At 43.8% G+C, this 144,179-nt stretch overlaps 1 protein-coding gene and 2 long non-coding RNA genes across 12 annotated transcripts; all 3 read right to left on the reverse strand.

The window, feature by feature from the left end:
- Window positions 1-6,304: 6,304 nt before the first annotated feature.
- LOC116574612 lies at window positions 6,305-17,858 on the reverse strand. Its single transcript, XR_004279393.1, has 4 exons — window positions 16,961-17,858; window positions 11,054-11,189; window positions 7,747-7,784; window positions 6,305-7,651 (listed from the first exon to the last, which is right to left on the reverse strand). It is a non-coding gene; the product is annotated as an uncharacterized LOC116574612 (long non-coding RNA).
- A 6,753-nt stretch (window positions 17,859-24,611) lies between these two features.
- RUBCNL (rubicon like autophagy enhancer) lies at window positions 24,612-64,145 on the reverse strand. 8 transcript variants are annotated; one of them, XM_032314776.1, is made up of 14 exons: window positions 64,046-64,145; window positions 49,845-50,447; window positions 46,919-47,001; window positions 46,223-46,433; window positions 42,493-42,594; window positions 41,948-42,008; window positions 41,211-41,343; window positions 39,914-40,059; window positions 37,868-37,932; window positions 31,487-31,725; window positions 30,507-30,568; window positions 27,489-27,642; window positions 26,750-26,840; window positions 24,612-25,580 (listed from the first exon to the last, which is right to left on the reverse strand). In XM_032314776.1, exons 2-14 carry the CDS (start codon window positions 50,347-50,349, stop codon window positions 25,468-25,470), a joined length of 1,965 nt encoding a protein of 654 aa, XP_032170667.1. In that variant the 5' UTR covers window positions 50,350-50,447; window positions 64,046-64,145; the 3' UTR covers window positions 24,612-25,467. The 8 variants fall into 8 exon arrangements, with proteins under 8 accessions (XP_032170667.1, XP_032170668.1, XP_032170663.1 ...); XM_032314777.1 differs by lacking the exon at window positions 64,046-64,145 and adding an exon at window positions 63,895-64,038; XM_032314772.1 differs by lacking the exon at window positions 64,046-64,145 and adding an exon at window positions 63,584-63,851.
- A 60,863-nt stretch (window positions 64,146-125,008) lies between these two features.
- Window positions 125,009-134,362, reverse strand: LOC116574543. 3 transcript variants are annotated; one of them, XR_004279366.1, is made up of 6 exons: window positions 134,250-134,362; window positions 133,491-133,612; window positions 130,285-130,476; window positions 130,071-130,136; window positions 126,310-126,441; window positions 125,009-125,320 (listed from the first exon to the last, which is right to left on the reverse strand). It is a non-coding gene; the product is annotated as an uncharacterized LOC116574543 (long non-coding RNA). The 3 variants fall into 3 exon arrangements; XR_004279364.1 differs by having other exon boundaries at window positions 126,310-126,478; XR_004279365.1 differs by lacking the exon at window positions 133,491-133,612 and having other exon boundaries at window positions 126,310-126,478.
- Window positions 134,363-144,179: the final 9,817 nt, after the last annotated feature.

Raw genomic sequence — 144,179 nt, forward strand, 5'->3', positions numbered from 1 at the left:
AAGCTGCTGGGGTTTCCAACCAGGCAGGACAGTAGTAGTAGGGAGGAAAATTTTCCAGAAATATTTAGAAGGTAAAATGGGCAGAAAGGATGTTGGGCATGAGGGAGAAGGGGCACCTCTGGAATGATTCCCTTGATCTCCATTTCAGGGGAGAAAGAAGTTTTGAAAAAAATCTCAACATTTAATTCACCAAGTCTATAACTGTGTCATAGAAAAAAAAAAACAGTTTTATAGAACTGATATGATATTTTTAAACTGCATATTGGTTTTAATTCATATTCTGTTCTCTTCCAGACACTAAAGTGAAGTTGAGGTTATTTTATGTCAATGTCACTTTTTAAAAAAATCTAGATCTGTCCAAAAAAACAAGGGTGATTATTCTCTCTATAAAAGGATTCTTCGTTTCATAAAATAAATCTTTTTGTGCTCTCACTCTCTCTCAGATAAATAAAGGAAATCTTTAAAAATAAAGAGCTCTAAATATGATTTAATATTCTGCTCCTCATAAATATACCTATTTTATAAAAACAGACATATACACACTTTTGAATTGATTTGTGAATTTTTTTTTCTAAGACAGTTTTCTGTTGTTGTTTTGTTTGTTTTAGAGTAAGTGGCAGGTCAGTATTTTCTCAGATGACTTTAGGAGAAAAAGACACTAAGATTTGAATACTCCTAATTTGCTTACTTAATCTCTCAGCAAATAGTGGACTGTCTTGCCATTACTTCAGACTCTTACATACAATTCACTGTAAAGCAGATTACATTGCCTAAATATTTTATAATTTGCTGAGCGCTTTCACATACTGAAGGAAAGGAGGGATTTTAAAGCCATCGTGTCTTTAGTATTACCTGTGTGGCATGGAAGATGGATTACCCAGCACATTTCCTTTTTCTTTTTCCTCCTTTGGAATAAAATCCTACTTTTTAATTAGGCACGACTGCCTCACAGTATAAAAATACTATGTTTCCCAGGCTCTCTTGAAGCTAGATCCAGCCACTAACTTATGGTGATGAAATGCCAGTGAAAACAATGGCAGGATACCAGGAAGGCCAGTTAAAGGGAACAGGTGGATTTGAGAGAAGATCCCTTTTGCCCTTTGATCTCTCCCCTTTCCTCCAGCCTAGAATGCAGAGAGGATGGCTGGAGTTCCAGTAGCCATTTTGGGCCACGAGGTGACCTTGAAAATAGAAAGTAGGAGCCTCGGTCCTTCGTGACACCATAACCCACAGCATCAGATTCGTGTGCCCACCTTATACATGAAAAGAACCCAATTTCTACCTTGCTTAGCCACCAACCACCAATACTTTGGGCTTTTCTGTTCTCTCTAGCCAAACTTAATCTTAACAAATATAGCTTGTAATACACTCCAATCCACTGCATCAGGAAGGAGTCATATACTCCCTCTACTGGAGTAATGTGTTTTCAGCTCCTTTCTTTTTCTTTTCAAGCTTCTCTTACCTTCTTTTTTTTTTTTTTTTTTTAAGACTTGTTTATTTTAATTTTAGAGGGGGAGGGGCAGAGCAATAGCAAGGGAGTCTTTTTTTTTTTTTTTTAAGATTTTATTTATCTATTTGACAGAGAGAGAGATCACAAGTAGGCAGAGAGGCAGGCGGGGGGAGGGGGGTGGAGCAGGCTCCCTGCTGAGTAGACAGCCTGATGCAGGCCTCAATCCCAGGACCCTGAGATCCTGACCTGAGCCGAGGGCAAAGGCTTAAGCCACTGAGCCACCCAGGCACCCCAGCAAGGGAGAATCTTAAGCAGACTCCTGACAGAGCATGGAGCCCGATGTGGGTGGGGCTCCATCTTAAGACCCCAAGATCATGATCTGAGCCAAAACCAAGAGTTAGATGCCCAACCTCATCAGACACGGGTCTATATGACCTATGGGCAAGGAAGAAATCAACCACTTCAGGTCAAATTATTTTATTTTTTGTACCTGTGTGTACCTCTAAAAAGGAAAAACAAAGTCTTCTAAACCAGCAAACCAAGAAAACCTAGAAACAGCATGCAAGCATGTCAGATCTGCTCTGTTATTGAGGGCCCAACATCTACTGGGATAGAAATGCCTGGCTCTACCTCACCATAGTCCCTGCTTGGCTCAGACACTACTAAGCCACCCTTAGGCTCTGACCCTTTTCCGCCTCTGAATCCTTATTCAAGTAATTCACCAGACGGGGCTTCTCTTTGTCGACATGGTAGCATCTCATACATGTATTTGCTATCACTTCTTCTTGCGCTGCTGTGTTATTGTTTGGGGCTGGTTAGCCACTGTCACAGGAGGCTAAAATGAGACTCTTGCTGTTTCCATTTTTAAATGCTCAAATGTTAAGCTTCCAAATTGAGGTATCATACAGAATATTCCAAATCAAAGTGCTAGGAAAGGAGGTGGACAAAACTAGTTTTGGGGCGCCTAGGTGGCTCGGTGGTTGAGCATCTGCCTTGGGCTCAGTTGGTGATCCCAAGGTCCTGGGATCGAACCCTGCATCACATCCATCACATCAGGCTCCCTGCTCAGTGGGGAGTCTGCACCTCCCTCTCCCTTTGCCGCTCCCCTCACTACCCGCCCCCCCTCTTGTGCACTCTCTCCCACTCTCCCTGTCAAAGAAATAAAATTTAAAAAAACCAAACCAAACTGGTTTTGTGACAGCTAGTTCCAGCTGCAGTGGCAGATTCCTACTGACTGGGGGACTCTCCAAGAAAGCCACAAAACTGCCCCAGACAGTGTTTGCTTTGAGCATCCACCAAGACCAGAAGGCACAATGCCTGATCAGGACAGGGCCAGTGACAAAGACTGTGTCCTCTTCTTTTTACCCCTTTCAGAAAGGGTCAGAAATTGCCACTGAGTGATGGGAGAGCTCGCTGGGGGCAGGCAGCCAGGGGGCAGGGGGTGACCAGCACAGTCAGCGGGGCCCTTCCCCCTCTGTGGGTTTCAGGCCTGAGCCAATGCTCTTCTCACTTGCTTAAGAGCTTCCCGTGTGATTGTCACACTGGACTAGATGCTTTGCTGCTACCACAATGCTGCTTTTCTAACCCAAAAGGGCAGGAGGGACTGTGGCATCTACCAGAGATTTCATGCAGAGGCAGGAAAGAACCTTCCTTGGAAGAGGTCATAAAGGGCCAGGGAAAGAAAGAGTCAAGTTATGGGGGTGCCTGGGTGGTTCAGTCAGTTAAGCATCTACCTTTGGCTCAGGTCATGATCCTGGAGTCCTGGGATCCAGCCCCACATCAGGCTTCCTGCTCAGCAGGGAGTCTGCTCGTCCCTTTGACCCTCCCCCTCTCACCTGTGCACTCTCTCTCTCTCTCTTATTCTCTCTCAAATAAATAAATAAATAAAATCTTTTTTAAAAGAGAAAGAAAGAAATGTATTTTTTTTTTAAAAAAAGAAAGACATGTATTTTTGAAAGAAAGAAAGAAAGGGCCAAGTGACTCCGTGCTGCCACCAGCTGCTTCCATCCCCTCTTCATCGGTCTCACTTGCTCAGAGAAGCAGCCACCCCAGCTTCACCCTCCGGCCCCTCATGGCCCACAGGCAGTGCTTGAGTCCAGGGCACTGGAACTACCTGACCCTGTGGAGAGCATTTCTGTCCCAGCTTTTTTTTTTTTTTTAAGATTTTATTTATTTATTTATTTATTTATTTATTTGTCAGAGAGAGAGGGTGGAGAGAGAACACAAGCAGGCAAAGCAGCAGGCAGAGGCAGAGAGAGAAGCAGGCTCGCCACTGAGCAAGGAGCCCGACACGGGACTCGGTTCCAGGACCCTGGGATCATGACCTGAGCCAAAGGCAGCGGCTCGACCAACTGAGCCACCCAGGCGTCCCTGTCCCAGCTTCTTCTGAAAATTGGAAAGGATATTTCCTGACAACCCGGAACATGAGAAGAGGGGTCAGTGTCCTCAAAGTGTCACATCAAGTTTGAAATGTCTGACCCTCCTCAACATTTCCACATCAACTCCCTGGATATGTTTCATCACTAGGAAAATCTGAACCAGTTACATTTCCAGTATCTTTCAAATACACAAAGCTGATGTTTAGAAATTCTGCAGAATCCAGGGATATGCCCAGAATAGGACTATGACTAGATTTCTCTTAAGGTGATCTTTTTGGGGGCAAATGGGCCTATTCCTCAGGAACTCAGCCAAGGCACTTATAATTTTTTTAAAGTTTGGTGAGAACAATGGGCTTACTCAGAACTATAGAAATAATAACTTGATGTGCTTCCTTTACTTTTCTTTAGCTGGGTTTCCCATAGCTTAGGAGTCGTATACATTTTTGTACTAAATAGAGATGCACATTAATTGCATTTTTTGGTCCCTGAGTCACTCTTGCTTCTGCCATACACTTTTAATTGGAAAAGTGAGGCACTAAAAAGTAAGAATTACCCAAATCATTTATAGTAATGCAAAATTTGGCTCAACAACCAGATCAATAGTCTCCATAATGCCTAGGACAGCTACAGAGACAGTCACAAAAAGTCATTATGTAATTGGGAAATATCTGCTCGGACACCAGATTTCTAATTGACCTTAACCGAGGCTTCTCTTGGCCCAGAAAGCATGATAATAGACAGTCCTTAAAACAGCATCCAGACAAGGGCATTTCTTTGTAACACCATACATCATAGAAAGCATCGCCTTAACTGAAACTTTCCAATTTCATTTCCCCTTCTATTTGGCAATACGCCAAAAAAGAGACCCAAAATGATCTACTGTATTCCTTTTGGCAAAGCTCAAGGAACCCTCCACTGTCCCTGGATTTTGATTCCAACTCCGGTCATTCCATTAGAATAATAGAGGGTGTTTGTTATCAAGACTATTGGATCCAGCTCCTTGCTCGCCCCTCCCCCCTTTGAGCAAGTAGAATTACAGCCCTTCCCAGTTCTCAGGGGACACAGCAGATAGTATTTCTTGTGTAAAGACAAACAAAAGAAGTAGGAAAATATTATTATATTGTAAAGGTAACAGGCATGCCATTAGGCACTCTCTCAGCCTGGGGGTCTAGATCTTGCTCTGTTTGGCAGGACTCCTGCCTGAGCACAGGACAGGGAGCTCCCCTGACGCTTATTTTTGGTTTACAGGTAGCCTGGGAGGTGTCTGCACAGGGCAGTGGGACAGAAGCAGGCCTGTGTCATGGCTAGGCGTCACTCCTGTTAGTCTGGCAGCTGGTACGGCACCGGGGCAAGTGCAGCCCGGAGATGGAGGGGATTGTGGTCTCCACATGGGCGAAGACTGGATGGTCAGTGATGAAGACACCATTCAAGATGGCTTCTGGGTGCACATGAGGGACCCGGCACAGACCTACCAGTCTACTCCTCCCGACCTTCCTCTCACCCCTGCCCCGGACCATCTCTCCTCCCCATTCTGATCACTCTTTCCGTCCCATAACCGTGAGAGCTCTCTTTTCTCTATTCTCTGTGAGTTACTGGGACACACCATCTTTCCCACCCTCCCAAACAGCTACATTCTCTTTCCTTTTCATTAGAGAACGTGATTTCCTTATCTAAACCACAGCCCACAGTTCTCAACCAAAGCCAATCTGGATCCCCTTTCCCCCAGGGGCCCAGAAAGCTCCGTCTTCAAAGCTCTTCGAAAATCTTCAAATAGACCTAGCTCAAAAGCAGTGTCTGCTGAGAAAGGTTGAGAAGCCCACGCTAAACACGCAATTCCAGGAACAGGGTGTGCACCAGAATGTTCCCTCAAGAGAACACTAAGTTGGCACGGAAGTATCCCATAAAAATCCTATGTGCAGTTTTCTTATGTCAAAGAAGTCCTTACCCCTTTTTTATGACACTATGTCTGAATTAAATCAAGATCTCCAATTTACATAACTTTGAGACATCTTAAGAGATCTATTTCAAGAGCTGAATGGGAAGTGGGTGAGCCAAAGCTCTCTCTCTAAGGTGTTTTTTAGCCTTGCTCAAGCACCGGGCACGATCGGTGCCTGAAATTTCTCTGCTGCCATGTGGCATCAATTTGTATCTGGAAATAGTCTTTTTTTCATCGCTTATGATGCCTCATGATTGCCATGTACACATTGTGCAACAGTTCTCCATGATTTTGTTTCTCACGTCACTCCACAGATTCTCTTAATAGCTTGCTTTTACAGGTGAGGAAACAGAAAGCCTGAGTTTTAAAGGGTTGGATCCTGAACAGTATACTTTCAGGCTTCTAAACGTGAACATGCTCAGGGCTCCTGATACAGAAAGCCTATTTGCTTTCTGGAAAATCTGTACCTTCCACCTGTGTACACACCACACACTCACCAGCACAGTGAGGAATGTCTCTTGAAATATTTAATCAGTCCGTAGAGGAAAACAGTCCCCTCTTGTGCTTATTTCAATGGTCTTTATTTGAAATTCCCTATTCTCGAGTAGTTTGACTTTGTGATCCTTCTGAATTTTGCGGAGAGCCAACATGACAGAAATCCTCAACGAAAATGAAGAAATGCTTCACTCTTCTACCAGGAGCCAGCCTGAGCCAGCCTTAGCTATTTCCATTTTTAAAAGGAAAGGAACAATTCAGAAAAAGGAGAAGCTAAAAGTAACCCACGCTTCCACAGCTCGTTCCAGAAGTAGGAACAGCTTGTTTACTCTGGGGAACCAGGAGGAAGTTTGCTCTGTGTCCCCCATCTGGAGAGCCCAGGTCAGGGCCCGCATCAGCACCAGCAGCTCCGGAGGGGAAGCTGAGGGCGCTGACCCACGTGACTAGAAGCCTGCGGGCACTGAGAGACTCCCAGAAGCTAGGTTGCTCTGCTTTCTCTCCTTCTATAAACTCATCACTGGCAATGGTCATGTCATGGTGTCTCTCCACGCACCGAGAATCGTATGTAACTTAATGAACACGTGCTTGTCAAACCTGCAAATCCCAACAGCTGTACTTGGGTACAAGGGAAGTGGGTCAAACGGAGGCACTCGCTCCTGCTATGGTGGCTTTCACACTGCATCAAAGGGTTGTGTCAAACAGGATGATGGGTGTTGCAAGGGGCAGAGACCACAAACCGTCTGCCACCACCACCAGTCACCACGGAAGCTCATTGTTGCCTCTCTCTCAACCCTTTCCGGGCAAATAACATCTGACGCCTTGCAAGAGGGCAGCACTTTCTGGAAAGACGGCAGCTCTAACCAGAAAGTCTGATCAGGCACAAGAAAAAAAATATCAGATTGCCAGCTATTTCAGAGTACACTTTCATTCCCGAATATGATGGGTCCGAAATGCAAACCATTGCCTTCGATTCAGCGCTAATCCAAGTAGCTAAAAGGAATGAGAAGCAGCAAGATAGAAGCTACACCCTCCAAAGAAGCAGCCTTTCTGCTTGGGTTGGCTTGTGTTAAGAGCAGATTCTGCTAAAGAATACCATGACGAGGTGTGTCCTCCAAAAAGCTACATCATCTAAAAGCCGATGACGATGACGTAGACAGAGACCACTCTGGGGAGCAGGAACAATGTTCAGATGAAAGGTCTGTTCATTTCCTATAGCTGCTGTAATAGCTGCTGTAACAGATTACCAGGGGACAGTGGCTTAAAACAATGTAATTGTATTATCTCCGTATTCTGGAGTTTTGAAGTCTAAAATGGGTTTTACTGGGTTGATGTCAAGGTGTCAGAAAAGGTGTTTTCCTTCTGTTGGCTCTAGGGATGAGTCCATTTTCTTGTCTTTCCCAGCCTCCAGAGGCTGCCTACCTTCCTTGTTCGTGGCCCTACTCTTCCGTTTTCAAAATCAGCGGTGGCAGGCTCAGTGATGTTCACACTGCCGTCTCTCTGAGTCTTCCTCTTCTATGTTCTTCTTCTAAAGAAGATAAGGACATAAGAACATAACGTCCCTTATGTTTATACTGGACCATCCGGATAATGCAGGATTATCTCCCTGAGATCAACTGATTAGCAACCTTAATTTCCTCTGAAATCTTAACTGCCCCATTGCCAGGTGACCTCACACGGTTGCTGGTTCCTGGAAATCGAAGGGAGACATTTCTGGGGGACCATTATTCTGCCAGAAAAAATGGGAACACCAGAGAGTTCAGTTATGTATCCCTAATCCTCCTAGCAACCTTGGAAATGGAATGTTTACCAAGAGACTTTGAGAATTTAAGTACTTTGTACTTTTTCCAAAGATATTATGCTAGTAAGAGATAGAGCTGGAATGTGACCCAGATCTGTTCTGGAAGCCTGTGCTCATCCATGCTGTGTTCCTCCCCAGCAGGCAGCCTGGGCCCTCTACTGAATCTCTACACCACAAGGAGCCTAAAGATTCTTCAGCAGGAATCTCAGAGAAAATTCATCTTCGTTCAGGCATTTCAAGGAATACTAGCCATGACAAAGAGTCAGGACAATTGGCCTCTACTTCATGTAATGTTTGCATTACAACCACTGCAGAGCTGGGCAGTGTGCTAAAACATGCAGGTTCTCTGGATCCTCGACTGTTAAACCAAAGATTTGAACTGTATGATGTCCAAGACACCTTCTAGCTCTAAAATTCCAAGACTGACTAACGGTACTGGTGAAACTATGTTGCAGAAACAGGTCCACTCGATGGATGGCTAAGTGTTCCAAATGCCCCTTTTTATCATGATGGGCTGGCTCATCAGTAACATTTTCTAGGCATCAAACCAATCAGCTACTTTTGGTGTTTCTCCCTGGAGCCCTGTTCTCCTGCTCCAGTGGGCCTGTCTCCTGCCCGTGCTTGCTGCGTCTCAACCCGCCATTTTTGCCGACCACCATGTCGGGACTTCTGTTTGCCATTCTCCTGTGTTCAATCTTCTCTTTTCTGGACCTGCCTCTTCCTCCTTCATGCTTTGTTCCTTTGTTTTGATGGACCATGGACTCTGGTAGTTTCCTAGGAAAGTATAAAAGGAAGACAATTCTTTTGAGGGCTTCAAGAATGCTTTTGTTCTAACCTCAATGTTTGTAGCTTATAGAATTCAGGGTAGAAGAGTACCATCCCTCAGCATGACTCCTTGCCTTGTCTACTGCCTCTGGTGTGGCTGGTCGGCAGTATGATGCTGGTCTGATTCAAGAGCCTTTGCAGACTGTTTGTTGTTTCCTTCTCTCTCTCTCTCTCTCTCCAGAAGCTTTTAGAATCTTTATCTCTTGTGTTGTGCAACTACATAATGACGAGTTTTGTTGTGACTCTTTCTTCAGTTGTTGTGTGGGGCAGTCAGCGAGCCCTGTCACCCGGAACCCAGTCCCTCGGTTCCAAGAGCTTATCTCATTGCATTGCTTTATCTCGTTTCACTAATTCCTCCTCCTGTTTTCTGTCTTCTCCTGTATGAAAGTCATATTAGACATTCTAGACAGATCTATTACCCTTATTTTCCTCCTGCGTTTTCCACTGCTGTAACTTCATTTCTATTTTACATGAGATCTCTTCAATATTATCTTAATTTTGTTGGAAAAGTACCATTTTTAACCTCAAAGAAATATTTCTTCCTTCGCTTTCTTTTATAGTATCTCACTTTTGTTTTGGATGCAATATTCTCTCTTAACTCATTGCCGATACTAGCTTTTTAACTTTTTGTTCTGAAATAATTCTAGAATTGGCAGGAAGTTCCAAAGGCAATACAGGGAGGTCCCAAGAACCCCTTACTCCTTTGCCTAGTTTTCCCTTATGGTCACATCTTACATACTTATAAAGAGTATCAAAACCAAGGAACTGACATGGGTGCAAGGTGTGTTATAATTCTGTCATTTTATGACGTAAAATACATTGCCTCTCGGAACCCCCTTTATAACCTCATCCTTCCTTCTTCACTGCAGAATATTGATTTTTTTTTTAAGTTGTATTTTCCTATTTTCAGCATAATCTCTTTCCTCAATGTCCTCTCTCTCTTTCTCTCTTGTCTCTTTCATTCTGGAAGCTACTCACAAATGGCTGACAGCGTTGCCCATTCATTCATGGTTGAGCAGGAAGCTCGGCTGTGGTATTTGGGGGTCTCACCCCAGTGAGATCATCAGCAAGTTTGTTTTCTCTTTGGAGGACCCTCCAATGGCAGCGCCTGAGATCTTTCCTATAGGTTCACTGGGAGGCTCCAGTGAAGAATCTCCCATCTTCTCCTCAGGGACAGGGAGGACTGTAAGCCTGGCTGCCAACTTCTGGAAAGCAGAGTGTGGGGAGGGAGTGGAGAGCATACGATTCCATGGGCAGACTATCCCTTAACCCCCTTGTCTTCAGCTTGCCTCCCATCTCTCCTCACACCCCTTCACTGTGATCTGCCAAGTTTCTTAAGTTCAATTTCTGAAGAAAGTAAACCTCCAGTCTCTTGTAAGGTGCCCAACTTCACGAGGATAGGGAAGGGTGTCTAATGGCTCCTGACAGATTTCCCCAAAATTCTTTGTTCTCAGTCCTTTGCCTTATGGCACTTCACATTTTTGCAGAGCCTTTCTGTGGGTCTAAAAAGGAACCCCTGACTTCCCATCAGTGTTCCTCTCACCAGCCACCATCCTTAGTCACAAATCCTCTAGCAACCAAAATTCTGTTGAAGTGTCTTTCCTCTGACACTGTTTCTTATCCAATTCACTCAGTCCTCTTAGGATATTTTTTGTATTTTCTTACTTCCTTTGCAGTCATTTTAATAGGATTCTGGGAGGGAAGGGGATAGGAGTATGCTGTTGACCTGTCATGCGTAGACAGCATTCAGTAGTTGCTTTTTAGAACAACACTTGAAGTATATGGTGAAAGCTGAATTTGTGTCCTAGTGAATTTTAAATACAGAAGTTCCTTGGTAGTATATTTCAGTAAATTATCACACACAAAAAATTGAGATCACTTCTACTACTCAGAAGTAATTTTCCCTTCTCATTTGTCTTTAAAATTTTGGTGGGTGATAGATGGCTGTATCTTTCAGGTACCTTTACCCTCATTTCCTGCTATTGCAATACCAGTGTTGTGAAATTTGACAGCATATGTGAGAGAAGGCTAAAGTGGAAATGAGCTCCAGACAGTATGTAACTTTTGCCTCTAGAGTTAATCACCTCTAACAAAGGACACGGACCCACAGAGCTCTTTCTCTGGGTTCTCTGCAGATGACTTGAATGAATGATGGCTTTGTCTGCTCTTACCTGCTTTGCCTTCTAGAATCCAGACTGCTTCTGACTGACCATTGCCTGAGTAGATGCCAAACAGGGTGGGAAGGAGCTGGGTACAGGAGAAGTTGGTTTTGAAAGATGTGAGTAAGGTCTCCTGAAGGTTGAAAACCTGCAACAAGTGTGGAAGCAAGAGAGAGAACTTGTCAAGCAGAAAGAATTTAGCCGAGAAGGAGAACAAAGGGAAAAAGCGGACAGTAATGGGGAGAAAGACAGTGGAGAAGGTATGAGAGGAGCCTGAAAGCGACACAGAAGAGAGATATGAAGCCAACACAAAGAGAGCTCGCACCATTAACCAGCAAATACTGATCTGAACAGAACTGAAGTTAGCCCATTCATTCATTTAACAAATATTCAGTAAATCTACTAGGCAGCTACAGTATACAAGTCCTGGGTCGGAAGGAATAAAAGGACCAAGAAACACATTTTTTAAAAAGAAGGAGAAGAAAATATCAGATAGTAAGAATTAAAATAAGGTGTAGTTGAGTGACAAAGGTGTCGCTAGGTGGTGGTCATTTAAGCTCAAATTTGAGTGACAAGAGGGAACCAGCCTGCAGAGATCAGGGCAAGTAACACACAAAGTGCAAATTAAAAATGTAATGAGCTATTGTTTTACACCTGTCAGAAAGGCAATAAGTTAGATTAGAAGTTAGTGATGCCAGATATTGGCAAGGATATAGAGCAACAGGAATTCTTATTTGCTGTTGGAGAGGGTGCACATTGGTACAACCACTCTGAAAACAATGACGTGTTACCTAGAAAATGTTAACATAATTATATCCTAGGGGCACCTGGGAGGCTCAGTGGGTTAAGGCCTCTGCTTTTGGCTCAGGTCATGATCCCAGGGTCCTGGGATCGAGCCCCTGCTTCCTCCTTTCTCTCCCTGCCTGCCTCTCTTGCCTACTTGTAATCTCTGTCTGTCAAATAAATAAATAAAATCTTTAAAAAAAAAATTATATCCTAGAAACTACTAGTCCACACCTAAGTATGTACTGCAGAGAAGTTTTTACCTGCGTATTAGGAGGTATGTCCGAGAAACTCTGGAGTTTTGTTGTAACAGCAAAAAGTGGGATAGGCTCAAAGGTCCACCAATGGTAGGATATAAAATTGATATTTTAATGAGATCTTGATATTTTAATGAAATAAAATGCTATATAGCAGCGAGAAGGAATGCATTACGGCCTCATTCAACATCATGATAAACTTCAGCAACATAGAGCAGAGTGAAAAAAACCAAATGGCCAAAGTCATATGATTTCGTTAACATGCAATCTAAACCCTGTATTGTTTAGACATACAAGAAAACAAACCATAAACAAAAGCAAGAGCAGGAGCGCCTGGGTGGCTCAGTGGGTTAAAGCCTCTGCCTTCAGCTCAGGTCATGATCCCAGGGCCCTGGGATCGAGACCTGCATCGAGCCCTGCATCGGGCTCTCTGCTCAGCAGGGAGCCTGCCCCCCCCCACCGCCTAACTCTCTGCCTACTTGTGATCTCTGTCAAATAAATAAATTTTTTAAAAAAATCTTTAAAAAAAGAAAAGCAAGAGCATACTCCATACAAAATTCAGGCAAGCATTTATCTCAGAGTGGGCAGGACAAGGGCTGGGATCAAGGACGATCTCCCGGAGCTGACAGTAAATGACGGATGGCTGGTGGGTACATGAATATAAGGGATGTTGTTTTCCTGCAAATATCCTATATATTTTACAAATATTGCATGTATCCATCAAAAATTGCTTTTAGTTAAATACAAAAAGCAGGGAGATATTGTAGACAGAGGCAAACACAAAGGCTTTAAAGTAGGAAAAGCTAGGTGTTTTCCAGGGTATGAGAGGAGGCCCGTGTGGCTGCAGCACAGCCCTTGGGGGCAAGGTAGAGAGAGATGAGGCATCAGAGCGGTTAAATATTGGCCCAAGATTATTCACTTGTTGAAATGAGAGAGGCAGGATTTGAACCCAGGCCCACGTGTCTCCAAATCCATGCTCTTTACCATTCTCTGGCAGCCAGAGAAGGAACGTTCTTCTACCGGGTTCGGCTGAGTGGGAATTTTCCAGGAAAGAGGAGAAGGGAAGAGGTGGAAGTGGCAGCAGGCAGAGGAGAGCCCGGGTGAGCGGAGCCTGGAAGTGTGAGGTGCTGAGGTGGTGAGGTCTCTCTCTCTCTCTCTCTCTCTTTTATAAAATCTTTCAACAAGTATTTCTTGAGCAGCCACATCGTCCAGATCCTGGGATGAACCCAGTCCCTGCCCTCATGGCCTTAGCTCCTGGCAGAGGCCCAGGGGAAAGCCTTGGGGTGGTGGGATGGGGCAGTGGGAGGGGCAAAGGGCCACACATGCTTCCTGGTTTGGGGCAAAGAGGTCCCAGGATGTGAGGAGAGGCGTCCTGAATCCCAGTCCTGCCCTTTCTGGGGAGGAGGGCTGACCGTCTTCCTGCTGAGTCCATGCAGCCATGCCTTCCTGGGCGTGCTGAGTGCCTACAGGGCACAGGACCTCAGGTGCAGGGGCCCAGCCAGGCCAGGCAGCGAGCTGGAGCAGGGGCCCAGCGAGGGGAGCGGGGAGCCTGGCGGCCAGCCCCTATAGAGGAGGGAGGGACTTGGGGGCTCTCAGAGGTCTGTCTGAGGGGGGCCGGGCTGGTGGGGGAGGCTCTCTGGGGGGCAAAGGAGTGGGAACGCAGTTGGAAAGACCTGCAGTGGACCCGGGCTGGGGCAGGGGTGCTCCTTCACCTTGTGGGGGGAGGGTTGTGTCGGAATCCCCCGGGGGTTGGCGGTGGGGGATACTTGTCCCAAGAGTCGGAGGTGCTCTGCCTCCCTCCATCGCCCACTGCTGAGAGAGGTGTCAAGGCGGGCAACCACAGAGGAGAGAGGAAGGACAAAAATGTTGTTGAGTCCCTGGGCTATGCTGGGGGAGCTCTGGAGGCAGCCGCTGAGGGAGAGCACTGCTCCTGGAGCCCAGTGGCTGTGGCGTGGGCCAACTGCCCTCTGGATATGGTGGGGACTCTTCGGGGGATCGGAAGGATGGCTGGGAACCCCTGTGGCAGCAGGGGTGGTGACCTCGGGGTGGGGCAGGGGGTTGGGGGGGGAAGAGAGCCCAGAGGTGAGCCACGGTGCCTGTGGGCAGGCTTCTGCGGAGCCCACAGGAGATGACCAGCAGCTCCCCAACGCAATACACTTTCTCACCCACAAGTGGGCGAGCTGTTTCCTCCCTCCAGAATTACTTCCCCTCAGTCTTTATCTCAAAGCTTTTTCTTATTCTTCCCAACTTATTTCAAGGGCTGATTCTTCCAGGAAGCCCAGCTTATGCTCCAGCAAAGTGCTAGGCTGCGTCTTCCCCGCAGCCGAGAAAGGAGGGCGAGGGTCTCCCTGACTGAGCCGCTCACACCCTCACTTCCGCGATATTCCTGCCGCGACGCAGGACGTGATGAAGCCTGAGAGAAAACAAACCCGGATGTAGGAACCTTCTGCGGAGGAAGCCGACTGTCAAGGTCAAGGGAGAACGGACCCAAACTGAAGGAGATGAAGGGGTGTGACAAATAAATGCTATGCAGGACTCGGGAGTAGAATACCCGTGGCAACTTTTGAATACGGTTTGTAGGTTTTTGAGAGGAGAATACCATATATCAATATTCATTTTCGGATTTTTCATCACTGACCTCTCCTTATGTAAGAGAATGTCTTTATTTTTTTCTTTTCTTCTTCTTTCTTTTTTTTTTTTTTTTTTTTTTAACTATCCATGGCAAAGCTTGGAGGTAAAAAGGCATCATTTCTGCAATTATTCACCAGCGTCTCCAAGAAGTGTTGGTAGAATGCCAGCATTTGGGGAAGCTGGGCAAGGGAGAATGGGGATTCTTTGTACTGTCTTTGCAACTTCTGTAATTCTTGAAACTATTGCAAAATAAAAAGGGTTTTTCCTGTCAGAGCTAAGAAGGAAGAGAAAGCAAGCAGCGAAGAAAGAGAAAGAGGAAACGGAGGGGCGAGGGGTGGGAGAAGGGGGAGAAGGGGGGGAGGAGGTGAAGGAAGAGGAGGAAGGGGGAGAGAAGGAGGAGCATCTCCTGCTCCTCTCAACGCTCACGCATCCCTGCAGGCTTGCTTGCAAGGAACTTCACTCCTTTTTTTTTTTTTTTTTTTAAGATTTTATTTATTTATTTGACAGAGAGAGATCACAAGTAGGCAGAGAGGCAGGCAGAGAGAGGAAGAGGAGGAAACAGGCTCCCTGCAGAGCAGAGAGCCCGATGCGGGACTCGATCCCACCACCCTGAGATCATGACCTGAGCCGAAGGCAGCGGCTTAACCCACTGAGCCACCCAGGTGCCCCTGAACTTCACTCCTTAAACACACACCTTCGGTGTTGCCTTCGTCATCTGATAGGGCCTGCAGAACTTCCTTGTTGTCTTCATTAAGCAATTTAGTGCAGAAAACTATAGAGACCCAAACTGCTTTAAAAAAAAAAAAAATGTGGAGGAGTTTTGTACCAGTAGCCCTGCACTTCCCTCAGCTGCTCCAAAGGCCTAGGGTCTCCTCTCCCGCCCCTGCGCTATAGCAATGGCTTCTCTTCCTTTCAGCCTGGCATTGCTGTGAACCCTGCTGATGTCCTCCTGGCTTCCAGAAAAACAGAGTTTCTGTCCTGCCATCCAATCCACAGAGAATGTACCCGAAGTTGATTTTCCTGCGACTATGTTGGTTTCCTGTCACATTCATGGGCTCCGCCTTTAACCTCCCTTGTGGCTTAAAACTGCAAAATCTGATAATTGGATTATTGTATCCTCCACAGGGTCTCTTCCAGCTCTGCACTCTGTGGTTCCGTGGCTCTCGAGAAGTCAGATCTAGGAGACCCCAGAGCGGCCTGGCCTTCCAAGGATATTTGACAAACTCTCCAGTCAAGGCTGTGTTGCTGGTGCCCTCTTGTGGGCAGATCTGACCCCTACCTAACATAGCTGGGAAATTGCATTATCAGGAAATGACAAAATCAAAATAACACCCAAACGCTTAAATAATAATGATTGACATTGGTTGGAGGGCTTGGATGCTGACCAGCAAACTGCACATATGGCTTCCCACCACCCTTCCAGCCGCCCTAGGCAGTGAGCGGTGCTACTTCCGCCATTTTTGAAGTCATTTTGTCAGAAGTCCTCCCAGACCCCCAGCACCAACAGAGGCAGAGGGATTCCAAGCTTTCTTCAGAACCCAGCATTATGCTGCCTCATCAGAGGGAAATGTCTTTATTTTTTTTTAAAGATTTTACTTATTTTTCTGAGAGAGAGAGAGTGAAAGGCGAGAGAGATCGCAGAGGGAGAGGAAGAAGCAAACTCACTGCTGAACAAGGAGCCCGGACCCTGACGTCATGACTCCAGCTGCAGGCAGATGCTTAAACTACTGAGCCACCCGGGCATCCTGGACAATGTCTTTAAATGGTTTTTACAACAGAAAACAACTTTAGGGATCATGTAGCCAGCATTTCCCCAAATGGCCCACTGTCTAGAGGCAGTTTCACTGAAGGATACTACGGCTGTGAGTGTATGTTGGTGGGGGCGGAGAGACAGTGTTCCAAGATCAAACCAGTTCGACAAATACCCACTTAAAGAAAAATTTATGGTGACACATCTCCCTGCATTCATTATGCTAATGTGGAAGAAAGAATGAGATAGAATAATGAGAGGGAAAGTGATAGGATATGGCACATATATTCCCACATATATCCCCCACTCATTAGTTTCTCGTTCGTTCCTCCACCTCAGAACACTTTGGGCCAGGTAGTTCATTGTTGTGGGAACTTTCCTATGATGTTTAGCAGCATCTCTGGTCTCTACATCTGTAACATCTCCCCTCCCCCACATCGTGACCACCCCAAATGGCTCCAGACATTGCCAAATGTCACGTGAGCAGCAAAAACGCACCTGGTGAATCCCCCAGTTTAGGCGATGCTTCGCAGAGCAACTCAAAGGACTAATGTTGCAGGAAACTCACTTCTGGAAACACCGCTTCCATTCACTAGGCTCACCTGTAGGAGAGGACATGAAGACCCAGGGAGGTGAGGGGACTTGCTCACACCAGGTATATAAATTGAGTGATGCATTTCCATATGGGTTTCAACCCTATCCTGTCACCCTTGGGTGACTCTGACAATGGGGGCTGGAGGTAGGATATGTAGGCAGGCCTCACTCAGCCCAGCAAAGCCCTGTCTTGGTCCCTGCTGCTGTTTCACAGATACTCAAATTCTCTAACCATGTTTTTTTCTTCCTTTTGAGGCAGTTCATGGACCTGGGGCACTTAGATGCTCGTCAAAAGAAAGAACAGTTATGGCTGATCCTGCGGTCAAGGTCATACTGTAATGAATTTCTGTTTTCCAACAAAAGCACCAGGAGGCTAAGTTCAGAGAGAATCCCTTTTTCTTAATGAATTTCCCCCAAGTCCCCTTTGCTTAAGGATTTCCCAACAATAGTAGTATTGGGGACCAAAGTTGACCTCTTGTGTCTCTTTTCCCTGAAGAACCCTTGGAATGGGGACAGATTTCCATTTATTGAGGCAGATGTGAGGTGGAATTAGGATCGGGGTATAAATGATAGGGGGTCAGATGGAGTCTTAGAGACCAAATGCTGTGCTTTCTAGAGTGTTCAAGCAGAGGCCAAATCTTAAGGTCAGAAGGACCTACAGGAGGGGGGAAGTTGGGCTAGGTACAAATTTAGTACCCACCCTGCCTCAGTGTGGGCTTGCTTATGGAATGATCCATAAGCAAGCAGGGACATTCTAGAAGCAGGGACACACCCTATTGCCCTTCTCAGTCCACTGCAGCATTGGGTTTCAACCACCTTGACGCTAACCTTGGAACAGACTAGGAGATAGTCTGGGGACAGTTACTTCTGGCCTGGGGCGATAAGCACTCTGTGCTCTGCAAAGCTGTTCTCACCCACTGAGCGAGCAAGCTCGGACACAGTGTTGACAATGTTAGCCATCACCCCTCCTGCGCTTGCCACAGGGCTGGCACTGCCCTGCAGGCTTTACCCTTATAACTCCTTTCATCTCCCCAACCTCCCATGGAGGCACGGTTACTGTGCCATTTACAGATGAGAAAACTGAAACACAAGAGTTGCACAAGGTCACAGACCCAGTGAGTGTAACAACCAGCTTTGAACTCCAAGTGGTCTGGATCGGGAGGCTCTCAAACTCGGTGCTACCAAGCCCCTCTGCCCCCCATGCCTGACAACGGAGCTCTGAGAGCCCCGCAGTGAAAGGGATACAGACCCTACGGGCTTGTCAGGAAACTGCCTAGGGCACAGTGTGTGATTTGTAATGACTGGAAAGACAGGAAAAACCAACTCTTCCTTTTAAAAAGCCCTTATGGGAGAAGGACATAGTTAAAGCAGAATCTGATCAACCGTCTTCCTAAAGGGTGGTGTCTTAGACCGTGATAACGACTGATGAGCTGCTTCTCGCGCCCCGCGGACAGCAGCGTGAGCTGGGAACAGCAGCGTGAGCTGGGGGCGCTGATGGGCGTGCGTCTTTGCTTGAGGAGCCGGATAGGTGGAACTGAAAGCAATGCTGCCACCTGCTGGACGAATGGATGATTTCCCCCGTCCCTCCTAAACAATTTAACCGTTGGGGAAAGAGAGAGAAGATTTCAGTCTCAGCCCATCTCCTCCTGGGCTGAGCTGGTGCCTCCTAGTATGCCTTCGGCTCAAGTCATGATCCCAGGGTCCTGAGATCAAGCCCCGCGTTGGCGGGAACCCTGCTTCTCCCTCTCCCACTCCCCCTAATTATTTATGTTCCTGCTCTTGCTATCTCAAATAAATAAATGAAATCTTTAAAGAACAAAAACAAAAACACACACAAAAAAACCTCAGTCTCTACTACATAAGCGATATGTGATAAATGTTAATTTCTTTCTTTTTACCGGACAGCACAGGCTTTGGGACCGTTGACACAAACAGAGCCATGAGAGTAAAGAATTACTGTTTGCAGTCTTCACCTGTCTCCAGTTCTGAAGCTGATACAAGACTGAGAAAAGGCATCACCAGTTAGCTTAAGTTCACTTAGCTGGGGAATCATGAGAAGTGGCCGAGATTGGCTTGTGTCCACCCCCCACCCCCACAAACACACCGCCACGCGAATAAGCCATTTCTTGTTGGCTACTGATAGAGAAGCTGTCCCCCAGAGCCTTCCACCTTGAGTGGTAAGGCAACGTGCTCTTGTCGGACACTCGTGGAATCCGTAAGAAACAGAGTACAGTGGAAAGACTTCAGATCCATAGTCAAGCCTTTTGCCAAAGGCATCTTTATGGCAATAGTACGTGCTCAGTAAATGACCTACTGCCTGGCTTTGTTATTTTGTCTTTAACATTGCAGTTTGCTCAAGTGAATGGGACTGAGGATAGGATCAATGTAATATGGGTGGGTAGGTGGCAGAAGGCGACACTCCTCAAATGAGCAACTAGAAGCTTTTCTATCCCTGCCTGGGGTGGTGGCAAAGTCTGTGAGTGGCAAGCTAGAGCGCAGGGGAACTCTGGACCCTGGGGCTAGTGATCTAATGTCTCCACGCATCGCCCCCACCCACCCCGCCCACACCCCGGGTGAAAGAACCTTGCAGGCATGACCGGGAGGAACTGGGATCTCAGGCTTGCCACAGGTCTCTGTTGGTTTGACATCAGCCCAACACGGCACAGAGAAAGCCTCGGTCATGAGCCTTCTCTGGTCATCTCCAAAAGAGGATGAAATCAAGAATTCCAGTGTCTCCTTTGTCAAACATCCTTCATAAACCCACTTCCTTAAAACCAACATTGAAGGATCTCTATCTTTAGATAAGCAAGTTTCCCAGCTGGTGTGAAAGGAGAAACGGCCCTTTTCACTTCACCAGAAACTAAACTAGGGCTTTCGTGATGGGTGTCACAGCAGGTAGGTTGTAAACACAATTGGGAAATCTCAGCGTAAAACTGAGAAAAGCCGTCTCTTCTGCTTCCGCACTTAGGGGCAGCTCTTAGTCAAGAGGACTAAGAATCCAAGAAATTAGCCACAGAGCTTAGAGGAATTCTGTACTTTCATCTGCACTTTCCAGGCCTCTGCTTGTGCCTCCAGGCTTCTGGGTCCCAGGGCTGCTCCTCCCCCCTCATCTTGCCCCCCAACCTTCCCCCCACCTGAGTTCACTGTGCTTAGATCCGGTGCTCTATACACCCCGGGATTGCCTGCCCTGTAGCCCCAGACCACTTACAGTAGATAGTCTGGACTTTGCCCTTGGTCCAGTCTCTTGAAGGTGAACTGTGCTGCCCCCACCAAGACCAGGGAGCAGCAGCCAGTGGGATGGAGCCAGAGGCGGGAAGGGAAAGAAGCCAGGCCTCAGCTAGCCCTGAGTCCTTGAGTTCCAGAGCAGGGCACCAAGTACTTGGAGGTTCTCAATTCAAACCTGTCTTCCTGGGTCCTCATGAAGAGCTATGCATCGCGGTAGGAGGATAAAATAAATCTAGTATAATCTTTACATATTTAAGTGTCTGGTATGAGGGCCTGCATTTGATTCCTGGCATGGGCTCTGCAAAGGTTTGTGGGGCCTTTCCCCTCCTACCTCCTGCCCAGCTGCCTCAGTTCTCAACATATTGCCGGTGGCCACAGGGTCTCCTGTGTCCCTCCACTGCCCCCCCCCACATCCCTGGCTGGGGTTTGGGCAGATGTGTGGGGCCAAGGTGAGCCCGGGCACGGTAAGATCCTGTCTTTATTTGAAATGTTGATATTTTATTCAACATTAATTTTTTTGACATTAATTTCTAAAAATATTACACAAAACATGATTTCTCTTGAATCTTGAGTTTTCAGGGTCCCCCGAATTTCTATGCCTGAGAAGGAGGGCCTCGTTACCCTCCTGCCAGTTCTTCCTCTGCCTTTTCGAGCATCTTTCCTTTCCCGTTTCTTCCATGAGAGCCCAGGTTCCGAACCTCATCTTCTCCACTGGTCAGCCTCTAACTCCGGCTCCCATCCATCCTCAACCCTGACACAGCATTACCTTCCTGTGTAGAGGCTGAGTTGTGAGCCTCTCTCAAAATCCTTCAAAGCTTCCCTGCCTCCTGCAGAGTCCGAAGCCCGCCATATTCACTAGGCTCCGTGTTCACTAGGCTTCACGTTCTGGGTCCTGCTAACCTTTCTGGCTTCCTCCCCAGCCAAACCCCTTAGTTCTGTGCTCGTCTATCACACTGCCTCTGGGCTGCTCCAGTACATAATCTGACACACGTTCTGCTTATCTCCTTCATGGCCTTTGTAATGGATCTTTCTCCACAGCAACATGGATCTTCTCCCCTGCCTCACGGGTGTCCCAGCGATGCCTCAGACTTGATCTGAAGTTGGAGCCCTAGGCTGACTTTCTAAGCAGCTACAGCAAAGAGCTACGGAAGTGACCTCCTTTGTCCCCAACTAGTTACTCCACAGGACACCACAACGTCTTCTATTTGACAGTCTCTCTCCCTCTCTGAGGTCCTCCACAGGGACCTGGGATGGGGCAAGGCTGCTAGACCCCGTCCCCGTTACACGCAGACCCCATGAGTGTGGCCAGCTGCAAGCGCCAGTGCCTCTCCAGCCTGTGTAGGCAACGAGGGAAAGCAGGGCCTTTTGAACGCTTGCCATCAATGCCCCCTCGAGATGGGTCTGAAGGTATATTCTGATTTCTGTGAAATCTGAAAATCAAGATGGATTCATCTGCTAATGTGAGGTAAGAGCCACTTCCCCCAGCCACCCCCATGACGATTCAAGCCAGCACCTTCGAAGCTCATGGCTATCCCCGGGCACCTGAGGTCAGTGGTTCTCTCCAGTTCTCACGGATCAGAGTAGGAGAGGTGATGGTGCTGCTCGGGCCCCATTGTCATGTGCGTGGGGATCTCCGTACAGACACCCACAGGTCGAGAGATGCTATAGTTTCCATGCCACTGTTACCATTCTCTGAGTCTTGACGTCTGAAGGGAAGAGGTAGAGAACTGGAGGACATCAGAAACTGTGACACTCACTCGTCTTCTAGCCCTCCTGATGCCCCCAAATGTTGGTGCATTGGTCTCCCAGGGCTGTGGCAACAAATGACCACAAATCGAGTGGTTAAGACAACAGCATTTATTCTTTCACCATTTTGGAAGTTAGAAATCCAAAGTCAAGGTGTCTGCAGGGTGGAGTTCCTTCTTGAGGCTTCGAGGGAGAATCTGCTCCATGCCTCCCTTTTAGGGTCTGCTGCTTGCCTGCAGGCCTCCATGTTCCTTGGCTTATAGACACATGGCCCCATGGCAGGCATTCTCCCTGGGACTTCTGTGTCTGTATCTCCATCCAGATTTCCCTTTTCTTATAAGAACACCAGTCATTAGAGCAAGATTTGCCCCAATCCAGCATGACCTCATCTTAATCACATCATCAACGACCTATTTCCAAATAAGGCCGCATTCAAACATACCTGGAGTGAGAACTTCAACTTTTTTTGGGGGGGGGGGGTGCACAGGGGGACACAATTCAGCCCACAATAATCCACATATTAAATGGAGACACAGAGTAATTTACTCAGAGAGACACAGAAAATAGTTGGTATAACTCGGTTTTTAATTTGTCTTGACCTAATTATTACCACTTAATAATTGCTGTACCAGGCCCTCTGCTGAGTGCTTCCACGTCTAATCCTCACGGCAACTGCATATGCTTATTACCCCCCATTTTACAGAGGCGGGAACGCACAGAGCATTTAAGCAACTTGCAGAATCCCATGAATTCAAAGCAGCAGATCTGGGAATCCATCTCTTAATTCTCACCCAAGTCAACCCACTAGAATATCTCTGAGATGTCTCACTCCTCCTCCTCACCCCTCCTCGCTCCGTATCCCTCAGTATAACTCCCTCCTGCAGCTGTGAATCATGACTATAAAGGATATGTTACTGGAATTTTCCAAGAGACCAGTGTAAAGTTAAAACCGATCATTGGGATCACCGCACAGCAATTTGCTACCTCACAGCACACACGAATCTGATGATAAAGACCAAGTCTTCATCTTCCTCTGGCAGCCAGGAAGGAGTTGCACGGAAAAACCAGGGCAGTGAGTCAGGCCCATTAAAGAACAATGTATGTCACAACTGATCACTTCCCCACAGGCCTGCTGCACATGCCCTGAGGCCACTTCTGGGTTCTAACGGGCACCTCACTGGGAAGAAACATCTGTGACCACAGTGGGGAGGGACCGAATCTCAGCCAAACCCACAGAGTGGCTATGCATACTGCCTCATTCTTCCTCAAAATAAAAAATCAAAGGCATCACTTCCTGGCAGCTGCTGGGCACTCCTCCTTCCTCAACATCAGAGATGCGTCTCACACACGTCCACATTCCGGTGCCTTGTGAACACAGCAGCCTGGACACAGAGTCCTTCAGGCAACGAGGAAGCCGCAGAAAGTTCCTCAAATCAACACAAGGGCGCGAGTGAGAAAGCCCTCGGCCCCATGGCGCTAGCTAAGGTTTGACCAGCACTTACAAGCTCGGATTGGTTTTGCTTCTATATTATCTCAAAACGGTACCACGTGGGTAGGGGCTAGGAATGTGGGCTTTGGAGGCAGGCGGACTCAAATGCCAGAGCTAGCTCTCCCCTGCACCACCTCTGGGGACCTAGGTCATTTCTCTTCTCTCAGCCGGTTGTGTTGCTTGTGAAATGAAGAGGCTGACACAAACTCATGGAGATGGTGTAAGGATTATTAACAGAGCACTCGGACTCTGAATTCCTAAGAAGGAATGAATAGAAGCTACAGGTAGGAATAAAACACTGCGTTAAATTTGATCTTTTTTTTTAAATTTTATTTATTTGACAGACAGAGATCACAAGTAGGCAGAGAGGCAGGCAGAGAGAGAGAGGGGGAAGCAGGCTCCCCACCGAGCAGAGAGCCCGACTCGGGGCTCGATCCCAGGACCCTGGGATCATGACCCGAGCCGAAGGCAGTGGCCCAACCCACTGAGCCACCCAGGTGCCCCTAAATTTGATCTTATTTATCTTATCCCATGTACCTAAATTTCTATTTGAAAGAGACCTGGCTTGGGTTGACTAGGTGGCTCAGGTGGTTAAGCATCTGCCTTCGGCTCAGGTCATGATCTCAGGATCCTAGGATCAAGCCTTGCATCAGGCTCCCTGCTCAGTGGGGAGCCTGCTTCTCCCTCTCTCTGCCACTCCCCCTGCTTGTGCTCTCTCTTTCAAATAAATAAATAAAATCTTAAAAAGAGAGAGAGAGGGGCCTGGCTTAAACAATAAATGAGAGCCCAGCCCCAGGTGCATCTAGGATATAAAAACAAGTGACAGGATGAGATTCGTGGGATTGGTAGACACACTCATTTCTTTAATTTGCTCGATATTATCCTACTGAATACAACACACACACACACACACACACACACACGACTGGATGGGGTTTGGGCAAAGATGGGCTGAAAGGGACCCGGGCCCAGGACCCCTCTCAAGTAGGCGAGAGTACACAGAAGGTAGAAGGGAAACAAACAAACAAACACAGACTCGCGTGTCTCAAGAAAGCATATACGTAAAAGAATATAGGAAAAATAAATTCATAACGGTTTAGCGATTTGCCTCGCCTTTTTAATTGATGTCTATGATTTTATTATTACTAAAATCACATTGTTCATTAACAGTAGTTTCCCACGATTTAAGTCTGTAAATACCTTATGTTCAGTTTTATACTGATGAGACAAAATCCTAAAGGGCAGGGATGAAGTTCTACCCAGCCGCGCACCCCTGACTCAGTGTGCGGAAGAGAGATGACAAGTGCCGCGCAGGTCTGTGCATCTCTAAGGGCGCGACATACAGGTGCCTGCTTCAGACAGCAGCTCCAGGCACCGCTGAGCAACTCCAGCTCGTCTTGAAATGGGTGCACCTGCGGAAGTAACGTGTACTCTCTCTACCCACCCTAGAGTAAGGAAAATCTAGAACACGATTACAAAACGGATATAATTACGAAACGGCACTTAAGTGGGAAAAAACCCGGGAGTAGACAGATTGTTGGCTGCATTTTTGTTCACTGAGAGTACCAATCCATTCCACAAAATAAGCTTGAGAGAAAGACAAACGGAGTCATTTGTCTTGTCAGTTACAATTCATACAAAAATAGGCTCCAATATCAGCTACATACAACCGCTCAAATACGATTGAAGAATAAAAAAACTCATAAAAAAAAAAACAGCAGCAGCAAAAACACTGAACATTTGTAAACAAAACCACCAGTAATAAACCTATGCTTAATAACCCAAAAAAGTGCATTCTTTTTAAAACATTAAATATATATAATAAAAAACAATATTGGCCACTTTTTTCCCTTAATATACAGTACTCAACATCTGCAACAATCTGATCAATGATAGACAGGAATCGGTGTTCTAAGGCATGTTGAACAGTCTTTCCCAAAATACTCAGGCATCATGTTGCTGCAGAAGGTAAACTTTGCCAAAGTCTCCTCCGAGCTGTGATCCGCGCGCACCGGGGGCACTCGGAGGACCGGAAACACTGCTTGTGAAAGCACGCTCTGCACCCTAGAGCAGGAGGACAGCCATCAGCGAGCAGCCTATCTTGTCTTCTCACATACATACAAATGCTCATCCCCACCCTGGGGAGAGACGTGGTCTGGGTCCAGAAACCAGTCGTCCAACAAGAAATGAGGCAGGTTGGAAGGGACAGATTCTAAAGTCCCCAGTGTGCCATGAACATGGTGAGTGTTGGTGACTGACTCACCATGTGAGTCAGCTCAGGAGGCGGCCCTAACTGGAAATGCCCAAACTGGAGAGACCTGCCTCCCTCCCTCAAGGTCCTCTCCCTTGGCCGACACTGGCCTACATCGGGTGACTGATCAACATGCGGTTTAAAAGGTTTTGCCTGGCCCCTGTCCCCAGTATGTGACAACATGCAAGCCATCCTGTTTCAGAGCGTCTTGTGAGACATGCTGACCCTCCATTGCTACCACACCATGGCTCGCCTCCTCCTCTGCCGAGTCCTGCTGACTTCACACCCTAACGGGTGTTGAGCCTAACATCACACCCCGGTGAGCTCTCTGCACCCAGATCCGTGCTTTGGAGTTTCTCTGCTGGGGAGCCTCCCCTGCGATCCTGCCTAAAGTGTTCAGGAAGTTGGTGCTGGAGGGGTAAAGGAGAGGAATGGCTCTTATCAAGGGTAAAGGCAGAATGCACGATCAGATCTCTCCCAAGAAACAGCTGAGAGGTCACAGGATTTCCTCAAGCATCAATACAGACAATCTAACAAGATCTGAGCATCTCTGCTGGGAAGAGCCAGGCAGTAAACACGTTAGGTTTTTTGGGCTACGTGGTCTCCGTGATGATGACTCAAACTGCCCTTGGAGTACAAGAGGGGTCAAGGACAGCATCTCAGCCTTAAGCATGACCGCAATCCAATTCTAAAACTGGGGCAGTGGCTACAGCTTGCCCTGGTGGGAAAGAACTGGGCCATAGGCAAAAGGGGGAACCACTCTTCCCTCCTGTATGGGGAGATGTCCCCCGTCATCCCCGCCTCACCCAAATTCTCTTCCCCATGCACCCAAAACTCCATGAGGTCCTACCCTACATACACGCATGCACTAGCACCATTATACTTCCAACAACAATGTGCTTAAGTGATTAAACTGCTATTAAGCTCATCGTGCACTTCCGTTTATTAAGCTATTATCAAGCGTGCATTATTATTAAGATACCTGCACATCTTCTACACGTCTCAGTCTGAAAGGGGAAGATGACGGCTGTACTCTGGCAAAATTCACAGATGAAGCCCTTTCCTTGACACAGCTGTAAGAGAAGGGGGCCAAATTAAAATCCTCCTTGGCAACGATGCTTTTGATGGAGAAGTCAAGTAACTACTTTCACAGAACTTTATAAACCTCCATTGTTAAGTGTCTGGCATCCTGGCCTCTAGAAGGACCGGGACGCTAGATCTCACTTGAGTAGAGTAAATGGATGTGAACGGTACGTGTGCCTCTGTTTTGCATGGAGAGATTTAATCTGAGACGCCAGGGAAAGATCATGACTTTATACGTGGGCCTTCAGATGACCTACTCTCATTTCTGAGGGCTGTTCTACAATTTTTGAGTTCATGCAGACACAGAGCTCCTAGTCCCCGGGATCCTGAGTCCACAGGGCTGTCCTTGGTGCGTCCAGAAAGATGGGAGTCAGGCAAGGTCCCCAGCAGCGCTCGGCCCTGACACGAAGAAGTCGACTGGCCCACGCTTGCATTCCCAGCCCTGCCGCGGGCCAGCATGACGATCTTGGCTGTTACCAAATAGCTCCGAACCTCATTTCTCTCATCTGGAAATAGTGTTCCCCGCACTTCCCTCACAGTCGGTGGTGGTTAAATGAGGTAAGGTGCAGAACACCTATCCTAGGCCCTGAAGGGTAAGGGGACAGCTCAGGGACACACCTGTCCCAGGGGAGCCTTACCTCACAGCTGGCCACATGCGCGAGGGAAGCTTTTAGAATGTCCTTGAGCAAGGGCACCAGCAGCCGTTTCTTGACCCTGACCAGATCCTCCAGGGAGAACAGGTGGAGCTCATCAGTCAGGTGCCTCGGCACCTGCTCGAACTCCTTTAGCGCGCTGCCGGGGCGGAAACAGAGAGGAGGTCGGACAGCCACCCACACAGAGGCTGTGACACAAGGAGGCCGAGCAGGCGGGGGTTTTCTCTGGCACTCACACTTGATTATTTTTTTAACTCAGTTGAAAAAAAAAAAAAGAAAGCCCAAGAGCAAGTGAACCTGGCTCACCGTCTGACATTCTGCAAGTTTGTTTGGAAGCCAGAAACCTAAAATTCCCTAAAAGTGGATTTCAAAAAGCTAAGCCATCAGAAAAAACATCTCTCGCAGCCTGCCCATGGAGATACTCAGCAAAAGACAGCTGCACATTTATTTTTCAAGTCTTAAAAACATGTACTGAGATTTAAAAAAAAGACGACCTCATTCATTCCAGCTCAGTTTCAAGTCCATCTGCCTGCTGACTGTTGTCCGGCCAGCAGGAGGATCACTGCTCATAGGCAGGTGCGTGACTTGCCCAGCCAGGACCCCAGCACCGAGCCCAAGACTCAAGCATCCAACTGTGAGCTCATCGTAGCCACCTGTGTGTCCGAAGGGCAGTCACATATGGATTGCATCTTTCTCCAACCCCTACTTATCTCCTCCTGAATTCCCTATATCTGTTAGTGGCGCCACGCACTCATTCCCGAGCCAGCCACTGCCTACGCTGGACTTGACATTCCAACAGGCCAATCTGTGCTGAATTCTCCATCCAGCCTGAGATGCTCACTCACCCTGCTTCTTCTGGAGGGGGACCCCTGACACTTCTTCAGTCTGACTTGCTCTTTAAACTCTGCTTTTTCTCCGGGAAGCTCTGTGGTCCTCCTCCCTGCCCCGCCCTGTAGGACCTAACTGTTGCCTCTTCTGTGCGGCACCATGTGTATATGTCTAACACATGGTCTGGCAATAAGAGCTTTGTGCTTTCTCCCTGGATGTAACATGAGTACCACAGACTTTTTATCTGAAGCACAGAATGGATACTCAAGAAATTTTGGTAGACAGTAATAATTATGAGGATTGTTATATGTTACAGGCAAGAAAACTGACAGCCTGAGACGTAGCTAACCTGTCACACCACTGCCATGAGGTAGAGCTTAAGGCCAAATAACTACAGGAGATGTGCTCTTCCCCAAGAAATTTAATTCAAAGGCAATACATTATCATTAAAGAGATAGTACATTATCATTAAAGATCAGAAAGTGAAAGCAGCTTTAAAACAAAACAATTTTGGGGGGACGCCTTGGTGTCTCAGTCGGGTAAGCATGTACTTTCTGCTCAGGTCATAACCCCAGGGTCCTGGGGTCGAGTCCCACATCGGTTTTGATGTGGGGAGCCTGTTTCGCCCTCTGCCTGCTGTTCCCCCTACTTGTGTGCTCTCTCTTTCTCTGGTAAATAAATAAATAAATAAAATCTTAAAAAAAAAATAAAATGAAACAATTTTTTAAAAAACTATGATCCTGTCTATTATAACAAATAATCTTAACCCCTTAAGTCACCTCTTTTCTCACTTAAAAAATTATATCTCTGTCATTGAATTCATGCCTATACCTTTATGCCATGGCTCCCCAAAATTCCACCGCTAGAAGTTTATTCTAAGGACATATTATGGATGTGCACAGCAATTCATCTAAAGCCCGGTCTTTTAAATAACTAATGGTATTAAAAATCCAAGTATCTATGAGGTATTAAAATCTATCTAGTTTACTATCTATACTCTATAGAGTATAGAGATAGTATACTATCTATAGAGATATTAAAATCTATTTTAATATAAAGATATTAAAATCTATTAGATTAAAAATCTACCAATAAGGGGCGTCTGGGTGGCTCAGTGGGTTAAGCCTCTGCCTTCAGCTCAGGTCATGATCCCAGGGTCCTGGGATCGAGCCCCACATTGGGCTCTCTGCTCCGCGGGGAGCCTGCTTCCCTCTCTCTCTCTCTCTCTGCCTGCCTCTCTGCCTCCTTGTGATCTCTCTCTGTCAAATAAATAAAATCTTAAAAAAAAAAATCTACCAGTAAGAGAACCATACCGAAATTAACACCACATGATACTATAAAGTACGAAACAGCAACGACAGTTTGACACGCCCTCCATCAGGGATTTTTTAAAAAGGCCATCGATACACCCCCGCTCAGAGCACCTCTAGTCACAACAGCTAAAAGGTGAAAGCAACCCAAGGTGGCTGAACGGATAAACAAAATGCGGTAGGTACATATAATGGAATATTTTTCAGCCCTAAAAAAGGAAGGAACTTCTGACCCATGCTACAACATGGGCGTTTCTCCAAGAAATTATGTTGAGTGCCATAAGCCAGTCACAAAAGCACAAATACTCTGTGGCTGCACTTCCAGGAGTCACCCAGAGGAGTGAGTCCATAGAGACGGTAAGGAGAATGGTGGTTGCCAGGGGCAGGAGGAGCGAGGGAGGAGGGAGTTATTGCTAAATGGATACAGAGTTTCAGTTTTGCAAGAGAAAAAATTCTGTGGATGGATGGTGGTGACGGTTGGACAAGAATGTGAATGTACTTAATGCCACTGAATTGTACACTTAAAATGGTTAAGATGGTATATTTTGTTATGCGTGTTTGGCCACAACTTAAAATAACAACAGTAATCATAGTAAGGCCACCGGCTGGAGTTATTTCATCCTTGTTCTGGTTGATTCTTCTAACACGTTAAGTTCATTACTAGTGAGCCAGAAGATTCAGCAACTTTAGCTAAAGGGTCTGGATCATCAAGAAGAGGCCCGAGGGAGTTGCTGTGCTAAGGGGCCCTGTGGATTGAAGGAGCTGGAAGCAGATGGTACCCAAGGTCTGGCAGGTGTGTGTAGGTATGCAGAGGCTCCCAGCCCTCCCAACCTTAGGCGTGGCCTGGCCCAGTCAACATCAGTACCTTTCAGCAAATCTGCAGGTCTTCAACAGCTTCTTGATATGAAAAAGTTGTTCCCGGGTTTCCTAATGTGAGAACCCAAACAGGGGGAGAAGTTAATGTAATCAATGACACAGAAAATGTACAAATCAAATTTAAATGTTAGTTCTAACTTCGAAATGCTACAACTCTAAGACACGCAAACAGTCTCTCTAGCAGGGGTTCATGACAGAGTCCAGTAGAAACCCAAGTTGTGTGAAGCCTGAGGCTTACACAACCACGGGGGACCTTCTTTGAGGAAAACACAAAACTCTCTGTGAAAGATGGAGATCCTGCCTTTTGTGGCTACAGAGATAAAACTGGAGGGCATCGTGCTCAGTGAAATCAGACAGACACAGAAAGAAAAAAACTGCATGGTCTCACTTACATGAGGAATCTTAAAAGAAGCAGAGAGTTGAACAGGGAGACAGGGAGGTGGGGCAAATGGGGAGATGCTGGCCAAAGGGAACAAAGGTGCAGTTACGTAGGATGAACAAGTCTACAGGTCTAATAGATCGTATGAGGACTATAGTTAATAATACTGTATTGAACACTGGAAACTTGCTAAGAGAGTACATTACAGGTGCTCCCAACACACACACACACACACACACACACACACACACAAACCCTAACTGTGGAGACGGAGATGCTAATTAGCTTGACCAGTAATTATTTCACTTGTTGAACATCAAATTATCATGCTCTACACCTTAAACATAATTTTATTTTAAAAACTAATAATAAATAAATGTCAAAATCTATGTGATAAACGCAAAACGATGCCTACATAGGGAATTTGGTCCCGGGCCTTGGAAAATAAAGCTCCAGCGGCTGGCAGCAAACCCGCCCTTTGGAGGGTCCGGTTGTGTCCCCTGAGACGGTGCAAGGTTGCAAGGTGCACTGGCGGCCGCAGGTCCCTTGGCGCCAGCGGCCCCGCCTCCCCCGCCGAGGCCAATGCTCACCCTCACTCTGTCCAGTTCCTTGACCTTGGCATACAGGCCGTGGCCGATGCTCAGCAAATTGAAAACAGGCTGGGGCCCTAGACCGTCCAGCAGCCGTTTGGAGAAATTGCTGACGTAGTACTTCCTGAAGTCCCACGTGGTCAGGATCCGCGCAGGGATGCAGCTCTCTGCGTAGACGTGGCAGCAGTCACAGAAGTACTTGCCCAGGTAGTCACAGTACCGGAGCCGCTTCACAAACTCTGCAAGAGCCCACGGGAGGGTGAGAATGCCTCACCTCAGCTGGCGAATGGCAAACCCACTGCCCTCTGCCCGCCTCCCCCCACCGCTTCCCATTCCTGTGAGGTTCAAGACCCAGATGGCAGGGTTTGTGTGGCTAACATCGTACGTGCCCTCAGAGCCTCTGAGAAAGCTCCGGCAGGGGCTGGAGGCTGTGTATTATATGGCCATTCAGGAGCCCTGCTTTCCAAAAACAGGTGTCAGAAAAAGAGAAAGCCACCCCAAATACTCCTGAATTTGGAAGACAGGCATTGTAAACGGCAGTGTCGGCAAAAGCACAGGAGGTTTAGAGTCCAGAAATCGGTGGGAGTCTACCCTCTGCCTCCTGCCCGCCAGCAGCCTGAGGGCTGGTGGAACCCTTTCAGGCTAACTATCCTGAAGCTATAAAAAGCAGCTCAGGACCAGGTTATGGGCTATCCCACCTACGGAAAGTGCTTGGTAAATCGTCAGGCACGCTTTGGAGACACCTTAGGGAGCAGCACCCCAAAGACTTCCTGGATAAGCCCAGGGCAAACACATTACAGAGACGCACCAAGGACGGGAACAGGCGATACATGGAAACAGGGAGTGCAGCTGGCGAGGAATGACCTGAGAAACGATCTCAGCAGCAAGGACGTGCGTGTTCAAAGGGTGAACGCTTGGTTTTGCAGGAGACCGTCACAGAGGTAGAGGACCCAGCGCCAGCGAGGGGCAGAGGGGCGGAAACTCACTCTCAGGGCTGACCTGAGGGGACTTTCTAGGAGGACATTTCCACAATATACTTGAACTCTGTTGTGTACCGGGACTCCTGCTTTGGTGACACCAGACAGAAATGGTAACATGCACATGTGGAGACACAGGTACCCATTACAGTACGTTACAGCAATCTGAACATACATTACGAAGCACCCGGCTAGACAGGCACGGTGCCCTCAACAATGAAATGACAGAGAGCCCACGAATGCGTGGATGAGTGTGGGCAGTGGACATCCAGTTCCAGATGCTTACACTGCGATCGTGATTTTGCTTCTAAAAACACACATACACAGTCCAAGAGGATCCCCACCAAAAAGCCAAAAGTGAACACTTCCAGAGCGCAGGAGAAAGGATTTTTCATTCTTTTGCATTTTTTTAATTTGCTCAAATGAGCACGCATTGCTTTCCGAAATATATCTAACAAAATATATGGGTAAGCAAAAGGTGTAGGGACAAATGCATCAAGTCCCTGTGTACCCGCCACCCAGTTTAAGAAGAAGACAGCAACTCAGTTAAGTCTCCCCAGGGTCCCGCCCTCAACCTTGGAGCCTAAGATGGGCGAGGATGATATCATCATCATCAGATTAAATGAAAGGATGGGTGGCAAAGCAGCTACCACAGCACCTGGTACACTGAAGATTCTAAATCTAGTTTCTTTGCCCCAGCTTCCAGAATAAACAAGGTCGCTTGTATTTTAATGAAAGGAGACATTACTTGAATGACGAGCGCTTTCAATGAGTTAGGTACACTGCTAGTCCTATATGCTTCTGCACGTATGTTTACAAAAATAAAGAAAAATAAAATATAAAACCAATCAATCAATCAATAAACAAGGCCTGAGTGACTGCAGGAGTTATCCCTTACTGAGCACCGACTTTGTGTTACGCTCTGGTTAAAATTCTCACCTACACTGTGTCATTCTCTGCTCGAACCAGGAAGAGGCAGGGGCTATTACGTCCCATTTCACTGATGAGAGCCCAGACAGGGAATGAAGAGACACTCGGGGAGCAGGCTAGTGGGGTTCCCACCCACGTCGGCCTGAAGCTCCAGCTTTTGGCCATCACAGCCCCCTCACCCTCTGCCGCATGCAACGGAGAGAAAGGGCGAGGAGCTAACACCTTTGCGCTTGCCCAGATTATCCCTCAGACCCCGGTTGCACCCATTGATTCTTACTATTTACAATAGTTTATGTTCTGTAAAGGTGCCATGAACACCCAATTTGTCAAAACAGGTATGTATGCTCCTGAGGGAAAAACAGGTTTAGGCTTCTGTGACCCTCTGGTACCATTTTCACCAACTGGTCAATACATAACCCTGCTTTATGTGTGTTTTCTGTTTAAAAACACCATATCTAATGTATTTTGTTAAAATTTATTTTTAACAGCCTTATATATATTATCAACGCTAAACCAACAGTAACAACCTTATATATACATTGCGAACAATATATTATTTTGTTATATTTTTGTTATATCCTTGCTCAGGACCAACAGCACTATCTCTAACTCAAGCCTGAATGAAGCTTATCTAATGCATGTATATTTTCCATAAAGCAAATCATATCCTCCTCGTGCTTAGAAGCACTTCAGTACCATATGTGGGGGATATTTTAAATAGCTAACTCATCAACAAAAAATGCAAAGCTGTAACAAATAAAAAAGGCATTCAATAAACCATGAGAAGGCCTGTTCACAGTATGAGAGAGAAAACCAGAAGGCAGAGCATGGCCTTCAGCTGGAAACATGTGCTTTGGGCAACTCAAATTTCAGGCAACTCAAATTTTTGGTGATTTGTGCATATCTGGGCATGACTGTGAAAACACCATGCGTAATGATTCTGTGACTACCAATAAAATTCATCCAGTAGGTAAATCTGTAAATATGGAATCATAAACAACCAGGTTCAATTATAAGGACACTCAACTAGGGTTGACAAATTCTTGTTAAGAACTCATTAAATGCTTTATGTTTGAGTTCTTCAATTTCAGATCTTGAGAAGTCAGTTGTATGTATCTATTTCCTACCCTGGATTACAATTTCTGATTTGTCAGATGATGAGTATTTTTTGGCTTATGACAGGGCCTTGATACATTTTATATAAAATGGGCAGAAAGGAAGGTATGCTCTGGCCCTTCCACTCTACATTTCTGATCAAACTTAGCAGGATGGAAAGAGAAAGGGGAACAGATGGGACCAATAAATTTTCCTGATATAATTCATCTTTTCCTAAAATCTACAATCCTAAAATCTCAATGTCCGGTCATTCACTCATCAAATTTCATTGACTCTCTACTAAGTACTATACTATCAATACAGAATAAATGATGTCTCTCTCTTTTGGTTTCTTCAGTCCTTTAATTAAAATAGAGCTAAACGACGCATCCTAAACCAGGTGTTCTCAACCAGGGGTGATTCCCTAAGAATATGTGGAAATATCTGAAGATATTTCCAGTTGTCATAACTGGAGAGCAACCAGTAGCATCTAGTGATGCTTTTGAACGTCCTAGAATGTACAGGACAGCTCTTCAACAGAGTCAGTGGTACTGAAGTCGAGAAGCCCTGCTTTAAACCACAACTGTTCTCATTGGAGGAAAAGTCAGTGCCACAGGAAAAAAAAAAAATTGGAAGTACAAATTCTAGACCAGTGCTGTCCAAGAGAACTTTCTGGGTGGAGGGAACTCTTCTAAGCCTATGCCGTCCAATGTAGTAGCTACAAGCCACATGTGGCTACTGAGCACTTGAAATGTAGCTAGTGTGTCTGAGGACCTGGATCTTTTTTTTAAAGACTTTGTTTATTTGACACAGAGAGGGAGAAAGTACAAGCAGGTGGAGTGGCAGGCAGAGGGAGAAGCAGGCTCCCAGCTGATCAGAGAGCCCAATGTGGGCCTCGATCCCAAGACCCTGACCTGAGCCGAAGGCCAATGCTTAACTGAGTAAGCCACCCAGGCGCCCTGAGGAACTGGATTTTTAACTTCAATTAATTTAAATTAAATCTTAAACAGCCACATGAGGGAGTGGCTACCATGCTGGACAGTGGAGTTCTAGAATAGAGGTGGCTAAAGAGAAATAATGACTAAATGCAGTGTCTGAAACTCGGTTAGAAGCTGGATAGAAAAATTGGCTACAAAAATGACATCGTGAGAACAACAAATGAATATGGACTAGTAAGAGAGAGTATTAGAGAATTGTTACTCATTTCCTTTGGTGTGCTAACTGTTCATCATCCTTATTTTTAGAACACGCTGGAATATTAAAGGGTAAGCTGTCACGTTGTCTGCATACTTTTCAAATGGTTCAACAGGTGTGAGATTGGAGGAGCCCGAGGAGAGCAGACAACTACATGCCTTGTGCAGCTCTGAACTGGACCTGGGAGCAGATCAAGGTCATGGGTGAGATGTGAATCAGTCTGTGCCTGAGTGAATGGGACGGTACCAACGCGAAGCCCTCAGTTGGTAATTTTACTCTGATTATTATAAGATGCTAATGTGAGGGGAAGTTGGATGAAAGGAATATAGAATACCATTTTTGCAACTCTTCCAGAAGTTCAACAATATCTTAAAGTAAAAACTCAAGGGGCATCTGGGGGCCTCAGTCGGTTAAGCATCTCCCTTTGGCTCAGGTCATGATCTTAGGATCCTGGGATCAAGCTCTGCTTCAGGTTCCCTGCTAGGCAGGGAATCTGCTTCTCTCTCTCTCTCTGCCTCTCCCCGCTGCTTGTGCTTGCTCTCTCTCTTTCAAACAAATAAACAAAATCTTTTAAAAAATTTTAAGAAGTCAAAATATATCCTAAGAACTATATAGGAAGTTCACAGGAAAAGTCCAAATTGCCTCCGTGTCTGAAAGTGCATCTGCCGTCAATGCCCTGGGCACCTGTGAGCAGCTTTCTTCTCTCCTTACTACTCTCTGCTCACGCAGGACTTCCCAGCAGTTGCTGCAGGTCCTTTGCTCAGGGTGACCCTTACCCCCGCAATACACACACACACACACACACACACACACACTCTTCCTGGGACAATCACTTCCCTACAGAACTTCTCCCTCCCAGCCCCCTGAAGCCCAGATTCAGTTTCCATGAAGTAAATCCCACAGCACTCTTGACTTTCTTTTTCATTGTAAGCATTGTACTTGCTGTTCACTTGGCTGATGCCTCTACCTTCTTGGAAGCGAGCTTCCTGAGGGAAGGACCATGTTCACACAACCAGTGCAGGCCTACATCTCCATAGTTGAATGAACTTAGAGAGATTGTTTAAAAGTTGGCAGAATCACAGTCATGTGTTCATAGTTTCTGACTCATGCACTCAAGCACACACTCCATCCTGAGGCACCAGGATATAGGGGTTAACCAAACAGACATGATTTCTACTAGACTAGTTGGGAGGATGAGTCCTTCCTTTCAAGGAAACCAGTTACAGCTCTGATGAAGGGCGGGCACTGTCATTCAATATGGTAGAAGGAATCCCAGACAGATTTCTGTGTTCAAAGTCTTTTTCCTTCCAAGACTTCCTATCAAAGGCCAAAGGAACCCTTTCCAGCAAAGCTCCTCTCCCCAGCCTTTTACACGCCAGACCTGTGGATACCCTCACAAGCAGAATATGTGACTGGCAGTCTTCAGTGGGCAATTTGAATTTCTGACTCGAAGAAGTCTGACTTTCTAGGCCCCCAGCTGGCCCAGGAATGATCCCTCAAGCCACCTCCCCAAATCCTCTCGAAGGGCTTTGGCCAGCTCCTTGATACAAGCCATTCAGGCACTCAACAAATACCTTTTGAGGAACAACTGTGCGCCAGGTGCTCTTGTAGGAGCAGGGGATCAAAGCAATGAACAAAATAGACAACACGTCTGTCCTCATGGAACTTAGAATCGAGACAGGGACGCAGACCAACGATTAGCAAAATCTGTAAAATCTCGAAGAGCATTTTAGGAAGGTAAGTGCTCGAGTAAAAAATAAGTAGGGAGAGTAAAGTGTACACATGTTTGTGGCCAGGAGTGTGGCAATGTTGGCATCTTCAACAGGGTGGCCAGAGAACATCTCATGTCGAGTGAGGGAACCAGCCATAGGGATGTCATCCTCCGGAGAGTGAAAACCGGAAATGCAAGTTCCTAAGTCAGGCATGAGCCTGCCTCCTTCAAGGACCAGCAGGGAGGCCGTGTGGCTGGAACTGAGGGCTCAAGGGCAAGAGAACCAGGAGATAAGTTAACAGGCCAGCCACACAGCCTTATAGGTCACAACGACCTCTTCAGGAAAGAGAAGGCAGCAGTTGACGTTCCTATAACAACTCCACCCAAGGCATCTCTCACAAAAACAGCACAGTCTCCAACTTTGCCATTCTTGGCCCTGTCATTGAGTCCTCAACGGATACTGCCCATACTTACTAGGTTCTATTGGAGTTCCACAGCCAGCACACAAAAAATTCTGGGTTGCTACCACGAGTTCCTTCCTGCGCACAGAAAAGGATCACAGTTACAGTTCAGAAATAGCCAACGGAGCATTTTTCACTGACTGGACAAGAAACTGACATCAGGGTGCTTTTCTGGGCTCAAGGCCTTAATTTCGTCATTTTTTCTTTTGGGAAAAAAATAGCATTCTTCAGTAGAGTTTTTTAGTTGAGATTTCTGGGTCGTTTATTTTATTTTATCACTATTTAGTCCGTTAGTTTTATTTATTTATTTATCTATCTATCTATCTATCTATTTATTTATTTATTTTGAGATCTCTGGGTCTTTTAAAAACCCCTACTATCACCAGACTACAAGTCAGTATCATGACTATTCACCGTGGGATCTTTGGAGACGGCTCACTGTGCATACACAGGACCCCCACCGGTGAGAACTGGAGACATGTAACTCAAGGGAGAAAGTTCAGGGAGATGAAACACCAAGAGGTGATACGCCTGGGAAGTTCACACAGGGACCCAAAAAAATGAATAAGAGGTCACATAAGACCTAAGTATCAGACATTTCTGGAGAGCGACCATCTACTGCAGTGTCTTCTACTGAACTCTTGACGCCACAACTCCATATGTGATTTGGAAATATGAAGGAAGTTGTAAAATTTTATTACAGTTTAGGGTCTGCAAAAATGGACCAAGGTAAAAATGTGCAGAACCCTAACCATGTGCCCTAGAGAGGACGTAGAGACATTTTAGAGGAAAGACAACCCTTGCTGAGGAAAGTGACCCCTCCCCAAGCCAGGAGAAGGAGCTCTTCTGCCCAAGCACTCTAGACACCTTCTTGGCATTCTCTCAAACAGAAAAAATACAAGATAGAGCCTATTAGGGCACTTCCATGGGCCACAGGCAAGACCCTCCCCCAGGCTCTTCCTTACGCTGCAGTTTGGGAACACGTTAAATACAAGCCAAGAGGAATGGAGAAACTGTAAGTGGTTAAAATGTCCCCTTACAATGTCATATCCTCTCAGAAACAAATAAAACTATTACCTTGAGTTATTATGTATTTCATTTATACACAGACATTTATAAAAATGAGTTTATTTCTTTTTTTCTTTTGCACCCTCTTTTGTCATTTTGTCTTTTAGGATTTTATTACTTCTTAGAGAACAAAGACATTTTTATACGCATCCTGTTGCATTTCTTTTTTTTTTTTAAGATTTTATTTATTTATTTGACAGAGATCACAAGTAGGCAGAGAGAGAGAGAGGAGGAGGCAGGCTTCCCACTGAGCAGAGAGCCCAATGCGGGGCTCTATCCCAGGACCCGGAGATCATGACCTGAGCCGAAGGCAGATTAACCCACTGAGCCACCCAGGTGCCCCATCCTGTTGCATTTCTTAACTACAGCCCTCCTCAAGGTAAGATTTTCCTTTTAAAAGAAAATTATCCATTTATTTTTAGTTCACGTTGGCCTGGGAAATAGAGTAATCTTTTAAAGTTATTGTGTATGAATTTTAAGGTTCAATATTAGCCACTTTAAAAAAATCCCCTTTAGAGGCACCTGGGTGGCTCAGTGGGTTAATCTGCCTTCAGCTCAGGTCATAATCCCAGGGTCCTGGGATAGAGCCCCGCATTGGGCGCTCTGCTCAGCAGGGAGCCTGCTTCCCGGGCCCTCCCCACCCCCCCGCCTGTCTCTCTGCCTACTTGTGATCCCTGTCTGATAAATAAATAAAATCTTTTTAAAAATCCCCTTTAAACCTACTTAATTTTTAATTGTTGTGTAACATACATAATAAAGGACATGGTTAAATTTGTCAAACTTACTTAGCACCCCCCACCAAAACCCATGAAAAACAAGGTGCTTGGACGCTAATTTAGAAAAATGTGCCCAACTTTCCTTTTCCTACAACAAATTTTCCTTCATCCTTCGGTGTGTAATTTTCTTCCCTTCCCCTACTTCCACAAAGAGGGGACCTATCACACCTTGTTACCTGGACTGGACGCCCTCACAGCAACCCAGACTTACTTACTTCAGTGATGGGTGAACATTAACTACGATTTGAAATCTGGGGGGCTCCCAGTCTTCAGCCCCTCGGATCCTCGACTTAAGGGTAATTTCCTGAACGACGTCCACACTGGATTCAAAGTCTTTCCGGACGCGCTCTTCATTCACTACCTGCATAACACAGAAGAGGATTTCAGAGCAACCCAAACAAGCATATTTCTGGAACAGAAAAGAAAAAGAATATTCAAATGTGTTTCCAGCATTAAAATATGCCATGAAAAATTAGAACTGCTTTCAACTGAACGAAAGGAGCCCTCCCGGTACCTAACACCATCTGTAGAAGTCTTCCTTGAAACGCCAGCCAGCTGAGATCACTTTTCTTAGTATTTTGGGGAATTCATTTGTTTTCAGACTTCAAGTTACTGTAAGTAGGTCGCTGTGACCCAGAATGCTTTTATTCACAGCAGAAGCCTTACTGCTTAGTCCGTAGGCTACCACATTCTGCCCAACAGAACCCCCAGCTGTTGTCAGACTTCCCCCAAAACAGCTTTTAAGGCCATTCCCTAGCTTAAAAATGTCCAGTGGCTCCCCTCTGAGCTGTTCATTATCCCTCATTCATTATTCATTATCCATTCCACTTTCCTGTTTGCAATTAACATTCAAAGTAGCATTCTGTGTCCTCCACAATTTGGCCCTATCCTTCAAACCTAATTTCCCAGGAAGACCAACTCCGCACGCCCCCAACACACACACACACACACACACACACACACAAACACATGTTATCCAACCACATGAGGCCACCCGGCTCAGTAAACATACCAGGCGCACCCGCCCCTGTCACTTTTGCTCCAGCTGCCCTGTGCCACGTGTTTCTACCTGCTACCACTCTCAAATTCGGAGATGTCCAGTGGGCCTTCCCGAGTCCCCTGATAAAATGAAGCACCCTCCTCTGCATACGCAGACTGCTTTATTCCCACCCCTGTGTTTGCTCTGCTGCAAAGTTCTCTCCCCTCAATGGGCTGGGGGCGGTCAGAGGCCGGTGTGTCCACACGGGACCATACTGGACATGACTCCTGCTCTTCCGCTGACCAGGCCGGCCGAGGGGCGGGAACTAACACTTTAAACATAACAACGGCATCTACTTAAGAGGATAGAGATGAGGATGAAAATGTGAAATGCTGAATTCTCCAGCCCATCATCAACACTCGGGAAACACTCCAGGGACCATGCAAGGAAAAGCATAAATGCCTGAAGTGAACAGCAAGCAAGATGAGAATTTAGGAACTCTCAACGCAAGGCCAGTTTATTTGGATACTTACTACCGAGCCAGCTGCATTTAGAGGGCCTGCAGGCTGCTGATTAACGTCTGACAACAACCAGCTCTTCTGGAATGCTCGGTACAGCTCCTTGGCTATTAGCTCAGCAGAATTGAAGTCTGGCTCATAAATGACACTGAAAGGTAAGAGATGCAAAAAGTGGAAAACGATATTCATGAGGAGTATGCTGTAGATCTTCATGTTTTCAACCATCCTTCCCCCTCCAAAAACTCAGAAGAGGTGTCACAGGAGGGAACATGCCCCAGCCACCCACTGATTGTCTCATGCAATGCAGTTCCTCCATGTTCGAAACAGCAGCTTTTACTTATGGAGGGGACCAAGACTGGGCAATGCAGTAAAAAAAAAAAAGCACTGGATTTGGAGTTCAAAGACCTGAGTTCAAGTCCTGTCTCTGCTCATCAAACAGCATTGTGTCCTGAGGCACATTTAGCCTGAGTCTCAGTTTCCATATTTATGAAAATGGGGTAAAAAATAAAATTCTACCCAGGCTGATTAAATGAGAATGTATACAAAAGCCTTTAAACACTCTATTAAAAAAAAAAAAGAAACTACAGAAAGCTCTATAGAAAACTTAGTGGTGATTGTTTCATTGTTAAGTAGTAATCTCTGTCCCTAGAACTGGCAAAACTTGGTTGGAGATGTCAGAGGCTTGGCGTTCACAGTGCCTCAGCAGTAATGGTCCAGGGGTCTAAGTGCAAGTGGACACGGATGAGACCTACCTCTTTGAGGAGCTGCAGGAACACCCACAGGTTTCTGTGATATTGCTAAACTCACCAAGTTCTGCAAGTAAATAAAAGAAAGGGTATTAAGGTCTTTCAGTCTGTTTTACTTACTCATACTTAATTTTATAAGAACACAAAAATAAATCCCTGCCTCTCAGAAAGGTCTCCTTATTCAGCATCTCCATTCTTCATGTTCTCTGGGTTAATATTATGAGACTACAGCTAATGACCAAAGACGGGATTTCAAAATCCAGTCTCCTGAAATTCCACCTAAATGTAATTGAGAGGCCAAACAGATCTGACTGTAATTAGTATCTGCTTTTGCATTCAATTCTACAAGTGAGATGAGAGATTATCGAGGCATTTGAAATAAGAACATCTAATTATTATTACTATTGTGATTTTTTTTAATCTGACATAATCTGATCTTGGGAGAAGTTTCTTTGAAAGCCATTGTAACATGGTATCACATGGGATGCATGTCAGTATGTGTTGAGGGGAGGGGAATTATGAGTCATCGCTGGTGAGTTTCCAAATCTTACCTATGATAACAAAGTCCTCAAAGTCACATTTACAGGCTTCTTTCAGCACATCAGAGTGCGTGGGCGTTCCGGCCACTGGGCTGCCCTGTAACACAGCATAACCTAGAAAAAGAAATGAAGGGGTTTTCACCAACAAGAAAAACAAGAAAAACCGTCACAGCCAACTAACTAGAAACCAGGGAATAAAAATGGGCCGACAGTTTATATTAAAAGAGTTTAAAAATCCAGCTTTAAGAATGAAAAAACGCGGGGCGCCTGGGTGGCTCAGTGGGTTAAGCCACTGCCTTCGGCTCAGGTCATGATCTCAGGGCCCTGGGATCAAGTCCCACATCGGGCTCTCTGCTCAGCAGGGAGCCTGCTTCCTCCTTCTCTCTGCCTGCCTCTCTGCCTACTTCTGATCTCGCTCTGTCAAATAAATAAATAAAATCTTTAAAAAAAAAAAAGAAAAGAAAAAAAAAGAATGCTTTAAAAAAATAATAAAATAAAAATAAATAAATAAATAAATAAATAAATAAATAAAAAGAATGAAAAAACGCAGGGAGCTATTTTTGTGTTGTTCGTCCATTCACTGTGACTGAGTGAAACAGAGCGGGGAGAATCTGTGATGATGAGGGGTTCCTAAGAGTCAGCTGCCTACTCTAATGTGTGTTTGAAAATTTTTTAAATACAAAGTTTTAAAAAAATGAAAGAGGACAAAAATCAGCTTCACAGTGAGGCAAAGAGTAGAAGTGACCTAAATATTGTACTGGGTTGAAGAGCATCCCCCCCCCAAAATATATATTTGGGGGGGATGCTTGAACCCAGACTTGAACCCAACACTTGCTCGATCCTGGGACCCTAGGATAATGACCTGTGAATGTGACCTTATTTGGAATTAGGGTCTTTAGGAATTAGATGTGATCAAGTCAAGCTGAGGCCATACTGGATTGGAGTGAGCTCAAAATCCAATATGACTGTTTATATTATAAAGAGGGAAATTTGAGCACAGACACTGATAGCCAGAGAAGGTCAAGTACAGACAGAGGCAGAGACAGGGGTCATGTGTCTACAAGCCAAGGAACATCAAGGACTGGCAGTAACCACTAGAAGCTGGGAGAGGCATGGAACGGGTTCTCCCTCAGAGCCTCCAGAAGGAACCAACCGTTCCAACAAGTTCATTGTTGACTTCTGTCCTGCACAACGGAGAGATAAGACATTTTCTGTTGTTTCAGCCACCCAGTTTGTGGTATTTTGTTAACGCAACCCAAGGAAACTACTACAAATACGTCCATGTTTTTCGATCCTGAATACTAGTCTGTGGAATTATCCTAAGAAGATCATTAGAGAGAAAAAGAAAAAAAGGTTAAAAAGGGAGGCTTTGATCAGAAGGAGCTATCTGCAGTGCCTTTAAAATATTAAAATACTAAAAGTTATCAAAATGCCAAATAATAATAAACTGATTTTGCAAATCATGTTACTAACTCAAGAAATACCATCATGGAAAAATGTGAAAACTGTAGCAACATAGAAAATTGGATAGGAAATACTGTTAATATAATCATATTATTAATGGAATTGCATTAATACAAGTATATAATCACTATGAAACTGTACTCACTTGAATAAACATAAGAGAAAAGCACAGAGAAATGGACACAGTTCTTGAGGGAAATAGTCTAGCCCGCAGGTTAGGCAGAGGTTACATAACTGGGCTTCACAGGGAACTGGCCAGTTTTTAAAACCATGCTGCCTAGGTGCTGCAAGTCACTTAAGGGTCTGACTTGACCCTTGGTTTCAGCTCAGGTCATGATCTCAGGATCTTGGGATCGAGCCTCGTGCCCAGCTCCATGTGCTCAGTGCAGGGTTTGCCTGGGATTCTCTCTCCCTCTCTCTCTGCCCCTCCTACTCCTTTGTGTGCACTCTCTCTCTAAGATAATTAAATCTTAAAAAAATTTTTTTTTAAAAACCAACAACACTGCCCGACCCTAGCCAGGTGACCATGAACAATCAGCTTCTCAGCTTCTCAGCTTTGGTTTCCTCCTGGGTAAGGTAGGACAACCTCACGCACTTCTGTTTCCCCCACCCTCCACAGTAACATACAATCCCACTGCAACTCAGTTACAGACACAAAAATATTTCACTGATTCAAAAAAAAAAAAGAAGTTCCAGGAAGCATTGCTCCCTCGAGGTGAGTCGAATACTGACACTTTCTATTCTTTTTGTTTGTTTTCAAATGTTCTCCAGACAAACCTGCAACTTGAAGTATGCGACCTCCCCCAAAGGAGTAAAGTCTACCACCAGAAAGGTCACAAGAGACATATGTGATAAAAGACACATATTTTTATTGGGGTGGTAGAAATATTTTAAAATCTTATTTAACATATTTATATTCACATTAAAAAAAAATTCAGGGGCACCTGGGTGACTCAATTGGTTACGCATCCGCCTTCGGCTCAGGTCATTATCCTGGAGTCCCAGGACTGAGCAAGTGTCGGGCTCCCTGCTCAGCAGGGAGCCTGCTTCTCCCTCTGACCACCCCCACCCCGCTCATGCTCAGCCATTCAACAAATATTTATAAAATACTATTTTAAGCAAGGCACTAGGCTGAAGGCAAATTCAAATGAGACCCATGCTATGCATCAAAGAGTTTAAAACCTCATAAGGGAACTGAGAAACTGACACGGATAGCTGTGAGAAAACACAATTGTGTGTACCCCAGCCTTGAGAAGGGAGGGCTCCACGCTGCACAACTCCAGGAGGGAGGGAGGCACGTACTCGGACAACCATAGAGCATTTGGGAGCACAACTTGTGCTTCCTTCCACATGAATGGTGCCCCTGCCTTGGGATGAAATCTGGGAGCTTGTCACAGTGGTAATGGAGGGAGACTGCTCTCGAAGAGTGGAAGAGTGAAGGAACTAATGTGACGTTCCTGGGGACCCAGCATTGCAGGGAGCCCAGCCAAAGCAAAGGGAGGGAGGCAGACAGAGGCTTGGGAGAAATGTCTGCGGGCAAGTTGACCAGGCTCGTAAAACTAAAGCTCACAGTACAACACAGGGAAATGAGGAGATGCCCGCTGGCAAGCTGCATCCCACAAGGCTAAAAGTCCCAGGATCAAATCTGGCACAAACCCAGTGGGCCATTTTAGAGGAGTAGAAGTTGTTCTAGGCAGACAGATGTGTGTGGGATGGATGAGTGGAAAGAGGCTGGAAGTAAAGAGAAAACTAATGGCAGCAAATGTGTCTTGAGGACCTAAGTGCACGGCTTACAGAATGACTGACCAGAGGCTGCTGTGATGGGCCAGGTCAAAGGCGAACAGGGAACGGATGGAGGGGCTGCCACCATTACTGAGAAGTCAGGGCTGATTTGCTCACAAGAAACGGGGCCAAGACACAGACACGAAAAAGAAAGAGTCAAAGATAAAGCACAGAAATAGGACTGAAATAAGAATCATTTCTTTTCTTCCCACTGGTGGCCTCAGAGGGGATGATGGTCCGATCACATTCCTTCACTCCCCTGGCCAAGGGTGGCTGACCAGTTGGGGACACCCAATCAAAGCAGGTCCCCTCGGGGGCTCCTCCTGGGAATGTGGATCCGGGGTCCTGTAAGACTGGGGTGAGCTATGCAGCTGGTTATTCAGGAAGTTTTAGAAAGTTGTAGGCAAAGGATTTGAAGATCTACTTTGGGATGTGACAGGAAAAGAGACATGAATGGAGAACACAGCATAAAGTCTCTCTGATGTGCCCTACTTGCCTTCATAGCCGCTGTCAGAAGAATTGGAAGACCCAGATTCTTGCTTTGTGTTGGTATAAAACGTGACTTCGGAGTCAGCTTGGTCATTCCCGAGCACCCCACTGGCTTCTTCCACACCCCAAGGCTCTGTGTGCTGTTGACTCAGGATCGTACACTTAATTTTCTCCATTGCTGCTATAATCATATCTGCAACATAGAAGTGGGCATTTTCCTGCAGGGGGGAAAAAAGTATCAGGTAAAATATAAGCATAATTGACTGTTTTTCATCGAGGGTATACTGGATTGAAAAATCAAGAAGCTGTACTTAAGTGGAGTTAATGCACAAAAATATAAATGTTCACTTAACTCAGGGATCACAGGTCATTCTATGAAGTAGAGCCCTTATCTTCCAGACACGTAAAATTTAGCCCACTGAGACCGACAGATACCCCAAGCTGAATTTCTTGTGATCTAAGACCCCGGGTTGGTGGTGGCCCAAGGGTAGACCTCAGGCATTGGTCATGGAAAATTTCCCAGCTGAGCGCAGACACTGACTCAGAGCCCTTCTTAGCTCAGCGCGCCTGCCAGAGGCTGAAATGAAACCAATCTGCCAAGCTTCACCAAGCGAAGTTTCCAGATTTAAATCAGAACAGCACCATCTAAGGAATGAACACTTTCTGTGGTTTTAGAAAAGGAAAAAAAAGAAGCTGTATTCACCTTTTCAACATCGACAGGGAGCAGGAATGCCTCCGGAGAGAAGGAATTCAAAGAAGTGGTTCTTCTGCTGACTTGAACGGCACCTGCCAATGCAGCAAGTTATTAAAAATGGAGAAAAAGAAGTTCAAAGATTCCCTAAGAAAACAAAATGAGGGGCAGCTGGGTGGCTCAGTTGGTTAAGCCTCTGCCTTCGGCTCAGGTCATGATCTCAGGGTTCTGAGATCCAGCCTCACATCGGGCTCTCTGCTCAGCAGGGAGCCTGCGCCCCCACCCCCATGCCTACCTGCCTCTCTGCCTACTTGTGATCTCTGTCAAATAAATAAATAAAATATTAAAAAAAAAAAAAGAAAACAAAATGATGCTAAGCAGTGGCCTTAAAATATTTTTGTATTATTATTTAGCACAATTCCAGAATATATTAGGATGCCAGAAGAAGACAGGACCTTCTGGTGGGAGGCTTTGCAGAGACTGCATTAATGGGGATCATTTCTACAAGAGCCTGTTGGAGCAACTTGGGAGCACTCCTCAGAGAAGGAATGGGAGAACCCCTGGATGGAGGAGGCCGATGAGGCGAAGAGGGTAGAAAGAGAAGATCGTGGAAACTACCTGAGGCAGACGGAGAAGGGTGAGAAGGTACAGTCTAGAAGCAGGGCCCTAGGAATTATGGGGTCTCTTCTCCCATGCACTGTGACTGACCCAAAACTTCTTGTTTACAGAGACAAATCTATCTGAAAAAGGCCAGCATTGCTTCTCTGAAAAGGTCTTCCTGCAGCCAAAAACCAGAAGAAACTGTGGAGGACGGATGCAGCTGACTTAGCCATTCTGCCCCCGGAGCCGCTCCATTACTGGCAGCAAACAGCATCAAAACGGAATGATTCCTGTCATGTGATTCCTTCTTGCAGCATTTAAGGCAAAACTTTTCTACAAGGGACCCAAGAGCTGAGTTGTTCCAACCTGCTAAATGAGCCAAAATGCCACAGATGGCTTCAAGGCTAGATAGCTCTCAGGGTGACAAAGAGAGACGCTAGCAGAATCGCCCGATCCCCTGCCTCTGCTTCAAGAAAGCGACTCTTCCACGGAGAACTCGGAATCGGTTAGCTCCAGAATCCATCTGGGGTGGGTCAGCTTTTTCTGAAAAGGACTAGGGAGTAGGTATTATAGGCTCTAAGGACCGTCCGTTGCAACTACATAGTTCCGCCACTGCGGAGAGGATGGCGTTATCAGCAACACACGCTGCGCTTGATTTGTCAAATCAGGGGGCCAGAAGGAGCTGGCCCAGAGGTCATAGTTTTTGGACCCTGAGGAAGAAACGGGACAGAAAAAAGTCAAGCTGCAGATTCCAGTTCCAGCTCTCTACACCAGCTGGCTGGGCCTCTGTGTTAAAATATACTCATTTCTTGCACTAGGAGAGGTAGCTATTAAGAGATTGAAGGAGGCCAGCAATGTGAGTGCGCCCTGCAAACAAAAGGAATTGTGGATTGGTTTCTTGGGGCCTCAGGAAATGCTAGGCTGGGGGAGTGGGCGGGTGGGTCTTCCTCTACCATATTATCTAGAAAAGGAAGAGTGTGCTGCTGTCAGTTGTGACAAAGCAGTCACAGGGAAAATTCTGTATCTTAGTTGCAAATGCCTTGTCTTTGCATTGCTGTCCCCCAGCAAAGAGAGACCAGATCGCTGGGGACTTTTTTCTTTTTTTTTTTTTTAATTCCATAAGCAGCATCCTCCTACCAAGTTTAAGATGGAGTGGCTTTTAAAAGTACTTACAGAAATTGCTGAGACAAAAGGGGCTGGGGCAACTGTTATCTTTCTGGGAGAAAGACAAAGCTACAGGATAATTTTAAATTGCAGAACCACTTGCTGTAGAGTGTGTCATTTTGCTCAAATTTGGTTCTTATTTCAAAACTAGCCCATTTTAAGATTGTCCAAAATCTGCTATGCTTAAGCTATGAATAATATGTTAAAGATTATCATCATCTTCGACTCTTCCAAAAGTTTTTCCAATAGAACAAATAAGCTGCATATTTTAGGGGAGGGAGAGGGCTGGTTCTTGCTGGTGAGAAATAAATAAATTACCCACATATGTACACACATACAGACATACACACACACAGGCAGACGGGTAGCTTTCAAACTGTTTTGAAAGAAAAAAAACATCATCAACTATTTGGGATTCTGAGAGAAATACAGATCGACACAGTGTGAATATAATATAATGAATATTTTCTTAAAAATCAGAACGCCACAAATGAGAACCGTAATAGATAACTTATTGACTCTTGTGTGGCATTTTGCAGGCATTTTCTTATTTTAGGAATTCCAGTTTTTTAAGAATATGTGAGTTACTTCAGAGCAATGGGAACCCTGGCTTTAATTAAAAAACAACAACAACAACCTTTTGTATAGTCTTTGGGGGAATTGTTATTACCATTTTTAAATCTTACTATTTTCTAGTCACACTCCATTTAGGTAAATAGAGATGAGGCAGCAAGTGCATCTCCTAGGAAAGTACCCATGTGAAACGGAACCCACTCTGTCTGGAAACACTCCCCACCCCACCCCACCCCACCCCACCCCACCACGCTGAATTGAGAGCACCTCCAATACTCTTTTTCAGGCAACTGCATAGGCCAGAAGCTCCTGGAAGCACACACCAGCTCAAAGATGGCAGCTGGCACTGATTATCAACTAAGCCGAGCAAAGATGCTACCCCCTTGCTATCGAAGGAGAACGGAAATACCTGATTTTACCCATTGTGACCATCGGGACAGCTGGGCTGGAGACAATATTAAATGAGCTAATGCACCAGCCTCTGATCAAAGTGGAAAACCATGACTTTTTTCTCATGACAAAGACCGTAAGACGAGCTTTAGACCAAGCAAGGCCGGCACAGCAACAGACAGGAATGAGGTAAATTCCCGGCCGGGGTTACCTTCATCCGTGGAAGCTGTCAGTTGGGAAGGCTGCAGAAAAGCACGGTCCACTTCAGGACAAGGAGAGGAGCTTGTCAACAAAGACATCCGAGGAGAGTGTCCTAGGAACTCCGCCTGCTCTTCCGCTGAGGTAAAAGAGAGGTCGCTGCTCTTGTCCCCTGAGCCCTGGGCAGAGTCTGCAGTATCCTTTGACAGTGATGTCTCCACCATGGAGTCCCCGAGAAACAATGGTGAGGGGTTGAGGGGCAAGGCGGTGTCCTCTCCAAAGTGGTTCCCACTCTTCCTCACTGTTGGCACCCGAGGGGGCGAATCCTGAGACTGTTGCTGCTCACACTGGGGGTTAATCCAGGCAGCTTTGTGCCTTATGAATCTGACGTCTGAGTGGCAAGGAGGCTGGTCAGTGTCCAGGAGGCTGGGGGAAACATCAGTGTCACCAGGGTCATTGTTGTCCCTGTCCCATGAGTCCACTGGAGAATCGTGTCGGCCTGTAGACTGTGACACCATCTTTCCGAGCTCAGGGTGGTGTGAGTTCCACTGTACTACTGGATTAGGGCCTTGAACTCACCCGAATGTCAGCTGTGGGGAGGGGGCAGACAGCTTATCTGCAACAAGCAAAAATCATTCAAGATAAGTAAGAACCCAGTCATATTTTAAACTCCAAAATCTTTGGAGAAGAAACAAAACATTATTAAGTTTGTACTTCACTCTGTATAATACAGTCAATTCCCCTTGGATTTATAAGAAATAACTAAACAAACACATAAATAAAGAAATAAGCAAATTATCAATACAACTAGCAGCAGACACAAGAAGCACGATGTTGGGGGGCACCTGGGTGACTCAGTGGGTTAAGCCTCTGCCTTGGGCTCAGGTCATGATCTCAGGGTCCTGGGATCGAGCCCCGCATCCGGCTCTCTGCTCAGCCCGGAGCCTGCTTCCTCTTCTCTCTCTGCCTACTTGCGCTCTCTCTCTCTCTCTCTCTCTCTCTCTCCCTGTGTCAAATAAATTAATAAATAAATCTTTAAAAAAAAAAAAAGAAGCATGATGTTAGGACAAGAAAGGGTTTTCAAGGCATAAAGATAATCAAAGATTGTTTTACATAAGGATAAAGGCATATATGCATACTGGTGATAAAACAAATGAAAGTGTAAGACAGTCGTGCATTATTCCAATAAAATTAAATGTCAAACCCCAAATGGGAATACCATGGGGAAGTAAAGACACATTTTCATAGTTTCATAGTTTCTTAGTTTCTTGTTTTTATTTAGTCTGTGATTGTATTACAACAAAGTAGACAAGTGGGATTTGACACTGAAAACCCCTAGCACTAAAACATTTGTTTTATGTAACTTGGATTAAAATACTGAATTATAATCGCAGTAGAAATTTGTGATTCGCTTCTCATATCTAAAGAACACACTGTGAATCTAGAATCTATCTTTTCTTTTCTTTTTTTTAGTGGGTGGGGGACAGAGAGAAGGAAGGGGGACACAGGGTGAGGGAGAGAATCTTAAACAGGCTCCATTCCCAGTGTGGAGCCCGATGCAGGGCTTGATCTCACAACCTGAGAGCATGACCAGAGCTGAAATCAAGAGTTGGCAGCCTAACCCACCGAGCCACCCAGGCATCCCAGCTGGCTCACTCTTAAGCTCACTGTTTGGCTCCAGTAAATACAGCCATGATTAAAATGTCGAGAGCTACTCCAAAGAGAAGCACTCTGGTCACCGTAATCACAGGCCCAGCATGTGTCCTTCTACTGCTCCCACTGTCCTTCATCACTCTACGAGGCTCAAGTAATCTTAACAGCAAAAGCGAAGCCAGCAAGGGGAAGGCCTAGAGATGGAAGCAGTTGGCTTAAGTGACCTTAGCTTAAAGGAAGGGTGGAGAACAGGGGTGCAAGGTGGTGACTGAAACTCTGGAGTCAGTTTCAGGGCTTTAAAAACTAGCGTTATGGGGGCGCCTGGGTGGCTCAGTGGGTTAAGCCGCTGCCTTCGGCTCAGGTCATGATCTCAGGGTCCTGGGATCGAGCCCCACATCGGGCTCTCTGCTCAGCGGGGAGCCTGCTTCCCCCTCTCTCTCTCTGCCTGCCTCTCTGCCTACTTGTGATCTCTGTCTGTCTATCAAATAAATAAATAAATAAATCTTTAAAAAAAAAAAAAACTTATTTAAAAAGTAGCGTTATGTATGCAGATGGCTCCCACCTGGATCCCGGCTCCTGACCTCCCCTGGGACCACGGGTTAGCATATCTTACTGCCTATCCGACATCCATCCAGGGGACATGGCAAACTAACACATTCAAAAAGATGCTAGTTCCCCCCAAATCTGCTCCTCCCTGGTTTTCCCATCTCAGGAAACATACCTCCCAGTTGCTGAGGCCCCAAATCTGGACGTGATCCCTGATCCTATCTTCCCCTAACTCTTCGTCTTTCATCCATTAGCAAGTTCATATCCACAGCTACCGCCCTCACCTAAGTCACCATCTTCTCCCACCTGGGTCTCCTTCCATCTGCCCAGCGGGTCTCCCTGCTTCTATTTTTTTCAACGTACAATCAAGAGGTATGCAGAGATCTTTCAAAAGCCTACATAAGATGTCAGTCCCCTAGTCATCCAGCAGCCCCTTGACAGATCCTATCGAATCTGTAATAAAATCCAAAATCCTTACCTTGTCCTTAGGGCATGACAATGATCCTGTCCTGCAGACCACTCTCACGTATCTCTGTCTATTCCCCGATAAGTCCCAACCACGCAGCAAACTCTTGTGTCTCACAGGCTCTTGCCCACCCTAATGGTGCTGTTCTAGCCCTTCTACCTGGACCGCTCTTCCACCAACCGATCACACATCTGACTCCTGTCAGTCCCGTTGCACGTATTGGTTTATAAATTACTTCCTCAAAGAAGTCTTTCCTAACTACCTCTCTTAAAGTAGTTCCCCGGTTACTCCCTATCACATCACCTTGCTTAATTTCCATCATAGTCGTCTCACTTCCTGACATATTTTTAGCTCCTCACTGTCATTCCCCTCTGCCCCCTCCCTATAAGCTCCGTGAGAGCAGGGATCTCGTCTGTTCTCCACCAGGCGCAGAGCTCTCCATGGGGACTCAACACACATCCAGACTGAGAGGAAAATCCAACAAACTGGGAATAATATCATGAGCTGGAGAGAGGACTTCTGTGGTAGACACACCTGTTCTGTTACCTGGCAGAATTATCAGCACAAGGAGAGAAGTGAATCCGTGTTTCTAATGATAGGACATTTTTCTCACCCAACACTTACAAATAGACCAAAAGAAGGTACATAGGAAAGCTGTGCCACAGTTCCTTGGGTTTTCTTGACTTCTGTTCTAGGTCAAACCTTTCAAAGTGACACATACACATAGACAGGATACACATGACACTGCACAATACTACATAAGCTCCAAATCACCCCTCACCAAGTATCACGGGCTCTGGTGGCGACTTCCGGAATTCATCTCAAGCGCTTTGTCCTCCTTCTCCAAACCTCAAATCTCACCCACTGCCCCAATTTCTCTTCATCGCCCGTCTTTTCTTCTCCAATAATTTTGGGCTTCAACATCACAAATGAGAATCATGACCATGTTTTCATGGAATGCCCCCCAGACAGAAGCCTAGAGCGAGTGAAGCACGCCCATGGGCCCAAACCTGCCAATTCCTCCTCATTCCCAGAAAGGACACTGGTAACCACTTCCAACCTCTTCCTATGAATTAACATACATAGGACAGGTCAGAAGATGGGACTCATACACAAGGGCTCATCCTGGACAGAATCTACAACCTCTTTTTCTCTCAACAAGGTCTTGAGGGTGCTTATCTTAACTATCTCACCACTTTCTATAGTATAAATGTATCCAGATTTACTGAGCCAGACTCCTACTGACAGAAATTTATTTTTGGTTTTTCACTATTATAAAACATATAGCAATGAACATATTTGTCTGTGTTGCTTTTTGTTGATTTTCTCTCACTGGTTCTCTTCTCTTTACAAGTTGCGGTTTTAGTTCTGAGTCCATAGCTCCTGATAATGTATCTCCAAGAGGATGAAGCTAGAAGTTGTGTTTTACACTCAGTTCTCTCCACGTCATAGCTGTCCTTGTGTGGGGGAGACAATTACAGAAGTGAATGCATAGCCTACAACTAATGATAAGTAGCAGGGATTCCTGAGGTTTTTTTTTTTTTTAAACAGACTAAAGGTAATAGTTCAAAAAGGGTGATGCTAATTCTGAGCCTCCCAGATGTAGAATTGACTTAACAGCACAAAATGGAGCAAAACAGACTTTCTTTTCAAAAATAATTTCAGAAGCAGGTACTTGCTCCACTTCCTTCTCGAAAGATGCTTTTGTTTCACACAAATACCCAGCAGATGTTGGCTTCTCGAGAGGATGACAAGCTGGGCTGGACACTCATTAAGAAGCATGAGTTTCTCTGGGAGGGAGATGGCCACAGGAGAGGGCAATGATTAGAAACAAAGTCCAGGCCCTAGTCCCAGAGGTCAACATCTCCACTGCTTGATCTTTGGTGAGATACCATTATATCACTGTGCTGCTGGTTGTCACCTTGCTAGTGGTTTGTCAATTATTCGATTAAACAAATAATTACTGAGCACCTACTACATGGTTGGTATTGTTTTTGTCTGGAAGCACTGGAGTAAAATAAGCTCCGTGATTCCTCCAGTCACTTATGTTCTGGTTAGAGGGGAGACAGTGACTAAACCCAGACATTCACACATTTCAGTGCTGACAGGCAGTAGGTAATATGGGCCCAAACAATGGTTGGCATCTTCCCGAAATGCTTCTGACTGTCACAAATGGGGTTTTTGAATCAGAGAGGCTTAGGTACAAAGATAAAATCAATTTTCAAAAGCATTTTAAAGGAGGAGAAATCAGAGCGCGAAGCTTACCACCATTTCTATTGAGATTTTCCTGTTGAGGTAGAGCACGGGCCAGATTACTAGTTAACACACATGCAGCAGCAGATGTCCTAGACAAGAGAGAGACTCCCGGATCCCCCCTGCCCAGTCAGTCTGGGTGATTCTCTGCCCCTTAAGATCAGTGGTTCTGCTGAGAATGACCGCATCATGAGTGCAATCTCAGAGCCACAGGGTTGCCTGCAAAGATGCCACTTTTGCAAAAGGGGTGGATGACTCAGTTGGGCAGGAACCACCGTGACCTCTATAGTGACCTCACAAAAGTCTTTCAGACCCTAACTGGCCAGCACTTTGATGGCAGAAGAGCAGCTCTTAGCTGCTAGGACCCCTAACAATCGGATTAATATACATGAACATGTCAGATTTAGGATTTTAGATTTTCTCTACCTGAGCACTAACTACGGACTAAATACTTACTGGGAGCATTAAAGACTCATCTTAAATGTCGCCTTCTCAGCAACGCCTCCATGGCCCCCCATATAAGTCACGGCCACTGTCCCAGCCAGTAACTCCTCTCCCTTACCCACCTCTAGTTTTCTTCTTACTCCTTCGCATGACTCCCTGTTTCATTCAATCTCAAAGACCGACACCTGCTAGAATGTAAAATCTCTGAGGGTAACTGTTTAAAAACATTGTACTTGGGACACTTCTTTGTTCCCAGAAGCTAGAACAGGGGCACATCATAGGTGCTCGGCAAATATATTCTTTGAGTGTGAATAAAATGAATGAAGGAATGAATGAGGGGCGCCTGGGTGGCTCAGTGGGTTAAAGCCTCTGCCTTCGGCTTGGGTCATGATCGCAGGGTCCTGGGATCGAGCCCCACATCCGGCTCTCTGCTCAGCTGGGAGCCTGCTTCGCCCCCACCACCCCCGCCTGCCTCTCTGACTACTTGTGAACTCTGTCTGTTAGATAAATAAATAAAATCTTTAAAAAAAAAAAGAAGAAGAAGAATGAATGAATGAACAAACACTACCTAAGTATGGTTCTGTTGGTTGTTTCTGTTGTCCAAGAAAGAAAGTCAAGAATATATGTCCATCATTAGAAGAAATTGGAGATCATGACCTAAAACTCCTGCCAACCGTTTCCTCGGAATAAAGGAAGTTAGACACTAGAAATCACAAATAAGAGTGGAGGTGAAAGGTAAGATTCATGTATGCCGATTTTATGGTGGCTTACCGAGCAGGCTCAATAATAAACAAATGCAAGTGAACGGTCAGCGTGTAAGCTATTTGAGGTTAAGACAGTTCCCTGGTCCTCTTCCTCTTTTCTGATCTACTTCCCTTCAAGCTTAGACTTTAAACAGACTCACACTATCACTTACCAAACAGAAACCATTAAGATGCCCAGTCAAGCGGCTCCACGGCTTCCACAAAGCGGCCAGGAATCAGAGCAAACTGCCATTTTCTGACAGCTACAAGGTTACCGCCACTGAACGACACATGACGAACTCTGTGTTCTAACATGAAGAGCTCCCGGAAGGTGACAGGGCTACATTGCAACAGTGGCGGTGGCATCCCAGGGACTCCTCCCTGACCAACTTGACCTTCGAAAGTGACCCTTAATTTTGAAAGTCTGCTGTCAAAAGAACACCAGGGAAGGACAGAAAGCAATTATGACAAATGGGTGGGGTGAGAAGGGGAAGACCCAACAAAGGCAAAGACCAAGGAACATAGATATTTTGCCTAAGAAGACTGCAAGGTTGCCCAAGATGCACAAATGACTAACTTCCTGTGGTCTGTGTATGTCACACTTAACCACTCTCATTCTATGTGATGATAATGTGAATTATCTCAGGTTTTACTATGCTAATTTGGGAACTGAAATAAAGAACGTTAGGGGACTTGCCCAAAGCCTTACCATGAATAACTACCAGACATAGAACAAAAAACCAAAAGTCTGACCTGATCCAAAGCTCCTTCCACTGATATTTACATGTGCTCAAATTAGGATGTTTGCAATTTCACTGGCAAAGTAATTTTAAGAATTTTCCCATGAGATCTGTCACTAAATGAAGGATTAAGAACACGCCACTACTCCATGTTTTTAGAACACCGTGCCTGGAATTTTATGATTATATCTATTTATAAAAAACAAACAAACAAAATTATTGTACCTAGATCTCCAGTATGGGACTATTTACTTATAAACCTTATATGTGTATAGCTATTCTAATATAGTTATCATGTAACTTAAAATTTCATGAAAATAGCATTTTGTTCTTTCTTCCAATAAATCATCTTGTAACCTAAAGGTACCTACCACCATACAAATAATGGTTTAGTTAAAACCTTTTATATAAAAAACAATGATAAACAAAAAAATTATCTATCCATGAACATTAGACAACTGAATAAGACTTACAAAAAATATTAATACAAACATTCACCCACAGTAAGGGTAGGTACCTACCCTTAAATGATGGCAAGTCTTCCATGTTTGGGCAAAATAAAATAGGGAGCCCTGTCGGAAAACAGTCTGGCAGTTCCCCAAGTGGTTCAAAATACAGTTACTATTTGACCTAGCAATTCCTCTCCTGGGTATACGCCCAAGAGAATGAAAGCAGATGTTCACACAAGCACTTGTGCACAAATGTGAATGGGAGCATTATTCACAATAGCCAAAAAGTGGAAACTACCCCAATGTCCATCAACTGACGGAGGGGTAAGCAAAGTGTGTGACCACCAGACAATGCAGTACTCTTCGGCCATAGAAGAAGTGACACACTGAGACATGCCGCAGCAAGGGTGAGCCCTGAAAACGTTATACAAAGTGAAACAGCCAGTCAGAAGGATATTTCATATTGATAGATACTTCTCTTTAATGAGACGTCCAGTATAAGTAAACCCACAGACACAACATAGATTAGCAGAGGAAGGAGGGAATGAAAACATCAAGAGGGATAACTAAAGGGTAAGGGTACATTTTTGAGGCTCTAAATGTTCTAAAATTAACTGTGGCAATGATGACACACATCTGTGAATATACTAAAACCACTGAGCTGTACACTTTAAACGTGGCATTTTTTAGAGATATATTTATTTGTTTGAGAGGGGGAAGGCAGAGGAAGAGGGAGAGAATACCAAGCAGATGCCAAGCTGAGCATGGAACCCGAGGTGGGGCTCGATTCCATGACCCTGAGGTCACAACCTGAGCTGAAACCAAGAGTTGGATGCTTAACCAACCGAGCCAGCCCAGCGCCACGAACTGTACACTTTAAACGGGTGAATTGTATGTTATGTGAACTCTAGCTCCATTTCAATAATGCTGTCCAAAAAAATGAAGTGGGAAGAAGTTCCCATCTCCCTTCTAAAAAAGTCTAGGAAGCCTAGAGAGCACTGGTATGACATGGGCTTGGGGGCTCAGAGGACAACTGACTGTAAGTCAGGCTGCAAACACAGGCACTAAAAGTGAAGGGAAAAACAGAGCATAGATAAAGGGAATACAGAATATGGGTGCCTAAAGTAGGTACAGAGAGGAAAGGGGAAGTAGAAGTGAAATTGCCACCACTGACCTATCTGGAAAAAGAAGAGAAAAAAACAAAAACCAAGAGCTGGTAAAGACAACATCATGAACGTGATGGCAACCAGCAATGGGGCACCGATTGCTGGACCCTACACAATGGTCCAGACATCAACATCCCCATCTTGAAACTAGCACTGAGAGGGAGGTTCTGCTGGTCCCAACTTACAGATGAGAAACAAAATCAACACAGTTAAGTATTGTGCTTCTGTTTTTAATTTTTTTAAAGATTTTATTTATTTGACAGAGATCGCAAGTAGGCAGAGAGGCCGGTGGGGGGTGAGGGGTAGGCAGGGTCTCCACTGAGCAGGAGAGCCTGATGTGCGACTCAATTCCAGGACCCTGAGATCATGACATGAGCCAAAGGCAGAGGCTTAACCCACTGAGCCACCCAGGCACCCCAAGTATTGTGCTTCTGTGTGATTAAGTGCTTATCCTTGAGAAGTATATACAGACGTTTGTAAAAATTATTGATAGAATTTCTGACATCTGCTTTGAAATAATCCAGTGGGGAAGTGCCAGCAGAAATTATGGGTGAAACCCAATTGGCCATTTCAAGAACTGTTGAAAATGGGAGAAGTATACATGTACTGATCCCTTTACTTCTAGTTTGAAATTTTCCATAAGCAAACTCCCTAGGTAAAAGCTAAAAAACAAAAAGAAAAACAGGGGTGCCTGGGTGGCTTAGTCAGTTAAGCGTCTAACTCTTGATTTTGGTTCAGATCTTGATCCCAGGGTTGTGAGATCAAGACCCTGGTAGGGTTCCACACTGGGCCTGGAGTCTACTTGAGCTTCTCTCTCTCCCTCTGCCCATGCCCCACCCCGTCTTGCACATGTGTGTGCCCTCTCTCTCTCTCAAAAAAAAAAAAAATTTTTTTTAAGAAAACAAATTAAAGGGGTGCCTGGGTTTCTCAGTTGGTTAAGCAGCTGCCTTCACCTCAGGTCATGATCCCAGGGTACTGGGATTGAACCCCACATCCAGCTCCTTCCTCAACAGGGAGCCTGCTTCCCCCCTGCCTGCCTGCTGTTCCCCCTGCTTGTGCTCTCTCTCTATCTCTATCTCTTTGTGTGTCAAATAAATAAATAAAATTTAAAAAAAGAAAAATTCCATCAACAGATGAATCGATAAAGATGTTGTATAGATATATAATGGAATATTAAGCAGCCATCAAAAATGACATGTTGCCATTTGCAATGATGTGGGTGGAACTAGAAGGTATTATGCTAAGTGAAATAAGTCAATCAGAGAAAGACAATGCTATGACCTTACTCATATGTGGAATTTAAGAAACAAAACAAAGGATCATAGGGGAAGAGAGGAAAAATAAAACAAGATGAAACCAGAGAGGGAGATAAGCCCTAAGAGACTCTTAATCATGGGGAACAAACTGGAACAAACTGAGAGTTGCTGGAGGGGAGGGGCTTGGGTGACAGATATTAAGGAGGGCACATGAAGTAATGAGCACTGGATATTACATAAGACTAATGAATCACTGACCTCTACCTGTGAAACCAATAATACATTATATGTTAATTAACTAAATTTTAATTTAAAAAATTTAAAAAAAAAAAAGAAAAACCTTCATCACTGCCGTATCTGTCCATGTAACCTTGAGTTACCTCTCTGACCTACTTCTCTATTACCTCTCCATTCCTACACCTCTATACCCTTCTGCCTCCCTGCATCCCCCTATATGCTTCTACTTGCACTCACTTCTTTATTCAAACTTGCCTTTGGAAGGAGACTTCCTTCATCACCCTTTTTAAAACTTCATCCCTAAAATATTCTCTATCCTGGTTTACTGCCCTATTTTTTTTCCCCCCAGAGCACTCGTCTTCTATTATCTTAGCCATCATCATCAGTTCCTAACTACCACTTACACGGCCTTTACTATGGGCCTGGCCCTGTTCTAGACTTTTCTACACACACACAGACTTGATCCTTCTAACAATCTATGAGGTGGCTACAACAACACTAGGACCCGAGGCATAGCTTGCAACTGGAGCGTTTCACACCCAGGCAGTCTTGCTCCCAAGTTCACATTCTTACCTGCAATGGTGCAGGGGTGAGGGAAAGACCTTTAAATCTAATGGACCCAAACATCTCTCCAGAATATCAAAATTTATCAAGCACGAAGGAGCTGCTAGCAATGTCAGTGACATGGGCATGCTTATACCTCCCTGGGCCCCAGTCCCCACAGAGACCAAGAGTTTAAACTAAGAATGAGACCAAAACCAAAACCAATAACAACAACAAAAACCATTTTATATATGTCGTAGGACAGTTGGAATGATTAGACAATTGAGCCATATTGCTTAAAATACCCTCAAAACGTGCATAAACAAAAGTTCAACTCTCCTGACCCATCATATTTAAAGTGGCCATCCCTCAAGCTAGCTTCTAAGAATTTTCTCCAAATAAAGAAAGAGAGAATTATAAAGTAGCTTACATGTATTTCTTGCACAGTTGTTTTCTGACCCACTACAAGTTGCTGAAATAAAAGAATGTGGAAGAGTTTAAGGCCACCCCAACCTCTGGTCTTTAGCTCCTAAAATAAATAAGACAAAAGCATCTGCTGGTCATGGGTGACCTGCCCAAAAAAACTTTGAGGTCTAGTTTACACTTATCTCTTTAAGTGTAAAACTAAGGATCCAAGAACAGAACTAAAGTATTTTTAAAAAATAATTTCCAAACATTAATTGTTAGGCAGATCACATTGAAGTGTGTAGATTATTTTGGCTTTTTCCCCTTTGTCATGTTCCAGCCTATGTTGAGAACAGCAAAAACACTTGTCTCTGAAACTTCCTTTTACATACTGGAAGTGAAGACTAGACTTTTAGGAATCATTTCTGCAGTTTGTTACATACTGGAAATGTTTCTCTTTCACAGTTCATATGTTCCAGTGAGAACTACAGCCTCTGTTCAATATTCAATAAGATTATTGGGATTATTTTGTGGATGAGAAAACTGGGGCCCATAGAACGGAAGTAATGTGAACCCCACACAGCAATTCAGCAGCAAACTCAGCCCTAGGACGTGGAACCTGGCTCCAGAGCCCCCAATCTCCCCCTCATGCTGCCTGTACATGTGGGATAAAACACAGTGCAGAAGTTAAGAAAAAAACACCAGGGTCCCAATCAAATGTAATTTTTGTGCCAACCTGAGAAACTCTTTACTTACCAGCTGTTTGACCTTGGATAAGGCATTTAACCTCTCTGTGCTTCAGTTTCTTTAAGGACTGTTGTGAGAACTAAATGAATTCTCAATCCAGCACACAATATTCAACACCATTTTAGAAAAACTTCCAGTTCAGTTCACCACAGCACAACTAAGGAGACCTAGTTTTATTACCCCACTTCGTAAATGAGTCACCTCTCAACTACTTTTAATTAAAACAAAAAAACCACTCAGAGAGCTTGGTGACCTTGACAAGCTTACCTTATTTATCTTTTTAGAAAAGATATATACAATAAGACACACAGGCATTAGTATTGCTCACGTTTATAATGGCTAGAAGATTGGACATGCTTATTTAAAAGGAATTGCTTAAATTCTAACGGTAACACAACCAACCCTGTGACCCTTTTCCTTTCCATATCAGAAATATGGATCTAAATTTAGTAACAAGGGAAACTATTTAAATTTGGCAATGCTATTATGTGTGTGCCCCAGAGGGGTGGAGAAAACCTGCCGGCAAGCAACTGTACTCTTTTCTCTAGCTCTTTACTTATCTTCCTCTAAAGATCATTTGAATTGAAATGCTGATTTTTGCATATTTATCCTTGGCCCTGACAGAGTCTTCCCGCATCAGAAAACAAGAACTCCAACTTCAGAAAGCGAAGGTTTTCAGAGTTAAATGTTCTCACGAAGAACATGGCAAATCAAACCTAACCCTCCCCCCACCTCCCACTGGTGGTCACTACCAACTTTCCTCAACTTTCTTAGCATTTCCCTCAGGCCCTAAAGAGGAGGAAGGCAAAGTTCCTGTCCCCTGATGTCACACTGTGATGCGCAGTGTCAGGTAGTCGTATGGGAAGAAGAACTGCCACAGCACACCGAGAAACAGACGCATCCCGACATTTTGGGCAGGTAAGCAGGAAAATGCCCGCACTTCCAGGACGTGCTGCCTTAAGTCCCCTCCAAATGAGGTTCTGCTGGCGGCCAGGAGGGAGGTGTGGGGAGCAATGCGGTGATAACCGTCATTTACAGAAACCACTCTACATACTTCTCAAAACACTCCCCTCCCTCGTTACAAGTCATCCAATGTGGTAGGGCAGGGATTATCTCCCCACTTCGCACACAAGCAAACAGATTCCATGAGGTTTCTTGACTTGACAAAACCTCACTGCTATTCGGCCTGAGGACGGAGTATAGGAAACTTGAATTTGCTGACCCTCAGTCCTCTGAACTTTCCCACCCCATCTGCAATTCGAACATCCTTCCAAGTTCCACGGCAATCACGAAGTAAGCACAGTTCTGGAATATGCCCCTTCCTGCTAGTCTTAATTTCCATTAAGGACGAACAACCCTTCTTCCGAAGGTTCTCCACGTTCTCCAAGCTGACAGCATCAGTAGTCGCAGGAGATGGGGGTAGCAAACCTCACCGCGCAGCGACAGGCAGGCTGGAGGGGGGTGGGGGTGAAACGCAGCAATTCCGCTTTCCCCGCTGCAATCTCAGCAGGTGAACTTGACACGGGCGCTCCACCACCCAGTATGCCGCGCTCTCCCGCTCTCACCTAGCTCGGGGAAGTAGCAAAAAGTTTGGCTTTTACCACCAGATATCCCTAGGTTTGGGTGTGTTGGGGAGGAGCTCCTCCGCGGGCCTTCGCTGTCTGCGCGCTTTTGGGGAACCGAGAAAAGCCAAGGCGCTGGGAACACTGAGCCTGGGTCCACGCAGGGTGCAGGCTCTGCACCGCCAAGCGGTAAAGTGCCTGAAGGTCTCGCTCCCGAGCCTTCCGGATCCAAGCCCAGCTCAGGGTCCCTCCCTTTTGTAAGTCAGTTCTATAAAAAAAAATCCGCCACCCCCCGCAGAGGAGCCCCTTCCTACGTTTCCCCCAGGGGCCTCTGCACTACCCCGCCCGGGCAGGGTCCCCCGACTCGCGCAAAGCCTCGCCCGAGCCCCTCGCGCCACCTCACCTCTCCAGCAGCCTCGCCCCGCCGGCGTGCCCCTGCCTCGGGCTCCCCTCGTACCCCCACCGCTCCGACAGCCTCCCCCCGCCGGCGTGCCCCCACCCCAGGCTCCCGTTACGCCCCCCGACCCGGGCCGCCGCCTCACCCCAGCTCGCCAGGTGAGCGCGGCGCGTGGGCTCCCAGCTCGCGCGGATCGGCGTTGCCAGGTCAGCGCGCGCCGCCGCGACGGAAAGAGGGCGCGCGGAGGGGGAAGCGGCGCCCTGACGCTGCCACGCCACCACCACCCCACCCCCAGCCAAAATCTCGGGCTCCCGCCGCAATCCGAGAAGGCCCCCGGGGGAAGCCAAGCGCCGCTCCCGAGGCTGCGGCTTGCTGGGAGACGCGAAGGACGCGAGCCGGAACGAGCTGGGGCCCCCGCACTGCTCCAGCCCCCGCGCCCGAGTCCCCGGCGCCCACCTCCGAGCCCTGGGGGACCGCGGGCTGGGACAGCCGGGAGCAGCCGGGCTCCCCTCTCCCCGGGGTCCTCGCCGAAATCAGGCCCTGCCTTCGCTGGGGGACCAGACGCAGCCGCGCTGTCGGGGGCTGAAACACGGAGGAAAACGCAGACCAGGAGGACGACGAATTCCGGGCCCCAGACGCCCCAAGCGGCGGTTTTTGCATCGGTGCAACTGCCTGAAACGGGGAACGGTCCTCCTGAGTCACTGGGATTTGTCTGCATAGAACTCTGCGCGCCCCCGCGGGGGCCTAAAACTTAACCCGAGCGTGACCTCAGCGGGCTGCTCCACGGCGAGCCCCACTCCGAGGACTTCACTGGAATTCGTCCCACCCCATCCTCACCTTGTATTCTTGAGGCGAGGGTTTGCTGTTCCATCACAGCTAGGCTGCGGGGGTCGAATCCAGATCCAGGTGGATGCTGGGGAAAAGCTGCCAACCAAAACAGAAAGTTTTCCACCATTAGAAACCGAAGCCTTGACTTAGTTTCCTAGGGCAGAGTGCACGCCGTCCCTTCGCCCCCAGGGAGCTTGGACGCACTCCAGCGGCGCCCCAGTCTCTCTTGGGGAAGGAATCTCAGAGTTGCCTATCCCCATAACAACAGGTAGATAAGTTTGTCTGGGATTACTTAAAAGAATCCCTTCTGCGGGGATAAAACCAACGGCATCGTCCCCGCCTTAGTTGCTTGGCTTTGTCCTGTGTCACTTCTAGGTTGTGGAACCAGGTCACAGGTGTGTTGGCCTTTATGTGCTGGAAGGTTCTCTGGAACACCCTCTCCCTGGCACAGCCTAGATGGAGTGGCTAAGGGACAGCTCCAGGCAGTCTCTGCTCTCTCAGAAGACAGTGGGATCCAGTATCAAAGCCGGTTGATAAACTAGCTGTCAACCATCCCACCTTGGGTGACGTGACCACTGCCTGTTTGGAGACCAGAGTTGTTTGGACCTGAAAGGACTGTGCATTTGGGGGGTTCTGTCTCAGGAATTCAGATAGGCTGAAGGCAGACTGGGAAGGGCTTACATTAAACTGGAAGGAAGAAAGGAAGGAAGGTGGGGGAAGGGAGCTGGAAGGACGGAGGGTTGTGAATGAGTGCAGCTCTCCTATGTACCAGATACTTTTCCAAATTATTTTGAGTTATCCTATCAACATTCCTGCAAATAGCAAATCATCTGCTTCCATTTCACAAAGGAGAAATCTGTGTCCTAAAGAGGTTAAGTTACTTGCCCAAGGTCACACAGCCAGTAAAGCACAGTCAGACTTTAAAGATCAGTGTCTCAGGGCGCCTGGGTGGCTCAGTGGGTTAAAGCCTCTGCCTTCCGCTCAGGTCCTCATCTCAGGGTGCTGGGATCGAGCTCCACATCGGGCTCTCTGCTCAGCAGGAGCCTGCTTCCTCTTCTCTCTCTGCCTGCTTCTCTGCCTACTTGTGATCTCTGTCTGTTGAATAAATAAATAAAATCTTTGAAAAAAAATAAAGACCAGGGTCTCTAACACCAAACCCTGTGTCCATTTTCCACTATGTTACTAGCAAGACGCAAAAAATAATGAAATCAAGGGGCAAAGCAAAAGCTTTCCCAGGAGTATATAAAAAAGGAGAGGGATCAAGAGGAAGAGGAGAGAAAGAATGTTATGCAAAGTAAATCAGTCAGTCTACTGGTCAAGAAAAAGTCAAAATACAAAAAGCAAACTGTACTAAGTGGTAACCTGGACAAGTCGAAGACAAGAAAAGCGTTGTTGTAATGGCACTAGAGGAATTTAGACCAAGATGGTAAGATTTGGTCAGTTCCCTTTGAAGTCACTTTAACATCATCTTCACCAACAGGTGAATAGGCTGGCCTACGGCTTGTTACGCGGATATCCTATAAACTTGTACATACACATTCACCAGTCACAGATAAGGAGGCGCATCTCCTGGAAGAGTGTCTCTACAATTTAGAAAGAAAGCTCAAGGACAGATTTCTTTTCAAATAAGAAACACTCATTGGAAACCTACTGTCCCCTCTAGGATTAGAATTCTGGAAGTAGAATTTCCCAAGTATTAAATGCTGAGGATGGGCTTTCCAAGACTGCCTAGCCAATTGTTCAATTCTGAAAAAGTTACTGATAAGTACTAGCTGAAAACCACTCTGGAAAAGCAGAGGCTGGTTTTCTTTTTCATGGGAACGTCATCTTCCAGGTCACAGGATGCTCCACTCCCCAGGGCCCAAGGGCAGTGACAGCCTCAGGAACAACTCACCACATCAGCTGGTCAGGATTGTTCCCAGTACGCACTAGTCACACACAAGGCTCCATTGTGGCCAAGACAGCCTCATAGGAGACTAGAGGCCTGGCAGCTGCCTGCCCCAACCCAGCCAGACCTCACAAGAGCATCAAATCTACTGTTTCAACTACTGGTAGGTTTACAATTCAGTGCCATTAATTCTGTTTGCAATAATGTGCAACCATCACCACTATCCACGATTTGTGCCACGAGTGAGGATGCGCCCCTGTTTTTCAGCCCAGCTAACAAGTCAACAAAGGAGAAACCAGTCTCTGGGCAAAAACAGGAGGGAAACAAGATGAGGGGCATAATCAGCTCCGGAGAGGAGCTTAGTGATACCACGACGACGGACATTCAGGGAAGGAAGGATGATCCCGCAGTGGCAGGGAAGTCAACACATGCAACAGGTAGTAAAAGACCCAAGGTAAGCTGCATCTGGCTTCTCTCACTTTCTTTTCCTCCCTTCTGTCTGTCAGAAACATCCGCTATCCACAAGAGGACAAATTCGTATGATGACACGTACATGAGGAACCTAAACAGACAAATTCTTCGAGACCGAAAATAAAATAGAGGGGACTAGGGACTGGAGGAGGAGAAGTGGGGAATTAGTGTTTGATGGGTGCACTTCCTGTTTGGGATGAGAAGAAAGTTCTGGAGATGGATAGTGGTGATGGTTGCACATATTTGCAGATGGACTTAATGGCCCTGAAGTGTATACCTACAAGTAGTTGAAACAGCAAACTTTATGCTCTCTATATTTTACCATAATAAACTATATATGTATGTGTGCATGCATGTAAATATATATTGAAAATATATACATTATAATGTTATATATGTGTAATGTGTATTCTAAGTATAATATGTGTTATAGTAAAATACATATTATATATAAGTATATATATTACATATATGTATTTAAGATCTATTATCATGATGTAATACTTCTTTGGAGTAAAAGCCCAAGTGAAAGCAATGTGCTAAGAGATGGCTTCTGCCCATGGAAACTCACTTATTTTTTTAAATTGACTTATAATGTATTATTTGCTTCAGGTATACAGGTCTGTGGTTCATTAGTCTTACACAATTCACAGCACTCACCATAGCACCCTCCCCAATGTCCATAACCCAACCACCCTATCCCTCCCTCCCACTCCCCAGCAACCCTGAGTTTGTTTCCGGAGATTGAGTCTCGTATAGTTTGTCTCTCTCTCTGGTTTCATCTTGTTTCATTTTCCCTCTCTTTCCCTATGATCCTCTGTCTTGTTTCTCCAGTTCCTCATATCAGTGAGATCATATGTTAACTGTCTTTCTCTGATTGACTTATTTCACTTAGCATAATACCCTCTAGTTCCATTCATATTGTTGCAAATGGCAAGATTTCAGGTTTTTTGATGACTGCATAATATTCTGTTGTATTACATACTATATCTTCTTTATCCATTCATCTATTGAAGGACATGTAGGTTCTTTCCGTAGTTTGGCTATTGTGGACATTGCTGCTATAAACATTCGGGTGCATGTGCCTCTTCGGATCACTACATTTGTACCTTTAGGGTAAATATTCAGTAGTGCAATTTCTGGGTCATAGGATAGCTCTATTTTCTACTTTTTGAGGAACTTCCATGCTGTTTTCCAGAATGGCTGCACCAGCTTGCATTCCCACCAACAGTGTGGGAGGGTTCCCCTTTCTCCGCATCCTTGCCAACACCTGTCATTTCCTGACTTGTTACTTTTAGCCATTCTGACTGGGGTGAGGTGGTTTCTCACTGTGGTTTTGATATGTATTTCCCCGATGCTTGGTGATGTTGAGCACTTTTTCATGTGTCTCTGTTGGCCATTTGGATGTCTTCTTGCAGAAACATCGATTCATGTCTTCTGCCTGTTTTGTCTCACCTCATTTTGCTTTCCTTTAGGGGTGCCAGGGCCTACCTTTGGAGTTGTTTCCACTCCTCCTTGAGACGGAAGAGCAATCCTGCCAATTTACTACTTGCTTCTGCTGGTGGAAGGTAGCTTGGGGTCTGCGGAGGGCATATTCAGAAATGCCACCTCCTGCAAGAGGCTCCTTACCTTTCAGAGAGAAAGGAAGCTGACACAGGTTTAAAAAAAAAAAAAAACTAAACTAAATTTAACCAAGTACATTTAAAGATCTAATTTACTTGATTCAATGATTCACGAATCAGGCAGCAGCCTCTCCTGCAAACAGAAGGGAGTTCTGAGTCTGGATGAAATTGGAAGGTTTTTAAAGGCAGAACAGCATGGGACAAGGAAGTCAAAGACAAAGGAAGGCTTATTTGCAGCAAGATCACTTTCCTCTGGGAAGAAGGCTGGGACTTCTCATGTAGACTAACCTCACTAGCCCCGCTCAGTTCCTTCCAGATTGACCAGTTGAAGGACACCTTCCCAGGCAGAGCCGAAACCATAATGAAGTCTTGGTTCATTTTCTTCCTCTTGTGGGAGCAAGTGATTCCATTTCAGTCCTGTTCTTCCTTTTGTAACAAGTAAAAGGACTGTGGACTTGGGGGACAATGTTGTTGTTTCCAGTCAACCAGGAATACCAGACACACAACCTCACTGCCTCAGGCACACCCTGACCCCCAGCCTGTTCTAGTGGAAATGACAAGATGAAATGCATGTGATCTTGGCTGGACAGATAATCAGTAAATTTTGTCCCTTGTCCCCCTCCTCCTCTCCCCAGTACACAGTTCTCACTTCTTCTCTGAAGATGGCCTTAGCTGGGCCAGTAGAACCAGAAGGTTCACCTGTCCTGTGGTCTATTTTCACAAGAAACATGGTATACAAAAAAACTTGGGATCTCACATGAATGCAATGGTACACAGCAATCTGCTGTTAGAGCTAAAAAATATTTTTTATTAACATATAATGTATTATTTGTTTCAGGAGTACAGGTCTGTGAATCATCAGGCTTACATAATTCACAGCACTCACCATAGCACATACATCTCCAATGTCCATAACCCAGCCACCCTATCGCTCCCTCCAACCCCCCAGCAACCCTCAGTTTGTTTCCTGGGATTAAGAGTCTCTTATAGTTTGTCTCCGTCCTGATCCCATCTTGTTTCACTTTTTCCATCCCTACTCCCCATGATCCCCACCTTGCCTCTCAAATTGCTTGTATCAGACAGATCATATGATAAGTGTCTTTCTCTGACTGACTTATTTCACTTAACATAATACCCTCTAGTTCCATCCACATCATTGTATATGGCAAGATTTGGGGGGTTTGATGGCTGCATAGTATTCCATTGTGTGTGTGTGTGTGTGTGTGTGCGTGTGTGTGTGTATACATATATATATACCACATCTTCTTTATCCATTCTTCTGTTGATGGACATCTAGGTTCTTCCCATAGTTTGGCTCCTGTGGACATTGCCACTATAAACATTTGGGTGCATGTGCCCCTTTGGATCGCTACATTTGTATCTTCAGGGTAAATACCCAGTAGTGCGATTGCTGGGTCATAGGGTAGATCGATTTTCAACTCTTTGAGGAACCTCCATACTGTTTCCAGACTGGCTGCACCAGCTTGCATTCCCACCAACAGTGTAGGAGGGTTCCCCTTTTTCCGCATCCTCGCCAACATCTGTCATTTCCTGACTTGTAAATTTTAGCCATTCTGATTGGTGTGAGGTGGTATCTCACTGTGGTTTTGATGTGTATTTCCCTTCTGCTGAGTGATGCTGAGCACTTACTCATGTGTCTGTTAGCCATCTGGATGTCTTCTTTACAGAAATGTCTGTTCATGTCTTCTGCCCATTTCTTGATTGGATTATTTGTTCTTTGGGTGTTGAGTTTGATAAGTTCTTTATAGATTTTGGATACTAGCCCTTTATCTGATATGTCATTTGCAAATAGCTTCTCCCATTCTGTCAGTTTTCTTTTTGTTTTGTTGACTGTTTCCTTTGCTGCACAAAAGTTTTTGATCTTTATAAGTCCCAATAGTTCATTTTTGTCCTTGTGTCCCTTGCCTTTGGCAATGTATCTAGGAAGAAGTTGCTGCAGCTAAGGTCAAAGAAGTTGCTGCCTGTGTTCTCCTCAAGGATTTTGATGGATTCCTGTCTCACACAGAGGTATTTCATCCATTTTGAGTTTATTTTTACGTGTGGTATGAGGAAATGGCCCAGTTTCATTCTTCTGGATGTGGCTGTTCAATTTTCCCAACACTATTTCTTGAAGAGACTGTCTTTTTTCCATCGGACATTCTTTCCTGCTTTGTCGAAGGTTAGTTAACCATAGAGTTGAGGGTCAATTTCTGGGCTATCTATTCTGTTTCATTGATCTATGTGTCTATTTTTATGCCAGTATCATACTGTCTTGATGAGGACAGCTTTGTAATATAGCTCGAAGTCTGGAATGTGATGCCTCCAACTTTAGTTTTCTTTCTCAACATTTCTCTGACTATTCGGTGTCTTTTCTGGTTCCATATAAAGTTTAGGATTATTTGTTCCATTTCTTTGAAAAAAATTGGTGGTATTTTGATAGGGATTGCACTAAATGTGTAGATTGATTTAGGTGGCATAGACGTTTTCACAATATTTGTTCTTCCAATCCATGAGCATGGAAAGTTTTTCCATTTCTTTGTGTCTTCCTCCATTTCTTTCATGAATACTTTATAGTTTTCTGAGCACAGATTCTTTGTCTCTTTGGTTAGGTTTATTGCTAGGTATCTTATGGTTTTGGGTGCAGGTGTAAATGGGATCGATTCCTTAATTTCTTTCTTCTGTCTTGCTGGTGGTGTATAGAAATGCAACTGATTTCTGTGCATTGATTTTATATCCTGACACTTCATTGAATTCCTGTATGAGTTCTAGCAGTTTTGGCATGGAGTCTTTTGGGTTTTCCACATGAAGTACCATATCATCTGCAAAAAGTGAGAGTTTGACTTCTTTGCCAATTCAGATGCTTTCTATTTCTTTTTGTTGTCTGATTGCTGAAGATAGGACTTCTAGTATTATGTTGAATAGCAGTGGTGATAGTGGACATCCCTGCCACGTTGCTGACCTTAAGGGAAAAGCTCTCAGTTTTTCCCCATTGAGAATGATATTAGCTGTGGGTTTTTCATAAATGGTTTTATGATAATGAGGAACATACCCTCCATCCCTACACTGTGAAGAGTTTTGATGAAGAAAGGATGCTGTACTTTGTCAAATACTTTTTCAGCATCTATTTAGAGTATCCTATGGTTCTTGTTCTTTCTTTTATTAATGTATTGTATCACATTGATTGATTTATGGATGTTGACCCAACCTTGCACCCAGGAATAAATCCCACTTGGTCGTGGTGAATATCCTTTTAATGTACTGTTGGGTCCTATTCACTAGTATTTTGGTGAGAATTTTTGCATCCATGTTCATGAAGGATATTGGTCTGAAATTTTCCTTTTTGATGGGGTCTTTATCTAGTTTGGGGATCAAGGTAATGCTGGCCTCATAAAATGAGTTTGGAAGTTTTCCTTCCATTTCTGTTTTTTTGGAACAGTTTCAGGAGAGTAGGTATTAATTCTTCTGTAAATGTTTGGTAGAATTCCCCCTGGGAAACCGTCTGGCCCTGGGCTCTTGTTTTCTGGGAGCTTTTTGATGACTGCTTCAATCTCCTTACCGGTTATGGGTCTGTACAGGTTTTCTATTTCTTTCTGGTTCAATGTTGGTTGTTTATATGTCTCTAGGAATACATCCATTTCTTCCAGATTGTCAAATTTTCTGGTAAAGTTGCTCATAATATGTTCTTATAATTGTTTGTATTTCTTTGGTGTTGGTTGTGATCCCTCCTCTTTCATTCATGATTTTATTTATTTGGGTCCTTTCTCTTTTCTTTTAGATAAGTCTGGCCAGGGGTTTATCAATTTTATTAATTCTTTCAAAGAACCAGCTCCTAGTTTCGTTGATTTGTTCTACTGTTTTTTTGGTTTCTATTTCATTGATTTCTGCTCTGATCTTTATGATTTCTCTTCTCCTGCTGGGTTTAGGCTTTCTTTGCTCTTCTTTCTCTAGCTCCTTTAGGTGTAGTGTTAGGTTGTGTACTTGAGACCTTTCTTATTTCTTGAGAAAGTCTTGATCACTATATCCTTTCCTCCGAGGACTGCCTTTGCTCTGTCCCAAAGATTTTGAACAGTTGTGCTTTCATTGTCATTTGTTTCCTTGAATTTTTTCAATTCTTCTTTAATTTCCTGGTTGACCCATTCATTCTTTAGCCTCCATGTATTTGAGTTCTTTCCAACTCTCCTCTTGTGACTGAGTTCTAGTTTCAATGCATTGTGGTCTGAAAAAAATGCCAGGAATGATCCCAATATTTTGGTACCAGTTAAGACCTGATTTATGACCCAGGATGTTATCTATTCTGCAGAATGTTCCATGTACTAGAGAGGAATATGTATTCTGTTGCTTTGGGATAGGATGTCCTGAATATATCTGTGTCCATCTGGTCCAGTGTGTCATTTAAAGCCTTTATTTCCTTGTCAATCTTTTGCTCAGATAATCCATCCATTTCAGTGGGGGGGGGGGTGTAAAAGACCCCTACTGTTATTTATTATTATAGATGTGTTTCTTTGATTTTGTTATTAACTGGTTTATATAATTGACTGTTCCCATGTTAGGGCATAGATATTTAAAATCGCTAGATCTTCTTATTGGACAGACCCTTTAATTATGGTATAGTCATCTCTTATTAAAGGCTTTGGCTTAAAACCTAGTTTATCTGATATAAGGATTGCCACTGCAGCTTCCATCTGATGTCCATTTAGCATGGTAAATTGTTTTCCACCCCCTCACTTTAAATATGGAGGTGTCTTTGGGTCTAAAATGAGTTTCTTGCCAACAGCATATCAATGGGTCTTGTTTTCTCATCCATCTGATACCCTGTATCCTTTGACTGGGGCATTTAGCCCATTTACATTCAGGGTAGCTATTGGAAGATATGACTCCAGTGCCATTGTATTGCCTGTAAGGTGATTGTTACTGTATATTGTCTCTATTCCTTTCTGGTCTGTTTATTTAGGCTCTCTCTTTGCTTAGAGGACCCCTTCAATATTTCCTATAAGTCTGGTTTGATGTTTACAAATTCTTTAAGTTTTTGTTTGTCCTGGAAGCTTTTTATCTCTCCTATTTTCAATGACAGCCTAGCTGAATATAGTATTCTTGGCTGCATATTTTTCTCGTTTAGTGCTCTGAATATATCATGCCAGTCCTTTCTGGCCTGCCAGGTCTCTGTGGATAGGTCTGTTGCCAATCTAATATTTCTACCATTGTATGTTACATACTTCTTGTCCTGAGATGCTTTTAGGATTTTCCCTTTGTCTCTGAGACTTGTAAGTTTTACTATTAGATGAGGGGGGATGGACCTATTTTTATTGATTAAGAGGGGTTTTCTTCGTGCCTCCTGGATTTTGATGCTTGTTCCCTTTGCCAAACTAATGAATTTGCTATAATTTGCTCCAATATACCTTCTGCCCCTCTCTCTCTTTCTTCTTCTTCTTCTGGGATCCCAATTAGTGTAATATTGTTTTATCTTATGGTATTACTTATCTCTCGAATTCTCCCCTCGTGGTCCAGTAGTTTTTTGTCTCTCTGTTGCTCAGCTTTATACTCCATCATTTGTTCTTCTATATCACTAATTCTCTCTTCTACCACATTATCCTAGCAATCATAGCCTCCATTTTTTATTGCCTATCATTAATAGCCTTTTTTATTTCAACTTTGTTAGATTTTGTTCTTTTATTTCTCCAAAAAGGGATTCTCTAGTATCTTCCATGCTTTTTTAAATTTTTGAGCCCAGTTAGCACCTTGATAATCATCATTCTGAAATTTAGTTCTGACATATTACTGATGTCTGTATTAATTAGGTCCCTAGCTATCAGTACTGCCTCCTGTTCTTTTTTTTTTTTTTTTTTTTGAGGTGAGTTTTTCCACCCTGTCATTTTATCCAGATAAGAACAGATGAATGAGAGAACGAAATACTAAAAGGGTAGCAACAACCCCAGAAAAATATACACTAACCAAATCAGAAAAGAGCTGAAACCAGGGGGAGAAAAAGGGTGAAAAAATAATGTATATATATATATTTTAAACTGGTGAATAGAACAGAGGCACACACTTGATTTGGGATATATTTTGGTCTGTTAAAAGAAGCTACCTCCCAAAATTTTAAAGAAAGAAAAACTTATATATATACACAAAAATAAGGGTAAACACAATGAATTGATGGAATATGATTGTAAAGATGAAAATTTAAAAAGATTCTAAAAAAGGAATTAATAAGATAAGAAGTTGGTTGGAAAAAGAAAAAAAAAAAGAGGAAAGAATGTGATCAGGCTGAAGCCTAGAAAAAAGCCATGTGCTAGATTTCAGGCATATTTTGATCTATTAGAAGAAACTGTATCCCAAAATTTTAAAGGAAAAAACCCCTATATGTATACAAAAAATAAGGTTAAATACAATGAAGGGATAGAATATGACTATAGCAATGACAATTTTAAAAATATTTTTTAAAAGACATTGATAAAATAGTTTAAAAAGGTTAAAATAGGAAAGAGGGAAAGTTTAAAAATAGAATTAAAAAATAAAATTTAAAAAATTTCACTTTGAAAGACTAAAGAATCATGGGGAAAAAGCCATGAATTCTGTGTTGCTTTCCCCTAGCACTGGAGTTCTGCAGTTCTCATTAATTGATCTTTGTCTTGGCTGATGTTCTTCCTGCACTTCTGGGGGAGAGGCCTGTTGCAGTGATTCTCAAATGTTTTTGTGGGAGGCAGAATTGCACTGCCCTAGCTCGGGGCCTGGCTAAATAATCTGCTTGGGTTCGTTCTCAGGAGCTTTTGTTCCCTGAACGCTTTCCATAGAGCTCTGGAGGATGGAAATGAAAATGGCAGCCTCCTAATCTCCGGCCCTGTAGGAGCCGAGAGCCCAGGGCCCCACTCCTCAATGTGCCCTCAGAGAAAAACAGTCAATCCCTCCCCTCTCCCTGGTTTCCAGCCATGCTCCATGCTCACCTGGTCTGTGACCGAGCATTTCTATCCCTGGCACACAGCCCCCTTTGGAGTCTCCAAACCCATCCGATTCCTGCAGCCTGCTCCTGTGCCGTTCCTTCCAGAGGAGGAAGGTGAGTCTCCCTGGATCTGCTACTTGTGGGGTCCCTGATGGAAGAGTAGTGGCCGACTGTGCCTTAGATCTCGGTCGTTTAAAGTAACTCCAAGCTGAGAGCCCACTGCTCAGCTCTGTCTCTATAGTCAGCTTCCCCACTCTGATACCAGGGGGCTCTGACACACTCAGACACCCCAGGTCTTTCTGTGACCCCATGGGTCCTGAGACCACACTGTCCCTTCAAGGGCTCCCCCCACCCTTAGCCTCTGGAACAATGTCCCTCAGTGGAGCAGACTTCTAAAAGTTCCGATTTTGTGCTCTGCAGCTCTCTCACTTGCCGGGAGCCAGCCCTTACTCCCGTGGTCTCTCTTTACGTACATCACCTTGGATTCTCTTCTCCACACATTCTACCTTCTGGAAAGTGGTTGATTTTCTGTTCCTAGAATTGCTGCATTTCTTCTCTTTGATCTCTTGTTGAGATTGTAGGTGTTCAGAATGGTTTGATAACTATCTAGCTGAACTCCTGGGACCTGATGATATTTCGATCTCCTACTCTTCCGCCATCTTGCTCCTCCCCCTCTAGAACAAAAATATTAAGTTGTTTATAATCTGTCTTGCACTCTAGACTGTGGACCCAGGAGGACCTTTGTCCATTCTGAACTTCCTCCCCCACAATCTCCTTGCACGGGCCTGGTCCTGTGCTGCACATGTTTCTGGTCTTCCATGTATTTTTTTAACTGCTCGTGTAGCTTGTGGGGTGTGATTTGAATGCCACCCCACAGAAGAGAAAGACATCAGGCTAAGATTATCTCGTGTTTGGGAACACTTGAAGCTTCCGACATTTGGTTTCTTAGTCGACATTTAAAGTGTTCTCTATGGTGATCTGAACCCAATTTACAGTCTCTTCTCTTACTCGTGCCTCAATTACCCTAAGACCCTCAATGGTCACCAATTGCTCTGGGAACATCCTTCATATTTTCCTACTTTTATACCCCAAGCCATCTACCACAACTTATATTTTTCACATTGACTTCTCAGCACTGACCTGATACTTTTGTGTTTCTTGCGTGACATTTCATTAGCCTTTCTGGTAGCCTTCTAGCCATGTTTAGACAATTCCTAACATCATTACCACATGGAGTGCTTGATAAAGAAAGGCTGAAACACCTAGATTAAATCCTGTGTGGCTGGTAGAAATATTTCTCTATAACTTGGATACCAAAAAATGTTACCTTGTTTTTCTAAAATTTTTTCTAAATCAAATTAAGTTGACTCTGTATCCCTACTTGAAAAAGTAGCAAGAAAAATCTGCCGTGTGCTGGAGAGCCTCATCCGTACCTTAGAGTTTTTCAAGAGCTCAGGTACCTAGGTAACATCTGAGGAAAGATTTCTGGTTTCTTCCATCAAGGTCACTGCAGAGATTCTCATTTTTGAAAACTATGGATTTGAACAGTCCCATCACTGTATGTCAAGTGTGGGTATGAAGGTCCTTCGCCAAGCTCTTAGGGATTCAGTCACTCAGCATTCAAATGCTGCCCCTTCAGAGAGTCTGTGCCTCTCTCACAGACCTTCTTTGCCCTTCCCATTTAAAACTAATACACTCTTCTCTTTGAAGAAGTCACTTCCCACTCAAACACCCTCTGCCTCTCTGCTTGCCATAACACACCATCACAATTAAGTTAAACACAAAAATCTCCTAATTCCACCCTGAGGTACTTAAAGGCCTACTGACCTCCTTCAGGGAGATGGGAGAACAGTGGTCTTGGTCATTTGGATTTTTCCACAAAGCATGAAGAATAAAACAAGTGCATTTTCCAAGAAATTATCACGAATAACAAAATACAAATAAAATCCTCAATCAATTATTTTGCCACATTAAGTTACAATCTTTTAATGTGCCAGTAACGTGAATACCAACCAGCAGCCATTAAGCCATTCAACTTGATTTGATGCTCTAATTTCATGCCCTTCATGCTGGCTTCTATTTAAAAGTAGATTTTCTGTATCAATTTGCCTACAGGCAAGGAAGATGCTAACCAGACAACATGGGCATTCCCACCTACTTGATTCCCCCAAAGTTAAATTTGTCATAGTAAATAGTAATAAATGATCATTCCTCCTTACATAGTAATCTCCAGTGAATTTGATCACTAATTTTAATATTAAATCAACTCCAGCAAGTTGTAAAAGGGAGAGCAATTGTCCCTCAAAGACATCCACATCCTTATCCCCAGAACCTTTTATGTCATGTTACATGGCATCAGGGGAATGTAGGTTGCTGAGAGAATTGAGGTTGCTGATCAACTGACTTGGAGATGAGATTATCCCGAACCATTCACATGTCCCAGTGTAATCACAAGGGTGCTTATAAGGAAACAAGGGAGGCAGCAGAGTCCAAGTAATGCAACAGGACAGAGATCCAGCCAGCCATTTTTGGCTTTGAAGATGAGAACAGGACAGGAGCCAAAGAATGAAGGCAGTCTCTAGAAGCTGGAAGAGACAAGGAAATAGATTCTTCTGTAGAGCCTCCAGAAGGAACACAGCTCTTCTGACACCTTTTTACTCCGTGAGACCCATTTTAGGCTTTTGACCTCCAGAACTGCATGATAATAAATTTGTGTTGTTTTAAGTTACAGACCCCAAGAGACTGAGTGATTTTGGTTGCACTGATGAAATGCAGTTTTTGGAGCAACAAGGCAGTAAACCAAGTGGTTTCCTGGATTCCACTGGAAATATCTTAATTTTTTCTCTCTAATTATTAAAGTGCTTTGAACATAATAGAAGCTCTTAAAAATACCTGCTGAATAAATAAATTTTGACAAAATACAGAGTCTGTGAGCCATGATTGGTGTATCTTGGATTGCCTGGAACTTTAAGGATAACCATCTCTCTCTCTTTTTCTAGCTAGTTGTGAATGAATGCCTCTGCTATCAAGAAATTGGTAGTTAAATTATACCAACTTGAAGTAACAGAGAAATTTGTGAAGATAATACCTGGTTCTCTCTTCTGCTTCCAGAGAAAATGTAGATTCTATTTAAAAATCAACATCAGTCTTAGCAGACAGTAGTGACTTCCCTCACAAAAGGAAGCTTCATTTCTACTCTGCGATGTGAGGAAGCTCTTCAGGCTGGCTGGTGAGAGAGCCTGAGACATTCTTGTCAACACAGCTGACACCCCTATCTCGTACAACATGCAACACTAGGCCTGTTTGCAGAAGGAGAGACAAGTAGAGTGTTTCAACGAATCATTACAACAGTTGGTCTACTGAAAAGGGCTCCCAAGAGTCCTGTTGGAGTTGGAGCTTCTGTCAGAGAATCAAACCCAGTGTAAACAAAAAGATCCCTTGAACAATATCATTAGTTGAAAGTTGCTGACTTAAGAGTCCTCCCGGGGAGGCCTCTGCTTCTTGAATTCAGCCACGAACAGAGCTGATGCAATGACCTAGCCATATGCACATTCACTGGGCTCCTCTTGGCCATGGGTCCTCTTTTCTTATGGTCATTGTTCCTAACTCGTGCTGTATTTCTTTGGCTTTAAGACAGTCCTGTTTCAATGAGCAGAAATAGTGCAACCCAAAGAAGAAAAGGAAAGCCTAGGAGTTTCCTGTCGCTGCTCTAGGTTGATCTTGGCAGGGAACACAAGAGGGAAGAGTGAGGGGAGGAGGCTGGAGGTGAGAGTCTAAAGCCACATTAAGGTGTTAGAGCCTTGGCCTGAGGGCTGGGGAGCTATTACAGGGTTCTGAACAATGGGACATGATCAGGTTGGGAACCTTGGGGATGTTTGCATTTCCCTTCCTTGCTGATATTAATGTCTTAACTTGTCCAACTTTCATGTGCATGGGAATCCCCTTGAGTGCTGGAAAATGGCAGAGTCTAACCCAGTAGTTCTCAGGCTGAGCCCCAGATGCTACAACAAGCTCTAAGGTGCTACAAGGACTGCTGAGCTGCAGACAACACTTTGAGTAGCAAAGCTGAACAGAATCACTTGTAAGCATCCACCATGGAGTTTTTATCAGAGCCTGGAAGAAGGCAAGGGAGCGGCTGGAGGGCGTACATCAAGCTCTTTTCCATCTTCAAATAGCTCTGTGTTTTCCTGGGGCGATGTAATAGCCCAAGCAGAGAACAATGTGACAACATTCTTCATCATTCTTTCTGAGCCCTTTGCTTGTTCTGGACCATTACTCCCATTACTCAGACTCGCTGCACTTTCAGCTCAGAACTCCCTGTCTCGTCCTGCTCTCCGTGTGCACTTATTTACAAAGAAGCTTTGAAGTTCCTTTTTCCCAATGTCTTGAGCAGGACTGACCTCTCCATTTCTCGAGGTCAACATCAAGCCAAGAACATTTGCTTCTTCAAAAAGGACCATCGTGCCTTGGTTTGGATGATTTAGAGATATGAAGGAAAGTTGCAGAGAAATAAATTGGGTCCATTTAAATTGATATTGCAGAGAGAAACACAGGAGTTGTCAAGCCTTTGTTTCATCAATATAGCATAGCTACATGCCACTGCATAGTATAAGTGACATGATAAGTGTAAAGTCCTGAGCATAAAGTCCAGTACACAGGAAGCATCCAATGTATGGCTTTATAATTTACTCTATTACGCTGCATTAAACTTACTTCTCTTCCTTCCAACCTCAGAAAGACAGTATAATGCACTAGCTAATGCTCAAGACTTTCATTGACTGATAGATCAATAGAACAGAAGAGAGTCTGAACAGACTCAGATGCACATGGCCACTTGGCCCCTTGATTGGCAACAAAGCAACCACTGAAGTTTAGTGGGAGAAAGATGACCCTTTCGTGTCACTGGTGCTTGGACAGTTTGATACCATGTGGCATATAGCTAAACCTGGACCTTTACTTCACACAATACACAGAATTAACTTGAGAAGGATCACAGACTTTAAGGTGAACAGACCTTAAGGTAGAACAGTAGAAATCCTACTTTAAGACACACATAAGAGAATACCTTTGTGATTTAGAGGTTAATTAAGATTACTTAATCACGACATAGGAAGCACTAACCATAAAAGATAAAACTGGTATTTGAAGTAATATACTCAATAATACCTACAACTTAGTCGTGCCTTTTATATTATAATATAAATAAATAAACTACAGTTTATAAATAAATAGAAACTACAGTTTCTATTTATTTGAGATTTACAATGTATCGTGAATGACAACTCAACCCCATCCAAATACTCACACACAAAGCCTTAAATTTCACATTCATTTTGCGGAGACATTTGCAATTGCAAAATACCAGTCCTTTCCCAATTAATGATTTCTAAGCAAGAACAAAAAGAGAGGCCTCAGTCGCACTTCTAGAATCCCACTAAAAAGCAGCCCAGAAAGAAAACTGAGTATTGGTGCAGAGCTCCTGATGAATCCGTGGGCATCATTTTGGGTCATGTGACCCTCCCACCCACACGAGTGATCATCTCTTTCGCAAACTGTTTGTTTTGTTTTTTTTAAAGATTATTTATGTATTTATTTGAGAGAGGACTGTGCGAGAGAGAGAGAGAGAGAGAGAGAGAGCGCGCGCGCAGGCGCACATGCATGCACAGGCATCCACATGGGCGGGGTGGTGGGCAGAGGGAGAGGGAGAAGCAGACTCCCCGCTGAGCAGGGAGCCCATCACAGGTCTTGATCCCAGGCCCCCAGGGATGATGATCTGAACGAAGGCAAACGCTTAAAGGACTGAGCCACCCAGGCGCCCCTCAAACGTTTTTAAGCAAGCAATTCATAGTCAAACTTGAGAACAAGCTTACTGACATTAAAGGTTTATAGAGCCAGGAAAGTCTTTGAATAAAATGGAGAACATCATTTGTGCATTTGCCCATGGGATTATACTGTTAGAAAAGAGGATGATAAGGTAGAGAATTTCTGAAAGCCCCGGACACCAGGATTCTTAGTTTACATATTACTTGAACTGTTTTTTTCCAAGCTACCAATTTATGTAACACATTTAGTTCATCGACTTTTCTTCTTTCTAGCATCTAATCCATTTTGATTTCTTTCCCAGGTCTTTTCATTGTTTTTGGTTCCCTCCTTAATTTTTTCCAGTTAACAGTAGAACAAGCTGAAACAGGGCTGGTAGATAAAGCCAGTCTCTCTTCCTCAGCCCGCAGCCTTCCCTCCGCTTAGTTTCCTGAAACGCCCTGTGTTTAGTGCCATCTGCAGGCTCCTGTCTCTTTGCCACTTACCAGCTGCATGCCTTGAGCCAGATGCCTCTTCAGGCTTAGTTCCCTTCTTTATGAGTAACACGCAGGGCTTGTGACACGCAGCACACAGGATAGACATCCAGGTCTCAGCATGGGGTCTGGCATGGAGAAGGTCCCTACTGGTGTGATGATCATAGCTCTCTTGGGCAGTGGAACTGAGTTCTGATTTTGCCTTACACTCCTATTCTTTAGGGACCATCCCCCAAGCACTTCACGTTCAATCAGATTCTTCCTGACGCCCAGCATCTAACTTCCGAGGTTTCCAAACTAGCCTATGTCCCATCATGGAAACAGGGAGAAGGAGGCACCCCCATAGTAGACTGAGATTCGGGAGTGAAGACATGGGATCTTCTTTATGCCAGCCTTTTACTGGTTATCATAAATGAAAAAGTACCTTGCTGAAATGTGTCTCTTTGGTATGGGTATGTATCTCTTAGAGATAGGCTAGGAATTAATGGGGACTAACGTTTGTACTCTGTCAAGGAAACAAAACAATAGATAGTGTCAATGTTGAGTATATGACATCGGGCAAGATATTTAAGCTCTCTAAGCTTCAGTGTGCTTAACTGTAAAGTGTGCTGCATGATAAGAGTATCTACTTCAATAGAGTGATTATGAAGATTAAAATAGGCAATTTGAAGGGAGTTGAGGGAAATTGGAAGGGGAGGTGAACCATGAGGGATTATGGACTCTGAAAAACAATCTGAGAGGTTTGAAGGGGTGGGGAGTGGGAGGTTGGGGGAACCAGGTAGTGGGTATTAGAGAGGGCATGGATTGCATGGAGCACTGGGTGTGTTGCAAAAACAATTAATACTATTATGCTGAAAATAAAAAATAGGCTATTTGATGTTTAATACAACTTATATAATAAATACTTAGATTATTACTTATTACTAGTGCTCATAATCTCATTATAGCTTTTTTCCATATCTGTAAAAAAGGATAATAACACCTATTACATAGGTTTTTATGAAGATTAAAGGAGATAATCTTTTAGAGTTCCTAAGGCTGATTTCAACCTGGGAGCAGGTTTCCCCACATGCAGCACCAAGAAATTCTAGGACACCATCGGGGGATCCAAGAATTTCACTAGGTTCTGATACTATCTGCCCGGAGATAGCATCACATTCCACAGGTTAAGGGCTCAGTCCCACAAGACGGCCCAGCCCCTCTCTCCCCAACTTCACGTGCCAATCTCAAGCCCGAGGCTGTTCCCTATGCTTCTGATCAGCTGCTTACAGGCTGGAGGATCCAAAGACGTCTTCCTTAGGTTGGATTAACGTGCTAGAGCAGCTCACAGAACTCAGGGAAACGCTTACTTATGTTTACCCTTTGTGAAAGGATAGGATAAGGCTACAGATGAACAGTCAGAGGAACAGATGCACACAGTGATTGTCCTGCACAAAGGAGCTCAGTCCTCATGGAGTCCGGGGGCTGGTTTGGTAGCCCGAGGAAGCATTCTGGTTTCCCAAGTGTAGGAAATATCTGAAAAAGACCAAAAAACTGCCCAATTTGAGGTTTTAATGGAGCCTTCATTACATAATCATAATTGACTAAGTCATTGGCCACTGGCTCATTTAACCTCCCGCCCCTCTCCCCTCTCTGACTCTGAGGTCCGGGGTGGGACTAAAAGTTCCAAACCTTTCATCCCATGGCTGGTCATCCTGGCAACCAGGCCCCCCACCCTTGGGTGGGTCCAGTAGTCACCTTCATTAATAGCAACACTCCCATTTCACGTTTATGGCTCAGAAGCATTTTCAGGAATTATAGATGAAGAACAAATATATCTAAGAAATCGATTTAGCCATCGGAATGACCAAAATTTGTATTTCTCAGAAACCACTGTATTATAGATAATATGTAAATATTTAAGAATATTTGTGGTACATTTCTAGATACATTATAGGAACCTAATAAATGTTAGTTTTTTCAAACAAACTTCGGTTAGTTGGTTGTTGCACCAGGGCTACACAACACACACACACACACACACACACACACACACACACACACACAAGTGCGCGCGCACACACGCACAATTTTCCCTGGTTCTCATTGATACTATTGAAGCAGGAGAAAATCTATACATTGTTTCATGAACATGTACACTGCTTAAAGGCTCAGGTCCCATCCTACAGATTTGTATGGTCACACTTATTAGATAGATTTAAAATGAGTGTTCTTTTTAATGTATCCTTTTCCTTGAATAACATTCTACTTGGTGGGGGGAGAGGGACAGATGTTACTTATCCTGTATCCATTTTTTTGTTCTAATCCAAGTGGAAATTATAAACGACCTAATCTGTTTAAAACACAAAGATTCCTTTATAGTGTTGTTCTCTCCCCTCATTATTGCCATCAAAAGCCTGTTGCTTGCCATGTAAATTCTCATAAAGCCAACCGGTCCTTATCGTGATCTATTGGCTCTCAGGGCATTTCCTTTTCTGTGAATCAGAGATGATTCTTTTTTATAGACTTTCATATTTAGATTTATGAGTAACGTGGTAATGAGTCCCAATAAATGTCTTTTTTTTTTTAAACAAAGAGGCATTTGTTCAAGCAGCTAAATATGCAATTACTCAATACATTTCCCCCTCTTCTGCCTACTTTTTGCAATGAAACTGTGCACTATGTCATTGACATAAAGCAAGAGAGTATAAGGGATGTGTTTATTTGACCTTGGGCAAGATACATCTGGTCACTAAGCCTTAGTCGGCTCATCTTTAAAGTGTACATGATAAGACTATACTTCAAATACAGCAATTATGAAAATTAAATAGACAATATGAATATTTAGTGCCATCCTGGCTTTGCTTTAAATAGCTGATTATTTTTTATTTATTTATTTTTAAGATTTATTTATTTATTTTGGGGGGAGGGCAGGGCAGAGGGAGAAGGAGAGAGAGAATCCAGAATCAGATTCACAGTTGAGCATGGAACCAGGGCTCCCTGCACGGTTCCATCCCACAGCCTTGAGATTATAACCTGAGCCAAAATCAAGAGTCGGCAGCTTAACCAAATGAGCTCCCCAGGTGCCCCCAAACTGATTATCTTTTAAAGATATCTAGGTCATAAGAAAGAAAGTCTTCCTATTTGCCCATATAGTGCCACATATTTCCCCATTTCCAGAGCTGGTCATTCTTTTGCATGGGTCCGGGTTGAGCTGAAGTCAAGCCTAGGCTGATCAGGTCTGTGCAGTTCCTTGTCTAAACCCACAGTGTGTGTGCAAGTCAAAGTCAGGGCCAGAACGGTGGCCTCTAGACTTCCTAGGAAGAATCCTTGCAACCCCAGCCTTTCACCATTAGAGAGGGTATTGAATAGAATTGTAAGCAAATGAGTGTCTTCAGATACTCTCAAGCACCAGTGCCCTCTGGGCAATGATGGCACTGTTGACCCACTAAAGGAAGAGGACCTTGAGCTGCTTCGGCAGTTATCAGGACCTGGTGTTTACAGATAGCACTGCTGACTTGGGATAGCATGTGGCCAAGCAATTAAAGTAAGCAGTTTGCAAAATGATCGAGTTTATCTTCTTCACCTTATCTACATTTATTTTAATCGTGTTTGAGAATGTTCCAGAAAACATAATGGACACTTTGGGAGTTACAATTCTTCAAAGTGTTCAAAATGTGAGGCTTTTTATCTGATTGTCAATAAAAATACATTTATTGTAGGATAGTTAGAATGGAAGAATCCTCTAAATTTCTAAGTCATACATAATCCTATAACTTATAGACAACCACTTTTAATATTTTGCTGTTTTCCTTTGTCTTTTTGCATACATATGTACATATATGTTATATATGTAGGTTATATATATATATTTACATATATATATATATATATAATATGTACACACATATATTACAAAATAGAAAAACCCCTTGTATATACAGCATGGCCCAGATTTAAAAAATAATATAATAGCATCAACATTTCTACAATTCATGAAAGAGCTTTCAAAAACCCTGATTTTGAGTGTTTGTGTAATCACATACCACATAACTGATCCATGATTTATTTAACCAAAGATCTCTGCTTCAGATGATAAAATTATCATCCCACTGCTGGGTTCCCTTTTATGGAAGGGAAGGAAATGCCTCTCGGGTACTGCCTAACATATATTATCTTCCTGGGGAAACAATTCGCTTCTTTAATACAAAGGGTATTACAAGCTGTATTTGTACTGTCAGACACCAGAGAATACATTGGCGGTTTAGGTTCCTCCTGTGGCAGACATACGAGAAACGACAGCAAATAAGAACCTCGAATCTTTTTTCACTTTGCCTGAAGTAGGTCATGTGGTCGCTGACATGTTTGATGAAGATAAACACTTGGTACATTACCTTGATTCCTGTATTTAGTTGTTCCCTCCCATATTCCCAGAGGATCCTAAAGAAGGGAAAGCCTGTTTATGAGTGAATTATTCCTCCCTCAAGAAACTCAACTCTTACCGTATGTTGCTATTCCCCTTGGCCCTGCTGAGCTGGAGACAAACGAATTCTGATTTGAGAAGAGATCTGTATTTACAGCTGTATGAAAGGGATATTCAAACTAATTTAAATGTAAACTCCTTCCATAAAGTTTTAAAAATTAATTTCAGAGGTAGAATTCGTGATTCATCAGTTGCATAGAATACCCAGTGCTCATCACATCACGTGCCCTCCTGAATGCCCGTCACCCCATCTCCCCACTGCTCCCTCCCCTCCCACAACCCCCGATTTGTTCCCTATAGTTAAGTCTCTTATGGTTTGCCTCCCTCTCTATATTTGTCTTATTTTATTTTTTTCTTCCCTTCCCTTATGTTCTCCCACACATTTTTTTTTCTTTGTTACTATTTTTTTTTTAATTTTTTATTTCCAGCATAACAGTATTCATTATTTTTGCACCACACCCCGTGCTCCATGCAATCCGTGCCCTCTATAATACCCACCACCTGGTACCCCAACCTCCCACCCCCCGTCCCTTCAAAACCCTCAGATTGTTTTTCAGAGTCCATAGTCTCTCATGGTTCACCTTCCCTTCCAATTTCCCCCAACTCCCTTCTCCACTCTAAGTCCCCATGTCCTCCATGCTATTTGTTATGCTCCACAAATAAGTGAAACCATATGATAATTGACTCTCTCTGCTTGACTTATTTCACTCAGCATAATCTCTTCCAGTCCCGTCCATGTTGCTACAAAAGTTGGGTATTCATCCTTTCTGATGGAGGCATAATACTCTATCCCCAGGGGTACAGGTCTGTGAATCACCAGGTTTACACACTTCACAGCACTCACCAAAGCACATACCCTCCCCAATGTCCATAATCCCACCCCCTTCTCCCAAACCCCCTCCCCCCAGCAACCCTCAGTTTGTTTTGTGAGATTAAAAGTCACTTATGGTTTGTCTCCCTCCCAATCCCATCTTGTTTCATTTATTCTTCTCCTACCCACTTAATGATCTCCCACACATTTTAAACATTTCTAGCTCTTTTATTTCCAAAGGTGAGATGTCATTTGGTTTTCTTCCATCAAAAATGTCTTTCTGGCATCGCATAGGTTTGCCCTGCCCCAGCCACACCCTCTGGCCTGTGCCACTCCCTCATTCCTTGACACCCCTGCTGTGAGCTCTGCCCGGTTCTCTGAAGATGGGATCACAAGAGATCTGCTCACTGCTGGTTTGTGTTGCTGGATCACTGAGTGTGATGGTCAAGAAAGAGTTCTTGAGATGTTGTAGGGTGCAACTTAGTAAATTTGTTCTAGTGGCACGGGGACAGGATCCCGTGCTAGAGCTGCACCTTGACTCTGTGAAGCTGGTGGCTTTATGCTTCGTGCTCAAGGGAGAGCGGACATGCAGGGAGTATGAGATCATAAATGTCTTCTTCAAATTCCTACTTGTAAAATGACTTTTACAAGATTTTTCTGGTGCTTATCGCGCAGTTTGATATTAACCACAAATGAGACATACAGGCAGTCATGAGACCCTTTAAGAATGTAGCAACCAGGATGTATTTGATCCTTATCAGAACTGTGCAGGCTATAGGCCAGCCTTCTGGGCTAAAGGGGGACCTTTTTCTGCTTCTTTCCCCCACCTCATCAGGATCCATGTTACTGATGAAGCTGTTGATGGCAAGAATCATGGACTATAAACCACCACCCACAGCAAACATCTCAATATCCTTATCCAATGCACTTGGAAGGAACCATGTCCCAAGCCGTAGTACATGCTGGAGTAGGACGTTGGGGGAGGAGGATGTGTATGGACTGGGTTTTAAGGAGGGCAAATGGAAATAAAGCGAAGTTCTATTTGGGGGAGGGACAGGAAGGAGGCAGAAGGGGGTGGGGAGGACATCTAATCACTGTGTTACAGGATTGCGAGGTTCTTGTCTCACAGAGTCGAACAATGAATCTTGAGGACACAAAACGGTGAAGTGAGGTGGAAGTTTATTAAGTGAAGGTGAGAACAGAAAGGAAAGGGAAAAAGCTCTCTAGAGTGAGAGGGGTCCAAAGAGATTGCCTCTGAGGGCTCCTAGGGGCAGTGTTTTCTGGATAACTGACTGGGAAGCTTGTGGCCTTGAGCTGCGTGTGTCTTAGTTTGTTCCCTTATCTCTCGTTCCGCTCTGTCTCAGCGTCTCCACCGGCCCGGAACAGTCTGAGAGCCAAGCCAGGGACCTCCTATCTCTCCCGCCTGGAACGTGACTCCTTCCCCTCTTGTGGGACAGGATCTGTGGGCAGGAAGAGCTATACTGGGATTGCGAGCAGTGACTATACTTTTTAAATACTGGGAGTTAGGGATCTCGCAAGTCTCTACGGAATCCGGAAACAAGGCTCTCAGGACCTTGAGGGGCTAGCTGTGGCCAAGATAAGGTTACTTTCAAATGTGAAGGCACAGAGGCAGCCACGAGTTCCTCCAGGAAGGTCACGCTCTGCATGTTCAGGTATTCGTGAGCTGCAAGATGTTAGGAAATTTTCATTTAAGCTACATTTCTTTTGCCTTTGTTTCCCACATCGACTTTGTGCCAGGGTTTTTCTTTCTCTGATATGATGATAGTTAACGAGGAGACGACAAAAGAGAAGCACCCCGCAAGCCCGTGTGGGGTATGTGCCTGGCTTGCACAGGTAAAATTAGTTTCAAAATTGCACACCCTGTACTTCCTTGTTCAAGGGGACTTTTACCCTCATTTCTTCTGTGTGTGACTCTCCAGCCCCAGAAGCTACAAGACCCTGTCACATGACAGGGTCCACTAGGCAGTTTTCAACTGCTTTTTGCCATCACCCAGGCTTTCCAACACCGGGCCACCTGGATGGACTTCTCTTGGGGGAACAAAGGTCCTGGTCCTGAGGTCTGGTCTGAGCACCAAGAGGTTCTCATCAGCTTTGCATTTTATTTCCTCCTTTTTCCTGTATGGGAAAACCCTCAAATGGTTATGTGAGCGTAACCTCAGCCTTTCTCTCTTCCTCTCTCTTATTGGGAAGAGAATATTTTGCTGTGCAAGGGGTAGAAACACAGAGGCACCTGGGGTGTGTTGTTGTGGCTGAGCTTTCCATCCTTTGGATATTTATTTCTGAAAATAAGAGTGAGCATTTTGTTAAGACCCACCCCACCCCCAAAGGTACTAGCAAGTTTCCTTTTTGTTAACACACACACACACACACACACACACACTGGTCTTCAGCCCTCAGCAGCTGTGAGCAAGAGTAAGAAATAGAACCTGCTGATGCAGCCCTCTGTAACTTAACTGCACGGGGGCCAAACCACCCTACCATGGACTAAGAATGAGCTCAGAACAATGGGTAGGTTTATGCAATGTCTCAGAACCACAGTGGAAGCTTCTGACTAGATGGCCAAAATGGGAAGTGTTTATTTCTTCTTCTCTTCTTTCATTCTTTGCCTCATAACGACCACTCCCAACCTAGAAATTGGTTTGGGGTGATACTACTGATTCAGAAAGCCAACTTTGGAACTAGGCCAACAAGGCACGTGACTCTCCTGACTCATTTCTAGGCAGAGAATACATTCTGGCCTGATTTACACAACTATTGCACAAACTCGCTTTCCAAAAGATTTAGCTTGAATCAAAAGGCTCATTCATATCACTGTTTTTTGAAAATTGCTATATTCCAGAATTAGGCTACTCAATATTCTTTAAGTGGTATGAATGTGCTTTAGAATTGGGGTACTTCAAAATGTGTTAGTTTGTTCCCTTTTGGAAGCCCTAGATAAAACTTTTCTTCACAAAGGATTAGTGGTGAGCTGTTCCACATGGATGTTTTTATCCAAGACTGGCCAAATCTTCCACATTCTCTCCCTACCATAGGACAATGGCCTCAGTAATTCTCCTATTTTTCTATAGAATAAGAGCTTATATACTTACATGCCACATTCCAACACAAGTCATTAAGAATTTCCATCTCTACTATAAATGTACAAATGTAGAGATAAGAAAGCATCTTATGTTCTTTGTTTGGTTGAAGGGGTAGGTAATAAGCATCTCAGAGGGAGTTAAGGTTTGGACACCGGAACTGGGTTTACTACCAAGCAATCTGGAAAACATAGCAATAAACCCTGCCTGGAAATTGCAAGTCACATTCCAAAGAAGGCTGGAATGAAAAAAGAATAAACCTACCAATAATGATTTGTGCTAGATCCTGCTGGTATAGGCATGCGTTTTAAGAACAGTTTTCTCATACAAAAGAGTCACCATCAAAGGAGTAGCCACAAAAAGATATACAGGTTTTGTTTCCATTCATAGAAAGTTTAGAGTCGACAAAACTGAACTCTATTTTTTAGGGATATATACATAAGTAGCATAGTTAGAAAGAAAAATGAAGAAATAAACACAGAAGTCAGTGCAGTGGTTCCCAGTAGGAGAAAGGGGTGGGACCAGTTATACCTGGGTGGTTCGTGATTGTGGGTCATTTTATTTCTTGATCTGGGTGGTGGCTATATAGATGTTTGCTAGATTCATTAAACAACACATATGTGTTCTATACATTTATTATCTGAGGACATGCTTTATTTCACATTAAAAAATAATATGAAAAAAATGTCAACATTAATCATCCCTAGGGAGATAAACGCAAGACTTGGGAGCTATTGACTGTTCAGTGACTGACATATTCCGCATTATCCTAGAGTGAATTTCTCATCTGGAGATCCCTGAAGCCCTTCATATTTAAGATTAGAGGCTGAGGGATGCCTGGGTGACTCATTCGGTTAAGCGCCTACTTTCAACTCTGGTCATGGTCCCAGGGTCCTGAGATCAAGTCCTGCATCGGGCTCCTTGCTCAGTGGGGAGCCTGCTTCTCTCTCTGCCTGCCACTCCCCCTGTTTGTACTCTCTCTTTCTCTCTGACAAATAAATAAAATCTAGGGAAAAAAAAAAAAAAAGATTAGAAGTTGAACATGCTACTGCCCTTGATGCTGACTTCTCTTTGACAGTTTGGGACCGCAGGCGGCAAGGGCAGGAGCTGGAACAAGGAGGGCCCAGCAAAAGATGGGGGAGCAAGATGAGGGAGAAGACATAGTACAGGCCAGGGAGGCCAGAGGTCAGAGTGGAAACCAAAGGTCAAGAAGGCAAAGCTACTGGTGGTAAGAACAAGGCTATGTGTCTGGGCAGGTACCTGGCTGGCCAGGTAGAGCACGTGACTCTTGATCTCAGGGTCATGAGTTTGAGTCCCATGTTGGGTGTAGAGATTGCTTAAATAAATAAATAAATTTTTAAAAAGAACAATGCTATGTGTCAAAACTAGGCACTCAAACAGAAGTCTGGACAATATTGGCAAGTTTTTGGAAGGAAAACTTGGAGCTCAGGAGATGTGATGCTTAGTCTCCTGGCATAGGCCCAGTAGAGCTGGGAGGGAGAGGCTGGTGAGAACTCAAAATTACATGTACCTACTATGACAGCAGTAGCTCTTGGGGTCCCTGAGGAAGGCAATGTAAGAAATGACCGAGTAAGTAAAAGGAAGATTAGCCTAAGGATTCAGTCATTCAAATACTTATTGAGAGCCTCCTATGGGTCAGATGCTATCCTAGGAATTGGAAATCAGTGTAAACAAAACAACCTCTGCCTTCCTAGAACTTGTGATCTAAGAGGTAGTGAAGGAGCAAGAGGGGCAGATAATAAATAAGTAATTATACAACTAAAAGGTGATTCTACACAGTACTATTGGGAAAATAAGACAGGATAATGGAGAATGGTCTCGGAGGGGCTAGTACTCAAGAATGTTGAGAAAAGCTCTTCTGGAAGAGGAACAAGTAGAAGACAATGAAATGAGATGTTACCAGCAGTCTGGAAAGTTGTCAAGGGCAGTAATACAGAAAAGAAGCAGAGATGAGATCTGTGATTAAGGCCCAGCTGTTGAACAGGGCTTGGGGCCAGGAAAACTGGCTACCTGGAAAACCTGGAAAGATTAAGAACAGCCCAGTCCTGAAGGGGCTGAGGTACTTAATCCATTATTAAAGTTGGGGGCCCAGGCTTGGCAGAGCCCAACAGAGACCATGACTCCAAGTGGGGCAGCTGACCTAGAGCTTGATCCTGGGGAACATGTCAGAAGTCAGAGCCAGGCCCCGGAGCCAGAAAATCCTTTGTTTAAGACACAAACTGCATTTCCTGAGCCAACTGTCTTTTCCCCAAGGAAGCCTCAGATCTCTGATTTGGAGCTCTCACTGTGATCTCTGACGTACCGCATGAAGCACATCACAGAGCATCAAAGCTGGAGAATGCTACTGGATTCTCTCTTCTTGGCTGAGGATGGTGGCCATATTCCAGTTGTCCTGGGGTTACAATACACAGAGATGGACAATGCAGAGAAAAGTCTCTTGGCCTCCACAGATGTCTGGAACACATTTATTTGTCAATAGCCTACTTGTAGTGTCTCCCGGCAAGATAAAGTCTCCTGGAATACTGACCATTGAAAGCCGGGGAATCAAGCAGCATAAGGTTAGTGAACTCATATCTTGTCTACCTCATGGCTTGCCTTAGGCATATCTTAGAGATATGAAGGGTTCAACTCCAGACCACCATGATAAAGTGAGTCTTATAATAAAGCAAAGCAAATGAATTTTTTAGTTTCTCAGTGTATATAAGCATATTGTATTCTAGTAAGTATGCAATAGCATTATGTTTAGAAAAATGTATATGCCTGAATTAAAAATATTTTATTGCTAAAAAGGCTGACTTTCATCTGAGCTTTCAGCAAGTCATCATCACTGATCCCAGATCACCATAACAAATATGAGGGAAAAGTTTGAAATCTTGTGAGAATTACCAAAATGTAACACAGAGACATAAAGTAAGCAAATGCCATTGGAAAAATGACATCTATAGATTTGCTTGCCACTGGGTTGCCACAAACCTTCAGTCTGAAAAAACACAGCATCTGGAGGCACCTGGGTGGCTCAGTGGGTTAAGGCCTCTGTCTTCAGCTCGGGTCATGATCCCAGGGTCCTGGGAGCGAACCCCGCATCGGGCTCTCTGCTCAGTGGGGAGCCTGCTTCCTCCTCTCTCTCTGTCTGCCTCTCTGCCTCCTTGTGATTTCTGTCTGTCAAATAAATAAATAAATAAATAAATCCTTTAAAAAAAAACAAAAACAGCATCTGTGAAGTGTGACAAAATGAAGTATGCCAGTATTTACAATTAGCCCTTAGCTGTTCAATTATGTATTCTGGAAGGGTTCTTTCACCCAACACAGCAGCCAGTTCTGGTCTTCAGATGTCAAAACAGTTGAGAAAAAGGGCAAAGAGAATGATTCTATGAGACAGCCCTATGAGGAGCTGGAAAAAATTCCTTCCTGTTCCGCCTCCTATAGTGCGGGTTCACCGAGACTGTCCCTTCCCCAAGGAGATCGCTAAAACAGATGACTCCGTAATCTTCCTGGCCCTCTTCATGGCTTTGCTGAGAGGTCAAATGGGGGAAAACTATAGATTAGCTCTAGAGTATTATGGAAATTTGAGGGGTCATCATTATTATTATTTTATAGTAGGACCACGTTAAAATCTATTGCAGGCCCACAACCTCGGTGGTTCAACAGAAAAATGAGCTGATCAGGTCTAAAAGGCCAGGCAGTGGTGTGGTGGCAAATATTGAACAAAACACCTTCAGGGTGGGGGAGCCCCAATTTCTGTGGTGTAAATACCGTTGCCATGGGTGATACTGAGCCACCGATGGGATGCCACCAAACACAGAATTGGGAAGATAAGAGCACAGTGGTGTAAGCTGGCCCCAGCATACCACTGGCTACAGCAGGGACAGGGGGTTCAATGGGAAATCAAACATAGGCCGTGCCCTCATAGACTAATGCATGGTTGGGTTGAAGAGATAGACCACACAGTAAAACATCTTGCAATAGTATAATAAACAACAAAATCCTGTACTTAAAACAAATACAGGCATTTATTCCCCCAGTGAAATCTGTGCCCTAACAGGAAAAAAAAACCTTAAACTAACAAGATAAAGCTTTGATAGTAGAATTCAGCATCAGTTATAGTCAAGGGAGGTCAAGGGAAATTCTACCTCTTAAAGATAGCTGCCTACTTTTTTATGAAGACTGGCTGTAAATGTAATGACACATAACAGATTATGTTCAATGATCTCAGCTCGGTTACTGATAAGTATCAAAGGTACTGAGTCAGGGGCACTTGGGTGGCTCACTTGTCAAGACCCCGACTCTGGATTTTGGCTCAGGTCATGATCTCAGTGTCCCTAAGGTCAAGTCCTGGTGGGCTTCATGCTCTACAGGGAGTCTGCTTGAGATTCTCTGCACGGCCCGCTAATGTGTGCATTTGTGCATGCCTGCTCCCTCTCTCTCTCTCAAATAAATAAATCTTCAAAGGTACTGAGTCAAAGAAAGGGCATCTATGAACTAGAAGACCTGCAACCCATCTTCTTAACACCTGCTAGCTCCTGCAGCTACCTGTCCCTACATTGGCTGGGGAAAGGGCATTAGAGTTGGGGAGGGGTGTATGGGAGGCATGGGAGAAGCTTAAGAACCAAGGAGAAGACGTGGACCCCATTAACATATGTTTGTCCTGCTCTTTTGAAATCCATAATGTATACTCATACCACATGCTCCCAGGCAACCCTGTCGTCTGTCAGGGTTCAAAACTCAGCCACACCTTCAAGATTTGAGCATCACACAGTCTTTCTCCTTTGGCTGTTCTGATGGCACTTTTCTCTCTCCTCTTCTGGCTCTTCACATGTAGGGGCTGCCTTCAAGTTTCCACCTTCTCTTCTTTTTTGCTTTCTATAGTTTCTCTTTTAATGTTGACAGCAACTCCCTGTCTTCCTCCATGCAGATCACATCATACTAGCTGATCAAGACCTTCCCTCTTCCTGTTTAATCACCAAGTGCACAGCTGGTCTACTGTAGGCTCTGGACCACCAGTTTAAACTGCATGTCTGGAGTTAGCTTCCTGCTTTCCCCTCTGGCCAGTTCCTCCCCTTGAAGTCTCCATTTCTCCTAATGGCATGACAGTATTTCAGTCAGCAAAACTTGAACTCTGAAGTCATTTTTCAAAGTTCCTCTTTCTCTAGTAGCTCTCACCATGTTAATCGCTGAGGCAATTTTCCTACTTACTAGCACCAGTGTCATTCTGGCTTTCATGAGCTCTCATGGGACCACCTCTCTTTTGTGGCTGTTTCTCTCTGCTCCATCCTGTATCTGGGGAGGGGATCATCAGTCATGGTACCCCATCCAGCCTTTACCATTGTCATGTGACCTGAGCTTGGCCAGTCAGGCTCTTTTCTTAGAGGTTTCCCAAATTGGAGGTCCAAGGATGTTTTGGGTTCTCTTAGTTTTATGCTCTTTAGCTTACAGGTGGAACTATAAGCATGAATCCAAAACTACTGGTAGCCATGAACCTGAATGTCTGGAGAAGCCTAAAAGAAAACAGTTTATTCATAAATAAGAAGCAGCTATCAGAGTCATGCCTTTGTTCTCAACCTGATTTCACTTAACCTTAAGGGTGGCTCTAGTCCTATCTCCATTCAAAAAACATGTCCTTAGCTCACAAGCTATTTGCTGGCACAAGGGAACAGAACCATACACACATTTTAAAAAATTTAAATTAAATTATATGTTCTTGCCCAAAAGTAAGGCCTACAACTGAAATGCGGGGAAATTCCTATTCGAGTTTTGGAGAAAGCAAAGCTGGAATTAATCAGCCAGCTCTCCCCTCAGCAGATCTGCAGTGCTAAAAGCCTTGCTTAGAGCATGTGCCTTCTCAAACTGAGTGTGATTCTAGCGTTCAAAGAGTTGGTTCTTAAAATTAATGCAGTTCCTGAATGCAGTCTCATTATTTCATTTGGTGTGCAGCTGCAGAAACAGCCATAATTTCTGTGCTCTTGGGAAAACGTTGGTTATAAAGGCACCTTCCCAAAGGTTTTTCAAGAGTAACTGCTGACTTTCCTTACTTCTCTCCTCATCCATCAGCTCCCCAAAGAAGACACAACTCTGTGGTACCTGTTCTAAGTCACTTCATACAACTTTGTAAGTAGGACCATGTTTATTTTAGGCTCCTTTCTAAGTTATAAACCCATTTTCTGGTAGAGTTAACTTACTTAAGAAACATCCATTGGTACGCTCGCAGCAGCATAAAACACCCGGAGTCTATTAGGAAGGGAGTTACCCTAATCAACAAAGCTAGACTCCTGCTCCAAGGGGGTTGATGATCTGGTACAGTAGTTTTCAAACTTGGCTGCAAATTGCAGACAGCTGGAGAGTTCCTCTTTCAAGTGGTCTGGGATTGGTCAGGCACACAAGGACTTTCAGCTTCTTTGGTGATGTGATTGTGCAGCTAAAATTGAGAAACGTTCTTCTGGATGAAAAGAAGCCCTCGCAGGGCGCTCTGAGGCCCTGGGGGAGAAGGACCCTAAGAGAGAATCTCAACCTTACAAGTGAAAATCTTACAAAATGCCCTTGTTCCACCCCAAACTCGTGAATTCAGAATCTCAGATCGCAGGGCATTAGTATGTTTTAAAAGATCCCTGGGTGATTCTGATACCCAGAGATGGTTGAGAAACTGGAACGCCCCCCTAGGGAGGTAGATGCGAAGGCTTTCTAGAAGGACTGACAGCCACATGGAGACTTGGAAAATACATGTGGGTACTTGGGCAAAGAAGCAGGCCAGGCCTTGACATTTACACTGCTTTTCCCATAACACCCACACAGGCTCTGGAACATTATAGTTACTCAATAAACTTCTGTGAAGGAAATGTTAGGGATCACTGAGGTTACATGGGTGGAAACATCTGTATTCGTTTCCTGGGGCTGCTGTAACAAAGTATTACCATCTGGATGGCTTCATGCCATAGGAATTTATTCTCTCCAGTTCTGGAAGCTAGATCTCTCAAGTCCAGGTATCACCAGGGCTCCTTTTTGGAAGCACTGGGGAAGAATCTACTCCATGCCTTTCTCACTTCTGGGGGCTGCCAACAATCCTTGACTTTCCTTAGCTATGAGAACATCACTCTAATCTCTGCCTCCATGGGCACATGGCCTTCTTCCCTTGTAGGGGTTTCTGTGTCCAGAGTTCCCTCTTATTCTAAGGACCCCAGTCATTGGGTGATCCAGACCCAGTCTAATCTAGTATGAACTCAATCGCATCAGTAAAGACTCCATCCCTAAATAAGGTCATATTTTAGATAGCTGGGATTAGGACTTAAACAGATTGGGGGAGGGGTACAATTCAACCCACATGGAATCCTGAAGATAAGAGAAGCTGGAGGCCACAGACAGAAGTAGGCCAGGAGAGAAGCCTGAACTTGTCCCAGCCTTGTCCCTGCTCCCATTGGATCTATTCACTTGAGTGAGTGGCTCTGAAACATTTTCTAGTTATGAACCCCTAGTTTTTGTATGACTCTTCCACACACGACACATCATTAATTTGTGAAGTTACACTTCACATTTTTAGGGAGGAAAGAGAAATATTCTCCAAACTAATGGGAGATTGTGACATCTTCCGTCCTCCGTCTGAGGCCCTAGCTGTACCGATTTGATTCCTTCCCTAGCTCAGACTAGAGGGCAGTGCGCACTCACAGACATGTGGTGCTAAACTGGGACAAATGTCACGGTATCTGTTTCTCTGTCTTTGTCTCTCTTCTCCAGGCTCTCTAGTTGGTCCACCGTTTGGGTGTGCCCTGTTGGAAAGGATAAACACACATGTGACATATTTAAAGTTTGATGAAAGGACTGAAGAATTCCAGCTGACTTTTACCCAACTTTAACACTTAGTTTTCAAGAGGCAATGTGGCCTCATGAATTGGTAAGATTAAAAAGAAATATTTTATCCTATATCCTTCTCCTTAGAAGACCCCACCTCACTGCCCACGCTGTGAACTGGGAAAATAATAAACTGTAAAAAAAAAAAAAATTAGAGACGGTGGGGGAGGGGGAAAGGAAGAGGGAGAGAGAGGATCTTACCCAGGCTTCATGCCCAGCACAGAGCCCAACGCAGGGTTCGATCTCATAACCCTGAGATCATGACCAGTTAAGCAACTGACTGAGCCACCCAGGCGCCCCTAAACTGTAAAGTGTTTTAATTCAGATAAAAGTTGAGTGTTTTGAGTATATGACCATGACTTGTACATAAACTTGGAACTTTCCCGGATAGCCTAAGGTCTCTGAAAGCATCACACACAGTCCCCGTGGCTTAACTTCCGCCTCCTCTGCCCATTGCAGTCTGGCTTGTGTGCCCACAACTGCAGTGCAAATACTTTCTGAAGACGATCAGAACCTTCAGATTGTCAGATTTCATGGCTTCAGACTTAGCATGGCTAAAATTTAAAAGACTGCCACAGCAGGCGCCAGCATCCGACTCTTGACCGGCCCAGGTCATGATCTCAGGGTGGTGAGATTGAGCCCCGTGTGGGTTCCATGCTGGGTTTGGAGCCTGCTTAAGAGTCTCATTCTCTCCCCTCCCTCTGCATCGCCCCATGCTGCTGTCTCCTTCTCTTTTTTTTAAAAAAAAAAAAAAAAAAAAAAAAAGGACTGTCACAGGGAGTACTGGCAAGGATGTGGAAGGCCTGCAACTCTCAGACACTGCTTGTGGGCATGTAAAATGTAATACAGGTCAGCAGTTTCTTTGAAATACAGGTCAGCAATTCCTTAAAAAGCTAAACATACTGCAAACAATGAATCGTGGAACACTACATCAAAAACTGATGATGTGGGGCACCTGGGTTGCTCAGTGGTTAAAGCCTCTGCCTTCGACTCAGGTCATGATCCAAGGGTCCTGGGATCGAGCCCCGCATCGGGCTCTCTGCTCAGCAGGGAGCCTGCCTCCTCCTCCTCTCTCTCTCTGCCTGCCTCTCTGCCTACTTCTGAGCTGTCTGTCAAATAAATAAAAATCTTAAAAAAAAAAAAACTGATGATGTACTGAATGGTGACTACAGACTAACATAACACAATAATAAAAAGAAAGTTACACATACCCATGTCATATAAGCCAGCCTAAGGAATCGTGCAAGAGAAAAGAAAGCGCACGTCCATACAAGGACATGAATGTGAATAGTCATAGCAGCTGGGAATTGGCAGTTAACGGGAGGATAGATAAACAATTGCAGTATCTCCCTGCTGTCCCCACAGTGGACTATTACTCAGCAAAGAGAAAGAAGGGGAGAGGGAGGAGGGAAAGCTCTTTATATTTGCTCCAAAATGGATGAGTCTCAATCTCAAAATAATTAGTCCCATTCCCAAAATAAGGAAGCCAGCTTTATTTTTATTTTAAAGATTTGTATTTATTTTTCAGAGAGAGAGAGCACAAGCAGGGGGAGGAGTATGAAGAGGGAGAAGCAGGCTCCCTGCTGAGCAAGGAGCCCATGCGAGACTCCATCCCAGGACCCTTGGGATCATGACCTGAGCTGAAAGCGGACACTTAACTGACTGAGCGTCCTGGGATCCAGGCATCCCAAAAAAGCTAGATTTAAAAAAGAGTCCATGCTGTATGATTTCAGTTGTATAAATTTTCAGAAAATACAAACTAAGTCATTTGCAGGGAGATGAAACAATCTACCCCAATCCAGAGCTCCATAGTGATGGATCTGTGGTTGCCTGGGAAGGAGGGATAGGGAAGCATAGAGACAAGGGGATACAAGGGACCAGAAGGAAACTTTTGGGGTGATAGGTATGTTTATCAGCTTCATTGTCGGGATGGTGGATATGACCATATGGAAAATGTATGAAATTATGTGCTTGAAGTGTGTGTGGCTTACTGTATGTTAATTATACCTCAAGAGAGCTGTTTTTAAAAGCCTCGTGCATGCATTTCAGTCCTGTATTTACTGATTTATCAAAAGCATTTGGGAAATCTGACAATTTCTGCCTCTTTGAAATGCTCCTCTCGGGGCGCCTGGGTGGCTCAGTGGGTTAAGCCGCTGCCTTTGGCTCTGGTCATGATCTCAGGGTCCTGGGATCGAGTCCCGCATTGGGCTCTTGGCTTGGCGGGGAGCCTGCTTCCTCCTCTCTCTCTCTCTCTCTGCCTGCCTCTCTGCCTGCTTGTGATCTCTGTCAAATAAATAAATAAAATCTTAAAAAAAAAAAACAACTTGAAATGCTCCCCTCCCCAGGGTTTCAGGACATCGCTTCTAGATCTCCTCCTTCCGTTCGACACAGGCGGGCAGAGGGTATCGCTTTAGCTTCACATCGGAGTTAGAATTCTGGTCCACTGACTTTTTTTTTTTTTTTTTAAGATTTTATTTATTTATTTATTTATTTGACAGACAGGGATCACAAGTAGGCAGAGAGGCAGGCAGAGAGAAGGGAAAGCCGGCTCCCTGCTGAGCAGAGAGCCTGATGCTGGACTCCATCCCAGGACCCTGAGATCATGACCTGAGCCGAAGGCAGAGGCCTAACCCACTGAGCCACCCAGGCGCCCCTGGCTTGTTGATTTTAAGCATAGAGACATATTTGTCCAGCATCATTTTGAGCAGCTGCAATAATCCCCAAAAAGCAGGGAAACGTCTAAACAACCTGCAAATCCCAATATCCCTTAAATACTTTCATATTTCCTGGCTGCCATGACACCAGAAAGGGGTAAGAGTTAGTGTGTTTGGGGGTATTTGGTATTTTTCATCATATGTGAATGACTATCCCTATAAAATAAGGAATTATGGAAAGACTAAAGATTCTAAGAACCAGCCCCCAAGGAACCCATCAGCCTTCTTACATGGCCCTGAAGGCTGCAAAGAGGTAAGGAGTTGATGTCCAGGGGCCCAGATGAGTAGTGTGGCTTTTCGTCCATCACTTCTGCAAACCTGGGGCAGAGAGAGGGTAGGACTTGGCTAGGCTTTGTTCTCCTTCGATACAGTGCAGACTCGCTTCTCTGGCTTGACCTCCAGGCTTCTATCTTCACCCTGTTCGTGGAGAACAGCCACTTTTCCAATCCTGATCAGTCTTGCAGCTGCTCACAGCAAGGGCTTCGAGAAATAGCAGGTGGCCATGCTTTCAGAAGCTGCCTTGCCTTGCTAGACCATTGAGTAACTTTTATGATATCTATTGCCAACTTTTTAGTTTGCCCAAGAGTTGCCCAAATATGTTATGACATGTGCTTATTTAATAATTCCCTACACATGGTTTGAATTTAAGAGATGAAATCTACCAGATCGTGGATCTGTAATTTGGCCAGGATGCTGAAGTTCAAAGTCAGGGAACTGCAGCCCAAGGGTCTGTGTACATCATGAATCACAGTTGTTAATCCTTATAGGAATCACATGCTTCGGTATTGACAGGTGCCTGTTTTGAGATTCCTCTGTTTACTAAATTCACGGTTGTCATGGTAATAACAGTCAAATGTGGTTGTTACCAAACTTACTTTTTGTCTCGTTCCAGAAAGCTTTCAGAGGAGTTTCTCTTTCAAATGGTGTCAGAAGGTTAGGTGGCCCTAGGGGGAGCAGGAGACAGAGGGAGAAGCAAGCTCCCGGCTGAGCAGGGAGCATGACGTGGGACTCCATCCCAGGACTCTGGGATCATGACCTGAGCTGAAGGCAGATGCATAATGACTGAGCCACCCAGGTGCCCCTCTTGGCCCCTGTAGGAACAAGAGCCATCTGGCCAGGAGGCAGTACTAGTTGTCTGTTCCGTCAAAGGGTATTTGCATCATGAAGTAGTATTGAAGGAGACGAGAGGAATGAAGTCATTTGCAGGGAGATGAAACAGTCAACCCCAATCAAAGCTCCAAGACAGCTTCCCTTTGGGGTGTGTGAGAAGCAAACTGAGAAGCAAACAAGCAGCGCTTCCTCTTTCTGTATTGACATGAGTCTTGTCAGTTATTTAAAGACTTTCTTGTTTTGGGGCCCTGGACCTCAGAAATGAGACAAGCTAAAGAGGACAGAAGGGCCTAACCCTTAAGACCGAGTAATGGTACTGATACTGTCTTGTTAACTTTGAAACCAAGAGAGAGAGAGAGAGACAGAGGGAGGCCAGATGGTTCTACTGCTACCTGTAGAACAGCAGGTGAGAGAAACTTTATTTTAAAGAAATCACCCATCAAAGACTTGAGCTAATATAAAGAAAAATAGGGGGGGCACCTGGGTGGCTCAGTGGGTTAAAGTCTTTGCCTTCAGCTCAGGTCATGATCTCAGGGTCCTGGGATCGAGCCTCGCATCAGGCTCCCTGCTGAGCCTGCTTCCTCCTCTCTCTCTGCCTCCCTCTCTGCCTACTTGTGATGATCTCTGTCTGTCAAATAAATAAACAAATAAAATCTTAAAAAAAAAAAAATAGGGACACCTGGGTGGCCCAGTCGGTTAAGCATCTGAGTCTTGATTTCAGCTCAGGTCATAATCTCAGGGTCACAAGATAGAGCCCCACATCGGGCTCCCTGCTCAGCACGGAGTCTGTTTGGAATTCTCTCTCTCCCTTTCTCTGCCCCCCACCCCCAAACTCTCTCTCTCTCTCTCTCTCTCTCTCATTCTCTCTAAAAATAAACAAATAAATCTTAAAACAATAAAAAGAAAATATTGTGAATTCCACCAATGTAGACATTTGAATCTGGATACCCGAAAGAATTCTTCAAGTAATATTAGCTAGTATTAATTGAATATTGACTCTATGCCAGACTCTGTGTGCACTGAACTCACTGAATTCTCTCAAGACACACAACTGTCTGCTCTATTTCATATATGAGGAAATTAAGGCAGAAGCCATTGCCTAGGACCATAAACAGATAAATGGCAGAGCCTGGATTGGGACATGACCCCACTGACTGCTGATTCCCCCATGATACTCCTGACACTCTGCTGGCCCGGGGGGAATACTGTTAATGGTTTTGTCCATTGGTTTTCATCAGTGGGTTTGTTTTTGTTTAGTTTATCTTAGTTGGAGACTAGAGGTGGGGACGCCACATCAATGGGGATTGCTTGTAATATCTAAATAATATTGTAATGTAATATTATATTTTATTTATAATGTACATTTACATTTATTTACAATGTAAATAATATCATAATGTTTACTGAAATGTGTATGTGAAGCTAAAATGTCCAGTTCCGGAGTTGAGCTCCCTGCCCGAGGAAGCACTGTGCCCTGGAATGGATGGAGTATGGAACTGGGAGTCCGGACCCCAGGTTCCTGTCCTGGAACTAACCTGTCATGTGATTTGGAGGAAGCTGAGTCTTTGAGCTCACATTCTTTATCAGTGCATTGAACCCCACCTTCCTTCATACTTATAGTAGAGTTCCCTCTGACTTGTAATTATATTAACAGTTTGGTTTGACTCAACACTTTCCAAAGCCCATAGAGAGGCCATGGAATGAATGTGTATCTTTTTCGTCCCTATAAATCTGGTGTGGGGGGGGGCGCTGCGGTCTGCAGGCTTCGTGGAGGGGACACTGCCTTTATAGTCTTGTAACAAATAGCAGGTCTGGGAAAGCAGAAGGGAAAAGAGTCTTGGGGCCCCCCGGAGACACGTTTTCATGTGTTCTTTGCTTCCATTATGACCTCCTGCCTTGGTCTTCAATTTACAATCAACATTACTTGCCTTCTGTGCTAAGCATTGGTGGGATGGGAAAAAGTATTTGCTCTCCTCAGGATGGAGAGCCTGCCCTCAAGGAGCATAGCCACCAAGGAAGGATTCAGATAAAAACCTGGCTAAATGCAGCCGTTGTCAGCCTCTATAGGAGACAGCAGGCAGGTGGGGGCACCAAGAAGAAACAATTTATTTTTTTTAACCCAGAAAAATGTTTTATCAAGAAAATGACACTTAAAGAGCCTTGCAAGCTGAACAGCCAGCTGGTCAAGAAGGCACGGGGATGGGGAGTGTTTGAGAGAGGGAAGACAGGAAGCAATGAGTTTCTAGTCCTATTTGTGCTTACCTCAAAGTCCAACGCTGACTACCAACAGAAAAACCACGTCCAGCCTGACCACATCTGTGGTGGGTGGAATGTCGGTTCTGAAGTTTCTGGGAACCACTGCTAGCATTAGAAACAATCTGTACCCCCATGTTTATAGCAGCAATGGCCACAGTCGCCAACCTGTGGGAACCTGTGGAAAGAACCAAGATGCCTTTCAACAGATGAATGGATAAAGAAGATATGGTCCTTATATACATTGGAATAGCCCTCAGCCGTCAGAAAGGATGAATACTCACCATTTGTATGGACATGGTTGGAACTGGAGGAGATTATGCTGAGTGAAATAAGTCAAGTAGAGAGAGTCAATTATCAGATGGTTTCACTTACTTGTGGCACATAAGGAATAACACGGAGGACATCGGGAGATGGGGAGGAGAAGTGAGTAGGAAGGAATCGGAGGGGGAGAAGAACCATGAGAGATTGTGGACTCTGAGAAACAAACTGAGGGTTTTGGAGGGGAGCGGGGTGGGGGGTATTATGGAGGGCAGGTATTACATGGAGCACTGGGTGTGGCACATAACCAATGACTTTTGGAACACTGAAAAAAAAAATAAACTAAATTAAAAGAAAGAAAGAAAGAAAGAAAGAAAGAAAGGAAGGAAGGAAGGAAGGAAGGAAGGAAGAAAGAAAGAAAGAAAGAAAGAAAGAAAGAAAGAAAGAAAGAAAGAAAGAAAGAAAGAAAGAAAGAAAGAAAGAAACAATGAGCTGTGAGGAAGTCACGTTCCTCCAAACAGAAACTAGATGCTGGCAAGTGGATAAAAACGTCAGGAAACAAAACGTTCCATTGTGCTTCTCTTTTAAAAATGAGAGACCGCAAGAGGGCGCCAGACTTCCGTTTTCTGAATCAGAAAACAGGGTATGGCAGAGTACAAAGAAGGAAGAGATCACAGTTAAAGGGAATTCGCTTTTATCATTTAAAGTGTAATTTGAGGGGTGCCTGGGTGCCTGGGTGGCTCAGTGGTTAAGCTTCTACCTTCAACTCAGGTCATGATCTCAGGGTCCTGGAATCAAGCCCCACATCAGGCTCTCTGCTCAGAGGGGAGCCTGCTTGCCCCTCTTTCTCTGCCTGCCTGCTTGTGATTTCTCTCTCTCTCTGTCAAATAAATAAATAAATAACAAAACAAAAATTTAAAAAGTGTAATTTTGTTCTCTAATAAGAATAGATGAAGATTCATAGTACTTTGAATAAATGTGAATATTGATTTATCTTTTAAATTCTAAATTTGGGTTTAAAACACAATATAAAATACATATAGTATTGTTTCTTGCAGTGGGATTCAGGCCCAGTGTTTAAGGATTGAGAAATCCAATAATAAACCTTCCAGCCCACTCTCTTCTCGGTATTTGTCTTCTGGGCTGAGTAGACTATGCCTGTTAACAGATGCTTTGTTTGTTTATTCATTCATTTAACAAGTATTTGTTCAGATTCTATTATGTGCTAGGCAGGTTGGTAGGTGTTGAAATAGAAGGGTAAAAAGACACGGAGAGTGGATAAAGAAACCATGGTCCACCCGTCCTGTTACTCAAGGACAAAAGGAAATGAGTTATCAAGCTATGAAGAGACTCAGAGAAAACTTACATGCATACTAGTGAAAGAAGCTAATCTGAAGAGGCTGTGATTCCAACTGTGCTGGAATCAATATTGTGATTCCAACTGTATAACATTCGAGAAAAGTCAAAACCATGGAGGCAGTAAAAAGATCAGCAGTTGTCAGGGTCTAGGGAGGAGGGTAGGGTGAATAGACAGAGGACTTTCAGCACCCTGAAACTATTCTGTATGAGACCACCATGAGGGACACATGTTTTTATGTATTTGTCAAACCCATAGAACGTACAGCACATTCTATGGCAGCGGATCCTAATGGAAACTACAGGCTTTGGGGGATACGATGTGTCTGTTGGCTCAGCTGGTGGGTGATGTTGATGGCAGGGAAGGCTGTGCACGTGTGAGGGCAGGAAGTCTAGGGGAAATCTTTGTACTTCCTGCTTGGTTTTGCTGTGAACCTCAAACTGCTCTAAAAAATTAAGTCTTTACCAAAAAAGAGAAAAAAGAAAAAGAAAGAAGTTATGGGTGTTGCTCTCGAGGAGCTTAGAGTCTGAGGGGGAACAGACAACCCCTAGAACAAAAACAGTATCACAGGGGCACTGCTCCAAGGCAGGCTTCAGTGTTGTGGGAGACCAAGAGAAGGGCCCCACGTCTCCCTGCAGTGTGTGTGTGTGTGTGTGTCTGTGTGTGTGTGTGTGCTTGTGTGTGTGTCTCTCTCTCCCCGGAGGCCCTGGGCCACTACAGCTGCTGTGGGGAGCCCCGTGGCTGGGGAGGCTGGAAGAGCTTCCATTTTTGTGCTGATGGGACCTCTAGGTAGTGGTGAGCTTTTTGATAAGTTGCTTTACCTGCTGGAGCTCTGTTTCCTCATCTCTGACTTGGCACCATTGTTCCCCGCCATCTGTAAGCCCGGAACATGATCAATCAATCATTGATCAATTGATCATCATCAAATTCTTTTGTGTATACACGGTGAAGCACGCAGAACGTAAAATGTATCCCTTGAACCATATTTATGCGCATGGTCCAGTGACCTCATGTCCATTTACATTGAGGCATCGCCATCACCACCCTCCTTCCCCACAGCTGTCTCACCTTCCCGCAATGAATCTGTCCCCACTCCACCTCCCCTAGTCCCTGGCAACCAGCATTCCACCTTCTGGTGCCTCAAGTAAGTGGAGCCAGATAGGATTTGTCCGTGGTGTCCGACTCATTTCACTCAATACCAGGTCTTCAAGGTTCACCTGTGTTGGCCTGGGTCAGAGTCTCATTCTTTTTTTTTTTTTTTTTTTAAAGATTTTATTTATTTATTTGACAGACAGAGATCACAAGTAGGCAGAGAGGCAGGCAGAGAAAGAGAGGAGGAAGCAAGCTCCCGCCGAGCAGAGAGCCTGATGTGGGGCTCGATCCCAGGACCCTGGGATCATGACCTGAGCCAAAGGCAGAGGCTTTAACCCACTGAGCCACCCAGGTGCCCCAGAGTCTCATTCTTTCTGAAGGCGGTCCATCATTCCGTGGTGTGTCAATGGCCACGTTCCCCAGGAACTGCGCAACTGAGAGAAGGAGAGTCATGACAGAGAACACACGGGCCCCCCTTTTTATCTTTCTGGATCCAAGGACGACGAGTTCAGACCTTGGTGTTCAGCAGGCACTGCTACTTCTGCGGAGACAGCTCATCCTTTTCTCGAGATAGGCAGGAGCTCCTGCCTGTGGGATGGCCTTGGATTCTTCTTGATTATTAGGCAGGAATCTCTTTCCCTCCCAAGAACATGCTCTATTATCATAGGTCCCAGATAGGGAAGCCTGAGAGAATGATGGCTCGTGCCTTCCCTTCAGCCCTCCCTGGATCTGTTCGGGCTGCTGTAACAAATGCCACAGACTGGGGGGCTTAGAAACAGCAGAAATTTCTTTCCTCACTTCAGTGGAAGCTGGAAGTCTAGGATCAGAGTGCCAGCATGGTTGGGTTCTGCTGAGCCGAGGGCTACCTCGGCTGACGTCTCACTGTGTCCTCACATGGGTGGAAGAGGCAAAGGAACTCTTTGGGATCTCTTTTTTTTTTTTTTTTTAAAGATTTATTTATTTATTTGACAGAGAGAAATCACAAGTAGATGGAGAGGCAGGCAGGCAGAGAGAGAGAGAGAGGAAAGCAGGCTCCCCGCCGAGCAGAGAGCCCGATGCGGGACTCGATCCCAGGACCCTGAGATCGTGACCTGAGCCGAAGGCAGCGGCTTAACCCACTGAGCCACCCAGGCGCCCCTGGGATCTCTTTTATGAAGGCACGAATCCCACTCATAAGAGCTCTACCCTCGTGACTCAGTCATCTCCCAAAGGCCCCACCCCCTAATGCCATCACATCGGGTGTTAAGATTTCAATATAGGGATCGGTGGGGAAGGGGTGGATACAGGCATTCAGTCCACAACCCCTCCTTTACGTGAGACAGCAACAAAACCAGAGCCCAGGGTGTTCAGAACCTGAGGTCCCCTACGTGCAGTTTATCAGAGACCAAAAAATCGAGTATGGGAAATGTGGTCTTAATTACCACCACGTGAAATCACTCTGTGATGTGGTTGTGAGGAATTAGATTTCAGGAAGAATGCAAAAGTTAAAGCCAGTTTGTTCCAATAGAATTTTATGCCTTCCTCACATGGAGACTAGAGGCACCTAGGTGACCACTGGCGAAAAGGATTGCTGTTGGAAACCAGACAAGGAATAGACAGACTTTGAGAGCATTTGCCAAACCTACAATAAAATAATATGGTTTCATTTTCAAAGCGCTTGAGCTGTGAGACCCTCTTGAAGGTTCTCAGCTGCTTCAATCCCTGCTCTGCTGGAAAACTTTCTGGGGGTGTAGAGCGAAAGGCAGAATCAGGGTCCAGGCCCAGTTCACTGCTAGGCTAAAAGAATTTCACACTAAGAATAAAGGACACCATTGATACAGAGCTCAGCTTTTTTCCCTAATTGGAATGGACTAGTAACATAGGATTGCGTATTAGCACACTCCCGATCCATAAAGCCTAAAATAAATCAGGTTGGTTGAATAGAAAACAGATGGCAAGTCTTTTGCCCTCATTTCTTGAAACCTGGAATTGTGGGTAAAGAATAGTGCGGTGTAGGTGTGCGGGCTCCGGGAACAGACCACCTGCTTGAAACCCCGAGTCAGTCTTACCTACCTGTAGGGTCTTGGGCAAGCCAGTGAAATCCTCTGAGGCTCAACTTTCTGTAAGACGGAGATAATAGTTATTGTAGAGTGTTATGAGAGTTAAATTGAACGACCAATGTAAACTCTCTGGTGTGATAGTGCTATTGGTGGTTATCATTACTATTACTATTATTATTATGAAATGTTTTTAGGATTGGATCTGTTTTCTCCTCACTACCGAAACTCCAGTCAGATATAATAAGAAAGGCGGTAAGCTATAGAAAGAAGCCAATGACCTCCGTGATCTTGGAGAAATCACTGTATCTGCCCTCTCAAAGCTTGGTTTGATCATCTGTGTCAGGAGGGTGAAAGCAGCTATGAACTTACCCCACAAACTGGGGAGCACCAGATAACTGTTACATCCTTTTATTCTTTTAAAGCCTGGTTAACTCTGACCCTGACCCCACCTGGGAGGCAGGAAATTGAGTGTTAATCTTCCTGATAGGCTCCTCCCTCCCCCAGGAACAACTGAGAAAGGGCCTTTGTCTTTAGCCCGTCAGGTGCCCTTGGAGCTAAAGTCCCATGTTGGAGTTTTTCAAAGGTAGGTCCCTCTGACACGTCTTTGCCAAACAAACACAGGGCATGGGTTGGGCATTGGAGGCCCCAAGCACACTGTCCACCCACCTCCGTGTTCTATCCAGACATTGCTTTATAAGGCCTGGTCACCTGCTAGAGGAGTTGGAAGGACCAGAGCTCAGGTCACCAACGCACAGGGCAATGAGGCAGAGGTGAATATGGCCCAAAAATCTCTCCATTGTCCCCGGATGAAGATCACATGTGGGCTATGGTTTCGATCCATGGAGGGACTTTTCCCTTTTGTAGGTGTGCTTTCTTAGGACAAGTATGAGGAACTGTCCTCATCAGGAAGACCTAGACTGCAGGACCACTGTTTACAGAGTCGTCTCAGCACATTAAACCTTTTTCCACAGGAGAACTTAGAGAAGTTGGGGTCCCTGAGTCCCATGGGTTGTTATAACGACCTCCTACTATCATTGGGGCAGTGGGGGACAGAAGCCAGCTGTCCAGTAGGAAGCAGAGCCTCTCCCTCTGGGGTCTCATCTAGCTTGTGATCCAGGCAACCCTTGGTGAGCACACCAGTCATCTCCATTACATAGCCCCCTTGCATAACAATGACAGTTACTTCTAGACTGTCCTTCTTACCTTCAGGGACACCTGGGGAGAGAATTCTATCAAAAGTTAAAGGCCCACTTCACACTTCTGCTTCTCCTGGGCCCTTTCTGCTGCTTTCACTGATTCTTTTCCCTTAATCCTTTCCAGTGTTTCAAAACTTCTAGAATCATCTGCTTCCCACTCCTGCATAGGCCTTGCTATTCAGTGTGGTTCTTCTACCAGCAGCATTCATTTCACCAGGAAGCTTATGAGAAATACAGCATCTCAGACCCCATCTCAGACGTACCAAACTAGAATCTGCTTATTAACAAGATCTTCAGGGACGCCTGTGCCCAGAAAGCTTGAGAAGCAGGGTCTCTTGGCAGTGCTTCTTGAACTGTGGTAAAGAACCAGTTCCCTAGATTTCCAACCCATCTAGAACCAGCACTTTCGTAAAGTGATTAAACATCAATTACTCGAACAAAATGAATTTAAAAATACATAGACAAGCTCTGTTATTTTATTGTTAGCCTCAGCCAACTAAAAATTACATTTCGGCAAATATAATTGGCGTGAGAAAAAAAAAGAAAAGAATTACAAAAACTATACAGGTTTATTGAAAATGTGGATTTAGGCAATTAGTAAAGGAAATCTCTATTATGTTTCTAACTTTTTTAGTTTTTTTTCCTCTCGAAAAATTATGAAATAGTTTTCCCAGTATTAAACACATCTATCCATGCTTTCAATAAATAGTGTGGTATATCAATATTTAAAGTTTTTTAGTATGCCAAATATATTCACCTGTTTCTTGTCACCTACATTGCACTGATAGAAACTATTTGTGGGGGATAGTATATACCTAAACTATTTCTGTTTTGTTTTAATAACACACAATAGAGCTATCAGTTTCAAAGAGGTATATTAATAAGAATGGAGGAAGAGATTTCAGAGGAATTTTAGCAAGAAAATACAGCAAATGAGGCTGTATCTTCGAAAGATTATTTTTAACGTTTCATCAGCATCCATTCTTCTCTAGAATTCTCGGACATTCTGGGATAACCTTACTTTGCAGACTCTTTTTTTTTTTTTTTTAGGTCAACACCTCCCTCCAAACATAATTTCATTTAATCTTTTTAACAGCTATTGGTGAGTACCATTCCTAATGCTATCACAGAAAGCAACCTGAGATTCACTGGGTTGATATTTCAAGGGCTTGAACTCAGCAGGGCTTCCTCCCCAGCCCATGTTATACATGGAGAGTAGGTTAAGCAGAAGTCTGATTTAAAAACAAAAACAAAAACAAAAACCACCACTGCTGGGAATGTCATCTGCTTTCATTCTTTTGCCACAGGTTTCTTTCAAAAACTGAAGGTGTGTAAGTTATTGAAACTGCCCCGAAGGTTGCATTCAGGCTCTTAGATTATCTCTCTTTTCAGTCTCAAAATAATTATGAAGCAATAAGGCTGCCACAGGAAAGTGACAGTTGGAGTAATTGATTATTTATCTTCTCTTCTTGTTTCTGTTGTTTTGAAATGAGTGGATTTATGTCAGTGTAGAGAACATGTTAGCACCAGTATAAAAGTGGAATTTTGGTTAAGTCCTGCTTATTAAAGGGCTGATAATAGTGAGTTGCTTGAATATTAGACATTGTGTGGAAATTGTACTATAAAACAACTGGCCATGTTGTGTATTTTAAAATTATTTCATAGATACTATGTATTGAAAAAGGGCTGGTAATTGGAGCACCTGGGTGGCTCAGTCATTAAGCGTCTGCCTTTGGCTCATGTCATGATCCCAGGGTCCTGGAATCTAGTTTTACATGGGGCTCCCTGCTCAGCAGAAAGCCTGCTTCTCCCTCTCCCACTCTCCCTACTTGTGTTCCCTCTCTCACTGTGTCTCTCTCTGTCAAATAAATAAATAAAATGTTAAAAAAAATTTTTTTTAAAAGCTTGAAATTTGGTGTGGATGTGCACTTATCATATTCTGGCTTAGACAAAATATGTTTTATCCATCTGAGAGGTTGTGATGAAAGGCTAATCATTTATCTTCTTTAATCTGAATTCATTGATTTTGTTAGTATAACTGTTATTCTGACCTTTCTTTACTGTGTTGTGATCAAAATGTAAAGAAAATCACTACCTGATTTCAAGACTTAATTTAAAGCTATAGTAATCAAGACAGTGTGGTTTTAAAGAAAGAGTAAGCATATAGAATAATAGAACAGAGGAGAGTTAAAAAATGGCATATGGTCAATTGACTTTTTGATGAAGATGGAAAGGCAATTCACTCAGTGCACTGGAGAAAGGATAGTTCTCTCAATAAATGGGCTGGAACAATTGGATATTGGGACATGTAAAAAATATACCTGGATCCGTATTTCTCTCCATATACAAAAATAGGGGGTATAGCTCAGTGGTAGAGCATTTGACTGCGTATACAAAAATAAACTATTCCATATACATGTAAGATCTAAAACTCTAAAACCTCTTAAAAAATAGGAGAAAAATCTTTGTGATCTTGGGTTAGGAATAAATACTTCTGAACTGGCATAAAAGGCACTATCCATAGAAAAATGACATTGAACTTTATTGAAATTAAGAAGTTCTACTTTCTGAAAGTGAATTTAAGGCAAATCAGATTGGGAGAAAATATTTCCATATTTCATATATGATAAAAGACTTGTTTCCAGAATATATACAGAGCTCTCAAAACTCAGTAGTAGGAAAACAACATATTTTTATTTAAAAAAAAAATGGAGAGTATATTTGAATAGACTGTTGACCAAAGATGATAAATGATGACAAATAAGGACACAAAAGGATGGTGAACACTAGCACTGTTAGTTACTAGGGAATTGCAAATGAAGACCTCAGTGAGGTAACCTGTACCTGGATGACTGAAATTTAAAGAAATGCAGCAACCAGATAATGTCAAATGCAGAAGAGGAGTGGCTGCATTGCTCACAGGTTGCAGGTTGGAGTCCAAAATGGTACAGTCACTTCAGGAAATAAATGGGGCGGTTTCTTATGCAGTAAGCATACACTTACCATATCACTCAGCCATCTCATTCCTGAGTATTTACCCAAGTGAACTGAAAATTTATGTTCACATAAAAACCTGTATGTAAACAGTTTTAGCAAATTTACGCATAATTGCCCAAAAGAGGAAAAAATACAAATTTCTCTCAATGGGGGAATGAATAACGAATACAATACACCCATGTAATAGAATATTACTCAGCAATATAAAGGAAGGAATTACTGGTAGACCCAATAATGTGGATGAAGCTCAGGAAGGCATGATGCCGAGTGAGAGAATCCAGACAGAGACAGAGTCCATTTCTATGTTAGTCTGTTAATACGATGTTCTGGAAAAAGCAAAATTATCAGCATACAAAAGAGATCACTGGCTATCAGGGTCTGGGGAAGAGTTGGGGCTCTAAAGGGATTGGTCTTGGTGGGGGTGATACCCCAATATAGACTTGTCATAACATGCAGGACTGTGTACTAATCAAGGGGGAATTTTATATCTTAAAGAAGAAAAAAGAATAATAATTTAAAAAAAAAAAACACTGCAAAGGCATGAGAAAGACTGGGCTTTATGTCTGAATCTGATCTGCCTCTGCCACTCCCAAGTTTTCAACCACAGCCTCACACAGGTTCTACATGCGATCACTTGAATAACTACCTTGATCTGAGTGAAATTAGAATGTTATATCATTCTCTATGAGTTTAGTCAAAATAAGTTGATAAAGTACAATTGTTTTCTATCTCTTCTTGCTTATCCCACTCTTCCTGGTCTCCCTTGCAGATTCCTCATCCTTGGACCACCCATGAGGGCTGGTGTCCTGTCTCCTCTGTCTTGTGACTCTCCATCCCACTATTTCCAGGACTTCTTAGTCACCACTTGTAAATCTCAGATCTATGTTTTCAGCTCAGATTTTTTCATAACACTGTTCTAAAACTTAGGATAATCGTTTTGATCTTTTAAAATATTTTGTGGGTCAGGAATTTAGGAAGGGCTCATCTGGGTGGTTAGTATCCATCCCAGGGGCATCAGCTACGTTGCTGGACTTGGACGAGCCACTTCATGATGGCTTCTTCACTGTCTCCACTATCTTCACTATGACTATCTCCCTGTGGAAGGGGACAGCTAACAGCTGGTGCGGACTCTTGGCTGGTAACTCAGCTGGGCTGGGCAATCAGCACATCTACCCATAGTCTCCCCATATATGTGATCTGCGCTTCTTGTAACGTGACCACAAAAATGGTGAATTTTATGTAATCAAATTCATTAAATTTTGCCTTACAGTTTATGTTTCCAAGATTGTGTTTGAGAAATTCTTTGCCAATTCATGTGGAAAAGTAGAAAACACAGAGTAAATGGGTGGCCATGTGCCCCAGAAGAATGAAGAATGGATTTTAGCAACATTCTCATGTGGGATTTAAATATGATACTGCATTCTGGAATGACTGCTCAGAGCGGAGCTACCTGGCCAACCAAAATACTTACCTGGGAATCATTATGTGTGATAGAAATAAGCTTTTCTGTTCTTGAGGTGGCCGTGTTTCCGGGTCTCTGTTACAGTAGGTTAACCTTGACTTAACTCATACAACCATTTTGCGGATGAAGAAATGAAACTTGAGAGATCATACAACCTCCCAAGTTGATTCAGCTTGAGTGCAGACCTCCAGGTAACTCTACTCCAGGTATCAGAGCCTGTATTTTTAACCCCTGATGTTGGCTTTGCTCTGCTTTCTTTTCTCAGAATTTCAAATCTTCCCATTAACCTTCATATGAATTTACTGCTTATTGAAGGCAATTGATAAACATTTAAAGTCAACATGAGGTTTATGCTCTGCAAGATGAAGTGTTAATAAATACCAAACATTATTTCTTTTAAATAACTTCTTTCGTATCTGAATATTACTTCCTATCAGGTAAGTTTGGAAAAAGCCACAGATAGTTTGCATACACTGATAACCATGGTCTTGGTGATGGTGAGGACCCCTGGGGAGAGCAAGGATAAGGGATTATTGAAAAGGAATTAAAGTTAAACCTCAGGAAGCACTTGCACCTTATACAGGCAGATGAAAACATTATGCATAGACATTTGTGTGAAACAGTCTAAGGGCGCCCAGGTGGCTCAGTCAGTTAACCATACGACTCTTGGTTACGGCTCAGGTCATGACCTAATGGTCATGAGATCAAGCCCCATGTTGGACTCCACACTCACTGGGGAGTCTGCTTAAGATTCTCTCTTCCTTTCCCTCTTCCCCTCCCCACCCTGCTTGTGCACTCTCTGTCTCTATAATAAATAAATAAATAAATAAATAAATAAATAAACCTTTAAAGAAAATTCTAAAGAATTTTGATTGGTATTGTATCAGCTATCATGATCCTGGGAAGTAAGGATGTTTCGTAGTAATTTTATATTCTTTATTTTTTTAAAATAAGATGTATTATTTGCTTCATGGATATAAGTCTGTAAATCAGTCTTACACAATTCACAGCACTCACCATAGCACATACCTTCCCCAATGTCCATACCAGCCACCCTTTCCCTACAGCAACCTCAGTTTGCCTCCTGAGATAGTCTCTTATGGTTTTTCTCCCTCCCTTGGTCCCACCTTGTTTCATTTTTTCCTCCCTTCCCCACCACAAATCCCCATCCTGCCTCTCAAATTCCTCACATCAGGGAGATCATATGATAATTCTTTCTCTGATTGACTTATTTTGCTTAGCATAATACCCTCTAGTTCCAGCCACATCATTGCAAATAGCAAGATTTTGATTTTGGGGTGGTTTTTTTTTTTTTTTTTTTGATGGCTGCATAATATCCCATTGAATATATATATACCACAACCTCTTTATCCATTCATATATTGATGGACATCTGGAATCTTTCCACAGTTTGGTTATTGTGGACATTGCTGCTATAAACATTGGGGTATGGGTGTCCTTTCAGGTTACTACATTTTTATCTTCAGGTTAAATACCCAGTAGTACAATTGCTGAGTCATAGCTCTATTTTCAACTTTTTGAGGAACGTCCATACTGTTTTCCAGAGTGGCTGCACCAGCTTGCACTCCCACCAACAGTGCAGGACGGTTCCCCTTTCTCCACATCCTCACCAACATCTGTCATTTCCTTGACTTGTTAATTTTAGCCATTCTGACTGGTGTGAGATGGTATCTCACTGTGGTTTTGATGTGTATTTCCCTTCTGTTGAGTGATGCTGAGCACCTTTTCATGTGTCTGTTGGCCATCTAGATGTCTTCTTTGCAGAAATGTCTGTTTATGTCTTCTGCCCATTTCTTGATTGGATTATTTGTTCTTTGGGTGTTGAGTTTGATAAGTTCTTTATAGATTTTGGATACTTGCCCTTTATCTGATATGTCATTTGCACATATCTTCTCCCATTCTGTCAGTTGTCTTTTGGTTTTGTTGACTGTTTCCCTTGCTGCACAAAAGCTTTTGATCTTTATGAGTCCCATTTTAAGTCCCTTTATAAGTTCATCTTTGCCCTTGTGTCCTTTTCCTTTGGCAATGTTTCTAGGAAGAAGTTGCTGTGGCTGAGGTCGAAGAGGTTGCTGCCTGTGTTCTCCTCAAGGATTTTGATGGATTCCTATCTCACATAGAGGTCTTTCATCCATTTTGAGTCTATTTTTGTATGTGGTGTGAGGAAATTGTCCAGTTTCATTCTTCTGGAGTGGCCATCCAATTTTCCCAACATAATTTGTTGAAGAGACTATCTTTTTTCCATTGGACATTGTTTTCTGCCTTGTTCAAGGTTAGTTAACCATAGAGTTGAGGGTCCATTTCTGGGCTATCTATTCTGTTCCATTGACCTATGTGTCTAGTTTTATGTCTTCTGCCCATTTCTTGATTGGATAATTATAGCTTTGTAATAGAGCTTGAAGTCTGGAATTATGATGCCACCAACTTTGGTTTTAAACATTCCTCTGGCTATTCGGGGTATTTTCTGGTTCCATATAAATTTTAGGATTATTTGTTTCATTTCTTTGAAAAAAATTGATGATATTTTGAAAGGGATTGCATTAAATGTGTAGATTGCTTTAGGTAGCATAGACATTTTCACAATATTTGTTCTCCCAATCCATGAGCATGGAACATTTTTCCATTTCTTTGTGTCTTCTTCAATTTCTTTCATGAGTACTTTATAGTTTTCTGAGTATAGATTCTTTGCCTCTTTGGTTAGGTTTATTCCTAGGTATCTTATGGTTTTGGGTGCAATTGTTAATAGAATCAACTCCTTAATTTCTCTTTCTTCTGTCTTGCTGTTGGTGTATAGAAATGCAACTGATTTCTGTGCTTTGATTTTATAACCTGACACTGTACTGAATTCCTGTATGAGTTCTAGGAGTTTTGGCATGGAGTCTTTTGGGTTTTCCATATAAAGTATCATACCATCTGCAAAAAGTGAGAGTTTGACTTCTTCTTTGCTGATTCAGATGCTTTTTATTTCTTTTTGTTGTCTGATTGCAGAATCTAGGACTTCTAGTTCTTTGTTGAATAGCAGTGGTGATAGTGGAACACCCTGCCGTGTTCCTGACCTTAGAGAAAAAGCTCTGAGTTTTTCCCCATTGAGAATAATATTAGCTGTGGGTTTTTCATAGACAGTTTTATGATATTGAGGAATGTACCCTCTATCCCTACACTGTGAAGAGTTTTGATGAAGGATGCTGTACTTTGTCAAATGCTTTTTCAGCATCTATTAAGAGTATCCTATGTTTCTTGTTCTTTCTTTTATTAATGTATTGTATCACATTGATTGATTTGTGGATGTTGAACCAACCTTGCAACCTAAGAATAAATCCCACTTGGTCGTGGTGAATATCTTTTTAATGTACTGTTGGGTCCTATTGGCTAGTATTTTGGTGAGAATTTTTGCATCCATGTTCATGAAGGCTATTCTGTAATTTTCATTTTTTAATATTTTTTAAAAAGATTTTATTTATTTACTTGACAGAGAGAGAGGGGAAAGAAGGTTCCCTGCTGAGCAAAGAACCTGATGCAGGGCTCAATCCCAGGACCTGATATCATAACCTGAGCCAAAGGCAGAGGCTTAGCCCACTGAGCCACCCAGGGCCCCAGTAATTTTTCTTTTTGATGGAGTCTTTGTCTGGTTTGGGGATCAAGGTAATGCTGGCCTCATAAAATGAATTTGGAAGTTTTCCTTCCATTTCTGTTTTTTTAATAGTTTCAGGAGGATAGGTATTAATTATTCTTTAAATGTTTTGTAGGACCCCCCTGGAAAGATGTCTGGCCCTGGGCTCTTATTTGTTGGGAGATTTTCGATGACTGCTTCAATCTCTTTACTGGTTATAGATCTGTTCAGGTTTTCTATTTTTTCCTGGTTCAATTTGGTAGTTTTTATGTCTCTAGGAATGCATCAGTTTCTACCAGATTGTCAAATTTGCTGGTGCATAGTTGCTCATAATATATATGTGTGTTATATATATATATATGTGTGTGTGTGTGTTATATATATATGTTATATATATATAATATATATGTTATATATATGTTATAATTGTTTGTATCTCTTTAGTGTTGGTTGTGATCTCTCCTCTTTCATTCATGATTTTATTTATTTGGGTCCTTTCTCTTTTCTTTTAGATAAGTCTGGCCAGGAGTTTATCAATCTTATTAATTCTTTCAAAGAACAAGCTCCTAGTTTCGTTCATTTGTTCTACTGTTGTTTTTTTGTTTTTTGTTTTTTGTTTTTTTGTCTCTGTTTCATTGATTTCTGCTCTGATCTTTATGATTTCTCTTCTCCTGCTGGGTTTAGGCTTTCTTTGCTCTTCTTTCTCTAGCTCCTTCAGGTGTAGGATTAGGTTGTGTATTTGAGACCTTTCTTGTTTCTTGAGAAAGGCTTGTATCACTATATACTTTCCTCTGAGGACTGCCTTTGCTGTGTCCCAAAGATTTTGAACAGTTGTGTTTTCATTTTCACTTGTTTCCATGAATTTTTTCAATTCTTTTTTAATTTCCTGGTTGACCCACTCATTCTTTAGTAGGATGCTCTTTAGCCTCCATGTATTTGAGTTCTTTCCAACTTTCCTCTTGTGATTGAGTTCTAGTTTCAAAGCACTGTGGTCTGAAAAATATGCAGGGAATGATCCCAATATTTTGGTACCTGATTTGTGACCCAGGATGCGATCTCTTCTGGAGAATATTCCATTACACTAGAGAAGAATGTGTATTCTATTGTTTTGGGATGGAATGTTCTGAATATATGTGTCCATCTGGTCCAGTGTGTAATTTAAAGCCTTTATTTCCTTGTTCATCTTTTGCTTAGATGATCTGTCCATTTCAGTGAGGGGGTTGTTAAAGACCCCTACTATTATTGTCAATGTGTTTCTTTGATTTTGTTATTAATGGGTTTATATAATTGGCTGCTCCCATGTTAGGGGCATCTTGCTCCTCCGGTAGTAATTTTAACTTACTCTATGCTCCAACAATCATCTTGTTGGGTGGATAATTGTAAGAATTTCAGATATGAGGAAACTGACTAATGAAGTAACTCCACCAGATGTAATAACTCCTGGATATGCCGCCAGGAGTTGTTTGGTTGTTCGGTAACAGCTGATCAAGGCTGTCATTCTGACAGGTGTGGTTAGATGAGATGGAATGGATGTCCATCCACAAGATCCACCTGAAGTAGAATGCAATCCAGTTCTCTTAGTCAGCCATGAAACCTGATGAGTGATCGTGTGCTGTGGGCTATGAATAATATTAAAAAGAGCCAGGACATAAAAGTAAGACAAATCTGAATGCTCTTCAGAATGCTTTATAATAACTTTGGAGTGTATTTCCTAAAGTAGTTATTTTTCTTTAGAGAGCATATGAAAAGTGAAAATAGTTAAGAAGCAATAAAAGACATTGTCATGGGTGATTAAATGCATAGAGGTGTTTTTGAGGGTCAACCTGAGAAAGATTAGACATGGGAAAGAAGAGAGATCATCTGCAGGTGTCCAGAGTTCCCGGAAGTCTGCTTGACCACAGCTCGATTTCTCAGCATCATAAAGTAGTGCCTACTTCTCAAAGGGGACCTGAGAAGCTTGGAGCTATCTATTGGACACACTTAGAAGTCTCATTGATTTTCTGTAAATTTAAAGGGATTGATGATGTACAACTGCTTTGTATTCTTAGAAAGAACCAAAGAGGACATCTAAATGCTGATCAAGAAGATTCCTAGCAGTTGTTGATACCTGGTACTACTCATCCGTTATAAGAATACTTTAGATATTATGGATAGCTTCATTTCGTCATGTAGACATGTAAACACTCCAAGAACCCCAACCATTGAAGACTCTGTCAGCAGAGACCTAGGCCCTAATCATATGTTTGGAGATCAGTGAGGCCTTGATGGTCTCCATCCCTGTAGGACTGAGGAGGTGTGTTGTTTGGATACAATAGGGGGTTGGGTGCAATAGAGGATTCAGTTACTACAAAAAGGGTGTGGATTAGGAGTTGGTCTCAGGGTCAAAACACAAGCCAGTTCTCAGAACTGGGGAACTGGCTTAAAGTTAGCTTAGCAATAAAAGAGAATTGATCTTTTGGCCAAGAATGTAGGTGTCAAGTACTTTAAAACTACCAGTTTAAAGCTGGGTGGATACTTCAGGTTGGAGCAGTACTGACCCTCTATATGGGGTTTAACCGCCCAACTGGTGAAGAAGAGGGAATGAGAGCTTAGGAATTCAAGCAGGGTAACCATGGGCAGAAAGGGATGCTCCCATCTATTTTGAACCTTAGAGATTCGAGTTCTTTTAAGGTGAATTTATAAAATAAATCTATGTAGGGATGCCTCGGTGGCTCAGTCAGTTAAGCATCTGCCTTTGGCTCAGGTCATGGTCCCAGGGTCCTGGTATCGAGTCTCACGTCAGGCTCCCCGCTCAGCAGAGAGCCTATTTCTTGCTCTGCCTGCTCCTTCCCCTGCTTGTGCTCTCTCTCTCTCTCTCTCTGACAAATAAATGGGTGAAATCTTTAAAAAAATAAAATAAATCTTTGCAAATAGGTATTTTAGTTTTTCCTTTTGGGGATAGGTCTCAAATGTAACTTAATGTGTCATTTAAGGCAATCTTCTCTCCTCTACACCATCTAACTATAAGCCAAAACATTCTTTAGAGCAGTAGTTCCCTGAACGTTTTTTCAAAGTTGCATACAACTATTGATAGTTTTTGAGAATCTTCACTTATGTTAATCTACTTATAAGTAATATGCAGGCACAATTTTCCTAAAATATTTTATATATCAAAAACTAGAAAGAAACTTAAAAGGATAAAACAAGGAATATGTAGAAATTCTACTACGATGCTGTTGCATCCCAATAGATTATTTTGGCCCTCTTTGGGATGAGCACATTCCATTTTGGAGACCTCTCCTTTAGAATATTAATGGGGAATTACATGGTCTGAATGGCATGACTGAGTTTTCAAGCTACTTACACCAGGTCTGGAAACATGATTTTTCTTCCTCCCATTCATTAATTTGACAGTGTAGGCCCTACAGAGATCTATCTTAAGTATTCTGAATTATTCTGATTAATGGCAGATAGCACTGGCCCCAGATGGCAAGGTTGTCTTGTCCTGATCATCCTAACAAAGCTAGAGTGCACTGATTTATTTTCTTCCCAAAAAGTATTGGGCTCCAGCTGTGGAGGTCAAAGGCCAAATGAAACATCACCAGATGCTGAATCCAGGAATTCTCCTAGCACCTGGGTCTCAGGTTCAGAGCCCTAGTGAATCTACTCTCTGGTGATCTGGGGCCCTGAGACCAGAACAAGCAGAGTTGGATGCAAAAACACTGCTAAAGCAATCCTGGTGGTGCCTTGTGGAACTGCAGTATCATGGCTGTTGCTGCAGCCCAGGCCCATATACATGTGAGCCTGAGCCTTGGATAGGGGCAGATAGAGCCTTGGATAGAGCCTTGGATAGAGTCCTTGCTGAGCCCCCAAACTTGCTGAGGAGTTCAGAAAAGCATTTCAGTATCTACTTCTCCAAAGACTTTTAAAATCAGTTTTTTGAGATATAATTCCCATTTCTTACAATTCACCCAGGTAAACCAATACAGTGGTTTTTAATATATTCACAGGTATGTGCAACCATCACCACAATCAATTCTAGAACATTTTCATCACTTCAAAAAGAAACCATTAACCCAGTCGATCTCTCTTATGCCCTGCCATTATTTAGTCAGCTCAAAAGAAACCTCTTTGACCTTGGGTGTTACAACTTTTTCCTAACCATCACCACAGGCAAGGGAAACAAATGCAAAACTGTACAGTAAAGGAAACAGTAAACAAAACAAAAAGGCAGCCTACAGAATGGGAGAAGATATTTGTAAACAACATATCTGATAAAGAGTTAGTATCCAAAATCTACAAAGAAATTATCACTCAATACCTAAAAAACAAATAAACAGTTAAGAGATGGGCAGAAGACATGAATAGACACTTTTCCAAAAAAGACATCCAGATGGCTAACAGACATATGAAAAGATGCTCAACATCACTCATCATCAGGGAAATACAAATCAAAATCATGATGAGATACCATCTCACACCTCTCAGAATGTCTAAAATTAGCAATGCAAGAAACAACAGGTATTGGTGAGGACACGGAGAAAGGGGATCCCTCTTGTAGTGTTGGTGGGAATGCAAATTGGTGCAGACACTCTGGAGAACAGTATGGAGATTTCTCAAGAAGCTAAATATAGAACTATCCTACAATCCAACAATCGCACTACTAGGTATTTACCCAAAGGATACCAAAGTACAGATTTGAAGTGGGATGCACCCTGATAGTAATAGCAGCATTATCAACAATAGCCAAACTGTGGAGAGAGTCCAAATGTCTACTGACTGATGAATGGATAAAGAAGATATGGTGGGAAAAAAAAGGAAATATATATATATATACTATTATTCTATTAAATATATATATTCTATTATATATATAATAGAATATTACTCAGCCGTTAAAAAGAATGAAATCTTGATATTGCAACAAAGGGAATGGAGCTAGAGTGTATTATGCTAAGTGAAATAAGTCAAAGAAAGATCATCTCACTCATATGTGGAATTTCAGAAACAAAACAGATGAACATATGGGGAAGGGGAAAAGAAAAACAAGGAGAGAGGGAAATCGTAAGAGACTCTTAATGAGAGAGAACAAACTGAGGATCGCTGGAGGTGAGGTGGGTGGGGTATGGGCTAGATGGGTGATGGGTATTAAAGAGGACATTTGTTGTGATGAGCATCGGGTGTTGTACGTAAGTGATGAATCACTGAGTTCTGCTCCAGAAATCAATATTGCACTAATTAACCAATATGTTACCTACTTAAAAAAAAAAAAAAGATCCTCAGTCTTTGTGTCTCTTTTCCAAGTTTCAAATTCTTAGGTGAAAAACTCTGATCGGGTGAGATGTCTTCCCTTAAAACAGTCCCTTCTGGCTGGGAACAGAGTTGCACCAACACTGTTAATGGAGCCTGTCCTTTTGTTGGCCTTTGGTTTCGCCTGTCCTACACGAAGATAGCCCATCCACCCCCTGGGCCTCTGTACTACCCTCTTAACTTCTCTCTGCCTCTAAGCTCTCTTCTCTGCAATCTATTTCTCTTGCTACCACCAGATTGTCCAAGAGAATCTTTCTGGGACTGTCAGTGTGAGGTCACATACCTGATGTGAGGTGTGATTTCTCCTGAAGGAGGGGAGCTTCCTAGAATTGATTGGTATGGAAACTTGACCCCAGAAGATGGGCCTAATGTAGGCAGGTGAGGGAGCTGGGCCTCTGCCCAATCTTTCTTAGCTAGAAGAGTACAGAAAATTAAACCCTATCTACCCAGCTCTCCCAAGTCCATAGCTAGTTCCATTCTAGATACACAGCAGAGAAGTTGATTTGTTAAAAATGTGTTGCATGCTTTAGGCCATTAAAGATGAGTGTTTGGGAGAAGTGTGGTTGAGAAGGGCTGGTAGACTTTGAGAAGGTTAGAGGTCTCAGCATGTGCTCCTGGATGGTAGTTGTCCAGGGGCTATCCCCCATCCATGCCCCACTCCTGTAAGCATCCACATGCGAATGTGTGAAAGCTTCGCATACACAAGCAATAAGGGCAGACCCAAAACTGGATGGGACCAGACATTCATAACCTAAGAGTAAGCCACGTTTTTTAAATTGTAGAATCCTACGCTGTTTATTTCTGTAGCTCCAGGGTTTGATAAAATCTTGTTCAATGTCTTTGTCAGATCTTCAGGTATCACTGGATTGTTGGAAGATCCCTCTCTCTGGCTTGGTCCAGAGATCTCTTCGAGACCTGAATAATACTGGAACTGACTACTAGGGACCCATTAAAAGGTGAAAGTGAACCTTACAGAATAAGATCCCCTGGGAATTTTACTTAAATTCTTAATAACAGAGGATATGGATATTTTCTTGAAGAAAAAGAAAGCAGAGATACCTAAATAACCCCCCCTCTCAACAGTTCATCACTACCTGTAGGATAACATGTAAACTTCCAGGATGGGCTCATCAGCCAGTCAGTCTGGACCTAGCCCTCATTTTCTCCTCCTACCTCCCAACAAATACCCCATATCCTAAACACACATGTACCTTAAACCTGTGTCTTTCTCACTCTGTTCCCTTTGCCTATGCTACCTGCCTTTATCCTACCTGTTCTTCAAGACCCTCTTCAATGTCACCCCTACTATGAAGTTACTCATCCATCCCCTCTCCTCCCTACAAAATTAGACCTTTCTCTATTTCATGTCCCCATGGCCTTTTTAACATAATTCGATTGCATCACTCTTCACATTGTTAACATCACTACTAGTCTGTCTCCTGCCAAGAATGTGCATTCCCCAAGGGTAAGGATCTCTCCAAATCCAGCAAAATATGTCTTCAACACAGGTATCAAGGAACATTATTCAGTGAATGCATGTAAAGATATTGTACTGATGATTTTTTCTATTAGGAGGAAGTCCACCAGTTATTTCTAGCAATCCAGTGTAAAAGGCAATGCTTGCCTCTCATTTGGAAAAGCCAAAGGATTTTCCCAGAAACCTTCCCAAGAAACTATCATCACATTACTAGAACTATTCTGATAAATTCTGAAGAAATGACTTTTGCCTGAGTTACTCTAGCAACTGAGGGTAATGGATGGTTACTTGAATGGAAGTCTTCAGATTAGCCCTTTTATTATTGAATTTCAGTGAGACAAAATGTTGGCATTATTCTGTGCTACACAAGATCTTCTAAGGAAGTCTAAGGCTAAGTACTACAGGGGTCAAGTTTTGTTTTGTTTTGTTTTTTCTTTGTCAAAGAGGAGAAAAATGAATATTGATATCACTTGAGAAAAAAATGGAGAAACTACAAGGTATTTGCCTGGTGCATGACATTGTATTTCTCAGCATAAAATATCACGTAGATTCTATAACCAGTTTAGTCCAAGGGATTGTGATTTGTCTTGCACAGGGCAGCATTTGGAACTCATTTATGAGTTCTGTAGGCTTGTGTTCACAGTACCTACAGTTGGAGTATCTGATTTCATTCTCCAGAGCAATGAGGAGACCTCCCAGACTGCAGGATAAATAATAGCGATTCTGTACAGAGTCAAGATCTTGTCCCAAGAGAAGGGCAAATAAGAATAAAGAAGCAAAATGAAACAAAAAACAAAACAAAGTTAAAAGAAAGAAAGAAAGAAAAAAAAAAGAACAGAACCATCTATTAATCCAGGAAGAAAATGCATAACATCATTTTCATTATTAGGATTCCCTTTGTTTTTACTCTCAAAAGAGTCAGCCAACGTGTTTCCTTTCCCGATTAATTCCCAAGAGGGCACTTTTGCTGTGCAGGAAAAGGGCCAGGCTGAATGGTTTAGAAAATCTACTTACTCCCAGTAAAAATACTGCACAAGAAAGCACTTTTATTCTTGCTCCAACTCCTTTTCTCCTATTTCCTGTAGGGATTGCCATGAAAACCCCAAAACCAAAGGCTTATATGCTGGGGGGCCTGGGCGGCCTTGACCCACTCCTCATCCTGGAGTGGACAGGGGCGGGGTGGGGGGGCAGGGAGAGAGGAGCCTCTCAAGGGGGTGTGGCAGGGGCACGTGGTCTAGCAGAGCCAAAAGAGAATGGAGAGCCGGCACCTAACCTGAGGTTTGTTGAGCTTACAGGTGGTTAGAAGGGTGTTTTCCTTTATTTTGTGCTTGAACTCAGAGAAACACTTACTTCTCCTCGGCATCTCCCTGTCAATCATTACGTTAACTGGTTAGCTCCTCTTTTTTTAAAAAATAGATTTCCTAAACTTCAGACTCCTACATGGAACTGCCCAGGAGATACTACCCTCACCTCCTCCTCCTCCCTCAACTCGCTCCTTCTCCTGCAGTCTTTCGTTCTTCCCGTGGTGGTGTCAGCACCACCCATGACCCCAACCACAAAGGCGACAAATGCAGAAACCGTCCCATTTCCACACTCTCCTTCCACACCCCTCCCCCTAACCCCTGTGACCCTGGTGGCGGGTCATTAGTTACTAACTTATGGTGAATTTCTCCCCAAATGATTTCCCACTTCCTCCTACCACCCACTCTTCTAACAGGGGGGAGCTCACCATTTCTTCCTGTAGAGCGCTCTCTGGTGCCCAGCAGGTGCCTCGAGAATGTTTGGTTTTGATGGAATGAAAAGGGATCTTCCCGTTAATTAACTTCCCATGAATGATTTTACCAGATTCTTTCGAGATAGGCTGAAGATGCAAAATAGAACAGGATCTCATGAGATATCTGAGAAGAAGGAGTGTTAAAAGGAAACATTATATAAATTTCCTCTGCTCCCATCAGCATGAAGAGCCATCCGTAAATATTTCACAAAGCTGACCCTCGGTCCTGCCTTAACCATCCTTCTGAGCTAGGCTCTGCCCATGGAGTAATATACACTGATCTTGATGATCTGTGGGTTACAAGAGTGCTTCTCAAAACCTCCAGTTGTCTAAACTCTTGTTAAAATGCAGATTCTGGTTCAGGGGCATCCGGGAAGGAGCCTGAGTTTCAACATTTTAATAAGTTCCCACATGATGCCAAGGCTGCTAGTTTCGACCACACTTTGGGTAGGGAACACTACCAAAGATAATCTTTCAGGGGCGCCTGGCTGGCTCAGTCGGTGAAGCATCTGCCTTCGGCTCAGAACATGATCCTGGAGTTCCAGGATCAAGCCCCTCATCAGGCTCCCTGCTCAGTGGGGTGTCTGCTTCTCCCTCCGCCTCTGCTCTTCCTCCTTCTTGCACTCTCTCTTTCTCAAGTAAATAAATACAATCCTTATAAAAAAATAATCTCTTTCAGGGTAAAGGCTCATTGCCACAAACTATAGCACTGTCCATATTGAAACATTAAGGGACGCCTGGGTGGCTCAGTTGGTTGGACGACTGCCTTCGGCTCAGGTCATGATCCCAGAGTCCCGGGATCGAGTCCCGCATCAGGCTCCCAGCTCCATGGGAGCCTGCTTCGCTCTCTGACCTTCTCCTCACTCATGCTCTCACTCACTGTCTCTCTCTCAAATAAATAAATAAAATCTTTAAAAAATATATATATTGAAACATTAATACTGGCTCAAGGCTCAACAGCCTCCAAGTGCTGCAGTTTCACCTTCAATGCAGTAAGGCTTTCACCCAAAATGGCGAAGGCTCCCAGAACCGAGAAACTCTCAGAGGCTTGCCTTGCTGGCCATTGCGAGTCTTTCAGGATAGGCCATTTGCACAGGTATGGGCAGGCTGCAGAGACAGAGACGGCATGGCAGGAAGTCTTTGTCTCCCCTGACTCTATAGGATGAGAACCGGTAGGAACCTGGGGCCATCAAGGCGACCACTCCACAGGCTGCCAAGCCACTTTAGAGGAAAACCCTGGTGGTAGCCAGAGCCACAGTGCTAAAGCAGGGAGGAAGGAGGCAGGGAGAAATACCCCACTCATTCTCCCTACAATGGGGAGGCCAAATCCAACTGGAAAAGGGGGGTAAGAGAGCCCCGTGATCCAAGCCAGCGGGGACCATGTTCCCCGGGGAACAGGGCAGGAGAGAGAAGAGTGAGAAACGGATACGGATTGGTTTAGTGGAAAATAAACACTTCACCAGCCCCTATAATAAGAGATTCAGAGCGGATTGAGAATTCTCGTCCTTTTTATAGAAATGTGTGGCTATTTTAAATCATGCCATCCCTAAAGACAGAGCAGGGGAATGGTCACTCTTGGAATGGTTTGCTGTACACTCTGACTACCAAGGCTAGGTCTGGCCCAACAGTAAGCAAGCAGTGGGTGTGGGAGTCCCCCTCTGCCTATTTCAGTTCCAGCCACTGTACAGAGAATCTGACCCGAAACTCCCACTTCACCCAACAAGTTAATTCTTTAAAGGACTCTGGGCTCAGACACAGTTCTAAATAACATTGCTGGCTTTTCCAAGTGAATGCCTGCTTTCTTTCCCAAGGAGCCCTGTCACGTCTAGAAAGATGTAAATAAGAAAGAATGGTTTCCATGCACTCAGACCTCCTCCAGATGCATTGAAAACGCAGTGAAGGAAACCAGGCAAACTGATTATAGGAAAGTACACAGGACACTGGGATTAAAGTTTCACCTTTGAGTTCATCCCCAACAGAGCTACAGAAAGCAAAGTGCTGAGGCTTAGCATATCCAGCTTAGGAGGGGAAAGGATTTCTCTGACCTCATTGCCTGAGAAAAGCTCAATAGGTCACATTTCCGGCTTGGGCCACCAAACGCTCCTTTGGCTTTTCCTTCCTATGCACAAAATTTCAGAAGTCACTGTGTTGCTGAATTTCCTTTGGAAACAGAAAAAAAATAGTCATCATTGTTGACTGCAAGGGACAGCTCTGACCTAGAGTCAATGATTTCTTCCTGCAAGTGACAAAGCCTGTTTCCTCCAGCTGGTAATGACACTCTGGAAATGTGCTGGACATGCATTTCAGAAGCAAAGAATCCATGGCAAAAATGCAGTCTTCCTTCTACCCTAATCAATTGAAAATGAAGAATATTGTTTTAACTCCAACATGATTTTCTTTTTGTATTTTTTAAAAAAACATTTCATGTATTTATTTATTTGAGGGAGACAGAAAGAGAGAGAGAGAGCAGGGTCAGAGAGAGAGGAAAGGGTCAGAGAGAGAAGCAGACTCCCTGCGGAGCTGGGAGCCCAATGCGGGACTTGATCCCAGGACTCTGGGATCATGACCTGAGCTGAAACCTGTTGCTTAGCCAACTGAACAACCCAGGAGCCCAAGAATCGTGTTTTTAAGACAGTTTTTTGCTATTGTGACCAAACCCATATAACATAAAACTTTCAAATAGAACCAATTTTGGGGTGCTATTTTGTCTTTTACTTCATTAGTGTTAAAAATATTTTGTTATTGAGGTATATTTGAGACTCGATGTTATGTTAGTTTCAGGTGTGCAACATAGTGATTTGACAACTCTATATGTTATGCTGTGCTCACCAGCAGGGTAGGATATGTCACTATTTTAACTATTTTTAAGCATGCACAATCAACGGGATTATGTACATTAAGAATCATATTTTATTTTCATGCTAGTGATTTTTAAAAAAATTTAAATTCAATCAATTAACATATAATGTCTTGTTTGTTTTAGAGGTAGAGGTCAGTGAAGAATGCTATTTTATTTATTTATATTTAGAGAGTTTATTTATCCATTGGACAGAGAGAGAGAGAGCACACAAGCAGAGGGAGCAGCTGGCAGAGGAATAGGGAGAAGGCTCCCCACTGAGCAGGGAGCCCAATGTGGGGCATGATCCCAGGACCCTGGATCATGACCTGAGCTGAAGGCAGAAGTCTTAATCGACTGAACCACTCAGGGACCCCAAAGAATCATATTTTAAAAATAAATTCCTGAAGCACCCAGGTGGCTCAGTTGGTTAAGTGACTGACTCTTGATTTTGGACTAGGTTGTGATCTCAGGGTCCTGGGATTGAGCCTCGCATTGGCCTCCACACTCAGCAAGGAGTCTGCTTGTCTCTCTCCCTCTCCTCCTCTTGTTGCACTCTCTCTCTCACTCTCTTTCTCTCTCAAGTCTTCAACAATATACATAAATTGCTAAACATGGATATAATAAAGAGCTATCATTTTGATTCTAGAGAAGAATGGGAAAACATGATACTTCTACAGAAATAATGTTATAGGCCTAAATAAGAAAAAAAAAATCCCAAATCCCTTTTCCATGTAGGGAAGGTGAGTAAGGGTATTGAGGGGCTTTCTACTCATCATTCACCACCTTCAGGAAAGTTCCCTTGACCTCTGCTGAATATACTATCTGCCTGGCCAGCAGGCCTGTCCTGGGCTTATACCATTTCATTTGCAAGACTCACCATCAGAAAGTACATCCTTCTGGTATTGTTGCAAGTTATGTAAGCACTCTGCATCAGTTTTCTCATCTATAAAATGAAGATTAACATTAGTATCTACTTCATAGGATGGGGAATAAGGGTTAAAGTAAATAAGAGGATTAGTCAGGATATGATAGGTTCTGCAGCAGTAACAAATAAACCCCAATATTTCAGTGGCTTCACTGAAAAAGTTTACCTCTTGCTCATGTCACAGTCTGAGGTGAGGGAGGTGGCTTTCCTCCAAAGGTGCTCAAGATCCTGGGATGTTTCCAAATAGCAGCTCTGTTTCCAAATAGTAGCTCTGACATCTTGGAGGTCTTTGCTTGCTGATGAAGGGAGGATTCACACTGGATCTCTACTGGCTTGGCCTCAAAGTGATTTGTCCTTTCTGTTTATGGCCCATTGGAAGTAAGCATGTATATATTAGAGCCACAACAAAAAATATAGGGTGTACTCTAAAGGGCCACTGTTTAATGGGTCATTTACAAAGCCAGGAGCAAGGTTAGAAGAAAGCACAGTGGTGGTGAGGTATATCAGGGGTACCAGCATTTCAATCCAACCCTGGATTTTTAGTACCAAAAACTCAGGGAGGAGATGAGGGGTGGGGGCGGGGTAGAAATAAGTAAGCTAAACCCTCTCTCTTCCTGCCCCTCTAATTTTTGCTCTTGCCTCCCCTGTGGCCAAACTCAACTAAAAACTGAAAGTCGATGGAGCCTAGGTGACACCATTCTCTCAAGGTGAGCTTCCTGGGGTCCCAGGGCAGGGTGGAAAAGTGAGTCTGGGACAGCAAATGGGCAATGTCTGGCAGAACATTCAGAAGGCTTGGCAATGTGCTGAGCATGCAGTTAGCCCCAAAAAGAGAGAAGGAAAGAAGTCAAGAGTACGTGAAGAAAAATACTTAAAAGTTGCTTGTGTTTATTGAGGTTTTCATGGTTAACTTTACCTCTGACAAAGAGAAATTCGCATTTGCTAAGAAGAATTTTTCTCTTTGTAATGCAAGTTTTCCAACAAAGGCTCAGTGTCCAAAGCTGGACTGTTCTTTCTCCCTCTTAAAAGATGAGTTTAACAAGAAAAATGGTGTTTTGTTTGCAAAGTGAGAAACATTGATAGCTCTGCCCCGAAGTACCTTATCTGTTCAGGCAGCAATTACAACCTGAGTTAGGACTAATGGCACAGTTACACTGATAAGTTGCTGTTACTGTTTTCATTCTTTAACTTGCCAGCGGAATTCTCTGTTCCCTTATCTTGTACTGGGGTCAACCCAACAAGCGCAGGAGAAGTTGAAACTCTGACACTTCAAAGCACAGGACATGGTGAACACGCTCACTGCTCACACTGTTTGTGTTGGGCTTCACTAGATGATAGGTTGCGTTCCTGGCCAGCGAAAAGCTTTGCAGAACAGTTTCTGATGTTTACTCATATGTAACTTCTCATTCTGCATGTAAGTCAAAGGATCTTTTCCAAGGATCAAATTCATTTCTGGTTCCTTTCCTGCAATTGTGTATTTTGATGTCAGAAACTCATCAAAAGTTTGAATCTGAAGGAGGTTTGGAAGTCATTTCGTCCAACCTCCTTGTATACCATCAACACTTTGAAGAGATCGGGGTTCTGTTTTTGCTCATCTGCTTTCAGTGACAGGTGGCTCTCTGAACCAATACCCATGGCATCTTAGTGTGGCCTTTGAGCAAGGAATGGGCCTTTGCTGCACTATCTCATTCACTGCTCACAGCTCTCTGAGGTAGCTACTATTCTTTGCCCCACGTCACAAATGGGGAAAACAAAGCAAGAGAAGAAATTTGCCCAAAGATATACAACTAGACTGCGCTGATGCAGGAGTTCAAACCCAGGTCTCTTTCTCCCTAGACCCCAAGTTTTTCTCCACTAAGGTGTCCCAGAACCTTTCAGAACAATCCATTCTCACCAGGACTCTGAAATCTCTTTCCTGTAGCACCCCATAATTTTAGCTAATTATTTTAAATTTTTGATAAGATTAAAAGATGGGAATGAAAAGTCTATTAATGATACTTTACATTCTCTACCACTCTACTGTTTATAAAACATGTCAGTGAACTTGTCAGCAGTCCTATGAGACAGTCAGTATCATCTTTATTTTACTTTATTTTAACTTAGAAAGCTAAGTTTCGGAGAGTTTGCACATGTTCACATGTGAAGCCCGATGCAGGGCGGAAACAGAGTCTATGTCCTTTAACTCTTGGTCCTGGGCCCTTTGCATCATGCCATGCCATCGACTCAGTGAAACATGAAAACTCAGTCAGTGTGTTGGCTCTTGAAGCAGACACCTTCTCTAAGTGCCTTTGTCTAGACCATCAGGAGAAATCATCCTTGCCCTGGTTTCCACACTACTTCCCATCTTGTTCCAGTGCACCATGACCTCCTAAACTGTTGAAATGAGGAGGTTCAGTCCTAATAAGCCTGTCCCATGCCTACTCCTTAGATTTAAATCCGAAAGAGAAATTCTGTCTCCATCATCTTTTCCACTTGACCTTGGTCCAAACTAGTACTGGCCCTCCTTGGTCAACATTTTTCCCAAGACTGGATTTTAGGAACAGGAGCAGATCAGACAGAAGGCAATCTAGAGCCTTTGCCATCATGCAGGAGTACAATGATGTTTCTGTTTGGTCTGCAAGATGCCAAACAGCTGCTTCCAAATATCCAGATGTTTGGCAATGTGTAAAACAAAACCTTGATTCATTGGGCAAATATTTCATTGCCATCTAATCAATCAACATGTGCTAGATGCTTTGGCATCCGGAAGATGTTATGCTTAGTAGTGATTAATTTTAATACTGCAACCTCCAAAAAGTATCCCACAACAAAAGCTCCCTACAGTAATTTCCAGTGCACAAATCTTCTTTCCATGTTGCTTGCCAATCTGACAAAGAGAAAAAGGTCCCCCCACATTTTGCAAACGCTTTAATCAACTAAACACATCTGCATCAAAGGCCAACATTTCTTTTGTTGAGTTACCAGAGAAAAAAGAAACTCTTCGTTTTCCCCAATATGATAAGCTCAAACCAAGGCAAACAAGACACATTTTATTTTTTTTTTTAATTTTTTTTTTAACAAGACACATTTCAACCTTCTTTACCCTGTCTTTGATTTGATTTGATTTTTTTTATTGAGGTATAACTGACATATAACATTGTATTAGTTTCATGGGTATAATGTCATGATCTGATTTGTATGTATTACAAAATGATCATCGCAGGTCTAGTTAACATCCATCACCATACATAATTACAAAATTTTTTTTCTTATAGTGAGACTTTTAAGATTTATTCTCTTAGCAACTTTCAACTGTGTTTCACTTTATATCCTGTTCTTTACATAGACTAACCAATGAAAATTATTTCACGGTTTTTCCTGATTGTTTTTCCTTACCCAACTACTTGGAAGCACATTTCCCAGATCATGAGTAACATGTACTTGAAGTAGCGTCCAGTGAGTAGGATCTTCAAGCTTTCTCTCAAGAGAGATGATAGCTTTTTCCTCCTTGGGAGATTCTAAACATAACCCAAGCTTCTTTACTTCCTGCTGGAGCCTTCAATCCACTGCTATTCAAATTCCCAATAGTATCCACTTTGTATTAAGCTATCCCTACATTTGTCAGACTGTGCTAAGTGCTTTAAAGATATGCATTTAATTCCCACAAGAAGCCGTTTTCTTTTTTAAAGTTTTTATTTATTTACTTATTTTTAGTAATAGCTACACCCAACATGGGGCTTGAACTCAAGATCCTGAGATCAAGAGTCATGTGCTCTTAGGACTGAGCCAGCCAGGCACACCTCTCCAGAAGCCTTTTTATATATGCCATTAAATTTGTACATAAGCAGCAGCTTGGAGAGGATCATCACTTTGACCAAGGTCACATGGCTATTGGGCATCAGAACTGGCGCTCCAGAGCCTATGGGTTTAACTCCTCATTCTTCACCTGCTTTCAGAAAGATCATCCTCACAAACAGGATGGAATTCACGGGCCCCGTGCACAAGGTCCATCCCAGGATGGCCCTTCCTTGTCTTTAGCCTTTAGTCTTTATGTGCCCTGTGCTAATGTTCCCACCATGAACCCTGGGATGCAACCTCACAGATTGTAAAACTTTCCTCACATCCTACTCTCCTCACACACAGCCTCGTACTCACCCAAACTCATGCACTGCATGCTTAATATCTTTCCATGGGACAAATTCCCACTCATCGAGCAAGGACTCCTCAAAAGGTAACCCCTCCCTGATGTTCAGCTGACCCCTGATGGTTTACCCTTCTTCCACGACCATGGTTACAGATTCCTTCCTTGGTTACAGAACCTCATGCGCTTATTGTCTTAGAATGCGGAGCACATGTTTTGAAATCATTTGCTTGTCTGGCTCTCTTTCTAGCCTGAGAGCTTCTTGAGAATAGGACTGATTGCATCTCTGTGTCTCTAGGGCCTTGTATAGTAGGTTTTCAATCAGTGATTATTAAATAAAGGTTGAACTAAATCTACACTAGTTACAAGGATGTGTGAGTGGTTACTAACATTTAATACCTCCACAATGCGAACTGTCAATTTGTGCCTCTATGGGTTTCTTAGAATGAGGCTGAATTCCTGTCTTCACAAGTCTTTAGGCAGAGAGAGTTTCTGCTTTTGCCTTCTGTGTAGACTGTGAAATTAGCCTTTAATGAGAGAGAGGGAGAGAGAGAGAACTCTTTCTCTCTGCAATTCCAAAATCCCAGGAAAGGACCTGATGGACTTGATTCTGACACTGGAATGATGATCACCACCCATGATCACATTATTCTAATATGACTGCTCCCATGTCACTGGGAGGAAGTTGCAATTCTATTAAATGAGAGTGGGGGTGGAGTCCCGAGCTAGGAAAACAACAGATGTCCACGACAGTCTGCTAACGTCGACGGTTGAAAAACAATCTCTTACTGGGGTTAGCGAACCCTTGTTTATACAGTCATCCCTCTCAATGTTTTGGACATTTTCGTAAGGGCCTCTTAAAAGATCAAAAGGTCACCAAAACTCAGAGAAATGCCTTTCTAATAGATGCATTACAGGCCCCTATGGTTGAGATATTTAGGGGCACAACAGTGTTCTCCATAGTTTTCAGTTACCCCATGCAGGGAGCTGTGAATGTCCTTTACTCAGAAAGCCAACGAGCTCTCTCCATTAACACCAACACTTCTGTCATTGGTGGAAGGTTTCGGGCAGTTAGGTTCTAAAGGTAAAACTCTGTCAGCACCAACATATGCAGAGCAAATGGAATCTACAAGCCCTTTCCGTGTTAAGCTCAAGCCATCACCCCGTGGCACCAGGCACTATATTTGAGAACAGGTGACTGAATGCCTCTGAGCCCCTCTTTTCTCAGCTGTAAACAGGGAATACATAACAAAGCCGAGTTGCTGTGAGAACCAAGTAAAACCAAGGAAAGCACTCTTATATGAATATTATTTACTTGTGCTATTTTAGGAAGAAAAGGGAAAATAATTGAAGTATCCATTTAAAAGGGAATGGTATATCAGCTCTGTGTAACTGCTCATATTTCGGTATTAAGTGTTTTGCAGTAATCAGAATGAAAACAATAACAAAATGGGGAAATGACTGGCACACTGAAGGAAGAATAACGGTGTTGCATTTTTCTGGTGAACAATATGTATGCATATGAAAAAGAACTAGAGGGTCATGATCTCAGGGTCCTGGGATCGAGCCCCGCATCGGGCTCTCTGCTCGGTAGGAAGCCTGCTTCCCCCTTTCTCTCTGCCTGCCTCTCTGCCTACTTGTGATCTCTCTCTCTCTCTCTCTCTGTCAAATAAATAAACAAAATCTTTTTAAAAAGAGAAAAAACTAGAAAGGGGGTCAAATAAACACAATTTGGTATTTTGGGGAGGAGGCAGACTGGGGGAAATTTTTTCCTCTTGTAACTTCATTTCTGATAGTATTGCCTGTGTTTGAAATTATATTTTTATAAAGTTCCTCCTTAAAATGACAGAAAGCAATTAAGTTCTGTCCCTCCTTTCTCATAGGCGTCCTTCTCCGAGAGGCAGGTAGCTATGGCATCCTGGACCATTTGCCCGAGTCCTGTAGAAGTCTTCATGCAGTCCTGGGTCCAGTGAGGAGAACTAAAGGTAGAGTTGCCCAAGTGTTGAAATGATTAAGACATATGGCATCTTCGATAGAGGCGGAAGTGTGGAGGCAGGGCACATGTGGGCAAGGTGGCACAGTTCGCAATTTTTTCCCTGCCCACCATCTTTTTGTCCTACTTCAGCTTTCTGTGCCCATTCTTCCGCTGGGAGGCCTCCTCCTCCCTATCTCAGTCAAGTGTCATAGGTGGAGATGCACTGGAGTCAATTAGCACATCTGTCAAGAGCCATAAAGGCTCCGAGATTTTAGTCTACGTGCAAGAAAACAAGTTAGCCTGCTATCATTTCATGGGTGCTTATGGAGAACATAAGACTCTTTGGCAGAAACACACACACATGCACACACACACACAAAATTTATTACTCAGAGCAAAAACAGTAGCTAAAGTGTCAGCATATTTGTTTTGGTCTCCCAAGCTCCAGTTCCACAGGGTGGCAAGAAGGGAGAGGGGACATGTTCACATGTAGTGGGTTGTGTTACAACAGAGAAACTCAGAGCCCAGAGCCCAGTACATTTGGAGCAAGCAGAGAACACTGTTGGCACAACAAGTCAGTCTTTCCTCTCCACTCCCTCTATGCAAGCAACAGTCAAACTATACGTCCTTGAGCTACTCAGTTGCACGTGTGACTAACTCCAGAGCCACTCAGGAGAAGGATAGACCTTGAGGCTGGGCACACCCAGCACATAACAGATGCTCAGGGCCATGTGTCCCCCAACGGTATCAAATTTGCTTGGCTACATACAGACATGCATGTGAGCCACCAGACCTACTGAGACCAAATAAAACCTTGGAAGCTTTTGCTCCAGATGGCAGCAACTAACTTCCCATCCCACTTCCATCCCTGATAAGAATTCAGAAGAACCATCTTGTGACCAATAGAGAGAAGTCTGTGTGAGAGTAGAGTGTCCTCAGAGAAAGCAAGATTGAGAAATGGAAGAGGTCAGGAAAATGGATCCTGATGTTTGAACCAGTGTGTAAGGCCAGGCTTAAAACCAAGCCACGTACCTACAGAATGGCCATTTATGGAAGGCAGTGTGGGTACAGTTTTCTGTCACTGGCCAGTGGAGTGCTGGATGCAGATATTAGTGCAAACCTGTGTTAGGGTTCCCCAGGGAAACAGACCCATTTATCTACAGCTATCATTTAGCCTAGCTAGATGATAGCTGAATAGCTAGATAGAAAGAAAAAGAGGGGTTGAGGGAGAGAGAGAGATTTATTGTATAGGATTATGGACATAGACCAGTCCTAAGATTCGTAGTTGGCAAGGTGGAGATATGGCAGAGCTGGTAATATAGTTCTAGTCCTAGTCTGAAAACCTGAAGGCCGGGAAAACCCATGTCCCAGTCCAAGACCACCAGGCAGGAGGAATTTTCTCATACTCACAGGAGGGTCAGCATTTTTGTCTTCTTCAGGCCTTCAACTGATTGGGTGAGACCCACCCACACCACGGAGAACCATTGACTTTACTGAGTCTCCCATTTCAAATATTCATCTTCTCCAGAAACACCTGTACAGACACACTCAGAATAATGTTTGGCCAAATATCCAGGCACTTGTGGCCCCAATCAAGTTGACACATAAAATTTAACCATCACAACACTTGTACTATTAAATTTCATTCATGAACTGTTATGAATGTGCTTAAATCTTTTTTCATTGGTGAATGTTTAAAGTCCCTAGCTGATTCAACTTCACAATTTTTATTTTTCCGGACTCTTAGGAAAAAAAAAAAAAGGAGTTCTTTGATGAATCATTTGTTGATTCATTTCATTTAAGGTTTTGTTAGGGGTTTTAAGAGCTTAAAACTATGTTTTCATAGTTGCGTTATTCCTTAGGCTAAATTGAATCTGCTGGGTAAAACCTTCCCCTGTAGTATAAGTGTTATTCCTCCATACTCATCTCTCTCTACTCTTCCTAAAATAAAAATGGTCATGGGGAGAAGGCGGGGGTAAGTACTTTTTCAGGATAAAAATCTCTTTGGCTTTCTCACGCTATTTTAAGTTCATGATCCTGTCCATTTGATATTCATTTTACATGCCTGGCTTTCATCACAATGATTAGCTATTTAATTACATTTCAGCTGAAACAGCCAGCTAGCCTTTCACTGAGATTGAGGAAAACCTGAGCCTCACTTCCAGGCGTTTCTGAATCCTTCTCTCTCTGTGTTATCTTTACAAGCAGCCTTTAATACAGAGACTACAATGTAGATAATTAACCTTCTAATGGTGCCAGGTACATTAAAAAACGGCTTGATTTTATTTCTGCTCCACTCGAAGTCTTCATCCACGGCTCAACCAAGTATTTCCCCCGCCTTAGGCCTTCTTCTCATGGAGGTCCACAGTTCCTCTGTCAGGCGACCAGTCAGCCAAGAAGGAAGGCATGTGAGTGAGACCAAATTCAGAACGGAGGGGATGTCTTTTCATTTTTGTCCTGTGCTCTTCATCTTGACTGTAGAGTGGAAACTTCTGGCCTCTCCAGATGCTGAAGAATTCATCCCTGGCCCCTAAGCCCTCTTGGAGAACTGGGGGGAAGCTTTCTTCTCTCTGGCTTCTCACCATGGTGGAGAGACCAATAGGAATGGTGGGGTGAGGGCTCAGCCTCCTTTATCTGCCAACACGCAGAGAAAGTCTCCTCCCCACCTCTTCCTTTCCCTCAGCAGCTCAACAACCTTCCTCAACAGCAGCCCTTCCCTGCAAGGGAAGCCTTCAGCCCTCTGCTTTTTGACTTGTGACTGCTGAATTTGTCAGGGAGAATAGGAAGCTCGAGGTTAGGCTTTGGGCCAACTCACGTCCTTTATGCTGCCAGCTGTCCTTGAATATAACTGCTTTTGTATCATCATTAAATCTGGCTTCTTGAGTCTTTTTAAAATTTGTTCAGAATCTGGAGGAGAGACTAGGTAATAGGTTTGATCACCTCTCACCAAACCCCAGACCTACAGCAAGGACTTGAGAGAACTGGCAGGGAGTTAAGTGGGATACTGTAACAACATGATACAAGGTCCCAAGAAAGTACGTGCCTGGAAGACCAAAACGTGTTAAGTTTGGGGACCTGTTTCTCTTGCATTCTTTTCCACATCGCATCAAACATATAAGGTAGGGACGCCTGGGTGGCTCAGTTTGTTGGATGACTGCTGGTCATGATCCCAGAGTCCCGGGATAGAGTCCCGCATCGGGCTCCCAGCTCCACGGGGAGTCTGCTTCTCCCTCTGACCTTCTCCTCTCTCTCACTGCCTCTCTCCCAAATAAATAAATAAAATCTTTAAAAACAAAACAAAACAAAACATGTAAGGTAGTTTTGATGGACACCATAAATGCAGCAGGATAGTCACAAGATAGACTTCTTCTTCTTCTTCTTTTTTATTTTTTAAGATTTTACGTATTTGTCAGAGAGAGTGAGCACAAGCAGGGGGAGTGCCTGAAGGAGAGGGGGAGAATCCCCTGCTGAGCTCAGAGCCTGATGTGGGGCTTGATCCCACGATTCTGAGATCATGACCTGAGCCTAAATCGAGAGTCAATCACTTAACAGATTGAGCCACCCAGACACCCCCAGAGTAAACATTTCTTTTTTTTTTTTTTAAGACTTTATTTATTTGACAGACAGAGATCACAAGTATGCAGAGAAAGAGGGAAAAGCAGGCTTCCTGCTAAGTAGGGAGCCTGATTCTGGGCTTGATCCCAGGACCCTGAGATCATGACCTGAGCCAAAGGCAGAGGCTTCAACCCACTAAGCCGCCAAGGTGCCCCAAGAGTATACATTTCTAACAAGAGAACTTCCCTAGGTCATGTGATGTGTTCCAAATTGCATGACACATGGAGGCATACAGTTCAGGCTATCCTGTAATTTAGCAGATGGACAAATGGTGACTATCAGATCTTTTTGTTGTAAAGGTGTGGGGAGTTTTTCCCCTTTACAATCAGCAAATACCCTGGAGAGAAGGGAGCTATGACTGTATCTAGACAATGCATTTGTTGACTCTATTCCATTGTTTAGGATCATATTAGAACGAAATCCTTTTCAATGGAAGCCTATTAAACCGACATATTAGAAAAGGACAGGCAATGCTTGCAGTTGAGAAAAACAAAACAAAACAAAACAAATTCAAATAAATAAATAATGGGTGAGAATCTCATAGGGTTTTTCCATAGTCTCCTGAAAGGCAGTCCCCCTCCTTAGGAGCATGTGTCTGTACCAGCTTTGGAACTAGGAGAACAACATGTCCGGGTGATGGCCTGAGCAAAGGTCAGGACAGTATGAAGGACAGAATACAGTGCAGTCCCAGGCAGGCAGGAAGAATGGATGAGAGCTAGACCAGAAGCCAGGGCAGGACCTGCATGCAGCCAGAGAGGCCAGGGGAGGAATGCAGGTGTGTGATGGTCTTCTCTTTCTGATTCTGCATCTCTGTGAATCTTTCCCCAGCTGGAAATAAAAACGAAACAAATTTACTTCTATACTCCTCCCACCCCAGCTCTGAAACCATCATGAGCCTTGGAAAAAGATAGATGGTGTTCCCAAAAAGGACTTTGTTCAGCTGTGTTCCTTGATGGGTTTCTGGAAACAGGCTGGAGAGCAGGGGAGAAGGAAGCTAAACCACCTTGTTTGACAGAGTCTCACAAATGATATGCAGGTGTGAAGTGACAACGTCACTGTCATTCATGGTGGTTATCTGGGACCCAGAAGGACAGACCAAATAATCACTTGGAGCCTTAAACCAGTCTTTCTGGGTGAGCTACCTTGTGAGGATTCTCAGCTGGTTTCTTCCTCCCCCTGGTGCTAGAGCAAGCTCTCCTAGGATGAGGAGTCGATTCACCTGGATTTGACCTATCCAGTGGATTATTTCTAGTCAAACCAAAAAGAGTGTCCTCTCACTACTGTTTAAGAGTTTAGTAAAGAAGAGAGCACTTTGAGGACTCTAATACTGGCATTATAGTAATGCCCCATTGTCCAGCTGATCGCATTGTCCTGTGCTCACTTCCCCTTCCTCCCTCCGGTCAGCACAGACAAGGCAGAAGGGATAGTTCAGGCAGTTTACAGACTCGAAACCATGGGCCAAATAAGGCATTCTTAAGGAACAAGCATAGTCCACGCCTCTTAGATAGTATAATCTAGTTTCAGATAATCACATTCCTCCGATAATGGTTCACCTCTCCCTTTTCATGTTGTTCTTGGAAGTCCCAAGCTCTGATTGTTCTCTTACTATTTCCTGGATGGGACAGCTTCAGGGTTCTACCTGAGAAAAGGCATCCAAATTAGATATGGAGCGCTACACTTACGTCAACCGATCAACAGGATTTTCCTTTCCAGCAATTGCACGATAAGTCTTGAATGCTACGCTAAGGCTAAAGCAATTATGGAATACGATTATATCAGCCGACTACCTTGCTTTTCGCCATCCTGCAGTTAAATTTTTGCAGTATGCATTTTGAGCCCAGGCTGCAAGCTAGTACAAAACGTTTCCTACTCTGTGTGCAGTGTTTTTCCATAGTTTAAAAAAAAATTGCCTTAAGACACACTCATTCTTTTCATAGCCATAAGCTAATGATATTTTTGATAAAAACAAGATAGTGCTCAAAGCATAAAAATCTAAATAATAAAATTAATTATGTTAATAACAGTAGCTAACAGTCTTCAGGGGTTCCTACTCCTTAGGATTAGGATAAAGCATTTCATAGACAGTATGGCATGGGCACTGACCGTCAGAACTATCACTGGTCTCACACCTCTAGTAGGATACCTGAGGCCTATTGTCACATTAGGCACTAACCCTTTAGTTGCTGGGTCACAAAGAAGTGTGACGAATCTAGGGGTAGAAGCCTGGCAGGAGACACAGTGTTTTTTGGTGGGGAGGAGGTGGGGGATATGTTGAGCGCACTCATATGGAAATGTTACATATTTGAATAACAGATAATACAGATGGGTCCACCTGCTGCATATCATTCAAAGCCGCCAGGCCCTGTGCTAGAGCTCCTCTTCCCAACACAACCCTTCAGGGAAGATCCTGCATCTACATTCATTTTACAGAGAAGGAAATGCAATTCTACAGACTTTAAAGATCTTGCCCAAGATCACACAGCCGATAAAAGGAAGTAACAAGGATTGGGAGGGAGCAGTTTTAGGCTTATAGAAAAACTGAGAGAGAGTTGGGGAGATCCCACATCCCCCTCACCTGCACACCTGTGTCCCCCATTATTAACATCTTATATTAGTGCAGTGTATTTGTTATATTTCATAAGTTGATATTGATATATTATTATTATTATTAACTAAAGGCCATAGTTTGCATTAGCCTTTACTCTTTGTGCTGTGCATTCTATGGCTTTTGGCAAATGTATAATGGCATGCGTCCAACATTAGCAAACGGAACAGTCTCACTGCCCTGAAAATCTTCTGTGCTCCTCTTCGTCACCCCTCCCTCCTCCCCCCTTCCCCCAGCAACCACCGATCTTTTTACTGTCTCCATTGTTTCACCTTTTCCAGAATGCTGTATAGCTGGAATTACACTGTCTACAGACTTTACAGATTGGCTTCTTTTGCTTACCTATATGCACTTAAGTTTCCTTCATTTCTTTCCGTAGCCCAATAGCTTTTTCTTGTTATCACTGAATAATATTCCATTGTCTGGATATGTCACTGTTTGTTTAGCTTTTCACCTTCTGAAGGACATCTTGGTTGTTTCCAAATTTCGGGAATTTTGAACAAAGCAGCTATAAAAATAAACATTCATGTGCAGGTTTTTTCAACTCATTTCTGTAATAGTAAGTAGTATGATTACTGTGTCATATGGTAAGAGTATGTTTAGTTTTATAAAACTGCCAAACTCCCTTCCAAGGCGACTGTACCATTTTGCATTCACACCAGCAATGAATAAGAAAAAATGAATTTTTAAATCACCGTTTTGTACACCTGAAACTAATGTAACATTTTGTGTCAGCTCTACTCAAATGAAAGACTTAAAAAAAGAAATAACTAATTTTTATATAGACATTTATAATTTACGAAGCGCTTTTACTTATATTAACTGTGCCTGGATCACAGACAGACAGATTTCTTCAAAAGTAAAGCCCATCAATATGTTCTAACAAACGGATGGATTTTTCTGTGTCATTGGTACGACCCAAGACAGGCTTCTACTTACTCAGAATCTATTTGGTGAACTGCAATAGTTTCTTTACATGCTCATCTTATTTAACCTCCATTACAATCTTCAAAGGTAGCTAGCATCACTTCCATCTGGCTGAAAAGGAAACTGAGAACCCAGAAGTCAAATATATTGTTTAAGATAACAAAGGAATTCAAACCCAGGGTCGCCTATCACCCGGTCCTGTGTTTATTACATTCTACCCCATTACATTCCCTCAAAGCACATCATCAGGAAAAACTGTGAGACTTCGAAGCGAGGCAGAGGTAAAGAAAAAGATCCCCAAGTGTCCTGTGTAGTGCACCTTTCCTAGTTATCTTCCTTTTCACAGTCTCAGAGCTATTTTACCACTCTGCAAATTACAGAAAGCTGATAATAATGCAAATGATTCTTGTCCACAGAGTGGTAAATTACTTGCCTTTGGTGGAGTGCAATTTATAATTACCCCGTGGATAGACTGCTCTTTGTGTCTGCTTGTAAATTCCTTTCAGCATTCCCTCTCTGCCATAGATGTGTGTATTCATTTGAATTCTCCTTTGAACCAGCTGAAATATCTTATGGGTTCAATGATTAATGAAGGAGTTAGATAAATTCTTTGACATGTGTTTATATTATACTGGTATGACAATCATGATTTTACCCTTAAAGATTATCTCTTTTTTCCTCCCTGTAAGCCTGGGGGGTATTGGGGGGTGGGTGGGGGGGTGGAGAAGTGGCTGGAGGGAGAGAGGGAAAGGGAGAGAGAGAATCTTAAGCATGCTCCAGCTTCACAGGAGCCCAATGCAGGGCTCAGTCTCAGGACTCTGA

Source organism: Mustela erminea, chromosome 15 (assembly GCF_009829155.1).
Source record: "Mustela erminea isolate mMusErm1 chromosome 15, mMusErm1.Pri, whole genome shotgun sequence".
In the NCBI taxonomy this organism is placed as follows: Eukaryota; Metazoa; Chordata; class Mammalia; order Carnivora; family Mustelidae; genus Mustela; species Mustela erminea.

What these genes read in the sequence shown, in the direction of transcription:
- RUBCNL (XM_032314776.1), bottom strand. Translation starts at nt 50,349, where the DNA reads ATGGTGTCACAGTCTACAGGCCGACACGATTCTCCAGTGGACTCATGG. An exon ending in TGAGGACTTTGTTATCATAG is followed by an intron (nt 42,009 to 42,492) that starts GTAAGATTTGGA and finishes ATTTACTTGCAG; the next exon opens with AACTTGGTGAGTTTAGCAAT. An exon ending in TCCTGCAGCTCCTCAAAGAG is followed by an intron (nt 41,344 to 41,947) that starts GTAGGTCTCATC and finishes CTTACCTTTCAG; the next exon opens with TGTCATTTATGAGCCAGACT.